Genomic DNA, 122,867 nt, shown 5'->3' with positions numbered 1-122,867 from the left:
AATGCAAATGGGCATCTATTTTTCCCCTTAGGAGAGGACAGGATGCGCTATATAATTTGCAGGCCCAGTGCAAAATGAAAACAGGAGGCCCCTTATTCAAACTTATTAAGAATTTCAAGAAGGCAAAGGCAGAACACTAAACCAAGTGTGGAGCCTCTGACTGTTCTGCCCTTTATAGATGCACACATTGCACACCCATGAGGTCCCTAGTAGGGGAATTGGAGGGAGGGAAGAGTTCTTCTATAGAAACCTTGTTACATGTTTACTTAAAACAAATGAAAACCTAGATATAATGAAGAAACGAATTATAACACCACTCCTTCCTAAAGCATTTGCAATAAAATCCAGAGCCTTCCACTCTCCCAGCAGAGCCTTACACCATCTGATCTTGTCTCCCTCTCCCTCCATGCTATTCTACACTCCCCACCCTGTGGACTCTTTCTGTTCCTCGAGTACCCCCAGCTTTTACCTGCCTGGGTTCTATGTATGTGTATGCTGTTCCTTTAGGATGCTGTGTTCCCAGCTGTGGAATGGACTTGCTTCTTCTCATTCTTTAGGTCTCAGCTCAAATGTCATCTCCTCAGAGAGACCTTCAATGACCATTTCTTCCAGTTACTCTATGTCACATTTATATTCTTCATAGCACTTACTAAATCTGTCCTTTATTATGTGCTTGTCTGTTTTCATCTCTCCTCACAACAGGAGGGACTTTGTGCTGTGTTACAGCCTGTCTCATCTCAGGTTCCATGAGAGAATTAAGCCTAATACCCGGGGCATCTGTGTATTAATTACCTTCTCTCCTGTTTATCTAGAATGGCACTATGTACCATCCTTGGGAGAACTGAGAAAATAGTCAAGTAAATCACTTTCTGTGTTTTGTGGTTCAGATAGGAAACCCCGGTTGAAAAAGGCAATGCCTGCTACATAGTCTCAAAAATATTTTTGAATGAATAACCCTGGGATAAGGAATCAGAGGTTAAATCAACCATTCAGACCTCAGCACAGGCTCTAGCCTATTGAGCTAGAATTGAGGGGGAGGAGGATTAAGAACAGGTGTATTCCAAAAAACTTCAGTGAGAGCACCATTCCTCCACACCCCTCCAACCTCTCCCCCATCTCCACGCTGTCTGGAGGGCCTCTAGGCTTCTTTCCAACTGCAGCAGCCTGTGAGACATCTCAGTGGATGCCTGTCCAGCCTTAGTAAGAGAGAGTCGTGTGGGACTTTTACCAGGGGCGGGAGTAATAAAGGCAATGAGTTTAATCACGGGGAATTAAGGGGAAATTTCAGGAACACTTGATTCATCTGTGGGTGGACAGATGCCTGGAATGCTAGGCACACATGAGATACCTAAATTAAAGGGAAGTTAAGAGTGAGCTAACGGACAGTCTAATTCCAGAGCATTTCTATAGTGTTTGGATGTCATGAGTGAGGTGAAGTAGAGGAAACGTCCTATGTTTTTTGAGCAATAGCAAGTGTGTTTTGGTTAATCAGTTTGAAGTAAAGTGTCGGGGACTGTTCCACAATTTTAGAGTTCAGAGGGTTATAAAGGGAATTCTAGCCTTGTCTTGCAGGCAGATCAAGGAGCAAAGGAAAGAAAGGAACTAACTACTGTCCTGTATGTCCTTTAGTTCAAACACTAAATCATTAACTAGTATTTATTAAGAGGCAGACTGTGCTAGATTTTAGGGATATAACTGTGAACAAGGGCTTCTTCGTCCCTGTACATATAGAGCTTGCTTAGAGTCTAATGAAGACAGATGATACGCATTTATAACCAAGGTGATAAGAATGGTGCTGGGTAATGTAGAGGATATGGAGGAGGCATGATGTGACCTGAGCCCTACACATGTGCATGTGTGTGTGTGTGTATGTGTTGGGCAGGAAGTCCTTCCAGAGCCTGAAGGATGTGTGAATGTTATTAAGGTGAGAGGGTAGGTGGGCTGGGGTTGGAAACCTGAGAGGATACAGCAGGGGGAGGCGAGAGGGAGCATGGGCCATGAAAGAAACTGAAGGTAGTTCAGTCTTGTGTATATTCTAGAGGATGAGAAGCTATTGTTGGGGAGAAGTGTTGAGAAATGAGGTGAAGACTAAGAAGAAACTAAATAATATATGACTTTGGAAAGATCTGTTGAGAATTAGAGTCTTCATCCAGAGGTGGGATTCTTAACTATTTTTTGTGCCATGGACCCCTTTGGCAGTCTGATGAACCTATGAGCTCTTTCAAAGATTAATGTTTTTTGTTGAATAAAATAAAATGCATAAGATTAAATAGGAAACCAATTACATTGAAATACAGAGATCAAAATAGTAAAACCAACGTTGTGATAGAGTAATATAAGTGCTTCTTTATTAATGGCATTAAGTAAGATCTAGCAGTGGGTCAGATGAATGCAATTTCAAAATCGTGCTTAGCATAAGCAATATTTTGAGATAAGTGTAACAACTGTAATGTGACAAAAATGTGGTGTGGTTTACGGTTTGTTACCTTTATTCCTAATTGAAGGAAACTCTAAGTTTCAGTTAGAAGTTTGTGAAAATAAAGCTTTAACTTCTGCCATTCAAACTCATGACTCTCCAGAATTCTATCCACATACCCCAGCTAAGAAGTGCCAATCCACAGCACCATGAGCCCTTTGAAGATGTTAAGCAGGGAGTAAAATGATCCGATTTATTTTAAATAGAGCCTTCTGTCTACATAAGAGGCCACATGGAATTGTTTGCTGTATTTACTCTAAGGATATTGTGGAGAATGTCCTTCATCATGTTTTCATAGTGTCCTCTTTGTGAGGACTCTGGTGGAAATGTTCTATGTCTTCCAGTGGTGGTTACACAACTGTATGGGTTTGTTGGAAAAGGATGAATTTTATTATGTGTAAATTATGCTTCAATAAGCCAGACTCTTAGAAGTGCAGTCAGCCAAATCAATCAATGTTCACGGTCAATTTGAAAAAAAGGAAAAATAGTCTGTCAGAAATTGGAGTGTGTGCACAGCGAGACCAGTTTGCCCAGTTCGGACTATAATTTCCTGCTGTTGGAACACAGCACTAGGATGCTTTGACCCCTAATTCCCTTCCTGCTACTGCAGGGAGTACACGGGCCTCCTGAACCATCTGAGGTACAGAAAATTCCCTCGGCTTTGCCAGAAGTATCCTCCCTCTTCCTGGTTCTTTGGGGAGCCTTCCTTGTTACCTTACGACTTTGAGGAAATCCACTGGCAGCTGCCTTCTTTCACCACTTATTCCAGATAAAGACATTGATATTCAGTACAATTGGTCAAAGTGAGTCTTTACATTAAAAATAATTTGAAAAGGAATTAGCAAAATGGGCATCTGTGATTGGTCTTGGATGGTTGGAGGGAGAAGTGAAAAGGTGATTAATATTTTGAAAATAAATTTACATTTTGCTTCATTAAATGCTGCTTATTTGCTATTAGTTGGCAGAAAAAAATATATTCTGGGGTACGATTTGGTGGAAATGTGGTCTAAATTCCCTTCCCATTTTACTTCCATCTCATGCAGCACACCTTATCCTGATCTAAACAGGTATCCCCAAGAATCTCCTGACAAAATCCCATTACCCCCACAAAGATGGTTTCTGGAATGCAAGACTCACACCGCTGGAAATAACTCTACGCTGGGATCAAGAACTTGATTTTGATTTTCTGAATCTAAATAAAAAATAGCCGCTTACTGAACTCTTACTCTTACTGAGGCCTTTGCCTCTATTATAGGGAGTAAACTACAAATGTCCTTGTACTGTCTACCTCCAAATAACAAAGATGGCTGTGATCACATATACGAGACCTTGACATTCTTCTGCCAGGCTCTATATTTACAAGCTTTTCAAAATTCTTGTGAAATAAGTGAGAGTCCATCATACTTTTAATATTTTCCAGGGAATAAAAAGCTTCTGCAGGATTTCCCTGGTGGCACAGTGGTTAAGAATCCGCCTGCCAATGCAGGGGACATGGGTTCGAGCCCTGGTCCGGGAAGATCCCACATGCCGTGGAGCAACTAAGCCCGTGCGCCACAACTACTGAGCCTGTGCTCTAGAGCCCGCAGGCCACAACTACTGAGCCCACGTGCCTAGAGCCCGTGCTCCGCAACAAGAGAAGCCACCGCAGTGAGAAGCCCACACACTGGGACAAAGAGCAGCCCCCACTTGATGCAACTAGGAGAAAACCCATGTGCAATGAAGACCCAACACAGCCAAAAATAAATAAAATAAATACATTAAAAAAAAAAGCTGCTGCAACATTTTTTGGTATCTAAATCCAATTGTTTATGAGTATTTCCCGGTAGGAAATTACCTCCTTAAACCAAGTTTAAAATTATTTCTTCTGCTTCTGCTGCCAATTGATATATTTGAATTTCAAGAAAATTGGGCTGGTGAAGAGAAGTGGAGACTGGGAAAATGCACCTTGAGTTAGCCTGTGGTCCTCCATTGAACAGACACTTTCACCCAAAGAATACTGTCAAGAGCTTGCAAAGGAGTAAGGGAATTGGCCTTGGGACAAGTGCAGAGTTTGTCCCATAGGAACAATCTAGGATCATGTGGGTGGGTATAAAGGATGAGATGGATAGGATGGATCTCCCTCTTCTAAGGGAGAAGGCAGGTTACATTAAAAGCTTTTTTTTTTTTCTTTGAAATCTTTTCCATCAAACATTAGCTTCTCCTTGTTTGACCTACCGGGAAGACGGGAAATGGGTTAAAGAAGTCAGTGAGGAGTACCCCACAGGGGACTGCCATCACTGACTCTGCAGTCAGGGCTTACCTTGGACACCAGCCTCAGGACATTTTGTGGCTGGTCATGGCAGATGCCTCAGCATCATGACTTCCTCACCTGGCTCAGCAGCTTCTCTAGGGCCTGGAGACATGGAGAGCTCCCCAGGGCTTGGGCACTGGGAGATCCCACACTATTACTAAGGGCAGTAGCTGTTCAATGGCACCACTAAGCATTCAGTCCAGGCAAGGGAAGGATCAAAGTAGACCTGCAGCCCGTATACATGCATTGCCATTCGGTAAACCACCTCCCCTCCTGCATCACCAGGGATGGAACTTCTCATCCTAAATTCCTTTCCCCTGGCTCAGGTTGGATTCATGGGACCAGAGACTCTTAGAGCTGGAAAGGACCATAGCCCACCTAGCCTAACCTCTTCTAGAGATGAAGAACACACAACCCAGGGATCAAATTACTCACCCAAGGCCAGTGTTGTTATCTTCCTCCCAGTCCTCATTTCAAAAATCTCCTCATGAGATTTTTACCCATGTGTCTGCTTTTAGTGCAGTTTGCCTGAGATACCACCAGGAATGACTCTGGATCTCTCTCCCTAATAGGAGAGGTGTCCCTGGCCGTGGTACCAGCAGCTGTGAATCCTGAAGTTAGGACAATGTTGACATAGCAACCAAGAGGCTTCCTAATTCACCCCTGGACACACACCGTGTGAACTGCTGCTGTTAATGCCCTGTCATTACTTCCATCTTGTATCTAGTGTGATGACTCTTACTTCCTAGAACTCAGGACATTAGCTTATTCGGCTTTTCCATCAGGCCATCCTGCTGGTTTTTGAGTAATGTACATGTGACTTTGTTATTTTTGACCTGTTGTGAAATCTTAACACTTAAACCTGCTAGAGCCAAAATCATAAGTAACACAAGAGAAACAGAATCAGAAATAAAACAAATACATACAATGAGTCTTTTGTTAATATTATATTAACATTGGTTTCTTAAAGTGTTTTATCTCACAAGTTTATCTGAAGCTTTGGTTTTTAGGATTTCAATCATGACATTCCCATTTGGGGGTGTCATACCAGTGAGAGGAAAGCTTCGAACTTAACCGTTTCCTGGAAACCGGTATATACAAAGCTGAAGAAACAAGATGTGATTGTTGGCAAAGATCAGTCTTTAATCTTCTTCATTTGCTTCCTTCTTTTGAGTGTCAAGAGCTTATCCTGTCATTCAGCAGAATAGGGAGACTTCATCTAAAATTGGAAAATGAAAATGACCTTTAGGCAAGAAATTGTTTTGCAAGTAAGTCACCATTTCTTAGGTAAACATTCTCTTGTCTACTAAATACATACTTTATAATCTTTCTACCAAGTAACTACTAAGTACAGTACTTACAAAAGTAACTAAGGTTGATCAATCTAAAGTAAAAGGCAACTTTAAAATAAATAAAAACGATTTTAAGGAGGCCTATTCATCCCACAAAAATGTAATGAAGAAATGGGTGTAAAATGTAGCAAAAGTCCTCTTACAACTAAATGATTTAAGGACAATTAACATTGGAATAAGTTTTTCTATCCCTGGAAATCTTCAAGAGAAGGACTAAAAACCACTTGATTTACAGCCAGACACTAATCTCTTGGAGCTCAGGGTCCCTCCAAGAATCTATTATTCTGATGTACATGCATCCTAATGTAATTGGGGTTTTGAACTGTTTGACAATATTTGGGGATAATACTAGATAGAATGCATCCTAAAGCACATAGTAGCTTATAAGATTATGACTCAGTTCTCAGAAGAGTATTATTATACTGCTATTGATTGTTGTTCATATACTACTTGAAGAAGCTCCCAGGACAGGACCAATAAGGCAAATAATCAAGAAAAACTGGAATTTGTGGTGCTTGAATTACTAAAATAAAATATTAAACTAGACTTGCATATAATGACTTATAAGTATTGTCTGCTACAGTGGGGAGAGTGGTGGGGATTGGTGGGGCCGATGGTGGAAGTAGGGATGAAGTGTACTTGAGTGGGGGGATACAGAGATATTTTGCCCTCGGATGGCTTTTGATGGAAAGACCTCAAAGCAGTTCAAGTCAGTGCAGGTATCTGCTTCCAATGCCCATAACATCAGCAACATGCAGGACCATACAGATGCACACCCCTTGTGTTATGCTCATGGATTTGTTCCAACAAATGTGTTTTCTCACTGCAGATCTTCACCCCCCGTTGATTCGCACACCACCTTCGCTTCCTCAGAAATGCCCTTGACAACAATGGAAAGAAAGGGGACATACTGCAGTTTCAATTGTTGTGGGACTCAGGTTTTCTCTCAGCACTGCGTACACGCTTGGTGACATGGGAAGAAGGTCTGTTGGAGAATGTGTCTCCGTTGAATCACTTCGGCTTAAAGAGATGACAGGGTAAATATGGAAAAGGATTAAAAATAATAGCTTGAAGTGACTGTGTTAGGAACTGTTAGGGCTCAGGGCAGGCCACCCCAAAATGTGCCTCAGTGGCATATCGATTATTCTGAATTAAATGCCTTAAGTTAGTTAAGAAAGAACCAACACAGGAGGGACACTCTGACCCTGCTCTTTGCCTCCCCGAAAGCAGGAAGTAAATCTCTTCCGTGAGAGGCGCCCTCCTTGCATCTGGAGGTGGAAGAACATCCTTCTTGCCAGAGATAGGGGATTCATTCAGGGCTGAGAAGCCTGTACAAATGAACCTTGTTACTTCTTTAATTTAATACCCCAGGCCCAAACTCTGTTTAGATTCTTCACGACGTAAGCACCCAAAGCCTAAGTATCTTTGTCCTGTCAACTCCTCACAAATTTATTGACTTTTTGCCCAAAAAAGAATAAAAGCTGTCTGTTTTGGCCATTTCTTCAGTCATTTCTATGAGACTTGTATGCACACGACTTAAAATTTGTTCCTTTTATCCTGTTAATCTACCTTGTGTCAATTTTATTGTTAGTCCAGCCATAAGAACTGGAAGGGGTAGGGGGGGAAATTTCCATCTCCCCAACAGAACTCATTTCTAGGGCTTCATCTATTTGTGACACTGAGATGCCTAATTCATCATTTACAATCAGACCATTCAACCTGCTATGGAATATAAGGCATATCAAAGGCAACTTTAGAATTCCTTCATGATGGGCTGTGGTGCATCCTGAAGACTAGCTTTATGTGTTAAAGGTAATGGGACATTGAGCATTAAAATGCTTTATTCTCAGTTGTATGTATGCTGCTCTACTCTTAAATTTCCAGCTTTTTTTGGATAAGTTCAATAAGAACTATTTTATATGTGACTAAGATTACTTACATTGTTGAGATGGGGATAAATACAGAAGGGACATAACCTTTGTCTCCCCTTTCGGTTGGTCTTGAAACTGGAAAAGAAAGGTATGTTGGGGAAAAATGTTATTATTATTGATAAAATTAGAAAAAAAGTCTAAAAAAGTATAAGTGATACTAAAAAGAAGAGATAATACAATTGTCTAGTGATTCACAAATTTTTTTAGTTGAATAGATGAAACAGCATTTTAGATGAGCATAAAATGTGCAAGAAGAGAGAAACAAATCTCTTGGCAGGCCTAATCTGACTTTACATATTAATGCTCTAAACTGTGTGAGAAAAATTGGGAATCAACTATATTACCTGTCTTCCATGTTACATTTAAGTTTAATTATAAGGACAGATTTATTCATGGATTGGGGATTTATAGTAACGCAATTCTTTTCATTAAAACTGACACCAATCATAATCTTATAATTACACAAAGTTTTGAGGCACAGACATCAGTGTTACTAAAAGCACTGCTGCGCTATAGTAACAGTCATGTGCAAACCTCACCTTGGAAACCCCCCCAGATTTCTCTGGTATACTACATTGAACTTGTGTGTGATCCAATCGTAAGGACCAACTGTAATTTTTCAGCTGTAATTTGTTGCATTGACATTTGTTATTTCATTCAGTCAGATGTAGAATCACTTAAAAGCCACAGTTTTTGTGGTGGTTGTTGTCTTTTGTTTGCTTCAGAGGGGGATGAAGGAGGGTGGCAGCAAGTCACCACCTGTGAGTGACAGCTGTACAATATTCCACATGACGGTGCTCATGTATTTAGTTGCTACAGATGAAATACTGTAATGGATTGTATATACTTCGATTTAAAGAAACAGAATAGTGAACTTATATTACAATTATATAGCTATTTCACGAATGTTCTTTTCATGTATTCAACAAATATTTACCAAATACCTGTTTTGGCCAGGTATCATTTTAGACCCTTAGGATACAACCAGAAAAGGCAGGTATGTCAAGACTTGTTATTGATAGGCTGCGAGGTAGGGTATGAAGCACAGACCCTCTTGTCCCCTCCCTGGCAAATGAACAATACTTTCTGAGTTGTGAGACTACAGTAAGTAAAAAATATAAAGCTTATTAACCCTGAGCTTCTTTCATAAAAAACAGCCTTGCCTAACTTTTAACAGCCTTCTAATCATGACCTCCTCTTTCTTTTCCTCTCCCCAGGCACAGAGGTGAAGTTGGTGCCACTCCTATTAGAAAGGAAAAAACCGAAACTCTACCAGTGGCTGAGAGGCTCCCGTGGCCATGGTGAATTCCGGCTACAGCTACTGATTACTAACTGCTCTGCTAGCTGGACAGCCCCAGCTGTTCCTTTTCAGGAACTGCTGACACACCACTTCATTTCTAAGGCTTTGACCTCCACATACCTCTTAGATCTTATAACAATAAAAGTAAGCATAAAGGGAAGAACTTCATATACTTTACTCCAATCTGAGATTATTTTCCAAAGTCTTAAGAAGAAAAGCAAACAGAAAGAACCTAACCTTCACATGGCTGGCAGCTGTAGTGTTTACCGAAGGCTTTGTCTTTGGGAATATCAGGATAGAGGTACTTCAGGGGGTTTTCAGGAATGTTTTCAGCCATAATAACCTTGTAGTCTCGAAGGATGTCAGCGAATGGCAAAGCAGACAACCGGCCTTTGTTGTAGGGCTCCACAGAGTGGAATCTCACTTCTCCTGGAAAAGGAGAAAACAGAGGGAATATTCAGGTTCCTGCAGGCATTCTTTGTGGCCATTCTTCCTACCCACATTATCTTCATGTCACTTGTTGTAAAACAATGCCAGCCCTTCTCTGCATGTGGACAGTACAGATTGCCACGTGATAGAGGACACCCACATAGGCTGTGAGAAATTCATGCTACCCTCCTCTGAAACAACTGTAACAACTAATATTCAAACCCACTGAACACATAAAAGACAGAAGAACAAGCCACACACTTCTGAAGATGGAAAGACCTGTAACCAAACACAATACTAATTTCACATGAATACATAATAGTGAGCACGTACCATTTTCAGAATGGTCCACCCAGGTGAAAGTTATTCCTCCAAGATGGCTTTCACTGAATCTTAACAGAAAGGTTCCAGGCATTTTATCCTTTAGCAAGAGTCGTTCCTTCTCTTTGCTAACAAAGCCCATGACATACCTAAAAATAGAACATGCATAGTTTTATCTGATCAAAGACTATAATTTATTGCATTTGCATTTATTGCTTTCACAAAGAACAGACCTGAATTTGTTGTGATATAATCAAAAGTCAATAGTGCCTGAAATACTCTTATACAGATTAAAGTAAATATTAATACTCTATAAAGTGTAAGAAACTGCAACTACTTTCCACACTATGACACTAGATATGCTTAAAAAGGAAAGAAAAGAAAAAGGGACTGCTATAAATAATGCAGTTATGAACATTGGGGTGATGTGCCTTTTCAAATTAGAGTTTTTGTTTTTTCTGTATATATGCCCAGGAGTAGGATTTCTGGATAATATGGTAACTCTATTTTTTTTTTTTTTTTAAGGAACCTCTGTACTGTTCTCCATAGTGGCTGCACCAATTTACATTCCTATCAATAGTGTACAAGGGTTCCCGTTTCTCCACACCTTCTCCAGCATTTATTATTAATGTTCATAGCAGCCCTATTTACAACAGGCAAGGTATGGAAGCAACCTAAGTGTCCATCAACTGATAATTGGCTTAAGAAGATGTAGTATATATATACAATGGAAGCTTAGCCATAAAAAAGAATGAAATATTGTCACTTGCAGCAACATAGATGGACCTAGAGGATATCATACTAAGTGAAGTCAGACAGAGAAAGACAAATATTATATGATAACACTAATATGTGGAATCTAAAAAATAATATGAATGAATTTATTTACAAAACAGAAACAGACTCTCAGACATAGAAAACAAACTAATGGTTACCAAAGGGGAATGGGGGTTGGAGGGAGGGATAAATTAGGATTTATGTTGGGATTAACATATACACACTACTGTATATAAAATAGATAACCAACAAGGACCTACTGTATAGCACAGGAAACTATACGCAATGCTTTTTAATAACCTATAAGGTAAAAGGATCTAAAAAGGAATATATATATACACATACATATGTATGTATAACTGAATCACTGTGCTGTACACCTGAAACTAACATAATATTGTAAATCAACTATACTTCAATTTTTTAAAAAAGGGAAAAAAATTGACAGCATAAAAATAAGAACCTAATGAGTTCATATAGAAAATATAGGCTGTAACTCACCCATCAATCCAAAGGGGAAGAATGTGTTTCTTAATTAGGTCTAATATTGCTTCAAGCCATGTCCAAAAGGTAAATGATTTACCAGGTAAGTGCTCCTATTGGAATAAACAAACATGTTAGGACAATGATTATTTCAATAGTAATGTTAGTATGGTAATTCAAGTTCCTTTTTTCAATGAAATATTTCCTTTAAATGAAAAAACAGTTTCGAGTTTCTTCTTAAAATAACCTTATCCAGGAAATCCTCGAAATCCCAAATTATAATATGGAGGCTTAAAAAGGAATACTAAAGAATAATCTAAATGATGCTACCCCTCCCCCTGTTTGTACCTTGCAGAACTTGGCCCATGTGAGATGACCATCACTGTAGCTAGACTGGACTAAAATGAAAGAAAAGAATGAGATTTTTATTAAACAATTAGACTCCTCAATTTGGTGCTCAATTTAGATCTCCCCCCCCGACCACTGCTAAGCATTTCTTCAGTACCTGCTATGGGTTAACAGTGTACTTAATGCTAGAAACAGTAAAAATAAAAGGTATCATGAAATTTTTTTATCTAGGAAAGAATTCTTTTCAATGGAGGAGCTAAAGATAGCCTTAGGATGTGGGTGGGTGTCTAGTAGAACAAGACCTCCATGAATGGATGGGATATAAATTGTCAGAGGAGAAGGAAGAGGCCACTCCAGTAGCAAGAATAATGTAGGATGAGGCGTAGTGGATATGAACACAGCTTACATAGGAGAAAGTAAGTGCAGCCTAATGTTGGTAAATAAACATTATAAAATAAATTTGTGAAAGCCAGAATGCCAGAAGTCTTGAATATTGTCATGAAAAGAATGAACTAGAGATCCACTTGGCAATAAGGAATGACTGACTGTTTTGATCCAGGACAATGAAAAAAGAGGTTCTATCTAAAATTTAAGGAAATTATGAGAAAAATTTGATGAAGACCCGAAAGGATATGGCTGCTATTTATACTGTATATATTTAAAAGATTTATTCACTCATTAACAAATATTTATTGAATGCCTACTATTGTGGTTTATGAATTAAATAAGGATCAAAAAGGATATTTACATTAAGTAAATTTTGTAATATTTCCAATTTATTTAAATACTAATTGATCGGATAGTGAGTACAAGGGCGACCCAGCATCACTTGTAAGTCAAATTTAACCAAATCACACACGATTCTACTACTGCTGCTCAAATTCATCTTTGGCTCTACTTTAACTAGAAATGTATACAAATTCAATTTTAACTCTTTTCTTGGTGCCAAATGTGTTCACCCTATACTTGTCAAAATATACACATCTTTTAAAATTCTTTTATAAAAAGCTTACACTGTAGTCACTACATGGAGCACCAGTGACTATTTTGCAAGCTTTAGAAATATCAGTCAAAACTGAAATTTTCTCGATATGAAGAATTAAGTATTACCTGGATAGTTTTAAATTTCTAACGAATTTCCTGATCCTGGGATGAGCTGTTTTCCAGTTGGTTAATGACCATTGCAATATTAATATGAAGATCAAGGCACCATTAAGGCTTCACAGTACATTCAGTGGATATGGCATAAGAACACCCTGGAGGCTGGAGTGTGGAGTGGAAAGGAAGGGGCTTTAGAACTGGACAGCCCTGGCCTGCATCTTGGGTCTAGTATGTACTAGCTGTGGCAAGTCACTTAACCTCTGAACTTAAGTATCCCCATGTATAAAATGGATAGAATGATGAATTATCCTCAATATTCTGCCTTAAGGAAATTTTGTAAGAAAGATAATATAGCATTTAGCCCTATGCCCAGTGATATAGTAGGCACTCAATAAATTGTGATGATCGTTATTATTATTAATAGTAATACCACCCTCATTCTTTAAAACGGTTGAGTACCAAAAACAGGGGCAAGTCCTCCACATCCACCAGCTCTTACCTGTAAGTTTTTCAGCCAGCATATTGAGTTGATCTGAGTTCAGGCCACGGCCAACATATGATGAAAACTGCCAGCTCATCACTTCCAGGAGTTGACTCAAAGTGGCAGATGGAGGATTATTAAAGAAAACCAAGTTCTGAAACAGAGTTGTAGTGATGATTATATGTATTAATCACATTGAACACACTGTAGTTCAACATATAGGATTCCTGATTTAAACTCTTTAGGCCAGCCTAAGTTAATAATACAGAACTATTGTCTCATCTCTGTTGTGCTTTTATAGTAAGACTGATTTTGCCTTTTCCTAAAGAGTCCCTTGTTCTTTGAGTCTAATATAATATATGGCTCTATCTTATCCTTGAAAGAATCACTGTGTAGCTCTTTAACTTTCCCTGGACTGTAGTCTATCAACCGACTCATACAAGTACTGAACACTGTTCAACACGTTAGACAAATACTCTCTTCTGAAATAATATTAATCGTAAACAAAACCTATATCATGTTATTTAATTGGCTTATCATGGATTGGTTCAAGTTATACCTTGACCAGACAAAGCATCCCAAAGCACAAAAACAGTTAAGTCCCAGGCTAAGGAAGGGGACCCTACCATATGAATCATAATTAACCTGGGACTCCTGTTTTATGGGTAGGATTGTAGTCTTTTCTTATTTTGCTCTAGACAAGAGGATCTTTGGTATGATCAACTGCACGTAAGATTGTTTGTACCAGAAAATGGGTCAACAATGGTGGAACAGAAGACTTCACCTCAGATTACTGGAAAGCAGAAGGTGTGAAAGCCAAGAAAGATGTTTTAAGAAAGGAAGGGTGGGAGGAGGAATTAAGAAATCCATTGCAGTATGGGGAGAAGGCCTTTGGCGAACTTGAACTAAGCTGGGCAGCAAGAAAAGGAACCAATTCAAGAGACTTCAGAAGGTGGCAATAAAAGAGGACACAGCATCCAAGAAGGAGTGAGAAATAGGTAGGAGAGGAATGGAGACAAAGAATTTCTAGAGGGGCAGTTTTCCTTGAACCTAAGGATTATGTCTGGACAAATGACCAAAAAACATAGAACATAATCAAGGTCTAGGAGCTTAGGTTTTTGTGTTTGTTTGTTTTTTGTTTTTTTGCAGTATGCGGGCCTCTCACTGCTGTGGCCTCTCCCGTTGCGGAGCACAGGCTCCGGACGCGCAGGCTCAGCGGCCATGGCTCACGGGCCCAGCCACTCCGCAGCAAGTGGGATCTTCCCGGACCGGGGCACGAACCCGCGTCCCCTGCATCGGCAGGCGGACTCTCAACCACTGCGCCACCAGGGAAGCCCACAGCTTAGGTTTTGAAGCAGAATAGAGTTAGGAAGAGAAACCAGAGTTACTTGCTCTGCTGAACTCTGTATGTAGGCTGTGCATTTATGTGTTAGGAGCTGTATATGAAATACCTCTCCAGATTCCTCATCCAAGACTAGAGCAGAATCTGAGACGCTTAGTGTGACAGCTTTGTGGCTTTCTTATAGAAGGAGGATGCTGAAGAAAGCTAAGTGTAGCAGCACTGCACCCTGAGGCTAGAGGACAGAGGAGTATTCCATCTTCCTTCCTACATCCTGGAATTGGATGAAAAGCTCCAAATGTGTAGCTCCTAATGGGGAATAACATTAAATCTCAGAAGTGTTGGCTGTTCTTGGCTTTACAGACCAGGTAACTTTTCTAGTGAGTTCTGTTCTCACTGCAGGCTGAGAGGAAGTAAGGCACAGGGCACTCCGTACAGCGTTCCTCTCTGCAGTTAATCTCCCTCAGATGCCAGGGCACCAGAGGATGAGAAGGAACAGGGCTGAGTCATTTTCCATGCTGTTTCCTTATTAGGCACATTAAAACAAAAGCCAAGGAACACTTGGAGCCGACTCATCATGACTATTCCTACTGCTAGGACCTGAGGTAAAAGAATTCTTCCCTTTGGAAGAAACATTTGCTTTGAATCAAGAAGAAATATTTAGGGCTTCCCTGGTGGCGCAGTGGTTGAGAATCCGCCTGCCGATGCAGGGGACACGGGTTCGTGCCTTGGTCCGGGAGGATCCCACATGCCGCGGAGCAGCTGGGCCCGTGAGCCATGGCCGCTGAGCCAGCGCATCCGGAGCCTGTGCTCCGTAACGGGAGAGGCCACAACAGTGAGAGGCCCGCGTACCGCAAAAAAAAAAAAAAAAAAGAAGAAGAAGAAATATTTACATCTGACCTATTTTCTCTAGACCTTCATGGTTTCCAGGACAACACACTGGGGTTTTGTAAGAGGGAACAAGGGGAAATGCTGACTCATCTTTTTTGCCACGCCCTTCCTTGGCCTTCTTTTAAGAAGAGCTTCTATTCTCTGCTTGCTTTGAAACTTGAGGCCAATTTTTCTTCCATATCTTAAATAACCACCAGATGGCATTAAAACCCAATTTGAGCCTAGAATGGATTAAATCTATAATCAGCTTGAAAATTTGTATAGTGTCGTTAGGCGAGATTGATGAATATTCTAGTCACTTATTTGAAACCAATTCTCTACCTTTGTGGAAGAGCCTGTGTGGATAAGGTGTGGCCAGAAGTAGTTGAGGAGGTAAACACAACAGTCAGACATCAAATTCTGGAGAGAGGAGTCTCCCCAGAGCCTAGTTAACAGAGCCACAGGATGGCCCTAGAACTCTCTGTGATGCACAGGGTTGGGAGCTGACCAGACCGTCAGAAATAAAGAATACCTGCCTGTCACTCCTGCTAGCCAGAGTTCTCTCAGGGTCGAAGTACATCAGAACATATTACTTTAAATATGACATGAGGGAGGAATCATACAACTGGATATACTGGAATTTTGGAATAAACAACCCACAAAGGCACGCCAAAATTTATACACACACACACACACACACGCACACACACACACACACGCACATCTTTTGGGGCAGATGGGTTTTGTTAACAATAAAACAAATCAAATAGAATTAAAGGAGGAGAAACAGGAATAGAGAGAGACTGTACCTGGGAATCGTTGGTTGACACATTGTACCAAATGATGGATGCCCAAGCATTAGGTAACTGACTGACATTGGAAATCATCACCACAGGTAATGAGCAGGTCTGGTTAAAAAAAAAATAGCACAGTTATTACAGGTAGTAGTACCTTACACTGATTTTACACTTGGCCCTCTTCCCTAAAGGGCCATCTCAAGCCAACCTCGCTCCTCCAAGGCCGTGGTGTCTATACTGCCTTGGTCACTAAAATGATTCATGAAGGCACTGGAACCTTCTGAGCATACATGAGTCAAGGTACAGGGAGGAAAGGAGCTATACAAATAGGAATCCTTTCAGAGTGCTTCGTCAGTCAGCTCCAATATCTTCCTTGACATTGTGGAGATATTTTTACTTTCTTATATCATGTACTGCCTAAAGTGTAACTAATTAGAGCTTATGTTGACTTAGCAAATTTCCTCTTAATAAATTACATTAAGAATCTAATTTAAAACTTACCTCTGGAATGGATTAATATATTCAAATTATGATCTAACATCTAATTAATGTCAGTATCAGATATGGGAGTTTTAACTGTAGAAGACGGAGAGGCAAGCGATCTTGGAATACAAAGCATTATGGGAGATAGAGCTGCCTCATCTGTTGTCATGGCACTCAACTTAGTACTATCGTGCAGAAGTTTTCAACCTTATGGAATAAACCGGCTTCACAGACTAGTCTGGGACCCTGACCAACTTACATTAGTCCCTTCCCATTAACGGAGGTTAGGTTGCTTGTTGACAGTGCAATACCCACCTGAGGAACTTAATAGCTCATGGAAACAGACATTTAAGGAAAAGAGATGAGGAAAGAATCCATGGAAAATTTTATAAACATGTTTACATTCGTTAAGATAAAAGAGCAAAGGCAGAACTCTAAAACAACATATCCTACAAATAGGACCATATTCAAGCGTGTGAAATTGTGTGTGTTCATTCATGCGCTCATTCATTTATTCAACAAATGTTGAGCATCTATTATGTGCCAGGCATTGTGCTAGGCACAGGTAATGGAGGGATAAAGGTGTAATGTCCTGCCTTCAAGAGCTCATTGTCAATCATGTTCAACTTAATCCCCAGTTTCCTTATTCCTTCTTCGAGTTCAATAGTAACTGTTATAAGAGGATCAAAACAATGGACCGTTAATGTTCCTATCATTGGTATTTGCTCATTATACTATAAAAACCTTTCTTCTGAGGGATTTTTATGTACACGTTAAAATTTTGAAAATATATCATACATGACATGGTTCAAGTATACTTATGTCTCTTTAGGCTTTCCTCTGAGTAGCCATGACTCAGGGAATCCCAGAAAACAAACAAACAAACAAACAGACAAACAAACAGTCTGGGCAACAAATTATTCAATAAGTCTTGAATCATAATGACTGTGAGATTTTATCATTTATATTTAACCAGAATAATATATGTTGACGAATCAGTGAATATTTGACATACTGATTTTCTAAATTAAAACAAAAATGATGAATAAGGAATGTACTAAAACCTAGAAAATACTGAGCTTTCATCTTCAAATGATGACCAATTCCTGAAAATGTTATTAGTAAATAGTAGATATTCCTTGAAATACCTACCTCCAAATCTATGGTCAGGCCATAGAGGCAGATCTGTGTCTCAAATGTTATGGAATGAAGCTCCTCAGTCACCATGTGACAGCCCTAAGGGGAGAAAGAAATTGCTATCTTACAAATACATAGTTGTTATCTATTATTAGGCATGCTTTTATAAACATTAGTAAATTCTTAAAGTAAATACCCTCAAACACCTCCTATTATGGAACATTCCTTCTTATTATTTAAAAGGTTATTTAAAGTATATACAGAGTTTGAGAAATCTTCCTTTCCACAAACAGAATGATTTTAAGTCTCCAAAACAATATAATTTCTAGTTTTTACAATTCCAGCATATTTTCATCAGTTGAATTCAGACAAATTGTTCCTTATTTTTAATTTTGGAAATTAGTCCTTTTGACTTACCAACCATTAGTAAAAGCAAGCCAGATGTGTGTAGCTATAAAAGAAACAAGTCAATGTCATAATGGATTTGTTTTTTTTAAAAAAGCAAGATTTCCTTCTGGTTAAACATGGTAGGTGGAAAACGTGTACTTTCCCTAGCTCCTTCAAGAAACTTCAGTAAAGTAATAGCTAGGGTTTTATTTACTTTCCAAGAAAATAAAACTGTAATCTAGGTCTCGAAATGAGAGGTAGGGGAGTGTGGAGCGAGGGTGGCAGTAAGGGTAGTGTGTCTCAGAACCAGGGGTTGGAAGCACTGGGCCCCCTGAGTCCGGAGTGAGGGCTGAACAGGAGGAGCAGTTACTAGCCCCAGCCCATGCAACGAGGTTCCCAACATTCCCCGACACTGGTGGGAGACAGGACGTTTACTCTCTGGAGCGGATGTATCAGAGGAACTAGAGAGGCTCTCTGCATTTTGGATACAAGGCCAAGATGAGGGCAGGGTGAGGTGCTGTGCGGGAAGATCCTGTCAAATCTAGGGGAAGCCCATGCCCCTGTCTCTGCTTGACACCTCCAGGAGAGATATCCGGGAGGTAACCAGGCCAAGGGAGAAACAACTTACAGACACTGCCTTTAGGGATCCCCCAGTGAGACAGCCAGGTCCTAATAATCACTCTTAAGTCTAAATCCCTACCATGCACACAGAACTTCCAGTTTTTTAGTGCTCTTAAGCAGTAAGCTAATGGTCATCCAACATTTGACAAAGCCTCTCACATGAAATGCAGATACAAAAATCAACAACCAAGAACTCAGAAAAAAAGAGAGAATGCAAAAAGAAAATGAAAAGTTTAAAAAAACTATAATAAAAAAACATATATCAGGCTCAGTTTTATACATTAGCTCAACAAATAAATGGCATAGGAAAGGGGCAAATCAACCACTGTAATGGGTGAACATTGCTTGGATACTGATTTGCACAAACCAGCTGTATGAAGATCTTTTCAAGATAGTGGAGAAATTTGAACAAATAATGGAGTTTTATTAAGGAAAGATTTTAAGTAAATGCTATTTTCTTTTTTTGTGTGTGATAAGTGTATTGTGGTTAGGTTTTTAAAAAATTTTATGTTCTAGATAAGAGATACCTACCAAAATATCAATGAGTAAGATGCTATACTATCTGGAATTTAAGTACTCCAGGAAAAATGTGTGTGTTTATGGGGAAAATAGATTAACTAAGACAGGGAAAATGTTAATTATTGTTGAAGCTGGGTGATGTAAAAATGAAGGTTCATTGTATTTCTCTATATACTTTAGTATATAGTTGTATATACATATATGTTTTGTTCATTAAAAAGTTCTTAAAGATGTTTAAAAGACTTCAGATGTTACATCCTTACAGATGTAACAATATATTACAATACATTACATCCATGAAAGAAGGATAGTATACTACCAAAAGGAGCATTCAGAAAAGAATGATGAACAATTAAAAATATAATAAGAGAAATAGACAAAACAATAGAAGAGCTGAAAGTAGGGCTGAGGAAATGTCCCAGAAAGTAAAACCAAAAAAACAAAAAACAAAAAAACTCCAAAGAAATAAAAAATAGGAGAGAAAAGATAACAAATAAAGAATCAACAAACTCAAAACAACAAACAGAAGTTCCAGAAAGAGAACAGAGGAAATGGACTAGAGGAACTATCAAAGGCATAACCCAATGGTTACTCTTATACATTCTGATGGGAGTTGGTACAATCACTGTTTGAGAATAATGTCTCAATACCTAGTAAAGTAGGAGATGCACTCCCCAGGATGATGATGAGAGTAAGTTTTAAAAAAACAGAAAACAAAAAAAACAAAACATGACTGTGCAACAGGATCAGAGGGCAATCAGCCCAGATTGGAGCAAGAGATGAAGGGTTCCCAGAGGGATGTTGCCAAAAAGAAAGAAAAAGACAGAAATTCAGATGGACCTGTATGACTATATTTTAAGGACCTTTCAAGTTCTGAAGGAAAGTTTGGGGCTACATTAGTAACAGGTACATAAAATAAATTGATTAAATAAAAAATCTGAGGCAACTAATAAATCCAGGGAAAGCTAAAATAATACAAGAATGGAAATACAATCATACTATGTTACATGGTTCAGCTGTTAATAATTTTTATATAATCATAGTAATGTAAACATTGAATATATTAACTAACCAAAACACGTTATATGATAATATTGTGAAGATGGGTGAAATTCATATGTATGAAGAGCTGGTATAAGAGAGCCATAGCTCTTATAAAATGGGTAACCATCAAGGAACTACTGTATAGCACAGGGAACTCTGCTCAATACTATGTAACAACAACCTAAATGGAAAAAGAATTTGAAAAAGAATAGATACATTTATATGTATAACTGAATCACTTTGCTGTACACCTGAAACTAACACAACATTGTTAATCAACTATTCTCCAATGTAAAATAAAAAGTCTAGAAAGAGAGAGAGAGCCACAGCTTAATCTTTTATAGAAATAATTCAGGAGTTAAGTGTATAAAATAAAAAAATCAGGAAGTATCAGTATGATATTAGCATGATATTTATAGCTCAAAAAATGGTCATCTCTGGGGAGTGGGTTTGGAGCGGGAAGGAGTGGGACAGAAATTGCTGTTTTTCCATGATGAAATCTGACAGCAACTTGCTATGTGCCCAGGACCAGCAGTACGGTCATCATCTAAAAGCTTGTTAGAAAAACAGGATTTCTGGCCTCATCCCAGGCCTACTGAACCAGATTCTGCATTTTAACAAAAACCCCGGGTGGAATTTATGAGGCAGTTATTCTCAATGCGATGTATCCACATTGTGTTTCGTCTCAAAAGGGATGTGGAAAATTTACAGATGGTACAGAAAGCCAAAACGATTTTAAAAACAAGCCCCGGGCTTCCCTGGTGGCGCAGTGGTTGAGAGTCCGCCTGCCCGATGCAGGGGACGCGGGTTCGTGCCCCGGTCCGGGAAGATCCCACATGCCGCGGAGCGGCTGGACCCGTGAGCCATGGCCGCTGAGCCTGCGCGTCCGGAGCCTGCGCTCCGCAACGGGAGGGGCCACAGCGGTCAGGGGCCGCACACCGCAAAAAAAAAAAAAAAAAAAAAAAAAAAAAACAAGCCCTGGGGGAACATATGAACAGAAGTGGAATTATCTAGGTTAGAAAAGTCAGGGTGGGGTTGGGGGGTGGCTGAGTCAGCCCTGAGGGAAAGGGACATCTACCGCTGAATATATGTTGATAGTAAGCTGGAATCCATTGGTATTAAATTTCAGAAAATAAAAATGGTTCTAATATGATGATAGGAATAACAACTACATGGGGAAGATTTTGGTGATAATGAGGCACATTAAAATAGAATTTGTTCCTGAGAAGGAAATAGAAAATTAAAAACTCCTCTCTCCCTTGGGCTAGATCATTGTGGTACCTTATACTGCCTGGAGTAACCTAGACTGACCTGGTGAGATTGCTTCTTACTGGATTAGTAGAAAGTTATGTTCCTGAAAATTCCTCTTGAAAATTCCCTTAGACCACCCCTAAAATTACTCCCAACACACCAAACAGCCAGCCCCCTCCCCTGACATCCCCTTACGTGTTGAAATAAATAAATTGCTCTTCCTTTGATTGAGCAGGACATGAAGTAGTTGGCTACGTTCAGGCACCAAGGTGAACAAAAACCACATTTTTTTAAACAACAGAAAATCTCACTGCCCTATGGGGAGGAAGTGTTTACGCTATGCAAAGCACTGAGACAAATGAAGAATCCACAAGTCCACGTTCACTAACGGCGGGGGGGAGCTCACACTCTCACTGAGTTCAGTGGCGGACAGGACACAAGCCTGGGCAGCACATTTAGAAGCCTGAGGCAAGGACACATACCACGTGTCTAACTATTTAGCTGTTACAAAGCAAGGGAACAAACTGTTAGGATGTGGTCTCGTCTCCTGCCTTGACAGCTGAGCCTTCACCTGACCTAACTGGCCAGGTTTTAACTCGTCAAAGCCCCACAGACATGCTGGCCTGGGGAGAGCGTGGCCATCCTGGACCGAGGCCCATCCCCCTCTCTTCCACCTCTGTGAGGGGCTTCCTTGGACTAGTGTGGCCCCTAGGTCTCTCCTTGTGCCTAGAAATGTTTGCATTGATGGTGTCATCTGTGCTTGAAAAGAGCATACCTGGGGAGGAGGTCTGTACATGCCCTGGAGTTGGGCTTGAGGTCTTAGGGGCTGGGAATTCTGCAGCCCTAGGCTCGGGTGAGCACATAGCCTTGACCGCTCAGACGTCTTTCTCTGTAGGGGGGGCCACAGCTGGAGCGCAGCCATAGGGAGCCTTTTGAGTGCTTATCCCTCCCCCATTCTAGCCTCTATAGTTTAATTTATATGATTAAATGTGTACATATATATATGATAAGATAATTCATTATGGATAATTCCCTCAGATCTTTGGGTTATGGCAGTTGTGTGGTCACTGTCCAAATGGCAGGACTCCACAGACAGAGCAATGACACACAGGTTGTCCATTAACTTGGGAAGGAGACTTTGTACATTAAATATTACTTTATTAAACTGCAATGTGGGTGGTGAGAGGTTTTCTCAGGGATTCAAACTAATTTCTAATGTTTACTTAAAACCCCTGATGCAACTGTGAGGCACATTTAGAATGAAATCCAACAAGGAAGCTGACGGACAATACACATGACTGGAGACAAGCAGTTCTGACAGAAGAGAGTGTCATTAATTTTCAAAGCTTGAATGGCCATCCATCACAGGCTTTATTATTTGATCAGTGCAGTCCAAGTCAGAGACACTATTCAATCTCACGTTCCCAGGGTCCATTCCTTACACACTGGCAAAATATCATAGATAAGATGTACCATTAATGTCTGTATTAAAAGCCATTTTAACCATCTGAGATGGTTAGAGATTTAAAATATCCATATTTATGATATTTATATTATATGACATGGATATTATAACTGGATTGACTGTATTGTACCCTCTGGACAATCTGCTAAGAAACTGGAAAACTGGCTGAACAACCTGACCAGGGCTCCACCTGGAAAAAAATACACAAACTGATGAAAGGTAGGTATAGATGTCACCATATTCTTTTATGTTATCTCTGCTCAGTGTCTAACAGCACACCCTGAAAACCTAGAATATGTTAACAAGCGGCTATGGCTTTTGGATTTTGACTTGAAAGACAGCCTCTGTTAAGAAAATATGACTGGGATAAGGATGATTTTCATCTAAATTTCTTGCTCGTCTTTTAAAATTTTTTGGTATTTTTTAAATTGAAGTATAGTTAATTTACAATGTTGTGTTAGTTTCTGGTGTACAGCAAAGTGATCCAGTAATACATATATATACATATTCTCTTTCATATTCTTTGCCATTATGGTTTATTACAAGATATTGAATACCGTTTCCCATGCTATACCGTAAGACCTTATTGTTTATCTTGCTCTTCTCTTAACCAGCCATACTCTATGATAATGCCGCACATGGAAAACCATGTGGAATAGAAAACAACTGCAATAATTCATTTGCTTAATGAGTATCTGTTGAGTCCCTATCATGTGGAGACCACTGGCCTAGATGCTGGGAAACAACAAGAGGGGAAATAATGGTACAGTCAGATGAGAGACAGACTTTAATCACAGAATCATAGGAAATGAATGTAAAGTGACAACAAATTCTCAGCCCATAATATAAGGGGATTGTATGAAGGGTGTTGCAGAAAAAGTCTACATTTTTAGTGTTATTCTGGTACCAACGTTTGTCTTAAGAAAGCACTGCAACTACTCAAACTAGTTCAGAAGGAAATCAACTTCCTGTGAAAATGCTCAAGCTAGTTGGAGTGTGAGTGGTGGCTCTGTGTTTGAGAACACTGAACCTTGAAAGAACATCTGTCTGGCTATTTTGTTAAACGAAACTCAAGTCACCCAGGCTTTACTAATAGCTTCTTTGTGTTTCATAACTTTCTACCACATAAGCAAAATTACTTAACACCTCAGTCTGTGACTAAAACTGTCATTTATCAGTTAAAGCCTACTGACAGAGCAAACTCGAGACACTGCAATTCCAGCCTCCCTGTTCAAACAATTTCTGCACTTCAACAATCACTCTCGAGGGAGACGCAAGAGGGAAGGGATATGGGAACAGATGTATATGTATAAATGATTCACTTTATTATAAAGCAGAAACTAATAAAAAAAAATCACTCTCTAGCTGGCTCTAAGGACCTCTGGGAAAGGTTGCTTCCTGGGAATCTGTAGATAGCCTGTCTACAGATTCCTCATTTCAAAGCAGATTCTCAAAATCAAATTCATTTTGAAAAAAATGACCCTACCCTCTGTTGTACTTCTGAGGATTACAGAATCTCAGTCAAAGGAACTTAGAGATTGACTAGTCCAACGGTTTTCAAATCTTTTTTAACCCTGAAGCATATTCTTAAAAGTAAATTTCCCACCTGGGTCCCAATCTGTAAAATATTTAAAATAGAGCTGACTGATTGAAACAGGGGTGGGGGACCCAGAGCTCCACCCTTCACCAGCCCCCAACCAAGGAGGTGGCACCATTGTTCTCCCTGGCCTTCTGGGGACAGCATGAGTCTAGGGCAACATCAACGTCCTCCCTTCACCCAATGCTACAGCCAGGTGCCCATGAACATCCTGACAGGTCACCTCTTCCTGGCTAATCTCAGAGTCAAACAGACACGGGGTGCTGCAATTCTAAGGAGGTTTGGATTGGCAATCTTGGGGAAACTGTCATGGTGTGTCCGTGATCATTTAATGCGCATTCAGTCTAAGCTCTCACAACCACAAATGTAGAACTGAGGGACCCTAAGCTGTGGGGTGTGGTGATGGGGCGGGCAGCAGGTAGACGTGCAATCCTATAAAAGGGGGCCTATATATGGGGTGGTCTGAGGTTGCATGGACCTGGAGCCAGAAAGCCATGCTCACTGGCCCTTGAAAGGGAATGTTTCCAGCAGAGCACCTGGCAGGTGGGCAGAGGAGGAAGGATAAGGATTAGTGGTTTATCCTAGGCCAGGTACCACCTTTAGAGCCATTTCCCCACCTGCCTCCAGGGGGCAGCCTGGAGGGCTGATCAGGAAGCCCACGGCAGACATCCGCACAGCACACGGCAATTGACTCACACACGCCATCTCGTGTGGTCCTCACAACAACCCTATGAAGTGCAGGTTAACATGAAACCACTTGATAGTTAAAGGAGTTAGTGAGGTGAAACAGCTAGTGCAAGGTCAGCTGCCTGTAAGAGGCAGAGCCGTGGGCAGTGCTATTTCCACCACCGCACCGATGCACGCAGGAGATAAGGGAGAAGTCAACGTTTTCTCAGGAAGCATTATTTTAAGTTCCTTCTACCCTTCGTAAGGATTCCGGTGCGAGGTAGCTATGTGATTTCTGAGCAGGTGGGTAACGTAAGGACAACGGCAGCAGCAGCTGGAACAGAGAGGAAAGGATGAGATGCTGTTCGCAAACCCGCAAAGATCTCCCTTATAGGCGCTTTGTGACCACCTAGAGGGGTGGTATAGGGAGCGTGGGAGGGAGGGAGACGCAAGAGGGAAGAGATATGGGAACAGATGTATATGTATAACTGATTCACTTTGTTATAAAACAGAAACTAACACACCATTGTAAAGCAATTACACTCGAATAAAGATGTAAAACCAAAAACCAAAAACCAAAAAACATTCAAGCAGATTGAGCTGCCAGACCATAACAAATTTCTCCCACAAGTTATTTGCCTCATGTATTTCATTTAAAGAAAAATTAGGTAATACTAGGCAACAATAAAAGTACAGACGCATAAAATTATATATCATTTAAATTTTCTTTTCAAAGAATCAGAAAAATAAATTTCATGCCATAAATCTCAAAAAAAAAAAAAAAAAAAAAAAAAAAGATCTCCCTTATAGGAATCTCAGCAAATGGTGGGCTGGGATGAGATAAAGGGGCAGCAGGGGTCAAAGAGGAGGGCCAACTGGGGCAGCCTGTCCAAGGGAAAGTTTCATGACTACAGAGGGAGCACAGCACAGCGGCCAAGAGCACGGACATGGGAGCCAGACTGCTATGGCTTGAATCATCTTAGCTCCACCACTCTGTGCCTCGGGTTCCCTAGCCAAAATAAGTATGACACTAAAGGTATCTACTTCATAGGCTTTTGCAAGAGCTACGTAAATCAGTGCCAGTGAAGCTCTTAGACAGCGCCCGATACATAGTAAATGCCGCACGAGGGTTTGTCAAATAAGTTCTTATCAGGCTGTGAACTCCTGCTTCAGGTGCTCACAGATAAGCAATAAGCGACAGCTACTGTTTGAAATTCAAAAATGAGGTTATAACATCCTAGCTTCCTGTTCTCCCTAAAGTTTGGTTACCTCAATCCCTGGCCCCATTAATTTATGAAGCCCATTTTATCATCAGATCTTCCCCCACTCTTTCCTGACTTTCCTTTCGTCACCCCTACTGCCTAGCCAAGCCCCTGAGTGCCCAGGCTCATCTTTCTGAGTCCACTTCATATATTGTGTGACTTTTCAATTGTTCCTGTAGCACGTAAAATAGCATTCAAGTCCATGGTTTGTTTTAAATGTACCTAGGAGTCATATTAAAATTCTGTCAACAGGGGGAGCTCAAAGAATAGCTTAAAATAAAATTATTCAGCTCCAGCAAACTTGGAACAAAAAGAAAAGGAAGAAATAAAATCATTCTGATATAACCATATGATTTTGTTATTAATCAGAAAATGAGAGGAAATAAATTCAAAGACAGAGAAGTAGGCAGTTGTTTTTCTCTAGTAGAAGATGATTTACTTAGATTTCTGTCTCTAGGGAAATCCAAGTAAAGATTTTGATTTTACATTCACAAAGATGACAAGGTACTAAAGAGTTCAGGGATTTAGATTTACTCCCATTTGATTTGTTTTCCTTAAGAAGAGTTTAGAAGCACTGTGCTCAGTCTATTCAGACTTAGTAAATACTATTCAGGGAGGTCACTGCACGAAATACTGTTTGCAACTCTGCCCAAAATTCCAGGGATAATCATAAAATGGGCTTTTTTTTTTTTTTTTTTTTTTTTTTTTTTTTTTTTTGCGGTACGTGGGCCTCTCACTGCTGTGGCCTCTCCCATTGCGGAGCACAGGCTCCGGACGTGCAGGCTCAGCGGCCATGGCTCACGGGCCCAGCCGCTCTGCGGCATGTGGGATCTTTCCAGACCGGGGCATGAACCCGTGTCCCCTGCATCGGCAGGCGGACTCCCAACCACTGCGCCACCAGGGAAGCCCGGGCTTTTATTTATAATGAGCTAATGTTTCAACTAGGAAGTTTGGAAAACCTTTATGGATTTCTATAAGGTGAGAAGAATAACTCCTACTTGTTTGGTTTACTAGAATATCCTTAAACTCAAAAGCTTTGCTCCTGTGATATCTGGGCTGAGAAACCTGTCTGATGCTCTGCCTTAAGCCAAGGTTCTACCCTGGGAGGAAAGCTTAGCTCATCCTCGGTGAGGCTGTGATATTTGGCAAAAGATCTTTAAGATACGATTAAGGGAATGAAGAATTCTTGGAAGGGAAAATGTAGAGCATAAAACCTGTTGTGATGGATCTTTGTGGTTTTGTGGAGTGCGCTAGATTGACTGCAGTTGAAGGCTGGATTTATAAAGTGCTTTTCTTCTTCCAAATAATTCAAAGGGATTTCTCATAGGAGCTGTGACTATAAAGCCAGGAGATTGGATCCATACCAACCATACTAGAAACAAGCCTCATTGCTTTATAACTGCATCATGTAGGTGGTCTTACATATGCAGTTTCTCTGAGCAGGGAGCACTGGGAATTACTACTCTGATCTCTTAGAGGACAAAAATGCAATATTTTTCCATCAGATCATTTGCCAAGGATCACATTTTTGGTCACTGTCAGAATGGACTCAAACCCAGGTTTTCTAATTCCAAATATGTAGGGCATAAACATATGCCCTAGTATCTAGGTCAACTAAATAGCTGATTCCCAAAGCCACTTCTGATCCAGGATTTGACCACTCTATTATTTATTCACTCAAACTCGAACACTTGGGCTGCACCAGTTTGTTCTTTTAATCAATTCATCCAGTGAAATGCCAACTTTAATATAAGAGCAAGGTAACTGATACCATAAAGTAATAGAACTTTTTCACTTGTGATTTTCACATACTGGGTCATGATGTTCAAGACTTACCTCTTATCTGTGGAAAATGAGTGATTTTAAGATATCTTATAATAATGGACTGACTAAATAAATTATAGCAATATAATGCAACCACTTTAAGTCATGTTGTCCAAAGTATTTAAGTTTATGGAAGGCTGTTCACCTCACATTTGCTATGTGATAAAAAAAGCAGGTTATGAAACAATGTGTATATATACTTTCAAAGTATAAAAGTCAAGATAAAAGTCTAGAATGATGTGAACCAAAATATTAATAGTCATTTTCTTAGGAGGGTGTTATATGCATTTTCTATTTTAATAACAAAATTTCTTATACTGTCTGCAATTTATCGAGCTTTACATGTATAACTAGAGAAACATGAATTTGACTTTATATAAAAATATAAAGGGCAGTTTAAGAGCTTTGCAAAAATAAGACATTATAGGATTATTTCCTAGAAAGATTCTTTTGGAGAAAATATTTCCTACCTCATTTCCTTTGTTTCCAGCACTAGACTTCAATTCCTTTGGTTGCTTTGTAAAAGAAAACAACAGTATTTAGATGGAGAAGCATTATCAGCTAAATATCGAGTTGGGGTTTTCTTGGCCCATAATTTTGACTTCTAGAACAGTAACTGAGATGTTTTCTAACTCACTGAAACCTGATGTGACATAGCTGCCCGGATTCAATAGAAAGGAGCTTCCTGTTTCATCTCAAGGTATGCCACTTTAGGAACTTTTGCTGAGATAAGGGAGCAAGCTGGCATAAGACTGTATTTTTCAGTCACATTTTGGAAAGAGGAAATCATGCTGGGATGTTTTAGAATAATCTATTCAGTACTCCTTTGTACCTGACAAGTATCATCTGAGCTCAGCCGTGATGATTCTCAAAGCCTACGAAATCAAGTCTAACACACAGGCCTGGGGAAATAGACAATGGGGCAGCGTGCCACATGGCGCAGTGAAGTACTAAATGCCATGAGAGCAGGAGATACAGAAATGTTCATGACATAGATTACTTAATGGGAAAAATAGGACAGAAAACAAATTAGTGTGTGCAATCTGATCCCACTTAACAAAAAGAATATATATATATATATATATGAATGAAAATGTAAAAATAAGTATGTTATGTCAAGGTGTTGGGATCATAGGTGGTTTTTAATTTTTTCTCTGATTTTCTATATTTACTTTTATATTAAAAAGTGATTAAAGTATTATGTAAATGATAATATACGTGAAAATGTTTAGCAACTAGAAAAGCACCATGAAAACTAAGGTTTTGTTATTTTATATATTATCTCTGCTGGAATAGAGACCCACCACTTTTTGGTTTGTTCTTTGTCCTTCCTTTTCCAAGTGACTCTTTTGGGAGACAGAAGGGCCTCTTACAGCTTCACTTATTAGCAAACATTGGCCATTATTGAAAGTTCCTTGAAAATAGGAATTGAACTTAAGCGAAAAGAGTTCTAGTTATAAGGATGTATATGTCATCACTCCTCATTACATTTTATTGGTTTAGCAGTGTCATATAGAGGGATTCAGTTACAAAGAAATGCACTCTTCAATACTGAAGACCAAATAAAAACAAAATGAAAACCAGCATAAATTTATGTATGCAGACATCTTTCTGTTACCATAAATTTTATCTTTAAGGAACTAGACTTTTAGAGACTGCTTCAGTGGTGCCCCAACATTCAGGTGAGGTACCTCCCAAATGCTGATAAACCAGATGAGCAACATGTTTTTGGCAAGACAAGCAGGGTCTTTGGGAATCTAAGAACTATGCAAAGAATTAGAAAGAAAGCAGGAAGAGAACTCTAGGTTAAGAGGAAGTGGTAAAAGCAAGAAGTAACAGGATGAGGCTGGGTCAGAAGCTTTCTAGAAATGCCAAGGCAAACTGTGCAACTCACACCCAGAAACATCACATTTCCCCAAGCTAATCCTCCTCAAATGAAAGAGACTTTAGCCAGACATGTCATTATTGGTATCATTTGGGAGATTTAAAAAATGAAACCAGGAATGCCTATCGACTGTAAGACAGATTATCTCTGTCATTATTACCAAAATATTTTAACTAATTAAGACATATATTTAGGCACAACATCACCATTGTTAAGAACTCACACCTTCAGAGTTAAGGTTCAGAGTTCTTTTTACCATTTAAAATTCTTCAATGATGGCATGTTTTATTTCTCAGTATGGCCCTTAGTTCGCATAAGAAACACTAAAGAACGAAACACATTAAATTATAAGGCCTATTAGCTTAAATGTGTCTAATTTGGAGGAGAAAAAAAGCTTGTGTAATTTTACTGCCAAACTCACCAAATGCCGAAATTCTACAGAGAGACTCCCACTGGAAGATTCTTCAATGGACATGGCTTTGACGTGAGTTCCACAAAGCACAAATCTTCGATTGCTAGAGAGAAAATCTTGGCTATTTACGTGGTCTCAGGTAAAATATATTTATGAGAACAGCCGAAAATTCTAAAGTAAATGTCTTACCTTAGAGTTGAAACATTCCTGTAAAACCAAGAAGATTCTTTAAAATGATTTATTTAATAGATCTAATAATATTTTTTCTATGACACTTTAGGGGATAGTATATAAAATTTCATTTCAAGTCTTTATAGTAAAAATTTTAAAGTAAGTCTTCCTTGGAGTTCTGTTAAATGTTTGAACTTCAAAGTCAAATATTTGAAGTACATTGATATGTAACGTTAGAGAAGTAAATTTAAGTTAAAAATTATTCTATAAAATAAGGACAGCTCTTTTTTAAAAAGTCTTACATTTTCATGTTTCAAAATGAAATTAGAAACTTACTTGTCAATTGATGCTTTCACCTTTACCTGATAGTTTAGTTCTGGTAATTTTATCAGTAGTCTGGAAAGACACATAAATAAAGAATTAAAAATAAAAATTTTAATGGCTAAAAGCCTTTTTATATTTAAAAATTTAAATATATTTACAGCAAACACATATAAATCAAACTCACTTTATTTCCAGTCATATGTTAGTGTGTTTTTCAAATGTCCAATTCCTCTTTACTTTGCCATGTTACTTATATTGACATCAGCCACTTAATATAACACATACTTGGAAAGTGTTTCCATGTTGCTTCAGTTGATGTGTGTTGGATAACACATTGGCTAGGTCAGAAAAATAGCTATATATTTTGGCTAAAGCCCAAATTTGGGTTAAATGTATAAATAAGAAAAATTTTTGCAAGCCTATTAATGTGGCTCCATTTTATTCTCATATTATAAAAAAATTGTAAGCTTAGTAAGACCAAATGTTTTGATAACTGTTTTATGGTAAAATACTGATAAAGACTAGGACTCTAGTAGAATAAGGAAAATTCCACTTCAAATGCATTTGCAGTCTTTAAAGACACTATATGTAAGTAACAGCAAAAACGTTCATAACTAAAAAAGACCTAACTTCAAACAAACAAATGATCAAAGGTCAGAATAACAATTCCTTTAATTCCTTCTTGTGTCAGCCCTCCTTCACTCCTTAGCTTTTCCCAACTCTTCCGAGCTGTACCCTATGACACACCCTCTCTGCAGGTTCAGTTCAGCTTCAGAGACCTTCATTCAGCCACTCACTCACTCATTCACTTATGCACTCATCCCAAACCTTGTTCATTCACTCAGCATGTACTGAACTCCTCATATAGACCCTGTACAGCCCCAGGCACTGGGAAACTGGCATAGTGAAGTCGAGGGAAGGAGCAGAGTAGACATGGCTATACATCAAAGGAAGAAGTCTAGCCAAAGAGCTGGAATATAGAGAATGGTAATAAGCAACTGAATGGCATTAGAGAAATACAATCATAGACAACAGACAGCCCAAACGAAACAAAAATAATGTAGCAGAGGTTCCTTAAAAATCCTACCAGGACTGGTTTCAGGGCTTGGGATATAATAAGTGTACAGCTGTTGGCAGTGAGGGGTGAGGAGGTCATATGAAGTAAGACAAGATGTTTTTCCCCTCTGCATTCCTCTCTATCCTATTTCAGGAAGGACCTCATTCACTGTAGGATGCTGACGACAAAAGGGAGTCCCATGTCACCCCCTTCCTTTGAAACAGGAGGATGGAATGCTATGGTAGAGAGGGGTTTTAGGCAAAATCTTGAATACTAAGTAAAGGATCATCTATCAAGACAGTGGAGGACAGCGTACAGAGAAGAAGGATGGGGACCGAACAGTTAGATGGAAGAGGAAGGCAGAACACCTAAGCCAGGGACTAATGGTCTGTGCCTCTGGCAATCAGTTCAAACACCACGCCGTTCAGGGAACTCTTCCTCTCAGAACTCTTTGCCGAGCAGTCCCTACTCATCTTCCCCTTCGTCCCACAGAGCATCTTAGACTGAACATATCATCTATGGGGGTGTCTCAAGGAAAAGTAGAAATATATACCACCACCCTTCTATCCTATTTCCTTTTAGTGTTACAATTTTCTGGGCTATATAGAGATGTGGGGATGAGGAAGGAACACCTTCTGAAAATCATAAAATTTTAAAAAGGAACCTGGTCTCTGCCTTTTTTTTTTGTTTGTTTCTTAAAGTCTTGGTGCAAATTCACACAAAGGAAATGATTAAGAATTTCAAGAAGGGTTTCTGAAATGCAAACGAAAGACAAATGCCTTCCTTTTAAAAATGAAGTTCCTAGGTGATAGATGTCAACTAAACTTATTGTAGTATTCATTTTGCAACTTATGTATGTCAAGTCATTATGCTTAAACTTATACAGTGTTGTATGTCAATTATATCTCAATAAAATGAAACTAAACTAAACTTAAAATGGAGTTCCAATAGTGATCTGTGATCAGGGATGCTATCATGGGATCCTAAATCACCATCTATCATGGCATCACCACCTCTAGTACTAGTCTGGAATTTCAGCTTTCCAGAGGTGATCTAGTGATTAGAAATGTAAAGCTTTGGGACTCAAGAGATTGAGGCATGATGAAAATCTTTGAAAGTTTGAAGTCAAACTCATTATTTTAAGAGTGTCATTAGGGAAAGCTGTATGCTTTAGTTTGCTCATGCAAATGAAAAGGATCAGATACATAGATAAAGCGGCAACAACATAATCATTTCTCTTTAAATCAGATACATAATAAGGATGTACTGAAAATCGTGGTGTTGAGATTTTTCATGGACCATCCAATAAGCTAGTTGCTGGGTGATCACAGGTGAAGAATGTTCCACTATAGTTCCTGGATAGGATATTCAAACCCTTCCATAACCTGTCTCCAACCTATCTACTCAATTCTCTCTCTCCCTGCTCCCCATGCTTACAAAACAGACCCAGGAAGTCATTATTTCTATAGTCTCACTCTCCCACGCCCCTGCTCTTCCCTCAAGGCCCTTCCTCAGTGACCACAAGGCATTCTCCAGGCTCCCCAGTTTTCTCTCAAGTCAGCCTTTTGAGCAATTAATCCCATGTTGTCCGATATTGTGATTTCATACTTTCATGCTAATAACTCTCATGTCCTCATCTTCATTGTTCTACTCTTTACAAGCAGGGCTCTCACCTTAACATTTCTGTGGGTATTTACCATAGCTGAGTGCTGGGTATGCAGGAGGTGCTCAGTAAAGAATAGTTGAATGAAAGGCACAAGGAGAGAAACTAGCCTTAATCACACAGTGGCTATGGCATCATAAATATGAAATGATAGAATACATTCTGCCTACCTTAGCTTTACAGTAAACTGAATGAGAGTTTTAAGTACCATCGGCCTCTGAGGGTGGGTTGGCATGCATGGCTGTCGTTCAACCACAAATGAGCTGGGTTCAAAGGAAATAAAGCACGTCATTTGAAAACACTGGAAACATTGACAGGCTGAAAACCACAGAGTAACAGGATGCTGTCCTCTTATAAAATCCAAATTTTCTACAATTAGAAGGCATTCAAACCCTTGTTAAGCTCAAATCTTTCCAAGACTTCTCATAAATAAATACCAGAAGATGGGAAATACCTAAAGACTGTCCCAAAGTAACAACAGTAAATAATTCTTGTTATAATTGGGTAAAGAATAAAAGCCCCAGTCTATTTTTATCATACTAAACATCAAGTAGAAAGTTAATTTCATGCCATTTTTGAGCTAGACATTAGGATTTCTGGTACATACTAGTATTTTTTTTTTCCTTTAGATGAGCTTATAAACATAAACATGTTCTCCACCCTTCATTTCTTGGATATGTACTTGAGAAGAAATCCTTGAAATCTTCTTTTCTAAAAGATGAAAAATGAACTTTGGGTGGGTGATGTGGTGGCTCATGAAAAACCGAGTTAGGTGGTGGGAGAAGTGTTGATGAATAAACAGTGAAGAGTAGAAATGTTTCTGGAACTGTCTGGAGCTTTATTCACTGCACCCTGAGGCTCACTGTTTAACACTTCCCCCCACTCCTTCACCTGAACACCAAAACCCCAGCCAGGGTGTCCTCCCAACTCCATGGGACTGAGGCTCCCAGGAGGCATTTAAATGGATAACATTTGACTTACTCCTTTTTTTTTTTTTTTAAATTGAAGTATAGTTGATGTACAATGTTGTTTTAGTCTCAGGTGTATAGCAAGGTGTTGACTTACTTCTTAAAAAGGGCGCAGATCAAGAAGGTGACTCTTTCCAGCAGATGTGCTCTTTGCAGTGGGATGGGATCCCCTTCATAGGTCATTTTGGTAGACTGCTCCTCTAATTTCTCCAACTGCCTTCTGAGTTGGAACAGACTTTCTGCCAACAGTGTAAAGCTATCGAACAGCAAACGAAAAACGCAGATAGTTTTCCACTTAACAATCCACCATTTTTTTTTTTTTTTTTTTTTTTTTTTTGCGGTACGCGGGCCTCTCACTGTTGTGGCTTCTCCCCTTGCGGAGCACAGGCTCCAGACGCGCAGGCCCAGCGGCCATGGCTCACGGGCCCAGCTGCTCTGCGGCATGTGGGATCTTTGCGGACCGGGGCACGAACCCGTGTGCCCCACATCGGCAGGCGGACTCTCAACCACTGCGCCACCAGGGAAGCCCACAATCCACCATTTTAACTATTAACCATATTTAGCAAATATTACTACATAATTATTAAATTAATTAAATTAGTCACTTAATTCCATTAAAGGTTAGTGACAGTTTTTATTTTAATGTTTATTTTCCTAACCCAGTTTTTTGCTAAAATGCATGATAGATGTTAACTGTTTTCAATGTTTTAAAATTTTTACCTTCAGTTATAGACAAGAAATCACTTAGGAAATTTTATCAACGTCTGGAACCAAATCCCTTTTAATTATCCTTTTTAAAAAGTCTGTTAAACACATATATTTTAAAAATATTGCACTCACTAAAGGGCAAAGAGAGCAAATTTAAAACTTTAAAAATACATGATATGAAGAATGTTATGTGTAAGAATACTGAAGGAAAAACCAGTATGACCCCCCATATATATTTTTTACAGGTCCTAAGTATTAGCCAAAAAATTATCAGTGGATCTTCCTGGAGAAAGGTATCTGCTTAGAGTTTTACCTTGGATCTTACCTTAGAAACAGAGGTGGCAGCTTGGGCTGGAAGTCTGGGAAAGAGGGAGATTGAAAGGCACACAGAAGGGGCCTCCAACTAAGAGGAGGCAGAAGTCTCATGAGACTTGCTAAGTCCATGTGCCCTGACAGCAGCTCTTTCTACTGAAAGTTTATTCCCCACATAACATTGTAGAAAGAACTATGAACCGCCTACTGAATTTGGTATGAGCACCATTATCTGCTATGCTCCCTTTGTTGTTTATCTTGTTTTCACAACAGAGTACAGTGAGGTTAGAGAAGCAAAGTATCTCCCCAAGGAAAATCAATAAATTTTAAAAAGAGCCCAGTTACTTTTCCTGAGAAGTAGGCCTGGCAGTGCAGACATTTTAGTGCAAGTGTGCCCAGTTACTGTGCTTTTTCATTGTATTGGATTGTACCCTTGGAAAGCAGTATTAGATTTCAACTGAAAATTTTCCTTCTTTTTCATTATATTTTCTAATTGTTCTTTCACTCATATAGTTTTCTTTTATATTGATGAAGGGGAAAACCAAAAAACATTTTTTTAATACAAAGGATAATATCTGTACATAATTGCATGTATGCATGTGTACACAGGCAGGGGATGCCATGTTGTATTAGCCATTTGAGATTTTTTCATTTAAATACAAAAATAAATCACTTTGTTGAAAACACAAAACTAATGTTTAACTCTGACACCTTAAGATACACATTTTAAAAATGAGATATAGCGTTTGAAGCCAGTGCTTCTCATGCCCTTCAAGAAAGTGTATTTATTGCTGATTTGAAAAAGTTCATTTGAGTCTTTTAAGATTGATATATTAGATAAGAAAATAAGCAATTCTTACGCATTCTATAGATTTCTATAGATGCTTTATTTTTCTCCCCAAAGGAATGGAAATTAAGAACACTCAGACAATGACATCCATTTGTTTTCAACGGTAGAGTTCCAGCTGCTAATAAGCCATCAATAAGCTGAATGAATTGACATTTGGGTCTAAGCCTGTATTCTCTGGCTAAGCGACACTGTTGTGTACTTCCTGTGGTTTTCACTAGAAACTAAATTCAGTTCATTTTACCAGTTTTGGAGCTGGTCGAGCCCATTGTGGAGTGGACCTCCGATGCAGGCGACTTGCTGCCGCCTCTTCCAGTCTTGCAGCTCCTCCACCAGGGTGCTGTTCATTAACAAGTCCGTCTCATTCACTATTTGTGTCATCTTACTGAGGGCTTCCTGAAGCAAAAGTGACTACTGAGAAGATTCTTATGACACACAACCAAAGCTACTCATAATTTAATCTATAAAATAATTTGTCTGACCTGGGAGATAAAGCCTTGGTTAAAATTTTGCCCAAATATTTTACCAAATACTACCTTCTATCTGCCATAGCACTGCCTTTTCAAATAATTAAATTATTGCAATTCAATAATGTCATGAAGAAAGAAGCATGACCACAGTTAACATTCTCATAATAGCACATAATATTCTCATAATATCATTTACTATAAGTAGGTTGAATTTGTAACTCCTATGACAATATTGAATCCCGTAGTCATAAAAGCCATATATCTGCTTCTTAAAAAGCCATTTATAAATTGAATTTATATTCTTACAAATATGCTTATGCATTTATTTTAAAATATACTGACTAGAATTTAAGCCTTTCTGTGTTAGTTTTTAGTACCACTTTATCTGGGTTTGGGGAAGCATAGCGGGAAAATATAACTTTCAAAGGCCCAGGGATTAGAAGATGCAAATTTCTACCCTGGCTTTGCCACAGCTATGTGAATTTGGACAAGCCATTTAACTTTGTTGGGACTTGATCTTCTCATCTATACAGTCAGGTGAATGGACTGAATTATTTCTAAGATTCCCCCTCTCCTTAAAATCTTATTTAAAGTAGAATAAGATGGCATGCATAAAATGTATAGCATAGATTTATTATGCATAAAAGCATTAAGTTTATCTTGGGTTAAACATTTACATGTTTAAAATCTGATATATAACTGTTTAAGTTTATAATTAATTTAGGGTGAAAATAAATTTTACATTTATTTGTGCTTACACAAATTCCTGCACAAAAAGATGAAGCCAAACTTTTAGAAATAAACTATTGAGTTCAGTGACTGGTTAAATTTCAATTGCGTCTATTTTCAAGGAGAGGTAGAATTGAGAGATATTTCTCCTCTTTTAAAATAGTTTATTGAGCCAGAAAATTTGCTTCCTCTCCTTGGGAAGAGGCTAGATTGAACATGTTCAGGTCTCAATGGACTCTCCTGAAATCTACAAAATTGTTTAGCACAATGTCATTTTTCAGAATAGAAACTGGGACACTTATTTCTGCAACAAAGTTTTAGTAGTCGTCAAGTAATATTTTAATTATACATGTGCAATAGAACCCATCCCATCATATTAAGTATAGCAACTAAAACAGTCATGTCTGAAATAGTGGCAAATAAAAACTGGGTAAAATGTTCACCTTGAAATTAATGGTAGCTACAGTACATGTACCACATAGCAGGATAAATAGATTCTAGAAGGGTTCTGCTTTGTAAACTTAGGTGAAGCAGCATGGCAGACAGGATGATACTCCTCCTAGAAACACTGCCTTTTATTCATTCAGTGTAAATGGAACTGATAAAATCAAAGAGCTTAATTTCAGAGCTTAATCCAGTAGGACTAGATGTAGAAAAAGGAGAAAAATAGGCAGAAGGCCAAATTAAAGTTCTTCACTAGCCTTTCTTTTGAAGTCCAGGCTGTTCAGCATTTCCTGCAGAGTCAAAACTTCCTGATTCATTAGGGTGCTGTTCTTGTCACCCTGATCTGTGAAGGAAAAGAGATCAGACTTAGGGTCCTCTCCAGGGCGAAGCTCTCTGTCCTGGAAGCCAAAGCCAGCTGTAACCTGCCATCCTAAGATCCCATGATGCAAGGGCCTAAATGGAGCCATTAGTGATGAGCTTAGAAGTAAATCCCTGGCTGCCAGGAAGCATGACATGCAAGCATGCCAGAGACGAGCTCTCTATCTTACAGACCTTGAGAAAACACCATTCTTCACACAATGCTCCTTTTGGGGGCAGGGAGAGAGGGGATATAAATGTTTTTATAACGGATTCTTTTTTTTTTTTTGCGGTACGCGGGCCTCTCACTGCTGTGGCCTCTCCCGTTGCGGAGCACAGGCTCCGGACGTGCAGGCTCAGCGGCCATGGCTCACGGGTCCAGCCACTCCACGGCATGTGGGATCTTCCCGGACCAGGGCACGAACCTGTGTACCCTGCATCGGCAGGTGGACTCTCAACCACTGCGCCACCAGGGAAGCCCCTATAACGGATTCTTTATTAGATCATCTCTACATTAATAACGACCTTGGTTGGTTGGGATGTGTAAGAAAGAAAAGGGGCCCTTCTTTGTGCCTATGATTAAATCGTATTTGACCTCTCCCGATGCCTTTACTCAATCTCCTGGAAGAGTTGCCGTTTTATAGTACATAGTCTCATTAACTAATAAAGACTAAATCCTTTGCTTTCTCTTTTTCTTTGCAAAACAGACTAGCCTCACAGTAAAACCAGAAGAAGTGGGAAGGAGTTGCAAATTAAGAAAAATCTCTGACTGAACAAAACCCAAAATGATTTATCCTCTTAAATGACAGATGTACAATAAACATAATTTGAACTTTAAACTTTATTGGTATATAGTAAGTGACTGCTTATATCAACTGCTCATCTCTATAATAAATGAAGTTTTGGAATGCTGATCTGAATTGTGTTAATGTGAAAAGAGGCCCCTGAACAACGCTGTGGCAAAGTCCTCGACAAAATAGCACTGATTTCCAAGAAGTCATTTCTGGTTGTATTAATTCACAAATTCATGAATTCCTAGATCCCATATGTAGCAAAATCCTGTTGATATGGCATTTTATCATTTCAAAACTTCATTAGCTAATACTTTCCAGTCTTCACCAGCAATGATATAACTTGTTTCCCATGTATCTTTCATTTCCCTTAAAACATTTCTTTTCACTTATAATCAACAAAATATTTGTTGATTAAGTAATAATCATTTTTATTCTTCATAATGCTTATGAAGCACTGTAAGATACTAAAGTAAGTCTAATTGTAATATATTAAGTTCAAAATAATTTCACTGTTTTAATGTAAAACAGTATATTTCAATGTATATTCTATTTCATAAAATTCATAGTTCACATATGAAATTTAGGCTGAGGCTGCTTTCAATGAACTGTAATGCTTGATTAAATGTGCAGTTGCTCTAAACCTTTTAAGAATCATGGACCCCTTTGATAAGCTGATGAAACGTGTGTTGTGTCATTTCTTGCAAAGGAAAAAACATGGTACATACAATTATGAACATATTTAATAACATTTCATGGGAGTCAAGACATCCTGAAGGTGCCAGAAGAACATGTCACATCTCACTTATGCCAGGAAAAACGAATATCCTCTCTTTTAAATCTTAGATGGAAAGTTAATAAAGAATTTGATCACAATCATCCATACTACTTCCTTCCAAATAAATTTTAAGCTAACATTTCAGTAGTTAAGGATGATTCTGTAAATCATCTGTACAAAGAATTTATATCTAATGTGTTTTTCAAAATTATTTTAGAATTACAAAAATGTTACGAAAATAGTACAGAGTTCCCATATATCCTTCATCCAGCTTCTTCTAGTGTCTTAGATAAGCACAGCACAATGTTCAAAGCCAGAAGATTAACACTGGTACAATCCTATTAACTAATCTAGAGCCAATGAGAATTTCTCCAATTGTCCCACTAATTGCAACACACTTTAAATGTTATTACTTGTAAATCTTAGATTTTATAAATTTTATCATTCTTTCCTTATATTTCTTAAAAAACATCTAATTGTAAACAACCTCAATATTTAACCACAATGAGATAGTCAAATAAATTTCAGTGTCCTTACATTTTGGTATTTATACAATTATTGAAATTATGTTTTGAAGATTTTTTTATATGAGGAAATACATAAAATAAAACTTTAGCTTAAAATGCTATACAAAAAACTTTGTACAAGATGATTTCAACTTTTCGTAAATAAATAGATATGTATGTATTTGAACGTGCAGGAAAAAGGCTGGAAGAAAAAATACTAACATTTTGACAGTGTTTATATCTAGATAGCAGAATTTTGTGTGGTTTTTAATTTTGTAATACTTTTTTCTACTTTCTAAATTTCCTACAGTGAGTCACATTTCTACTTTTAATTTTGAAAAATTATAATGACAGACTCACCTAGAGATAATATTAGTGATTTTCTGATCATATTAGACAATTATTATTACTTTTCTTAGTTGTGATAATGATATTTTGATTCTACAGGAGAACGTTCTTACTTTTTGGAGATGCATCCTGAAACAGGGGTGATTTCTCATGAGCTTTATAATTTACTTTGAATCATGGGTAAAAAGATATATTTATATGGAGAGAAAAGGAGGAAGCAAAATAAATTAACTTCTCCTGCACACTCTCTTCAAAAAAAGGGATCAATTTATCAATTCTGCAGCAAAGACGAAACCCTAGTCACATTGCCTTTATGTCTCTATGTGGAATTATAGACAAAACAAAAACTTACCCATTGTCTGAATTGTTTTATACCTGTAGTCAAATTCATCTTGCAGATCTTCTAAATATTTGGTGTCTTGTTCTGTCATCTTTTTACAAAGAAAACATACTCTGTTGTTACAATTAAGCATGTCAATGCAACAACATCACCCATCATCAGTATTTCAAAATACACTGTTTGGTGCTTGCAATCCCCAGTAATATCCCAGACTAACTATACAGAATCTACATTTCTAAAGAGCTAATGCCCATGAACGTTGAATAGCGCTAGAAGAACCAGACTGAAGTTGCTCTTCCATTTTCTCTTCCTGAGTGTTTGCAGATTTCAGCACCTTGCCTCTCATTTCCCAGTTAATTCCAAATGATGCAACTAATATCTTTTTTATCTGAGAGTATGGATACATTTTTCATTTTAGCTCCATACAACTCTGTATTAATGTACCAACTATCTTTTTGCTTAAAATCTCCATTCTCAAATGATATAGTTTATGACAGTTGAGTCTAAATTTTTTCCTCTCTACCTCTTAGAAAAAAAATATCTGTGGCTCCTCTGTGTCTCCTGTTCATTTCTGTCTTTGAGATTTTTACTTTTACTCTTCTCCAAACCTGGTGATGTTTTTCTGCTCAGATATAATGGTGTCAAGATCTGAGCTAAAGGCTTTTCATATAGTATTATCTCACGTAGTCCTGACAACAATCCTGTCACAGTGGTTATCCTCACTTTTACAGATGAAGAAGCAGAGGTTTAGAGGTGTGAAGCAGCTTACTCGCCTAAGGTCGCATGGCTTCTCACTGATGGAGTCTGGTGCGGAAACCCTAATCTCCAGTAAATTGAAGTTAAAAGCTTCCCACAAAGAAATTTTTTCTAATATGAACATAGTGTGTGAGAGATATTTATCTTATAACAAATTACCCTATGATTTCTGTACACACTAACTTTGGGCACGTAAGAGAAAGATGCATAGTATGGTGACAACAGCTAGACTTTCCTGGTGTCTGTAAGAGATCACTCACCTGCACACTATTTTTAATGGCAGCCACTTTGTGCTCCACATTCCTCTGTCTTTCTGAAACTGAAGAACTTTGTAAGGATTTCTCCAGAGGTCCCTGGAAAAACAATGTCTTGAAATTTCAATGATGTTGATAAAACAGGTTTATGAAGAATGTAGTATATGTAATATACTTTGAACTGAGGTATGGATGAGTATGATATGAAATACTCTACAGCCATTAAAAACCATGCTGTAGAAAAATATTTAATGACATACAAGTAGTGTTAAATCATTAAGAAATAGAGCAAATTATAAGACACCATATGTTTGTGATCTCTGTTGCTTGTATATGTATGTATATATATTTATACTTATTTATTTATTTATAAAAATCTGGATATATGTATAGACATGTAAACTCAAGTACATGTGACCTGAAGAACACACATCCCAAAATATTATCATTTGCTATCTTTGAGCAGTAAAATTACGGATGATTTTATGGTTAAATTTTTTCCCCCCTAATTTTCTATAACAGACCCATATTGCTTTTGAAATTCTATAAAATGAATACATGTAATTTAAAAATTAATATAGTGAAACTACATTAAGTTGGACTTAAATTAAGAATTAGGGATGTTGAATCTGCCAGGATGAGATTTATTTTTACATTGGAACAGAAGGAGTTTGCTAAAGAATATGTAAAAATGTTAGGCTGGCTAAATAGAAAGGCTAACCAGCTACTCCAAGCCCCATTTCTTTTTTTTTTCCATATTAAGTATGATTTTATAACTTTATTTTTCATTCTGTAACACATTGTAAACAGCTTTCTGTGTGATTAAATATATATGAAAATCATGATTTTTAACAGCTGTATTCATTATGTTTGAAGCTGTAAGGTCAGTGGAATGTTGTGAAATGTTTCTGTTGGCTGCACAGAAGGACAACATTGTTTCCTTCTTTTCAAAGAACTCTTTAACAGTCATGTGTTCATCTCAGGATCCTAAATTCCTTTTCCAAATTCTAAGAGTAGCTTTCTCTTTGATTTATTCTCATGTGTGACATTCTTTTTTTTTTTTTTCTTGTGGTACGTGGGCCTCTCACTGTTGTGGCCTCTCCCGTTGCGGAGCACAGGCTCCGGACGCGCAGGCTCAGAGGGCATGGCTCACGGGCCCAGCCGCTCCGCGGCATGTGGGATCCTCCCGGACCGGGGCACAAACCCGTGTCCCCTGCATTGGCAGGCGGACTCTCAACCACTGCGCCACCAGGGAAGCCCTCTCATGTGTGACATTCTGCACATCCCTCCCACCACCTGAGTTCAGGTTTCCTGGTCTCCAGCTTCATCCTTCTCCTTCACCCTTTACCAAAATTCAAAGGCAAGTCTGGAGATGTCAAGGCTCTCCCATTTTGCTCACCACCAACTACAGTAAAGTCCAAACTCTGGTGCTAACCACTTCGGGCTCCAAATGTGATCTAGCTTCATTTAGGCTTTACTTTCCCTAGTTGGGGAGAAGTCTCTATGTCCCAGGCAGGTAAATGAAGAAGCAACCCTTTCTCTTCCCCCTTATTCTCCCCACTTCATCCCAAAGGAGAGGATGGTTTATAGCAGGGGTCCCAAAGCCAGGGCCACGGACCACTACCAGTCTGCGCCATTAGGAACCGCAAGCCCCATTTCTTGGCCACTCTAATAATCTGGCATTGAGTACATTCCTTAGGTATAACGTTTATATAGATATCTAGAGTTGAGAGTTAGAATGTCAGTAAACCCTTCACCTTACACTTGGATGGGGACGTATGGTTAGAAAGGATGATGACTTGACTAAGATCTATATCAAATCAGTGGCAGAACCTCAAGTGGAACCCAGGTCCTTGACTGTCAATCAAGTGTTTTTTCAACTATATCACATTCTTCAGATGGGTAAAGCCTTTGTAGAATTCACTCTCATTTTGGCCCCCATTATTTGTGTGTGTGTGTGTGTGTGTATCTCCATATATTTGTCTACTGGTTCAAAATTTACAAACTAGTGTTTCTTTTGTGGTAGTATATAGCACTAGCAGATTGTTTGCGGAATGATTTTGATGAGCATCTATTCAAATAAATGTTTCTAATTTGGCTGATACCTGACATTTGAAGAGAACAACAACACACACACACACAGACAAAATGACTAGAGATAAGAGGGCTATGAAAAAGGACAGCTCAGAATATATATGCAAATATCATACATTAGTAACAGCATCTCAATGTTCACCCAAAAAGCACTGAATCAAACTATATTTACTTTAGAAACCCACTAACTTTAGATTTTAAATTAAATAAAGGTGATACCATTCTTCTTTATCATCTAAAAAATAAGAGTAAGTTGTTAAAGCTTCATACTTCTCTAAAAACAGCCATAACCTGACAGCAACTAAATCTGAGAATTTTTTTTTTTTTTTTTTTTTTTTTTGCGGTATGCGGGCCTCTCACTGTTGTGGCCTCCCCCGCTGCGGAGCACAGGCTCCGGACGCGCAGGCTCCGGACGCGCAGGCTCAGCGGCCATGGCTCACGGGCCCAGCCGCTCCGCGGCATATGGGATCCTCCCAGACCGGGGCACGAACCCGCATCCCCTGCATCGGCAGGCGGACTCTCAACCACTTGCGCCACCAGGGAGGCCCTGAGAATTTTTAATAGTTGAAAAAAGATACTTTTCTTGGATCTTCAAAAATAAATACACTAGTGTGATTTACTATCTTATGGAGTGTGACATGTGGAAAGTTGATTACTCATATGCTCTTTGCTTTTCAAAAGGATTAACTGAAAAAGTATTCCCAGGGACTTCATATTCCTCTATTTATCTTTGATGGGGGCTCTGAGTTCTTTCAGCATAGTGGGATAAAATATAATCTAAAATATTATTGGCAAGGCAAAGCACACTGAAACAATAAACAAGCAAATATTTATGGAGTTTCTGTAATACAAAATTCCTGATTGTGGAGTAGTTTGGACTTGTGGGGTAGGAAATTGGGAACTACTGAAGGGTTTGAGCAAGATCAATCCCTGAGGATAAACATGCTGAGAGAAACAGAGCCTAAATGGTAGTTAGGAATTCAGCCAGGAGGTGGTTACTCTATTCCTCAATTGATATAGTAAGACCATGGACCAGAGTGTGAGCAGTGGAAACAGAAAAGGATGTATAGATAGGATTCCAGAAACAAACTCTGGAAAGACTTGGTAGTTATCTCAGTAAGGAGGCAGAGAAAAGGAATTATTCAAAGATAATCCGAAGACCTTGATTCCAAGTGACTAGAAGGATGATGGGACCATTAACATAGGCAGAAGAAGATGGCTGGAAAGAAGACTAGAATTTCTGTTTCAGAAAAATTGAGTTCCAGGTGATGACAGATTACAATGGAAGAAAATATTACCTGAACAGGCATGTTGGCTGCAGCCAATATTCTCCTCTCTTCCCTTAAACAATTTGAAATAACCACAGACACATGCATCGGATTTCCATGAAATTTTCCCTGAAAAAAAGTGAACAAACACAACACAAAATCTTAAATATATACATCACTATTTGCAAATGAAAAATAATCTCCAAATAAATATGTGAAATTATTTGGGATTTGTTTCAAGAACCTATTCTATTATAAAGCCACAGAAACTAATATTGTGAATGTAGATGCCTACGCAGGATACTGCTCTGTCTCTAAAAGTTATTTTTAATAATTAAAAATAGTTCTTGAGCACCTCTGTAGGAAAGGCCCTGAAATCACACTCAGGAGGATCAGTTTACTTTGGGCTTAGGATAAGTTTTACAAAAGTTACTTCTTTGTAAATTATTATGAACTAGGGTGGTCCCAGCTGTTTATTTGTTAACTCTGTACTACATGGTGTGCCTAACGCATTTCTTTTGGTCCCTGTTTGGTGCTCTTCATGTCAATTAGCTCATAACTATATCGGTATGCTAGAGAGAAACTCTATCACACACATTTTAGCAACAATATTTTTATGACATCTAAGTATATACATTTTTTATTACCGATGTTAATGGTTCAGATATTGTAAACTGGCAGCCTGTGGGTCTAATTCAGCCATAAGGTATGTTGTATAAGTTGAAATATTGTAATCCCTTCAGGGGAACATGTACTACCCATAGTTTCCATAGTATCCACCACTGAGTGACCTAGGCACTCATTTACTTTACCTGCCAGGCACCTATAGGTTTTCTTGGTTTACAGGATTAATTTGAACAACACCATCATTTTAATCAGTAGTGTTAAACTTCTTTGTTACTAGACTCTTCCATGGCAGGATTAACAGGAAACACAATAAATGTAGACAAATGCCTTTATTTAGTTTCCCTCTGCCCTCCTGTCTGAAGGAGGTGTTAATTATCCATGAAATGGCCAAAAGGGCAATAGCAGAAAAGATAAAAGTGGAAAATTAATAATCAAAAGTAGATTATACAGACTAGTAAACCAAAGGGTCTTTCTTGGAAAGAAATGAGGTTATTGGTTGTAAACATTTTTAAGGCCTTGACCATTGCCACAATTTTATTAGATGATGCATTCTAATTAGCATTTCTAATTGTAAAACTAGGGTAAACACCAAGTATCTGGTTTCCTGCTTTTCCATATTCTATAGCTTTTAAAACATTTTTCCCCTTTAAATGAGAACACTCCAAAAGAAAAACACAAAAATGAATTGACAGAAACTCTTAAGGTAAAGAAATTAAAATTATCCTATTCATTAAGCAGGGATACCAAATTTCTGATTCCTGCATGCTGACAATTTCAGATTCTCCCTAGTTTGAATTTGTTCTTGTTTTTAAATTTTCCCATTGATTTGTTTTCCCATATTTCTTCCATTTAACTCACCAAGAAAAGCTACGTTTGTTCATTTTGCCTTTATTTTTAAAATATTCCACTGATGAAAATAAAGGGTTTCTCCCAGGGCTAATTTGGAGACTGCTATTTATGTAACGTTGGAAGCTTTTCCTATCCAAGATCAGGAGTTCCTCTAAGATCCCAAGAATCACCACTAATTGTTTTTGTTTTTCTCACTGTTACAGGAGTTCTTCATTGTTGATTATCCAGATACTATCTTTCAGCATTTCTCAGCTCCTTTGTCTATACTTTTTCATTTTTCTTTCCTGCTTGAACTTCTTCTACCTTCCCTTTCAGATTTGGTTCCCCCCGTGTCTTGTGAGGTTAGATTATTCATTTTTTCTCCTTTGTTAAGAGTAAAGAATCACTATTGTTTTTATCCAGGCTATTTTTTCACTTTCCTTTTGCATTTTTCCTAACTTAGCTCTCACTTAAATGTATGAGATGAAAACATCTTATGGAAAATTGACCGCTATAGATTCAAAAACCAAAGTAGCACCTTTTTTAATGATCAGGTTTTTAAAATTTATTTTTTATTGAAGTATAGTTGATTTACAATGTTGTGTTAGTTTCAGGTGTACAGCAAAGTGATTCAGCCATATACGTATAATTCTTTTCCATTATAGGTTATTACAAAATACTGAATATAGTTCCCTGTACTATACAGTAGGTCCTTGTTGTTTATCTATTTTATAGATAGTAGTGTGTGTCTGTTAATCCCAGACTTCTAGTTTATCAACCCCCCTCCACTTTCCCTTTTGGTAACCATAAGTTTGTTTTCTATGTCTGTGAGTCTCATATTAGCATTTTAAATTTTCGTATCAAAGATGTAGTTGTGTTCACCTTTCAGTAGTTACCATGTATACGGACCATGGACACCCCCCCAAAGAAAAAGCACAAACAGAAAAACAGAAACAAACAAACAAAAGAAAACCCACCCTTAAGTGTGTGTTGCTGGGAGGAAGGACGGAAGAGAAATTGCCCTTTTTCTAGCGTGTGTCTGTCTCTCTTAAGTGTAGGTACTGCAAATATCTTCTACTCTGTGGCTCTCTTTTCACTATCTCTTAGTGTCAATAAATAGAAGTTTTTAATTTTAGTGAAGTCAAATTTATTAACTCTTCTGTTTATGGTTAGTGCTTTTTATGACTTAAGGAATCTTTCCCTAATCTACAGCCATGGAGGTTTATTCAAATATATATATATATATATATATATATATATATATATATATATATATTTTAAGCCTTTACAATTTTGCCCTTAATTGCAATTCACTTGGAGCTTGTTAATAATGAGAGGTCCCTTTCACTTTTTTCTATATGAATATCAGTTCCAACAATGTTTATTGAACATTCTGTTCTTTTACCACTGCTCTGCTGGGCCAACTGTCATAAATAAAGTGCCCATATATGGAGGTTTGCTTCTGACTCCATCCCACCTTATGGTTCTATCTGCTTTATCAACAGACTGTCTTAATTACTAGAGTTGTATAATAAGTTTTTTGACATCAAGTAGAATAGCTTTTCTTTGCATTTTTCACATAAATTTTGGAATCACCTTGTCAAGCTACAAACACACATACACATACACACAAGTTGAGAATTTGAATGTCACTAAATCTTTAGATTCTTGGCATTTTTGTGTTCTAATCTATTTATTTAAGTCTTCTTTAATGTCTCTCTATTAAGCATTATAAGTTTCCACAGAGATCTTATACATTTTTTGTTAGGTTTATTTCTATGTAGCTGGTATTTTTCATAATGGATAGTATCTTTCTTTCCTAATTGTTTTCACTGGTATGTAGAAATATATTTGACTTTTATATATTGACTTTAAATCCAGCAACTTTGCTAAACTCTTAATAATTCTAATAATGTACTAGTAATATCTATTACCAAGTCTAAAAATTCATCTGTAGATTCTTTTGGATTTTCTGCAAATACAAATCATATCTTGTATGAGTATTGATAATATTTTTCCCCTTTTCATTTATCTAATATCAGTCAGAACTTCACCTTCATATTATGATTTATTTAGAAATGTATTGGTTAATTTCCAAAGATAGGGATTTTCTATTATCCTTTTTATTGATTGTTATAGATTTTAAAATTCTGATCAGAATAGATGTTCTGAATGACTTCAGTCACTTAAAATTTATTAAAACTTGCTTTGTGGCCCAACATATGGACTGTTTGTAAATATTTCATGTGAGCTTGTAAAAAATGTGAATTCTGCAGTTGTTGGGTGCAAATGTCTTATACAAGTTTGTTAACCCAACTTTGTTAATTGTTTTGTTCAAATTTCTGCATGCTTGCTGATTTTTTTGCCTCATTAATTTTATCAAATATTGAAAGAGGCATGTTAAAATCTAGTTTGTGAATTTTTCTTCTTGTGGTTCTTTCATACACATTCAGACTTGTTATGTATTAGTGAGTCAAATCTTTCATTACTATGAACCGACCTTTATTGTTAAGAATGCTTTTTGCCTTGAAACAAAAATATAAACTATGACATAATGCTTATTATCACTTAGAATTTTTATTTCATCCTATTGAAAGAATTCTTGATTTAATTAAACATATAGATATTTAATATCACATATTCACATCATACCTATATAAAAGGATAAATATACATGAAATAAATTGGTTATGTATTCATAAAACTTCTTTGCATATTTACAATTCAACTTTTCTGAATCTCTTTTCAAATTAGAGTCATTGGCATTCATGTTTTTTCCCATAAAATAATGTCCTCTGGGCCATCAAGAAAGTCAGTGATGCAGCATTTCTTTAAAATGTGCACCACTATTACCTACATTCTGTGAGTTTTGATGCTGGCACTTCCTTGATCTTACCAGAAGTTTTCAACAGAAAGTTTTCAGACAAGAACTAGGACTCACTCACATTCCTTCTGCAAATGGTCCTGAAATGATTTGATGACTGAGGCATTGAGGGGTTGTAGTGGCCTAGTCATGCCATCATGATTCACAATCATTATACTTTTACATGAAATTATTAGGCAACTGTTCAGATACATGTCCATAAAGTCACTGAGAACTAGACTATATAGCAGGCTCCTAGATGTCTGTTCCAGAAGATGTCTAACCAATCCTCTATCAGCTCAACCACCACCTGTACTCTTTTGGTTCATTCCTAATAACATCTTTGAAGAAGTTCTTATTTGTAGACATTGTTTACAGTTTAAATTAAATATGGTGGTACCTTCAGCAGTTGGCAGTTAGGCATAAGATTACAGTGATACACTGCTTTTCATAATCCAAACTCGTACTCTTGATCCTTTTAAAGATCCTTTTGGGGAACCCTCTTACACTTTTGGTGGGAACATAAATTGGTATAGCCACTATGGATAACAGTATGGAGGTTACGGCTAGGGTTAGGGTTAAAAAACCCTAAAAAACCTTAAAAAACTAAAAATAGAGCTATCATACGACCCAGCAATCTCACTCCTAGGCATATATCTCGAGAAAACCATAATTTGAAAGGGTGCATGCACCCTAATGTTCACTGCAGTGCTATTTACAATAGCCAGGACATGGAAGCAACCTTAATGTCCATCAGTACAGGAATGGATAAAGAAGATGTGGTGCATATATACAGTGGAATATTACTCAGCCATAAAAAGGAACAAAACAGTGGCACTGGCAGAGATGTGGATAGACCTAGAGACTGTCATACAGAGTGAGATAAGTCAGAAAGAGAAAAATAAGTATTGTATAATATTGCTTATATGTAGAATCTAGAAGAATGGTACAAATGACCTTATTTGCAAAGCAGAAATAGAGTCACAGATGTAGAGAACAAACTTATGATTACCAAGGGGGGAAGGGGAGGGTGGGATGAAGTAGGAGATTGGGATTGACATATATACACTACTATGTATAAAATAGATAACTAATGAGAACCTATTATAGCACCGGGAACTCTACTCAATGATCTGTGGTGACCTAAATGGGAAGGAAATCTAAAAAAGAAAGGATATATGTATACGTATAACAGATTTGCTTTGCTGTACAGCAGAAACTAACACAACATTGTAAAGCAACTATATTCCAATTTAAAAAAATAATAAAATTAAAAAAAAATCCTTTTGCATTGACAATGTAATTTTGTCTTGTCAGAGAAAACCACCCCCAATTCCTAGCATTACGTATTTGATTAAACACATATTTTAATTTTTCCTCAATGGCATCATGCTGGAAGTTAAGTGCATTCTGTTCAAAATCAGCAGGAAGTTTCTGATAAATGGATATTGTACATCTTAATGATAATCCTGTGCAATGCATGATTCATTTACTCCAGACTGCTATTGTGCTGAGATTTTATTCACCTATTGTGAGGAATTTGCCGATTTCTCTTGTCACTGTTGCTTTGTGTATGATAAGCAATCTTTTTGCATGAGTCTCAATAATAAAATATAATACAGCTTCTACTAGTGGACATCTTCCTTCCTTTGTTACATCCTGCAAAGCACTTTATTGTTGCTTTCTAAGAAAATATGGAATTTAGGACCATCCATCCAGTGACTATTAATTTGCTAAACAAATATCAAATTATGCCCTGCTGATTTGTTCCTGTCCCATTCTGCATACATGAAAACTATTTGTTTCAATCCTAAATCACAGTATTATACTGATGACACTTAAACAGCAATTAAATTCAATGTGTTGTACCAACTGTGCACATAATTCAACTGAAGTGACAACAACATGAATAGCTATGACCCAATTTTACATCACAGAAAATGGCAATGCCATTGTGATTGCTACCTGACAATAGCAATTAAGAGATGCTATTGAATATAAGATGCGTTTTGATTTCAGAGATGTTAAAATGCAGAAAAAAGGTGTCTTAGAATCAACAAATGTGCTATTTTATGATTTTTGCTGCTTTATGCTAAATTCCTTCAAGGAGTACCAGAGTCAGAGGTAAAGGAAGTGATAAGGCTGCTCAAAATAACCTCCTCCATTCAGGTGGCATGAAATTTGAGATTTCACAACTAGACTTTCACTCTTTTGAGTTTCTTCCCCCAGGATCCCCTTTAGAATGCAAAGATATGAGGGAGAGTTAACACTACCTTTAATTAATTTCCTCTGCATTGTGAAGGATTTATCAGATGTGCTCTCTGGCTGCAGTGACCTGACACCTGCAGGTTGAGAGTAATGGGCCCCAGGGCAAATAAAAGAAGTTTCAGGAGAGCCTTGAGAGAGGAAGGCAACAGTAACCAAAGGGGATGTAGGATTCTGAAGAAACATGTAACCAACAACTGTCTGAGCCTAGATTTCTCTAGAAGTTAACCCTGAGACAAAGATTCCAGCGCAAGAAATATAAATGGGAGTTCATCCCAAAAAACACAGTTATGGGAGCGGGTAAGTGAGAGGAGGAAGAGAAGGCATCCAGTAAAGGATGTGTTATCCAGCCATTGGCTAAGATTGGCTGGGAACCCTGGGAATAGGGTAGAACATGTGCCTTAGAGTTATCTACCCAAGGCCTTTGGGAACTGGAGTATTTTTACATCAGTTTTTGTCGTTATTAGCCCTAAAGCAAAAAGACACAGATGCTGGCATTTTTAAGTCCACCTGATTGAACTAAAATGATAAGGTCCAAAGGGATATGGGCAGGGCAGTCCCTACCTCTGCTATTCCAGCTCTCCTCCTAACCTCAATTTGAGAAATTTTTCTTTTTTTTGTGGTACACGGGCCTCTCACTGTTGTGGCCTCTCCCGTTGCGGAGCACAGGCTCCGGATGCGCAGGCCCAGCGGCCATGGCTCACAGGCCCAGCTGCTCCGCGGCATGTGGGATCCTCCCGGACCGGGGCACGAGCCCATGTCTCCTGCATCGGCAGGTGGACTCTCAACCACTGCGCCACCAGGGAAGCCCGAGAAGTTTTTGACTTCTCATTTTTTTTAAACTACCTGCAACCATACTACACTCAAATGTTGATATTTCTTCTTTTATGGTACCTCTGAGATATGAAGCAGTTGTCTCCAATTACAGAGTAAAATGTTTTCATTCCCGTTTTTATTGGCAATCTGCAATCTACTGTACACTTCTGGCTGCCAGCTCACTCTCTCCCCTTTTATCATCCCAAGTACTGCTGTTAAATCATGTTTATCCTTGCTCCTTACCAGTGTCAAACACACTGGCCATGACAACACGCTCTCAGCTTCAGCCTCTTATTGTTTCCTTCCCTTTGTTCTGAGCACACGATTTTTCTTAATGGCTTCTTCCTAAGACTTCCTCACTAGAATCATAAGGATATGTCTACGGTGAAAAAAAAAACTACTAAATTGAAGAAGAGCTAATCCAGTTATCTTAAGGCTGATTTAGATGTAGAATGGTCAGTCTAATAGATTTAAAAAACAATTTTCTTTCATGATAATTAAAATGACAATAAGGTACCACTCCACATCTATTAGGTTAAAATTCAAAATGCTGACCTCACCAAATGCTGGTGAGGATATGGTGCAACAGGAACTATTAAATGGTACAGCCACTTTGGAAGACAGTTTGGCAGTTTCTCACAAAGCTAAAAATACTCTTATCATACAAACCAGCAATCATGCTCCTAGGTATTTACCCAAATGAATTAAAAGCTTATGTTCACATAAAAATCAGCATACAAATATTTATAGCATCCTTATTCATAATCATCAAAACTTGGAAGCAACCAAGATGTCCTTGAATGGGTGAATGGATAAGCAAACTGTGTAGATTTCTATGACGGAGTATTATTCAGTGATAAAAAAGAAAAGAGCTGTCAAGCTACACAAAGACATGGAGGAAACTTGAAAACATATTGCTATGGGAATACTGTAAGGCAGAACTATGGAGACAGTAGAAAGATCAGTGGCTGCCAGAGGTTTGAGGGGAGGGATGGAGGGCTGAATAGGTGGAGCACAGGGGATTTTCAGGGCAGTGAAACTATTCTGTATGCTACTGTGATGGTGGATACATGACATTAGGCATTTGTTAGAACTCAAAGAACTGTGTAACACAAAGAATGAACCCTAATGCAAACTATGAACTTTAATAATAATGTATTATTGGTTCATCAATTATAACAAATGTACAACACTAATAATTCAAGATGTTAATAATAGGGGAAAGTCTCTGCCAGGGGTTGGGGGGAGGGGCTAAGGGAGTATGTGGGAACTCTCTGTACTTTCCACTCAATTATTCTGTAAACTGAGACAGCTCTAAAAAAAAAAAAAGCCTATTTTTAAAAATTGTCACTCTGAAGTCACAGTTCTCACATATCTTTGTGCTATTCCATTTGCCAGGAATGAACAAATTCAAATGACTAGAGTGGCCTGCCTCTCTTGTTCAGTTAGTTTTAAATTCTCTCATCACCACAAAGATTTTCTTGATAAAAGAGAAGTGAGGTATAGATTCTCCATGGATACAAATAATGAATGCCCTATTTCTATTTATGCTAATAATAATACATCCATCTTAAAACAAATTAACTAAAAATTAACTGCAGGTATAAATAGTTTGTCTTGGTCTATTTTTTAAATTAAAAGAAAATATTTCTTTTTTTTTTTTTTGGCGGTACGCAGCCCTCTCAATGTTGTGGCCTCTCCCGTTGCGGAGCACAGGCTCTGGACGCGCAGGCTCAGCGGCCATGGCTCACGGGCCCAGCTGCTCCGTGGCATGCGGGATCTTCCCGGACCGGGGCACGAACCCGTGTCCCCTGCATCGGCAGGCGGACTCTCAACCACTGCGCCACCAGGGGAGCCCAAAATTAAAAGAAAATACTTCTTAAAGGCATCAAGTATGTTTTTTTATAAATTTGGAGTCTATTTCCAGCAGCATGTTCTATGTCTGTGAAGGCTTAACTCATCCTAGGCAATTGCTCTGTGAAGCAGCTGGAGCATTCTCTATATAAAGTCAGGGGAACCTGCATTTGTGGCTGTTACTAGCTGTGTGACCTTAGGCAAGTCACTTCTTAACCTTCATTACTCTAATTGCCCCTTAGTCAGTTGAGATAATAACACTTATCATTTGTCATAGAGTCAATGTGGGGAGCATGCCAGACAATTGAGAAAGAGCTTTGCCACTTGTAAAGCGCTCTAAAAACAGGAGTTTTCTATGTTGCCTCATCAGTGTGTTAGGAGAGTTTGAAGCTCATAAATGGTAAATCAGTAAAAACAAGATAAAAATCTTCTTATTAGTTTCACAGAAAGGAAGAAAACTGATTAAGAAGCCAATGAACACCGGGTTGTATTCTGGGAAATATATTTACATGAATACAAAACAAACTCCAGAAAAAGGAAGACTATGTATTGGGGGTTCTCAAAACATTAAAGAGTAGGGACTTTCCCAGCATTTCTTTAGGATTAACTTGCACACGGGCACAAATGCATTAAAAGCTGCTTTGACTAAAAACTCAACTCATGCAAGCTAGCAATTAGAAATAATAATACCGTGCTCCCACCTGAGCATAATTCATAACATCTTTGGAAGAAAATGATCAATACTACATTTTCTATGCAAAGAAAAAGGCCTGGGAAGGAATGTGACAAACTCTCATTAATGATCATCCTTGGGGAAATGGGATTGGGTGGCTGGATATTTTCACTTTTACCTCAATTCTTTGGTATTGTTGGAATTTTAAAAAATAATTAAGCATGTGTTCCTTATATGATTAAAACGAAATAAGTAGTGATAAATTACACATATATACTCCATGTCAGATCCTTCTCTTTGCTTTATTTATGCAAAGGTGTTTGTAAAAGATGAATGTTGGCTTTGAAAATTTGTTATTCAGGTGAGAAGAGAGAAAGGGAGAGTCAGAACCTAGTTAGATCATGATGATGACTAAAATCCAATGCTTTGGGGGAACTCAGAGTCTTGTAATTGAGATAAATGAATTGCTTAATTCAAAATGACAGGATGAGAACAAGGTAGATGTTAACAAACTCTACTTATCATTTATATGTTTGAACATAACAATAGCAGAACCTGTCATTTACTGAATACCTATTATATGCTGGGTGCATTATAAAAGCTGACAATAGCCTGCAAGGTACATATAGGAAGCCCAAAGGTCATGTCATTTGTGAAAAGTCATAGAATTCAGAAGCTAAGGTGAAGGAGCTCTTCAGAAACCAGATTTATCTCATTCCACAAACTATGACCTTTCCAAATCTCTACTGCTTTATAAAAAATGCATTCCTTGTTTATTTAACTGGACCCCTACAGCCACAGGTGCATTTAATTTTATTTTCCCTGGAAATTATCTTTATAGTATTTCCTATGATAAATCTGTTCAAGGATTAACCTTTCTTTATGGAACCTCAAGATAGTTGCAGTGGTTAAACAAACCAACAGAAAATTACCATGTGTTTGACTGTAAAATTATTAAATCACTTTTCCTGAGATGACTTAGGTCTTAATAACCTCTGGCAGTTATACTTGCTATTTGTAGAGGCAATCTGACATGGACCCTGAGTGTCCCTGTGTGATCTTGCTGGTATGCCAAGAATACAAAGCCCTGACCACTCATCACTCGTCTCATTTTTCGGGGTTGTATTTGCAGCAAGCAACCTTAAGTGATGAGCTAACATCTCGACCCAGCTTAAGAGAAGGCTTGCTTCCCCTAGCTATAAAAGCAGTGAATTCCTCAAGCTAATTGTTCCTCTCCTGTTACACAACCCACTGAGTGTGCTGGATCTGTGTCACCCCTGTAGGACCTGGGGGACATGGGAAACCAATGCAAATGGGCATGAAGCTCTGGCTACTACTTTTGCTGTGAATAATAAAGTCTTTGCCACTGATCCGGAAGTCTCATGTTTTATCTGGCACTCATGAAACAATAACAAGCTCATTGGTTAGTTTGAGAGGAAGGTAAAATTCTAGATCTTGCACACTTCTCGATACCAATTTGTATCATAAAACTTATCACATAGCATTTCTATTATTTATTTCTATGTCTTATTCCCCATCTATACTCAGCATCTTTCAAAATCAGGAACTGGTCTTCTTCAAGATGGAACTTGAAGTAGCTGTCACCTTATAGGAACCTCATAAATGCTTGTTGAATAATCAAATGAGAAGATAAATAAATTACAGTAATTCCTTACTAACTGAGAAAGAATAGAAAAAGCATATTATTCAATTGCAGTGTTGGTAAAGATGCTGTCTTTAAGTCCTTCTGGAGTTTTTATTAGTCACCTAACCCTAGTAGCCAGGAAGATATAAAACTAGAGTCTTGAGATTAGTTGGAAGAGAACAACAAGGTATGAAATATTCCTGGAGATGGCAACTTTGCTTCTCAAAGACCTGATGGGATCCTCACCCTGGCTGACCACTGTCACTGGTAGTGAGGCTGCCTTGGGGAGATGTGAACAGTGGGGATGATGCTCTGAGTCTCTTGCTCTCTGTATGGTAAGACACATACTTTACTGATAGTAAAAGAATCGATGTCCTTTGCTTATGTCTAGTAGGATCCTTCAGTCACCCTTTCACCCTTTCTCTCATGATAACAAGGATACATCATCATTATAATCGAAGAATATTTAGACGAGGGTATAAAGACAAGAAAATGGAATCCTAAATGTAAAAATATTGATAAAGAAGGTATACACACATCTCTCTTGTTGAGGATATGTGTATATCTAGAAAAAACAAGAGACTAGTAAAAAATTCTAGAATGAATAAACAAGAGGACACTTTTTTTCTACACTGGCAATAATCATCTCAGACTGACAATGGGGATAATGTTGCATTCAAAGTAGTAAGGAAAGTATTTTTAAAACTTAGGAATAAATTGAACAAGAAAGGTACACATTTTACATCAATTAAACTAGGGTCATACTAAAGACTTTAAACAAGATCTGAGATGGCATAAATTAAAAACACAACATAGAATAAGCATAACAGAATTTTAGGATGTGAGACTTTATCCTAAAAATGTTAATTATCCCAAAATGAATACATATATTTAATGCAATTGAAGTTAGACTTCCAAGAGTTGCTTTTGGAGGACTTGGATTGAAAGAAAGAGGCAATAAAGTTCATATGAAAGAAATGTTGCACAACAGTTAAGAAAATTACAAAAGCTAATTAATTTTTCAGTGCTTAAAATACATCAGGGAATTTTCTAAGTGTTCTATGTTTTATTTCATTTAATCTTCACAGCAACTGTTTGTGATCAGTACTATCATCCTGATTTTACAGATAGGTATGCTGAGATAGAAAGATGTGAAGCAACTTGAAGCCAAGATTCAATTTGACTCCAGAGTGTGTGCTTTCAACCAACTAACCACCAGGTCATTGTCTCCAAGTTGAGGGGAGGAGGACTTGCCATACAAGATCCTGAAATATACTGCAAAGTGTAGTATATTTATTTATAAGGTATAAATATACTATATAACTTACATTATAATCAATAGCTTTGACATATAACTAGACTAGCGGAGCATAACAGAGGGTGGTGGAGAATTATTACATGAGAAAATTAACATGCAAAAAGATGGCATTTTCAGTTCAGTTGGGAAAAAATGATTATTTAAAGAATCTTGCTAGTATAATTGTCTATCAATCCAGAAGAAAAAGTTGGATCCCTATAGAAAGGATTCTATGTAGATTAAAGACAATTTTTAAAGAAAAGTTAGAATAAAATTCAGGAAAACATGTATAATTTAAGAGTTGGGAGACTTTTAACCAAGGCTAGACCCCTCGAAACTATACAAAAAGGTGGATTTTCCACCACATTTAAAGATTTTTTTGTATGGAAAAGGTGTCATAAAGCCAAAAGACTTATGATAGATTGAGGTAAATATTAGTAACTCATATGAAAGAGTTATTTACTATGAAAAATATTTCTAAAGTAACATTTTAATATATAAAGAACCCTTCGAAATTGATGAGAGAGCCCAACAGAAGAAAGTGAATGGGGAATTGACAAAGGGCACATCCAAGTAACTAATAAATGTGGAAAAGAATGCCCAGCCTCACATGTAGTCAGAGAAAAGCAAAGTAAAAAGAGATACTATTTCCTAACAATCAGGTAAGCAAAAATGAAAAGGAATGAAAGTACCTGCTATTAATGGAGTTATGGGAAAGTGGGTCTTCATACACTTTGCTGATGGAAATGTGAATTTTACAACCTATTTGGAAAGCAATCTTGACAATACCTATTAAAATTTAAAATACTATATCAATACCTTTGACTAGTAAATACATTTCTAGGAATCTATCCCATAAAAATAAGAGCACTAGCCCATATGAACACACCCACAATGTTGTTTGTTACAACACTATGGTAGAGAAAACTGGAATTAAAGTGCTTGCTCCACTAATGGGAATGGCTCAATAAATTATGGCACATCCACTCCATGGACCATTTGCTACCATTAACATCCAGAGATTTCTGTGATATAAAGTTTGGAAAGCAGAGAAATTAACAAAACTTCTCATTTACAAAATTCCATAAAAACACACACAATAGGGACTTCCTGGTGGCGCAGTGGTTAAGAATCCACCTCCGATGCAGGGGACACGGGTTCGAACCCTGGTCTGGAATATCCCACATGCCGCGGAGCAACTAAGCCCGTGAGCCACAACAAATGAACCTGTGCTCCAGAGCCTGCGAGCTACAACTACTGAGCCCGCGCACCACAACTACTGAAGCCTGCATGCCTAGAGCCTGTGCTCCGCGACAAGCCACGGCAATGAGAAGCCTGCACACCGCAACAAAGAGTAGCCCCCTCTCCCCACATCTAGAGAAAGCCTGTGCACAGCAACGAAGACTCAACGCAGCCAAAAATAAAATAAATAAAAAACAAACACACGCAATATACATGGGGATAAATTATACATGTTTCCATTTTATTTATAAATCAGATCTAGGTATGGAAGAGTGCCCATTGATTGTTAACACTGATGCCTTTGGGGGTGATGGTGTGGATGGAGGTAAGGGAAAAAGAAAGGAAAAAAAGTTTGTAATAAAAAAGCAGTATGTTTTATGTCTAATTTATGGTAAATTATATGTGAGTGTGCAGTAAAAACATGAAAAAGTAGTGACAAAAATGATAATGGTGGTTATTTTATTTTGGTGGAATTTTAGGGGATTTTCAGTTTCTTCTTAGACTTTTCACTATTGTTTGAATTTTTACAAAGATTTGTGTTATTTAAGCAATCGGGGGAAAACTAAAAAGCTATTTTCATCATATCAAAAAAGACCATAGTACCTATATTAGAACATATTAGTCTCTTCCAATTGTATCATTGACTCTCTTTGATCTTGAAATTTTAACAGTTTCTGACATTTTTTTATTATAAAATGTGTTTATTGAAATTATTTTCCTATGTATTGAATGCTTTAAGAGGTTCACATGAAAAGATTTGATAATAAAGCAGTTTCATTTTTAATTCAAAAAAAAGACCATAGTAAAAACTTCTTTATTAATTTACATATTGTGCAAAAATTAGAACTCCTAAATCTAGAAGTGGAAAAATCATTCCAACCGGAAGAAATAAAACCGTTCTCTGAAGATCATTGACATTTACAAAGCAATCCTCAAAGTGTCCCTGTACATTTTCCATTGAACAAAAATCTGAAATCTATTTGAATTGTATTGGAGGTATTAATACCATTCAGCTACTGAGAGAAATGGAAACTGAAGGGTTGCTAATAGCTCATGAAAATGGAAAGTGAGTGCCCAAATGACCTATTACTCAACTGTGACCATGGGGCTAGGTCTCAGAGCCAGTTCTAAAACTGGGAATCCGAACGTTGGTTTACAGATACCCAGAGTGACACTTCAAAGTGGTCTTTAGGCTTAAAATGCAAGTCACACTAACATGTTTACATTTAAAGGGACATTTTCCCTCAAGGCCACGCTAGAAAAGACGCTAACCATGTGAAATTCATCCCTCAGGGGCCTGAGCCTTTTAAGATGACCAGCTCTGGCTTCCAGGACTATTTGTACCGTCAGCTTCCATCAAAATGTATTTGTCTCCTCCCCACACTTCTTGCTCATATAGAGCCTATAATCAAATGTAGTTGCCTCTTTCTCCTATCAACTTGGATGAAAAATCCTATTAAGCTGTAAGGGTTTATACAATATACATGGGTTTATATATATTTTATTACCTGAGTGCCTGGACCACTTGCCATGCTGAGCCAGGCCTTTGTGGAGACATGATTTACACAGAAGGCACTGGAAAGTCCTCAGGATTTGAGGTTAGAGTCAGGGTTTTACCCCAGCCCTGCCATTAACTATGACATTAAAGAAAAAAGCCACTTTACGTCTCTGAGCTTTGATTTCTTCCCCTATAAAATCTGTACCCTGCCTTTCTCTCTTAAGTTGTGAGAATCAAGTGGGATGTTCATAAGATCAGAGTCAATCATTAAACAAAGGTCAATTATGTTTTGCTTAGATTGCAGAAGCAAAAATATCCTTTGAAGAGAAAATTTTAAATGCAAAAATCACTAATAAAAGACACCCGTAATCACAAGATCTGGAGATAACTGATGTTAACATTTAATGTGCCCATTTAGTTTATTTTCTCCATGTGCAAATGTACATATATTTACAGACATTAAAAAAATAAAATTTAGAGTACACTTTATATATTATTACATATCCACTTTTCCATTTAATTGATAATTAAATCACAATGTCATTAAAACATCTATAATATCATTTTTAATAGCTGTTGAATGGTTAATTTAGCCCTAGTCTGATTTATTGAATAACTTCTCCACTGTTGGCATTTAGATTATTTATAATTTTTCACCATTAAAATGCTGTGATATTATATATTCTTGATTAAACCAACCTCATTAAATTACAGTATTTAGATCTTGTTCATTTATGGTTTTGCCTACTTGATATGTCAGAAACTAAGAAAAGTTTATTAAAGTGTCCCACTACTACTTGCTTTCTCTCATTTCTTTTTATTTTAAAAATTTTATTTATTTATAGCTGCATTGGATCTTTGTTGCTGGGTGCTGGCTTTCTCTAGTTGTGGGGAGAGGGGGCTACTCTTTGTTGTGGTGCACGGGCTTCTCATCGCAGTGGCTTCTCTTGTTGTGGAGCATGGGCTCTAGGGCGTGCAGGCTTCAGTAGTTGTAGCACGTGGGTTCAGTAGTTGTGGTACACGGGCTTAGTTGTTCCATGGCATGTGGGATCTCCCCAGACCAGGGCTTGAACCCGTGTCCCTTGCATTGGCAGGAAGATTCTTAACCACTGCACCACCAGGGAAGCCCTCTCATTTCTTCTTGTACTTATAATTTTTACTTTATATTTTGATTCAATATATTTGGTGCATATTGATCTGTGAAAGTTATACTTTCATTTGAAATTGTCTCTGATAATAATACAATATTTGTCCTGATTATTGCTTCTGAACTGGAATCTTGAACTGGAATTTGACATTGTCAAACAACATCAGAACCACCATGAGGATTAAATGAGATGTTACCAAATAAATAGCACCAAATAAATGTCAGCTGTTATATCTCATTTCTATTTTATTATTGTTATTATAACAATATATAGCAACCATACTTTCTTTTTCTCTCCATTTGCCTGATATACCTTTGCCCAACCTTTTACTTTTAGCTTTTCTTATACCTCATTTTAGAGGTTGTTTGTAAATAGCATGTCATTGAATTTTCTGTTTTGATTCTAAGTGAGAATCTTCTTATTTTTTTTTATTTTTTTTTTCCTTGCGGTATGCGGGCCTCTCACTGTTGTGGCCTCCCCCGTTGCGGAGCACAGGCTCCGGACGCGCAGGCTCAGCGGCCATGGCTCACGGGCCCAGCCGCTCCGCGGCATATGGGATCCTCCCAGACCGGGGCACGAACCTGTATCCCCTGCATCGGCAGGTGGACTCTCAACCACTTGCGCCACCAGGGAGGCCCAGAATCTTCTTATTTTTAAGAAGAGAGCTCAATCCACTTGCATTCACTGCCATATTTAATATGTTTGGTTTTACTCTGTCACCAGTTTTCTCTTTCCTTTGCCTGTCTTTTGCTATATAGTCTACAATTCTTTTCTGTCACCCTCTCCACTATTTTGTAAGATATAAATACAGTTTTACATACTTATAGCAATTATCATTGAATTTATCAAAACCGTTTTTTGCACCCAATAGTTCACAACTTAGTTTTCACCACAACCACCTAGTGGATAATCTCACATTCACCACATACTCCTCTATGCACTGCCACATTAATAGAATGGGCTGTGGATTATGTACAATTCCCAGTTGCACCATCTCTAATTCTGCCATTTTCTCTTGCACCAGTCACAAGATGCCATGGCTGTATGACACTGTCATTGAAGCCTCATTTTAAGTATCTGGAGTAAAAGTTAAGCTTTGAAATTCCCATGTCAAAATAAGGAATTTAGCATACTTTCCATGTCTAAATCGTTTCCTTGTCATCCCAAGAAAGTATTCTTCTAGAATATATTTTCAATTGTTATTTTTGTTCCATTTGTTCTGGTCTCTTCACCAATTATATGTGTGTTGGCCCTTCTGTCTCTGATTTCCATATTCCATTTTCCTTCACTTCACTACATTGGGTGCTTCAAGCATACATCCCACATCATTTATTTATTCTCCATAGTATCAATTCTATCTTTTCCTGTGTCCAACATGGATTTAATTCTACTGTTTCTCTTTTTTCCTTTTAAAATCCCTTCCTATCTTAGTTATCATCTCCCTCTTTTCATATTATCTGTTTGAAATTTTCATTTAAACCTATTTGCCTCTTTTAGATTTCTGTTCCTATTTTATTCAGATGATTTCCTGAAAAACTCTTCATATTGTGGAGTAGATCATTTTCAGAAGTGTGCTGGTTTTTCAATACATCAATTTGAGCTTGCCAGTCTCTTGTTATGAGGATTTTTTCATAAGTCCTGGGCATGTATCTTTAGGCAATGTTTCAATGGATGAATGTGGGGTTGATTTTCCTGATTTAGTTTTATTTGTCTCATACTGGTATAGATTTCACTCATGTTCTGGTATTTAACTGTCCAGTCATTTTAGGTTTTAATGTTGTATGTATTTGTCTTTTTTTCCTCTCATGTATTTTATCTAAAAGCTTGGAGAGATTTTTATATACAATTGTAAACTTGAAGTCTTTGTTACCAAAGTCAAAGGTATGATTTCCAGGCACTATGGTAGACTGAAAAAGACATCTTTAGGGATGTGCTAAAATTTAATCTCTTGTCAGAGTTCCTAATAGCAAAAATAGAAAGCCCTATTTCTCTTGCTCATAGGGTTGGTTCTATTCAAGCTGAAACATAATTTGATTTTTAAAAAATGGCTGTCACTATTTTTACCATATTAGTCTCACTGAGATGCTAATATGTCTTTAATGTCTATTAATCTCTATTTTAACATGAAGGAAGTTTCACAGACTTTGGGGAATCTGTAGTTTTTCCCTAGTTTGCCTATGTTTTTCATCACCCCAGCCTTTCAAATATATGTAATTTCATTTGTACATTTCTGATGAGCAAACAACGTTTGAGACTATGAGTAATGGGTTGCTAAGCTTTCTAGGTATCAGAGCCTCTGTGATAGCTTTTTGATGTAACATAGTAAAGAAACAACCATATAATCTCCATTTTGTGAAAAAATGCATGCATCCATCTATAATACAGTTTAAGTGATAAGAAAAAATATATTAAAGTATCAACCATGGTAGAAATCCGGATGGTAGAATTATGGATAATTATCTTCTTTTTGCCTTTATTTTCCAAATTTCCTATAATTAATATGCATTACTTATATAATCAAAGAAAAACCCACTCTGTTCTAACTGAACAAAGCATTGAAGGAATTAAACCAATGAATTATGTTTTTCCCATGTTCAGTTCCAACTAACATTTGTTTTCTGGGAAAGGATAAAAGTAGATTGTGGATACAAGATTGTAGAATTAGTGGTCATTTCTCATTCAGTTACCAAAAACAAAAACAAAAAACAAGACATTCACAGTAGGCACATATGAAGAAGATTTTGCCATACAGTCTAATGCTGTGTTTTCCAGATGTGAGGATTTCGTGGACCAGAAAATAGTAGAAGTTTTGGTGACTGATACAAACTTGTCAGCTTTTTATTCTGCTTCAATAAGTATATAAGGAAAGCTCCACAAACATTGCCATGCATATCATCATCACTTCAAAAAACCAGAACATTCCTATCCCAAATGACTGGAAAGGATACACAATGTTATAGAATTTTAAAAAAATCCTTTAAAAGGAATAAATTTGACTTTGCAAATTTTCTTATTTTGCTGCTGACTGGTGAAAATTTTATTAAGGATGGGCTCTGGCTGGTGCTTGATGCCCCCTGGACTAAGACTTGGTTCTTCTGGTGATTGGACAGAGAAGTCCCGAAGGCCCATCTTACCTGGCTCCATAGAGACAGAGTAACTGTGGGTATAGAAGCAGGTGTTTGAGAAGGAAAGGAAAAATCAGACTTGGTGTTATTTTCATGGAGAAGACCCAATGCTTTGTCAGTTCATCAAAAGTTCTACTGATAAAATATATATAAAATACATGTTTAAATCCCCATATAGCATAGCACAGGGAGATCAGCTCAATGCTTTGTGACCACCTAGAGGGGTGGGATAGGGAGGGTGGGAGGGAGGCTCAAGAGGGAGGGGACATGGGGATATATGTATACATATAGCTGATTCACTTTGTTGTACAGCAGAAACTAACACAACATTGTAAAGCAATTATACTCCAATAAATATATAAAAAAATATAAATCCCCATATAATAAATGATAGGCTGTAGGAAAATAGGTTTCAAAACCTAACATTGTGATGGATAACTAGTTGGAATTCAAACCTTCTCACTGCCTCTACCATGACCATCCTTGTTCAACCTGGCTAAAGATGGCAGCCAGAGTGATCTTGTTAAAATCTAAGTTGGATCATGCCACTCCTCTACCAAAACCTTCCAGTGGTTCCTCATTTCAAAATAAAAGCCACAGTCTTTACACTGTCCTAGTCAAGCCAAAGTCATGAGTTCATGGCACGTACATCATGCATCATATTCATGCTGACATCTTACTTTAAAAAGGGGTTGGTCCCTACAGCTGCCGACACCTCTCTTCTAGTTGATTATGAATACATTGGATTGTTTAAAATAACCATCTTTGTCTTTCACATTATAAATATAATCCATTATTTATTATAAATAATTATAATAAAAATTATAAATATTATTATAAATATGGATTTATATTATAAATAATATAAATTATTTATATTTTAAATATAATATATATTTATTTATATTTATATAAATATATATATATTTATATATTTATTTATATAATATATAATAAATATAATATAAATTATATAAAAATAATATAATATAATATATATTATAAATATGGATTATAAATTATAATAAATATGTATTATTAATAAATATATAATAAATAAATAATAATCAATAACTATTATAATATAAATAGTATAATAAATAAATAAATAATAAATAATAAATATTTATATTTATACAGTTAGTTTCCACTGTATAAAATATATGAAACACAAGAAAATTATACATAAAAAATTAAAATCATGCCTAATTTTACTCACTAAAGATAAGCATCGGTAACACTTTTATGTAATTTACTTCCAGGTTTTTAAAATTATTTTTTCCTAATATGTATATATAGTATGATATAAACTGAGATGAAAGTTTGTATTCCATAGTTTTCACTTAGTAAATAACACATCAAGATAACTTTTCCATGGCATTAAACAGCTTTCAAAAACATGATGCTAAATAAATGTGTGTCACTGAATTATTTGGCTAGGCCACAGTTATGGAACGAGTTCCCTGTTACGAACATTCAGGTTGTTCCTGATTTTTAAATATAGTATTTGCTATCCTTGCTAACACATATGAATGGAAAATAGCTAACCCTTAACTTCTGGAGTGGGATAGTGTTGGCATCAGCCTAGAGGCTTATGATAGCCTAAGACTGTGGGTGTATCACTGGGATTTGCTGTGAGGACTGCAGGAGAATGAGCAGGAGAAAGATCCCCGGTCAGCTTTTCTGTTACTGAGGAATTCTGGTCAGGTCATTATGGCCTCAATTGAATCATCAGTAACATTAAGAGTTGGATTAAATGGTGTTAGAATTCCAGCTCCCCTAATTTTTGTTTTGTTAATTAATGGGTCTCAAGCCAAAAATAATTAGCCATCCATTAGAACACAGATATTACAAAAGAACTTGTAACCCTTGGGGTCTCATTTGTACTTTTGTGGCTTTGCTGGCAAACAGATCACTCGGTACTGGGAACTTTCCAACTTGGCAAAGCAGGAGACAAGTCAAAACACGTGCCTAATTCTGTTTAAGTTTCACGGTTTAGTGGCTGCGTAGGAAAAAAACAAAAATGTGTCCAATTTAAGGAGCTTTCTAAAAAATAAAATGTGTATGATTCATCAAATCATTTTAGTTAAAGCAAACATACATCCTTTAGGGGCAGATCAAGACTGCATCCCTGTGACAGCATATGCCTATGCCCAGCATTAGAATTAGGCCAGATCCCATTAGGAATATTACAGTATGTGGAGAAACCTCAGTTTTATGAGAGTGCATTCCTGGAATCCTCTAGGTAAAGTAAACTACACAAGGACGTTGCTATCTGAAGAGGTGACATGTTTAGTGTTTGGTGATATACCTAGTGTGTCAGTCAAGTGATACTGCATTTGATACTGATCTGCTGATCTGCATAGCTGCTGAATTCAAGTACTTCTACACACTTAACATCAGCAGAGACTTGTGATTGCACGGAATAAATATAGGTTTCTTTTTTTAATGCAGTGTCCAGGGAGGTTAGTAAGATGAAAAGTGCTTAAAAGTTTCAGAGATTAGCCTTCTTGTTCTGTGAGATCTATGGTGTGACAGTCATCCTTTTATCCCCAAGGTCAAACCTAGTGTGATGACCTCTGTATGTACTGCAAGCATGTTTATGAGCTGAAATTCCCCAAATCATCCTTATTTCTTTTTTGTAATTGTCCTGTTACCAGTCTTAAAGAAACGTGTCATTTACACTCAGTTCTAGATATGGTAATATTTATAAAATAACATGTATTGAGGGCTTTTTAAGTACCAGGCACCATGCTAAGCTCTTTACATGAATTATGTCATCTAGTCCATAACAGGCCTATGATAATGGGCATAGCACTACTATTCTCCCCATTTGATAGGTAAGATAAGGATAGTGAGGTGCAGAGGGATTGAGTAACTTGTCAAAGGTCACATAGCTAGTAAATCAGAACCAGGAGTCAACCCGGGTAGTCTGGTTCATGAATGCACGCGCACTTAAACATTATGCTATTGTTTTTAAATTGTTTACACTTTTTAGTTTTAATGTGTGTATGTGTGTGTGTGTTTTTTAACATCTTTTTTTTTTTTTTGCGGTACGCGGGCCTCTCACTGTTGTGGCCTATCCCGTTGCGGAGCACAGGCTCCGGACGCGCAGGCCCAGCGGCCATGGCTCACGGGCCCAGCTGCTCTGCGGCATGTGGGATCTTCCCGGACCGGGGCACAAACTCGTGTCCCCTGCATTGGCAGGAGGACTCTCAACCACTGCGCCACCAGGGAAGCCCCTAACATCTTTATTGGAGTATAATTGCTTTACAATGTTGTCTTAGTCTCTGCTGTATAACAAAGTGAATCAGCTATATGTATACATATATCCCCATATCTCCTCCCTCTTGCGTCTCCCTCCCACCCTCCCTATCCCACCCCTCTAGGTGGTCACAAAGCACCCAGCTGATCTCCATGTGCTATGTGGCTGCTTCCCACTAGCTATCTGTTTTACATTTGGTAGTGTATATATGTCAATGCCATTCTCTCACCTCGTCCCAGCTTTCCCTTCCACATCCCCATATCCTCAAGTCCATTCTCTACGTCTGTGTCTTTATTCCTGTCCTGCCCCTAGGTTCTTCAGAACCTTTTTTTTTTTTTTTAGATTCCATATACATGTGTTAGCAGGTCAGTGAGTATGGCTTCGGTTTACCCAGGCTAAGTGGAAATATTCAAGGTATAATTCTTTGTTTTTCATTGTTTCAATCTAGATTATTATTACCCCTTCCTGCTGTTTTAATGTCTGGTCACAGAAAGAGAATCTCAATGATAGCTCTAGTTTTTCATCAAGTATTTATTATGCGGGGAAGTCCCAAATTTTCTATAGGCTGAAGGGCCCCAATTTCTATAGAATGTTTCTTACTTGATCAGTGCCCACATTTTACAAAGAGAGGTAGTTTCTATGATCTGTGAAAACTATTATGTAATTTATGAAGCATACCAAGGATGAAATAAAGAGATTATCCATTGTTTAACTTATGGAGATGTAACAGGAAAAAAAAGGGAACGTATTTATATATAAATGTAATGATAGTTACAGTATTGTTCTAGATGAGTATTCTTTTGGAAACATACTTTTTCACTTACATGCAGTGATGCTCTGAGAAACAGATTCAGAAACTGATTTTGGCGTGTTCAGGACAAATAAGTCAAATATGAAATGAAGAGGAGGAGGCGGTGAGGGAAGAAGCAAAGGGACAGATGAACTATTGCTTATTTCACTTCTATGCAGACAAGTTATATGAAGCTAAGCAGGTGAATTTTTCTTACTTAGAAAAGGAAACCTTTTGGTCAGCATCAGCAAAACAGGGGTGGCGAATAGGTTAAAAGGAGAAAACAAGTTTGTGCCCTGGGACCATGATTCCGTGGTTGGACCTGACAGGTTTAAACCAGCCAAAAGGTCACAACCAGAACAAATGCTATTCACTAATGGAAACTCCCCCAAAACTCTAAAACTCTGGGTACATTCCCTTAAAAAATCTGATAGAGATTCACTAACAAAATAGCTTTTCTTAATTGAATTTTCCATGTCTACTCAACTACCTGAAAATTAAAACTGCATGTGTGACAAATCTTTTTCCATTTGGCGAAAACAGAAACCTCTTGGTTTCTAATGGAAAATTGCAAACTATTAGCTTTATTTACTTTCCTAGTTATCAAAGAGACTCTCCACCTATCTGAATGGTTTCAGATACTGACAAGTATTAGCAAACAGCCGTGTGTTTCTGCTCCTGAGAAAAGCAGCGTTTTTAGATGCTTGTTGAGCGGCGGTGCTCTGGGTGTGCATTAAGCACTTTCGCTGATTTCCTGTGGTTCTCACACACACCTTAGGAGGCAGATGGATTTATCTCCATTTTACAGATACCAGAACAGAGGCAGAAAGGAAACTCTATTATTTCTGATGAAAATTCAGCTTTTCAGAGAAACTTATAAAATATGATGAAATATTTTGAAAGAGAAGGAGGGAAGCCAGAAGGATGTTTTCCATTTGTATAGCTAAGAGGAGGAGGCCTCCTTCAGGCATTCATGCAACAAAGATCTGTTGAACACTATGTGCTAAGTCCTGTGTTCAGTGTGTCTGTACTCAATTTGCTCGCATTTGTCTGTCCTCTTCTAAGTAGTTCGGTAGGATAGATGCCATGAATCACTAGTTCACAAATGGGGGAAATGAGCATTCTCAAAGTGAAGTGGCTTCCTTGGAGTCATTGACCTTGTTAGAGGCCGACTTGAAATTCAGACCAAATTTTCCTGCCCCTCCAGAAGTCTTTCTATAATAGTGGAGGGAGAAAGTTACACAGGTTAGCCATTTTTCTTTAAATTTTACATTGCATTGAATTTCTCTGATTCCAGTGGTTTAAAAAATGTTTTTGAGAACATTTTATTTCTCAGTCCTGTTATTTCTCATGTCCCACTCCCTCCCTCAAAACAACCCCACTGTTGGTTTTATGTGGTCATTTAGAGTTCAACTCTGGCTTTCCTTTTTGGAGCGGGAATGAATAGAGAGTATGGAGGCTCAGAACACACAGAACAAACCACTGGTGGAAAAAGGCCTAACTGCAGACCCAGAAACACCGTCTAAGCAAACTTATTGATGTTGGCAACAATTCTGCCATTTTCTCTTTCTCACTCAACATGCTCAAGTTTCTAAGCATTTAAAGTCTCACAAGGATCTCTTGATTGACTCCCTGGAAGCTAATATTTGCACTTCGCACAATGGCAAGGTACTTGGTTTATTAATCACTGGCTTTGAGGGTGTGCCAACACTCCAGCTATGCTAAACGGCCCTTGATAAGCTGTTACATTTCCCAGGTGGCCTCATGCACAAAGAAAGACCACAATTAGCAAACCCCTGGTTTCCAATCTGAGCTGTCACCTCCCACCCAAGATCCAACAACCGACAGCACAATCTACAAGGCCCCGCAGCAAATGCCAACCACACAATGGCCTCAGTTCCCCCAGAGAGACACTGCTTCATGCCTTTCATGGGAACAGGCCGCAGAACAATCGCTCCCATTCCTCAGTCTGCACAACCATGTATTTGGTTTGATGCCCAGTGCTAGGATGAAAAGGTCCCCTTCAGGCCTTCATTCAACAAATATTCCAGTACCAGCTATGTGCCTGCCTCTGTGATACATGTTGGGAAGAAAGTATATGAAAAGTGCTAAAATAGGAATGGTAAAAGGAGTCCTTAAGTCTTAAGTTCACTGGGAGCCTAAGGAAGTCTCTAGGAAAAAGGACTCGGGAAGGGCAAGGAGAGGAAATACCATTTATAAATATCTTCCATGTGCCATAGGTTCTCAAACGCCTTCTTACTTAAAGCCCAGGGCAGCCCTTCAAGAGAGCTATTGTTCTTGTTTTACAAACAGGGAAACTGAGGAGAAGGGAAGCCAGATCCCAGCCTAAGATCCATGGGTCTTTCTACTATATCATCTGGAGCCAGGTGTCATATTGATTTCAATCTGCAACTCTGAAAAAAGAGTCATTAGTCTTTCTTTAAAGTGTTTTTTCATGGTATAAGTGTATCTAAAGTGGGAAAATTTATTGGTCACTTACAACTGTATCACCAAAGAAAAGAAGTATGAATTTCAACAGATACAACTGAAGCACTGTATCATGGAGTGAGTTTCCATAGTTTATAGCACCAAATTGGATTAATTTAATTGTAAACATAATATTTCAAATGTAGAACTTTATATATAGAATACAAAAATATAGATTTTATATGCATGCCTGTGAGGGTAAAATTTCAAAATTAACATGGTTTTGAAAGACCAGAGTGATATTACATCTGGGAGACAAATCTTATCCATCCTCTGTTCTCTCCTCTCTTCACTCCCTATCTCATTCTTTTTCAGTTTAGACTTAATGTTTCAGGGAAACATGATACTAAGTATTAAAAGAAATATAAATTAAGGGGAATGGACTATCACCACATTTAAGAATCTGATTTGCTTTTTAACTTCTTGCATATTCCAGGGTATAGGGAATTATTAAAAATGATCATAAACAAACTTGTTACAGTACATACACACAATGGAATACTACTCAGCAACAAAAAGTAATAAACTCAGAATAATTATGCTGAGTTAAAGATGCCAGTTAAAAGGACAGTACAAGGTGTGGTTCTATTTATATAAAAACTCGAGAAAATGAAAATTAATCTTTAGTAAGCAAAAGGAGATCAGTGGTTGCCTGTGGAAGGGACCCAGGGCAGGCAGGCATAGAAGGGAGGACCCAAGGAAGCTTTTAGAGGTGATGGGTATGTTCATTATCTTGATTGTGGTAATGGCTTCACGGGTGGATACTTGTGTCAGAACTCCTCAAATTGCACACTTTAAATATGTGTTTATTGTACATCATTATATCTCAATAAATTATTGAAATTATCATAAACTATATTTTTTCAGAGAAATATAAAGAAAACACTGGGGAAAGTACCTACATGTGTATAATATTTTGGGCACAGGCTCTAGATTCAGAAAAACTGAGATTGTATCTTAGTTCTCTCACCTCCTAGCTGTGTGACCTTTCTAAGCCTTAGTTCTCTCACCTGTAAAGTGGGGGAAATAATAGTAGCTACCTCACAGAGTTGTTGTAAGGATTAAATGAGTTAATGAAATTAGATATTGGAGTATACTAAGCATGCACCATTATTCTAAGATGTATTCATGCACATGTATGAATATGTATGGCTATATGTATGCATTTACATATTTCATACAAGCAGATATTGTGGCACAATCTATGTATAATATAGGATAGTGATGAACCCAAAAGCAGCAATGAATCAATCTATGAAAAATGAAACTTTTGTTATTATTATTATTACTTTCCCAAACATCATCTTAGTTTTAACAGCAATGTGAGGTAAGTCCTAATATTACCCACATTCTGCAGGTAAGAAAACTGAAGCAGAACGAGGGTAAGTCTTCCAGCTAATGAGTGGAACACAGACACTCTGACTTCAGGTCTAGGGCTCTTTGGACAAACCACAGGAAGAAAATTCAAGGTCATTTCTCAAAAGTAGTTAATAAGTATTCTGTGACTCAGATTAAACAGACAATTTGTAGTCCTATGTCTATATATATACGTATTTGGAGAGCAAATATTGGGTTGGTCAAAAAGTTCGTTTGGGTTTTTCCATAAGATGTTACAGAAAAACCCGAACGAACTTTTTTTTTTTAATTAGTTTCTTCTTTATAACAAAGTGAATCAGTCATACATATACATCTGTTCCTACATCCCTTCCCTCTTGCGTCTCCCTCCCTCCCACCCTCCCTATCCCACCCCTCCAAGTGGTCACAAAGCACCGAGCTGATCTCCCGGTGCTATGCGGCTGCTTCCCACTATCTATCTACCTTACGTTTGGTAGTGTATATATGTCCATGCCTCTCTTTTGCTTTGTCACAGCTTACCCTTCCCCCTCCCCATATCCTCAAGTCCATTCTCAGTAGGTCTGTGTCTTTATTCCTGTTTTACCCCTAGGTTCTTCATGACTTTCTTTTTCTTAAATTCCATATATATGTGTTAGCATACGGTATTTGTCTTTCTCTTTCTGACTTACTTCACTCTGTATGACAGACTCTAGGTCTATCCACCTCATTACAGATAGCTCAGTTTCGTTTCTTTTTATGGCTGAGTAATATTCCATTGTATATATGTACCACATCTTCTTTATCCATTCATCCGATGATGGACACTTAGGTTGTTTCCAGTTCTGGGCTATTGTGAATAGAGCTGCAATGAACATTTTGGTACATGTCTCTTTTTGAATTATGGTTTTCTCAGGGTATATGCCTAGTAGTGGGATTGCTGGGTCATATGGTACTTCTATTTTTAGTTTTTTAAGGAACCTCCATACTGTTCTCCATAGTGGCTGTACCAATTCACATTCCCACCAGCAGTGCAAGAGTGTTCCCTTTTCTCCACACCCTCTCCAGCATTTATTGTTTCTAGATTTCTTGATGATGGCCATTCTGACTGGTGTGAGATGATATCTCATTGTGGTTTTGATTTGCATTTCTCTAATGATTAATGATGTTGAGCATTCTTTCATGTGTTTGTTGGCAGTCTGTATATCTTCTTTGGAGAAATGCCTATTTAAGTCTTCTGCCCATTTTTGGATTGGGTTGTTTGTTTTTTTGCTATTGAGCTGAATGAGCTGCTTATAAATTTTGGAGATTAATCCTTTGTCAGTTGCTTCATTTGCAAATATTTTCTCCCATTCTGAGGGTTGTCTTTTGGTCTTGTTTATGGTTTCCTTTGCTGTGCAAAAGCTTTGAAGTTTCATTAGGTCCCATTTGTTTATCTTTGTTTTTATTTCCATTTCTCTAGGAGGTGGGTCCAAAAGGATCTTGCTGTGATTTATGTCATAGAGTGCTGAACGAACTTTTTGGCCAACCCAATATTAAGGAAAAGGATTTTCTGCCCTGTACCCCATGCCAGTTCTCTGTGCTCCATCACGTGAAGGGCATCCCCATAGTTCTCCATTGCTCTGACCCATCTTCCCATGACTCAAGTGCATGGGCCAAGGGTGCCCACAAATTGCCTGGTCCAGGGCTTCCCTGGTGGCGCAGTGGTTGAGAGTCCACCTGCCAATGCAGGGGACACGGGTTTGTGCCCCGGTCCGGGAGGATCCCGCATGCCGTGGAGCGGCTGGGCCCGTGAGCCATGGCCGCTGAGCCTGCGCGTCCGGAGCCTGTGCTCCGCAACGGGAGAGGCCACAACAGTGAGAGGCCCGCGTACCAAAAAAAAAAAAATTGCCTGGTCCAGGTTCCTATGTCTCCTCACATTGCCTTCCTACCTCTGTGCCTTTGCATACATAGTTTTGTCCACCTGTGACACCTGCTCACACCTCTGATTATAAAGATTCTGCCAGTGCTTGCAGACACTACTGATGCCACTTATTCATTCATTCATTTGTTCATTCCACAAATTTGTATTGAACAACAATTATTGCCAGGCACTGATCTGGGTGCTGAGAAAACCACACCAAAGAAGCATCACCTCCTCCATATTTCCCTTCCTTGAATCTGACCTTCAATCTTAATGCCTATATTGTAGCGGTTCCTTTAACCTTGAGAGCTATGGCAGGTGCATGGTACAGGGCTTGAGATGTGGGAGACAAACTCTTATTCAAAATTTATTAATTTAAGAGAAGGGAAAGTGTTGAAATGATATAATAAAAAAGTTTGATGTAAATAATGCTCAGAAACTCACACAAGGTAGCCAAACTTGAACAAGGCTGAAGTGGTTTAAGAAACTCTAGGAAACTTTTGGCCTCTCAGGGAGATGTAGGAAGGCAACTAGGTGCCACCAGGGCCAACTTTCACCATCTTTTGTCACTTGAAAGAGGGATTATATAGGTTAAAGGTAAAATTTAGAGAGTGCTTCAAGTGGGAGTTTCAGCAAAAGGACCAGGGAAATAGTATCAAGGAAAAATAATTACAGAAAGCACTGTAATGAAAATCTGTGGAAATTTTAAATGTTTTTAAAAGCAGCTTTTTCACAGAGGAAGTTCTCCCCAAGAGCAGCAGAGAATGTTGTATGAACGTTATAGGTTTTTAAAATAGAGAAAGTGATTTATATAGAGAAAATGTCTTCATATGTATTTTTTGCCTCTCTCTCATCTGCTGAAAACTACCACAGACAGGAGGCTCCCCTAGAGTTTATGGTTGATCAAATCTGATGTTTAAAATACACTGTTTCTTAAGAAAGCTGTGGTCTGAGCAAAGTGTGATATACAGGAAGCTGCTGTTAGAATTTAATCTGGGCCACAATTGTTTTACAATGTAGGTAGCTTTTTAGACTTAGTTTAAGCAACTGAACTGTCATAGAGACAGGGGAATAATTATCAATGAAATTAATGAAAAACCTCAAGGCTTAAGTGTTGCTGTATGCAATGCTAAGCTGCTAATAGCGTTTTTAAAGCTGAACAAGACATAAAACTTAAAAAAGATTTATAGCCTGAAGTCTTATCAAAGTCATGATAATGAGACCACATATCAAGACAATGTTCCTTTCTCTAAAAAAAAAAACCAAAACGACAACAACAACAACAACAAAAAAGCCGTTTTGCCGGTTATTTGTTGCATAGGTTTTCATTATTTCTCAGGTCCTTTCCATATCTAAAATGTTATTTTTCTAGGATGCTTATACATATAGTATAATAAACAGATAATGTAGTGTTCTCTCTGTATAGCATAGATAGTGGGAAAAGCAAAAGAAGAAACAATATGTCAAAAAAGAAGCATTTAAGAATAGTTTCTCTCTTACTGTTCTATTCTCACCTCCTCCACAAAGTGCAACAGGAAGTCACAGTTCTCAGTTACATAATTTGTGTTTTCCATCCTCTGTGTATTTTTCAGCTGAGCATTTATTAGAAATATGAAGTCACTTCTAGTGAGAACGCCATCATGACACAACTTATAACATGTGACGTCACCTTCATCGCAATCAAAGCACTGGGGCTCTCCTACCAAAATATCTCACCTGCCATAGGGTCAGTGCTGTTGATCGTGCCCCTTGAGGGGTAGAGAGATTAGAGGATTCCTTTGAGGGGGAGACAGCAAATATGAAAATGGAAGAGGACGGAAGTCTGCTTCCAGTTCAATTTAGCAGCCAACCTGTGTTTTGTTGGGTCAGGGGAAGGTATAGTCCCACTTTCAATGGCAACATTTCATATGCCTTGGTTTCTGTGTTGTCATCATTGATTGCTACTATTAGTTTTTGGTTCTCAAAAACTAGTTTGTGTGCTCAAAAGTTAAATTTGTTGATATTTCCCTCTATATTCCACAATTTTTTTTTTTTTTTTTTGTAGTACACAGGCCTCTCACTGTTATGGCCTCTCCTGTTGCGGAGCACAGGCCCCGGATGCGCAGGCTCAGCGGCCATGGCTCACGGGCCCAGCCCCTCCGCGGCATGTGGGATCCTCCCGGACCGGGGCACGAACCCGTGTCCCCTGCATAGGCAGGCGGACTCTCAACCACTGCGTCACCAGGGAAGCCCCACATTTTTTTTTTTGACAAGCATGGAAGTGCATTACTTTTATAAACAGAAAAAAAAATGTTATCTGTTTTTCAATTCCACCAACACTTATGGAACATCTGCTATGTGCCAGAGACTGTGCTAAGTAATGGGGAAAGTTGAATAAAATATAATTCTACTACCAGGTCAATTCGTGAAAAACCAGTTCACTAAAAGCCCATTTGCCAAAGTGATTCCTGGCTGTTTGCTCTCAAAAACTCACAAGCTAATAGAAAACACAGATATGTAAACAGCCATGACATGTCTGCTTTATCAATGGTGTGAACAAAGTTATCGTTCAAAGTCCAGAGAAGAAAATAATTCTTCTCTGGGGTTCGAGATCAATCCAATGAGAAAGTGTGATTTGATCTGTACTCTTAAGGAGGAGTTGGATTTAATCTGTATTGTGTCCTTTAGTTTTTCTTCATGAAGTCAAGCAGGATGATGGAAAGGGTATGTTTTTTAAAGGCTAGTTTGAACTCTAGGCTTTGGTCCAAAGTAAGCACAAGGAGGGGTCTTCCTTTTACTTATGTACTTTCACCTTGTGTTTATAAGAATTCTTTTTTTTTAATGGAAAGGCATTTTATTTTAAATATAGCAGTGTGTACATGTCAATTCCAAACTCTCAATCTATCCCTCCCCCCACCCCTCCCCCCGACCCGTAACTGTAAATTCATTCTCTAAACCTGTGAGTCTGTTTCTGTTTTGTAAATAAGTTCATTTGTATCATTTTTTAAAGAAGTTTTTTTTTTTTTTTTTTTTTTGTGGTATGTGGGCCTCTCACTGTCGTGGCCTCTCCCATTGCGGAGCACAGGCTCCGGACGCGCAGGCTCAGCGGCCATGGCTCACAGGCCCAGCCGCTCTGCGGCATGTGGGATCCTCCCGGACCGGGGCATGAACCCGTGTCCCCTGTATCGGCAGACGGACTCCCAACCACTGCACCACCAGGGAAGCCCTAAAGAAGTATTTGAACACAGTCTTCTAACTCACACAGCCTCACTGAAGCAAAAAGAGCAACTCCATTCTCCCAGCTCCATAATTTCTTAGTTAAGCATATATGGACTGAAGTTGGACGGGCTGGTAAGTCCTGACCTCAGTAATACGCCTCAACTGCTCCTGAAGTAGTTGTGCGTACACTGGGCTCTCCCTTCTAGCTGGTGGTCATGTCTTGCCTCATGCTGTCAGGTTCATAAACAATGCCAACCCAAGAGGACAAGAAACTGGATGTGTCTCAGCTGAGGAAGGGTCAGGGCTCATAGGCAGATAGGAAATTAAAGAAAAGCAAAGCATTAGGACTCGGCACTTCACTACTGTGGGCCTGGGTTGGATCCCTGGTTGGGGGACTAATATCCCACAAGCCATGTGGCAAGGCCAAAAAAAAAAAAAAAAAAAATTAAGAAAAAAACAAAGAAAACCAAAGCAGCTGTTGGGCCCTAGGACAACTTAATGTGACTTGCAATAAAACAACCTAGGCAGTCTCACACCAGGACACACAGCTTCATAACAGGGGTCCTCTCTCTTCCCCCAGCGTAGCACATCTGTGCAGGTCATAGCCTGTCAACCATACTTGAAGACCTTGAAAGCTCTACTGTTTTAAAAACATCTGCATTGGTCTTGTACTTAATGCTACTTTATCAGACTCCCCAAAAGCCTATGCAGCATTTTTATTGTGTCTCATTAGGGTCCTTATTCATCTGTGCACAGTTGGACAGAATCATGCCCCCGCTGTAGCAAAATTGCAATAGCTTACAGCTCCATGTTTCCAATGAGGATCTTGGGCTACATTTAAGTATTTGGGGGTCCAGGCTGGTCCTTGGAAATAATGACTCCCTACCAATGCACAGTGAAGAATTCCTTAATAAATTAGGTATCATCTTACGTACTTTATACCAGGACTATAGTAATCAATATATATCAATTCTTGGAGGTCCAAAAATGTACTCTGATTCTACATATTAGGTCCTTTGTTGTTTTCAAGCAGGGCTACGTGAAAAGGCCAGATAAGATTGTGTCTATTATACAGTAGTGCTTAATTCTTGCAGGAGTAAGGGATTAGTCAAATGGGATTAATGAACCTATGGTCATGGAACCTATGCTTCAAATGAACCTTATGATCATGAGAAAAACTTTGAATGATGTTGAATTGTCAGAAAAACTTCATTTAATTGGAATGTACTCTGCTTATAACATGAAATATTCTGGGTAAAGGTCATGACTGACAATGGAAATCTTGATGGTTCCTTCCATTGTTTCCAGTTCCCAACATGAGACAAACATCACATGTACCCTTTGTCCACTGATGTCGACAAGAGGGAAACAGTTTGATAATGCAATGCTTTTAGACCTACGATCTGGTAACCCCCTTCTCTACAGGATCCTACTGGCCACTACACTCCAACCTGGACTCATGCCCTGGTCAGCTGGTCTTGCTGGTATACAATTTACTTTGCAATATAAAGTTTAGATAAAGAAGAATCAGCTTAGTCATAATTTTAAAAATAGCCTAATGAAAGTTGAGAAATGTTAAAAGTTGAGAAATGTTATTTCAGGTTAGAAAGAAATACCCCTGAGTACCATAGAAAATTATCTTCTAATAAAATAACTGTAGATTTACAATAAATTAGAAGAAATAACCTAAAAGAATTAGAAAAGCTTTTTTTTTTTTTAAACACAATGCATTCAATTAAGACAAAGGTGGCATATTTTGGGAATGGTCCATAACGGTTAACTTTCTTGGCTAAAGCAGAACATCACTAAAGCCTACCCACAGATTCAGCTCCAATGCAATTACTTGCAATTACTTAAATTTCCATCTGCTCTGGTAGATTATATACACCATGAAGTCAATACCCCCAACATCAGCAATGCTCCTGACAGACAACTTCCTCAATGCATATACTTGTTGGATGAATGAATGAATGAATAAAAGTAAACTTACTCAAACTTCTCACACATGACAATGGATTTGAGGGAGATACTAAATAAATCCTTGGGAATCCAGCATTTCCACTAGAAAAGCAACTCATTTATCCCCTCCATTTAAAGTGGCAAAAAATAATAAGATATATGTGCTATCTACACATGATTTTTTTTTTTTTTGCATTGCCTTGGGCAAGGTGTCTCAATCTTGGCTCCACAATATAATCAACTGAGGAGCTTTAAAAAAAATCCCAGTTGAAACAGAATCTCTGGGATGGAGCTGAGCATGGCTAATTTTTAAATGTGTTTCTGATGATTCTAATAAGCAGGTAATGTTGAGAACACTGACTGAGGCACTCTTTCCCAAACTTGTCTGATCGTAAGAATCACCTGGGCTGCTCAGTCCACAATACCGCTCAGTCCCGAGTGGTATCAAGGGTTTTTAATCTTTGCTAGTTTGGAAGATATTGTAAAAAAGTGACCTCTATTTTGTTTTGATAGAGAAGCACTCGTTTCTAATTCTTTAAGGCTGCCTGACTTCAATTTTCATCTTCTATAGAGATGCCACTGCTTCTAATTTAGTGTCAACACAAAAGTAATTTATTGCAGGATTATTTTCCAGGCTATCCTGGGGCATTTCTTCTTGTCCTGAAGTAATACTTCTACAATTTTCATTAGACTATATCTTTATTACTGTAAGTCGATTCTCATCTATCTAAAGTAATTGCAGCATGTGATTAAGTGTCAGGATGAGTTGTTCAGACACTAAGGGCTGGGGGAATGCAGAGGAGGGAGAAATCAATGTGGATTTTAATGACATGGAGATAGGTCTTGGGCTGGTGAATGAATGCTGGGAGGAAAGGGGAGTTGGGTCCTGGGCAGAGGGCCTGGCAAATCATGAGCAAAGCATCTATTCTAGGGATATGAAATACCCATAAACTAAATCCACCACTGCTCATTTCTTCTGTTGCTTCTGCCTGGGATGCATCTCTCCTTTGTAAACTCTCTGAATCCTACCCCTCCTCCTCATAGTCCCAAACCACATCTTCAACCTGTTCGATCAGAATTGGAAGCGGGGGCTAGAAATCTACATTTTTAACAAGTTCCCCAAGTGATTTTTATAATGAAATGCTAACTTAGGGTGATGAATCTCTCTACAAAATTCACGAGGAAGACAGATGGGATGGAATGTCCCCGAAAGAAAACCAGATGCAACAAACGAGCGCTTCTGTCAAAATAAATCAGAGGTACCATTTTTCATTATTCAAACTGGCAAAGATGAAAACACTTTGCACCACTCAGTGTTGATGGTGGAATGAGCTTTTACACACTGCTGGTGGTAATGTGAATTGGTACGTTACTAAAGGCCAATTTGGCAATTCTTATCAAGAGCCTTGACATTTTTCATACCCTTTGACATAGTTATTCCACTTTTAGAAATTTATCCTAAGGCTGTGGTTTCCACCTTGGCAATTTATCAGAATCCCTTGTGAAGCTTTTATGAACTACACATTTCTGGGCCCCACTCCCTGGAGATTCTGATTCTGTAGATTTGGGGCAAGGTCTGGGAACCTGGGTTTTGAAAATACTGTTGTCATTTGGGCTTTTTTTTTTTTAATTTCAGGTAATAAAAAAGTTAAAATTGCTGAAAGTTAAAAAAGTTTTAAAAAGTTAAAAAAAGTTTAAAAAGTTAAATGTTAAAAAAGTTTAAAAAGTTAAAATCCTTCCCCATCCTCCACTTCCTCCCTTCACTCCCTGTGGGTAATCACAGAGAACATGTTGTTCTGCATTTTTTCACTCTATAACATATATTATAGTTATTATTCTATTTCAGTATATTCAGATCTAATTTTTTTTTTTTTTTTTTTTTTGCGGTATGCGGGCCTCTCACTGCTGTGGCCTCTCCCGTTGCGGAGCACGGGCTCCAGACACACAGGCTCAGCGGCCATGGCTCACAGGCCCAGCCGCTCCGCGGCATGTGGGATCCTCCAGGACAGGGGCACGAACCAGTGTCCCCCTGCATCGGCAGGCGGACTCTCAACCACTGCGCCACCAGGGAAGCCCCAGATATCTAATTTTTTTTTTTTTTTTTTTTTGGGTACGCGGGCCTCTCACTGTTGTGGTCTCTCCCGCTGCGGAGCACAGGCTCCGGACACACAGGCCCAGCGGCCATGGCTCACGGGCCCAGCTGCTCCGCGGCATGCGGGATCCTCCCGGACCGGGGCACGAATCCGTGTCCCCTGCATTGGCAGGCGGACTCTCAACCACTGCGCCACCAGGGAAGCCCCCAGATCTAATATTTTAATAGCTGTTTATGGATGTAAATAATTCAATTTATTTAACCATTGAGATCATTTAAAGATGGACATCTGAGATCATTTTCACATTTTGTTATTATAAATAACAAAACAAAAAACATCATTGTATGGATATCCTTTTTACCTGTGTGAGAATTTCTGTAGCATAAATATCCAGAAATGGAATTCATGAGTTGCACTAAACTTTGATATTGACAAACTGCTTTCCAAAATGGTTTTACTAAATGTGGCAGACATACCTACCTGTCCCCTCGAATTCCTGCTTCCTCTCTGATAGGATGCAGTAAGTCCTCTGAAGTGGAAAGTGGCAGCCCATTCAGAGATTACACTGCCTAGCATTCCTTGCATGGTGTGGAAGGTGTGTAACTAGTTCTTGCTAATGGGATGCATACATAGTGTGTCATTACTAGGCCAAGGAATCTTAGATGTGGCTGTGACTTCATGCTCTTTCTCTAGCTCCTGTCTATCTCCAAAGACATCCCTTTGCAATAGCCAAGCCACACTGTGGAAGAAACTTGGATCCCTGAATTGCAATGAAAAGGAGAGCCACCCACTTATCTACAGAGTAACCAATATTAAACTGTTATGTGCATGATAAATAAAATCCTATTGTCTGATAGTTTATTTAGTACAGTAACTAGTGTTAGTCTCATTAATATCAGTTTACACTCATGTCAATAGTGGGTATATTAAAAACAACAATATAAGGGATTTTGATGCATAGAGTTAAAGCCTACCATTCTAACAGAATAATCATAAATATGAATGAAATTTTGACAATAGGTATATGTTCTTCACTTGTTTATATTGGTAAAAAACAGGAAAAAGTAATAATGTCCAATTAATAGGTGAATACAAATGATGCTGAAAAAGAATATTTAATGGCATGGAATGCCATTCCATGGTTGGTTGGTTGATTATTTAACTGACTGTATAAAGCTTAGGAAGGATATAAAACAAAACCAATTTTTTTTTTTTTTTCGGTACGTGGGCCTCTCACTGTTGTGGCCTATCCCGTTGCGGAGCACAGGCTCCAGACACGCAGGCTCAGCGGCCATGGCTCATGGGCCTAGCCACTCCGCGGCATGTAGGATCTTCCCGGACTGGGGCACGAACCCGTGTCTTCTGCATCAGCAGGTGGACTCTCAACCACTGCACCACCAGGGAAGCCCAACAATATCAATTTTTAAAATAAGTTGAAAGATATATTTGAGTAGAAATATTGGCAGGAAATATACTATAATATACTATTTTATAATACTATAATGTTAACAGTGGTTATCAGTTAAAGATTGGATTACAGGTGATTTTCTTCATTTTTACTTATCTATGTTTTCTAAACTTTCATTATTGGATGTACATCACCTTTGTGATAAGAAATAAAGTTCTTTAAAAATCAGTAGGTATGATATAGAGCTACATTGGCAAAAAGATAGAACCTACAGGAACTTAGAGATAAACCACCTATCAGGCTCTGGATTTGTATTGTTTGAGGGTTAATAATTCATGACAATTGGCTGCCTCTGAGGAGACCTGAAACTAAAGTGTTCACATGCTTATTAAAAGGCCTCCTATAGAGCAGATTACCAACAAGTGCATGTTTATTAATTGATTAGCAAGGTTAGAGATTAAGACCGATATGTACAGATAAAAGAGTTAAAGACATGGGAAATTAATAGCCTCCAAAATACAGTTTCTGTTTTCAAATTCACGGAGAACTAGTTTTAAAAAATAAAAACCAGGACTTCCTCGGTGGCGCAGCGGTTGAGAGTCCTCCTGCCTATGCAGGGGACACGGGTTCGTGCCTCGGTCTGGGAGGATCCCACATGCTGCGGAGCGGCTGGGCCCGTGAGCCATGGCCACTGAGCCTGCGCATCTGGAGCCTGTGCTCCGCAACGGGAGAGGCCACAACAGTGAGAGGCCCGCGTACCGCAAAAAAAAACCAAACCAAAACAAACAAAAAAAACAAACAAAAAAACCCCAGATGTTCTTCCATTCACTGATAAGTTTTTTCATTCACTGACAAGTGAACAATGGGAAAATGGGTTTAATTTACAGCAGAATGATAAAAGAAGGCATTTTCTGATGACCATGTTGGTATTAGAAGGTTACAAAGTCTGTTCTTGCAATACCCTTTCCTAGAGATTTTAAATAACAGGAAAGAGATTGAAGTGGTTCAGCTGTGGTTTTAAAAACCAAAGGGTAGGACACTCTGGGTTATCCTTTGCCCTTTGACTTCTTGCTTGTAGATGAGAATATAGGAGGGGGAGAATGAGTAGCAAGTGTAAGATAAAATGCAGCACTTTAAGATGATAATTATAGCACTTAAAAATGACAAACTAAAGTGAGATGGGAGGTTTTAAATTTCACTGTGCTTGTAAAGATGTAATGGAGTGAAAACTGGAAACTAGATGCCAAGTTCTAGAAGACTGGGTAAAGTATGGTGCATTCATAAGATATGAAAGACCTGCAGAAGAACACTGTAAAACATGGCCGAGAGAGATTAAAGACCTAAACATATGGATGTTTCAGGTGATTACCAGAAGCTTGGGGGTGGGGGAAGATTGGGGAGATGTTGGTCAAAGGGCACAAAGTTGCAGTTATGTAGGATGAATAAGTCTAGAGATCTAATGTACAGCATGATGACTATAGTTCATAATGATGGAAGTACGCTAAGAGAGTAGATTTCAGGTGCTCTTATCATACACACAAGAGTGATAACTAAGTGAGATAATATTAATTAGCTTGACTGCAGTAATCCTTTCACTATGTACATGTATATCAAATCATCATATTGTACACAATTTTTAAAAAATATATAAAATATATTAAAGAAAAAAACCTTAGATTGTGGCTTTGTATCCTATCAAGTAATCTCTACTTTGGAGAATAAAAGAAGAGGTAACATTTCCAACTCATTTTATAAGGTTAATATAACACTGATATTAAAACCAGATAAGAACTATAAAAGAAAAGGATATATTTGCAATAGATGCAAAATCCTATATAAAATATTAGCAAATCATTCAGCAGTATATAAAAACGAGTTTATCTCAGGAATGTAACAATGGTTCAACATAAGAAAATCTATGTTATACACCTTAAGTATGGTTTATAGGAGATAAGTACATAATTATCTTAAGAAATGCAGAAAAATCATTTGATAAAATGTAATATTGGTGGGATTTCCCTAGCAGTCCAGTGGTTAAGACTCCATGCTTCCACCACAGGGGGCATGGGTTAGATCCCTGGTGGGGGAACTAAGATCCCACAGGCTGCATGGTGTGGCCAAAAAAATAATAACAATAATATTCATCAAGATTTCTAAAAATATCTGTAAATCAGGATTATAAGAAAGTTTCCTTAACACCATAAACCTATAGCAAGCATTATCTAAATAAAACATTTCACCTGCTATGACTACTTCACTTCAATATTGTAATGAAATTCCTAACTGATAAGAGAAAGAAATAAGCATAAATCTCAAAAAGGAACAACCAAATCTCTCCTTATTTGCAGATGATATGATTGACTAGAGAAAGTAAAAAAGAGAGTCCACACAAAGTTCGAATCAGTAAGAGGGTTCAGGAAAATTTGTATTCAAACATCAGTAGTATTTCTATGGACTAGCAATAATCATATAGAAAGCCTAACAGAGAAAAAGATACCACACACAGATGGCCAACAGGCACATGTAAAGATGCTCATCATCATTAATTATTAGAGAAATGCAAATCAAAACTACAATGAGTACCACCTCACACTGGTCAGAATGGCCATCATTAAAAAGTCTACAAATAATAAATGTTGGAGAGGGTGTGGAGGAAAGGCAACCCTTTTACACTGTTGGTGGGAATGTAAATTGATATAGCCACTATGGAGAACAGTATGGAGGTTCCTTAAAAAACTAAAAATAGAGTTACCACATGATCCAGCAATCCCACTACTGGGCATATATCCAGACAAAACTATAATTTGAAAAGATATATGCACTCCTATGTTCATAGCAGAACTATTTACAATAGCCAAGACATGGAAACAACCTAAAACTCCATTGACAGATGAATGGATAAAGAAGATGTAGTGTATATATATATATATATATATATATATATATATATATGCACACACACACACACACACACACACACACATGCAATGGAATATTACTCAGCCATAAAAAGAATGAAATAATGCCATTTGCAGCAACATGGATGGACCTAGAGATTATCATACTAAGTGAAGTAAGTCAGAAAGAGAAAGACAAATACCATATGATATTACTTATATGTGGAATCTAAAATATGACACAAATGAACATATCTACGAAACAGAAATAGACTCATAGACATAGAGAACAGACTTGTTGCCAAGTGGGAGGGAGGTGGAAGATGGAAGGATTGGGAGTTTGGGATTAGCAGATGCAAAGTAGCATATACAGTATGGATAAACAACAAGGTCCTACTACATAGAGGGAACTATATTCAATATCCTGTGATAAACCAAAATGGAAAACAATATGAATAAGAATATATATATGTCAGGCTTCCCTGGTGGCGCAGTGGTTGAGAGTCTGCCTGCCAGTGCAGGGGACATGGGTTCATGCCCCAGTCCGGGAGGATCCCACATGCTGCGGAGCGGCTAGGCCCGTGAGCCATGGCTCCTGGGCCTGCGCGTCCGGAGCCTGTGCTCCGCAACGGGAGAGGCCACAACAGTGAGAGGCCCGCGTACCGCAAAAAAAAGAGAAAATAATAAATAAATAAAAACCTTTGATGGCTCCCCATTGCCAAAGTCCAAATTGCTTAGCATGGCATTCAAGGTCCTCATACAACCTCTCTTTAATGCTTGAAGTGCGAAACTTGTTTGCACGATAAGGATTCCCCTGTCTTGCTCCTGCTTTTCCCTCTGTACATGATTCCCTTTCCTCCCTTTTTCTCTTCAGAGAATTCTGAATCATCTTACTAGAAACAGCTCAAATGTTCCCAACTTTGCCAATTATGACTGCAGGTCCCTTGACCCTGGTGCCTACCACACTGCATCATAAATATTTATCTGTACTTTGGTCTCCATTCTAGATCGCATACTCTTTGAACATCAGAGTTTTATCTATGTCCTTTTCCCCTTGAATTTTCTGCAATCAATACAAGCCTGCTGTTAAAATCCATATGATGAAACCAATATTCGATCAACAAATGTCTATGAAGTAGGTACTTGGTATACCTACTAAGCAAATTATATGAGCCCTACTTTAAGAAATCCAAACTATCATTTGGAATTTAAAAACATGTGCACTACAGACAAAGTAATTATTTCACAAAGAGGGAAAGGACAAATCGTTATAGACAAGTAATAAACTGTGAGAAAAAACTTAATAAGGAGGGAGAGCAATCTAGGTTTGGATAAGATGAAGGCTTGGGGGAATTTGCACAAAATGATCCATGAATAAAGTTTCAGGTGGGTGGGATCTTGAGTTGATCACGCTGGATTTCTAGTTTAGTGCGATGTGCACAGGACAAGGATTGTGATGCACGCCATCTACCTTCTGTTGGCTGTCCCAGATTATACAGCAAACAAAATCTTGACAGCTAACTCAGAGTTCATCTTAGATGGCACGACATGCAGGTCTCTTAGACTTTGAAATATGAGCATTGTGATATTGGCATCAGGTAATTTTCTCAGAGGAAAACAGATTTTGGGGGTGTGTGCTGAGGACTTGGGGAAATAATTGTGGCCTGAAAATGACACACTGGCTGCCGCCCATGTGTAGAAAATGACCTGAAAGATTGAACCCTCCATTCAGCTCTTTCAGAGTTAACACCGAGTGGCCACACCAGGCGCTGTGCAGGTTGGAGGTTGAGGTGGCCTCTCTTGCATGTGGTGTACAGAGAGGAAGGAAGAGGAGTGAACTGAGAAAGCAGCATGAATTAGAGGATACAATCTGGCAGATGCAGAGCTGCTCAGCAGTTAAAGCAACTTTTTTCTCCCCCATATCATAAAATAGTGTCTCCTATTCTTCACTTTGTCATGTTAAAAATCTCATATCACCTGATACTCAGAACCAACAATAGGTTTTTTACAGACAGGACAGGAAGGAACCACTGTTTGCCCAACTTCTAAGGAGCTTTCAACTCCAACATGTATTTTTGTTCAGGCAAATCCAAACACCTCTGAGAAAGAGGCCATGGGGGTACAGAGAATAGAACATGCTAGGTGTGGGTTGCCCTTGCCCACTTCCCCTCACACACAGAGTCTAAAACTCTCACTAATAGACTCATTACCCTGGTGGGTGAAAAATGCTCTGTAGGTGGTGGGATTACTAACCACAGACTTAACACCAAAACCCTGAAGTCAGCCTTCTAATAGATGGAGTTTTTTTCTACTTTCAGACAAGTTTGCTGTTGCCTGTTTCCCCTTACTTCCCTAACACTAATTTGTGAGGGACAGCCATAGAAGTTCCCATAAGTTAAAAACAAAAATGCAGGAGGTGTGGATTTTTTAGACTGTAAGCTTCATGACTTCCTCCAATTGTATTCCTAGTGCTTAAGATGTGACTGATAACATAAGAACTTATTAAATATTTGTTGACTAGATAATAAGATTGGTTACGTGATATTTATAAAAGACTCAGTATAAAGTAACAGACAGGGTATGAAAATGAAGAGATGGATTCATGTGCCTATTAGCAAATGGTAACAAGAAGAAAGCCACACAATAAAATTTCAAAATGCAAACTCAATAATTGGGTCAAAGAGGATATTTTACATTGATTTTTTAAAAGTTGCATTCACCAATATTATCTTGTACTTATACCCCTCACAACATAGTAACAAATATACAAAGCAAAAACTTCTAGAAGTTTAGGAGAGTTGATAAACCCACAGTGATAGAAAAAGATTGACTTCAGTATGTTGCTTTAAAAAAATCAATGGAATTTTCTAACAGATCTCCCTGATTGTTCCTTGACTAACTACAATTCATTTGTCAGAGTAAGCTTAAAAAACAGAAATCAGTTCATGTCACACCTCTGCTCAAACCTCTCAATGGTTTCCCATCACACTCAGTATAAGACTCAGATTCCTGACCAAGGCCCACAAGCTTCTATACAAGACAGCCCAGCTCACCTCTTTGATCTCATCACTTTGTTATTTCATGTTTTAGATACATCCTTGAAAAAACTACAGTTTGTCTTAGAATTGCTAAGTTTTGTCCACATAATGGATATTTTTTTCTGATATCTTATTGGGCACTTTCAATCTTTCATGCACTCTATTTTCACTTTTTGTAGTGGTACTTTTGAAATTTTAGCATGTGCGCTTAACATCTGTGTCTGATTCCCTTTCGTAGTTCCTTCTATGAGCGTATCTTTGTAGTGAACTTTTAATTTTGTATAATAATTGAGCTGGGTATAGAAGTCTAAGTTGATGGATATTGTACTCCAGCTCTGTGAAGAGTTTATTCCACTCATCTCTCACTTAATACTGTTTTAAATTTGGCTTTCAGCTTCTCTCTCATTTTATTATTATTATATTTTTTGCGGTACACGGGCCTCTCACTGTTGTGGCCTCTCCCGTTGCGGAGCACAGGCTCCGGACGCGCAGGCTCAGTGGCCATGGCTCACGGGCCTAGCCGCTCCGCGGCATGTGGGATCTTCCCGGATCGGGGCACGAACCCATGTCCCCTGCATCAGCAGGCGGACTCTCAACCACTGCACCACCAGGGAAGCCCCTCTCTCATTTTTACGTATGTAATAGATTTGGTCTCCCTTGCTACTTTTAGGACCTTTTCTTCCTCTCTGGTGTCCTGCAGTTTCTTTTTATTTATCATGCTTGGGGCCTGTATTTCTAGAATCTAATAATATATGACAGCCACCAGGTCAGCTCCTACTCACAGTTCTGTTTTATAGTTTAAAAATTTTTTTGGTTCTATAATTTAAAATTTAGATTGGTGGTTACTGCAGGTGGGGAGAGAGCAGAGTGAAGAGGGGGTGGGGGCACAGGACGCTACAAAGATACTGATAGCAACTGAGTATAAAATGTCAATAGCAGGGCCTCCCTGGTGGCGCAAGTGGTTGAGAGTCCGCCTGCCGATGCAGGGGATACGGGTTCGTGCCCCGGTCTGGGAGGATCCCATGTGCCGCGGAGCGGCTGGGCCCGTGAGCCATGGCCGCTGGGCCTGCGCGTCCGGAGCCTGTGCTCCGCAACGGGGGAGGCCGCGGCAGTGAGAGGCCCGCATACCGCAAAAAAAAAAAAAAAAAAAAAAAAAAAAAAAAAAAAAAAATGTCAATAGCAGCCTGCCCTACTATCTGCATATACATATGTATGTATGTATATATATACACATATATTTATATATGTATATTAGGATGATGTTCATGAAATATTAATATGGTTATATCTGGTGAGTAGATTTTGGATTATTTCATATTTTCTTTGCATATTTTTGTATTGCTTCAATTTTTAAAGTTATGAATATGCACCATTTTAATTTTTTTAGTCATTCTGAGGGAGAAAGAGAGAGAAGGGTTGTTAGAGGCTGAATATTTGTGTCTCCCCAATTCATATGTTGAAATCCTAACCCCTGATGTGATGGTATTAGGAGGTGGAGCCTCTGATAAGTGATTAGGTCATAAGGGCAGAGCCCTCTTGAATGGATTAGTGTCCTTTTAAAAGAGAACCTAGAGAGCTTCCCTATGAGGTTACAGGGAAAAGCCAGCTGTCTATGAATCAGAAAGCTGAATCAGACACTGCATGTGCCAGCACCTTGATCTTGGGCTTCCTATCCAGAACTGTGAAAAATAAATGTCTTTTATTTAAAATCCACCCAATCAATTGTACTTTTGTTATAGCATCCAGAACAGACTAAGACACAGACAGGAAGACGAATAAGGAAAAGAGATTTTCACTAGAAAGCCCAAGAACAAAGATCCAGCAATCAAGCTCCAAGGTATTTACCCAAATGTATTGAAAACTCATACGCACACAAAAACCTACACATAAATGTTAATATCAGCTTTGTTTATAAATCCCCAACATGGATAAACAAACTGTACTATTGCCATAAAAAGGAATATCATTCAGCGATAAAAAGAGCTATCATGCTACAAAAAGACACGGAGGAAACTTAAAAGCATATTACTAAGTGAGGAAAGCCAATCTGAAAAGTTTACACACTGTATGATTTCAACTATAGGATATTCTGGAAAAGGTAAAACTATAGAGTAAAAAGATTAGTGGTTGCCAGGAGTTAGGGAGTGGGGGAGGGACGGACAAATGAATTGGTGGAGCAGAGGAAATTTTTAGGGCAGTGAAACTGAAATGGTGGATACATGACATCATGCATTGTCAAAACCTGTAGACTTGTACAACACAAAGAGTAAACCCTAATGCAATCTTGGACTTTAAGTTAATAATAATGTACCACAATAGGTTCATCAGCTGAAACAAATGTACAAAACCAATGCCAGATAATAATACAGGAAACTGGGGAGAGGCAGGTGGAGAGGGAGAATATGGGAGCTTTCTGTACTTTCTGCTCAATTTTTCTGTAAACCTAAAGCTGCTCTAAAAAAATGAAGTCTATTGTTTTTTTAAAAAAAGTCCTAAGAACAGGGCGAAGCATTCTTGAAATATCTGGGACAGATATTTATTTTTAGCAAGTCCTAATACAGCCCTTACCACATGCTTTACAATTTTTTTTAATGCTCCTAACATCCCTGTGGAGTAGGTACCACTGAGATTCCAGTCACACCGCTGAGGAAACTGAGGCGAGAGAGTGTAAACATCTTGCCCTGAGCCACACAGCAAGGAAGTCACAGAGCCAGGATTCAACCCAGCGTAGTCCTTGCTCCTGGCCTTCACCTGAGGCTACCTCCCCTTAGAGGGACTAAGGCGACCTGGACATTAGTGTTCACTGCTTCCACCTCGGAGATTGCCTTGACTCTTGCTTCAATGGTTTTGTTTGTCTTTTACAACAAGCCATTCCAAATTCTTATCAGAAGTAGGTGGGATATAAATAGTAAATTAAAATATTGAAACTGGAGATCCCAGTTGCTCTGTCAAGAGCTAAAATAAATTTACCTTATACCTGCTTAGTTCCCCTGATACCATACTGTTTGCTCTTTTATGCTATATAGTTATGATGGATTGTATTTAAAATGCCAGAGGATGAAAATGTTCAAACCAGGTAAGGACAGTGTCACTATTCTGTCAGCAGGAGGTGTTTTTTTTTTTTTTCTTTTGAGGGGAAGGGGATCTTGTTTTATCAAAAAGACTTGTCTTAACATAATTGACAATGTTCTGAATTAATATAAATACCCAATAAGTATAGTTTATAAATCAAAGGAAAGAGCAAATGTTTTTGTCCATTCAAAATATACTAACCAGGGAATTCCCTGGCGGTCCAGTGGTTAGGACTGTGAGCTTCCACTGCAGGGGGCACGGGTTCAATTCCTGGTCAGGGAACTAAGATGCCACAAGCCTCACAGCAAGGCCAAAAAATAAATAAATAAAAATAAAGACAAAATATCCTAACCAATCAAACTGTTTTGGGAGTCTCTAGTTCGTAGTAGAACTATGCTGGGTATTGGCGGGAAGAGGAAGGTCACAAAAGGAACTTACACTTTTAACTTCAAAGAGCTTGTGACCTGCTTAGACACATCCAGCACAGATGAGATACTGCTTATCTTGCAGCCCATGCTCCGTGAGGAATGAGAGTAAGGGGTAAAGCACCGGTGAAGGCTTCCTTGCTGCTCTGGGACCTCCACAGCTCCTCTAGGGATGAATGGGAGCTGGACTGGAGGAAGAGAGATGGCAGAGCATTCCTGGCCATGAGACTGTCATGGACAAAGGCCCAGAGTCATTCAGGAGTGAGCTGGCTGTGCTCAGGAACAAGGAGTAGATCTATTTTTCTGGGGCAGGAATGTTGAGGAGCTTGGGGCAGTTTATTGGAAAAGGTCGACAGAGACAAGATGCTGGAAGGCCCATGACATAAGCAGAGACGTCTGTGCTTGAGCTGAAATGTGACTGGGAATTACCGCCGGTTCTTGGGCTCCCTCACAGTTTTATTCCTACTCAGAAAAATGATGGGCTGGACACTTACCCTTGATTTACACTGAGAAGATACTGCTACTTTCCCTATCAACAAAAAGGTCCGTTTTTTGAAAGCCTATATTTTTTTGCCAGAATAAAAGCTTCAGTCTTTCTTACAATCCCAAAAGGTAGATAATAATCATCCTCATTTACATGAAAAGATATAGGAATTTAGAAAAATTAAGTGACTTGCCCAAGGCCACATTTTGAGAATCAGAATTTCCAAAGACCATGCATCACCTATTTTACCCACCCATGTCCCTCTAGCAAAGACCAAGGGTCAGCAACCTTTCCTATAAATGGCCAGGTAAATATGCTTAATACAGACACACACGCGTGTGCGCACACACACACACAATACACATTTTTATTTTAGGCTTTGGAGCTATACAGTCTCTGTCACAACTACTCAATGGTGCCACTGCAGTGCAAAAGCAGCCAGAGTCGATACGTAAGTGACTAAGCAAGCTGCATTCCACTAAAATGCAGAAATTTGAATTTCCTATAATTTTCATGCCACTTATTTATTTTACTTTTATTCTTTTTCAACCACTTAATGTAAAAGCCATTCTTAATCGTGGACCATACAAGAACAGGCAGCGACCACATTTGACTTGTGGGTAGCGGTATGCCAAACCCCTGTTTTAGGTTTATTGATTAGAGCACTAACTAACGAAGCCGAGGTTAAATGTCTTACCTCCGGAATAGACAGTTTGCTTTACACTGTGAAAAATCCTGTTTTGTTGGCAACAAGTTCATCTCCTACCCCCAGCCAAGTGTCTTGCAAATTTGTAGGGGATTACAAGGGCAAAGGTAGCAGTAAAACAACAATGAAAAAAATCCAATCCAAACAACAATAAAACAATAACAACAATTAAAAACAACAATCCAAACAACAATAAAAAATTAATACCTATGTCCCTCTCACAAGTGTTAGTAATATCAAGCACATTTCTATTATAGTCTAGGAAACTTTTTGTAAAAATGCATTAATTGTAAGTTTGAGATTCTAAAGATGCCTCAATGAGAAACGACATATGTATATTTCATGTTCTCTAATACATTGTATAGGCACCCAGTAAATATTAGAGCTGTCCATGTTCAGAGTTTGTTTCATAAGCATCTCTGTGTTTAGGTCATTATTAGTCTGCCCTTAATTCTTTAGATCTCTGTTTCACTTACTTCATTCATTCATCCCATTAATCAGTGAATATTACACACCCACTATATGTCCAGCTGTGTGGTGGGCGCTGGGAATTCAAAGCTGAATATAATGTCCTTGCCTCAAGTAACCCACAATTTGAGGGAGAAGAAAAACATAGAAATAACACTAATGTAGAATATACTAAATGCTATGGTACAGATGTGTTGGAGGTGTTATGGGAACACAGAGAGATGGGCTTTGCCTGGGTGAACTTTTGGAATAGGAAGCTACAGGGCACCACAGAATGCTTTTGAAGGAGGTGAAGTTTGAGCCAAATCTGGAAGGATACATACAACCATAATGCCTCCACCTATGAATGAGAACAATACCAACTCTAAATTGTTACATAAGAGACAAAGGCAAGGGAGGAGGGAGAGATAGCCATGAACCTAGCATCTTTCAAATCCCTGTTCCACATTCTCAATTTGATCATAACTAGTAAACAGTCACATGTAAATCACGTACCCTCCCACTTGTAGTGTATTTTAGATTCAAAAGTTGGTGCAAAACAAACATTGGATAATGAAATAAAATTGAGCACAAAATTTAAAATAGTAAGAGAATTCAGCTTTTTCCCTCTTAAATCTGGTTTGGAACTAAGATAAGGCTACTTTTTTTTTTGCTAAATTTAGGACTTGTAAATCCAAATATTTAAAAAAAGTAGAATGCATTCTCACCTGAAGGACTTTCCTAATTCTTTTTAGGTTGTGTATTAAAAGCAGATTTTTCTCTTTGGAAACGCGACCTAACTGTTCATCCAGTTGTATTAACAAGTTTTGAAGAAGAATTGTTGCCATGGTTTCATTGTTAGATGCTGCCTCCCTAAAAAACAAAAGTGTTATTACACAGCAGGAAACAACTTAGTAAAATGTCTACTTTTTTTTTAAAACCATAATCATTTTAAAGTGATAAATATATCCCACAGTGATAAGCATTTACTGGTTTTTAAAAATTAAATTGTACACATGGAAGTATATTCAACATCACTAATCATTAGGGAAATGCAAATCAAACCATGAGATACCACTTCACGCCTATTAGGATAGCTATTATTGAAAACACAAAATAAGTTTTGGTGAGAATGTAAAACTGGAACCCTTATATATTGCTGGTGGCAATGGAAAATGGTACAGCCACTGTAGAAGACAGTATGGAGATTCCTCAAATTAAAAACAAAAAATTAGGGGGCCTCCCTGGTGGCGCAGTGGTTGAGAGTCCGCCTGCCGATGCAGGGGATACGGGTTCGTGCCCCGATCTGGGAGGATCCCATATGCCGCGGAGCGGCTGGGCCCGTGAGCCATGGCCGCTGGGCCTGCGCATCCGGAGCCTGTGCTCCGCAACGGGAGAGGCCACAGCAGTGAGAGGCCCGCATACAGCAAAAAGAAAAAAAAAACAAAAAAACAAAAAAACAAAAAATTATATACAATTTCACTTCTGGGTAGATACTTAAAAGAATTGAAAGCAGGGACTTGAGTAGATACTTGACATCAACATTTATATCAGCTTTATTTACAATAGCTGAAAGGTGGAAACAACTCAGATGTTCACTGAAGGATGGATGAATAAATAAAATGTAGTAGATACATACAATAGAATATTATTAGAATATAATATAGAATAGAATAGAATATTATTCTATTCTAGATAGAATAGAATATTATTCAGTCTTAAAAAGGAAGGAAATTCTGATACAAGCTACTCATATGAATGAACCTTGAAAGAATATGCTAAGTAAAATGTCAGTCACAAAGTAACAAATATTGTGTGATTACACTTATATGAAGTACCTGGACTAGTCGAATTCAGAGACAGAAAACAGAATAATGGTTGCCAGGGGCCGGGGTGGAGAGAATGAAGAGTTATTATTTAACAAGTACACAGTTTCAGTTTGGGAAGATGAAAAAGTTCTGGAGATGGATGCACAACAGTGTGAATATACTTAATGCCACTAAACTGTATACCTAACAAATGGTTAAAATGGTAATTTTTATGTTATGTATATTTTATCACAAGAAAAATTTTAAGACAACTATTTAAAGCAAAAAATGTTTTTAATTGTACAAGGTGAATAGAGCTTTAAAAAATGTTTGTAAAACATGTTAAGAAAAATATTTATATTGAGTCTGTGATAGAGAATTGATATAAACAATAGACTTACTTCTTGTCTTTTTAATACTTAGAAATCGTTGGAGTTTAGCTTATAAAAAACAAAACACTAGAACCATTAAGTTTTCATCTACAGTGGATGAAACCAGAAAGGACAATGATTCTCCTCCGTTAAGGAAGCTTTCCAAATCCTCAAGGAAAGTTCTTTACCTGATAAGAATACATCAACTGAGTTAAAAGTGGACCATAGAATAAATCCATGTGGATAGAGCATAAAGCATTTGTGCATCAACCTCTAGGGAAAATACAATAATGTTTGATCCTACCAGTCTTGATTTTCAATCCACTGGGCCAACAGATGCCGAATTTCCATAGGGAAGTTGTCATCATAGAATTGATCAACTTGCTCCAAAAATTTTATTTCTAACTGTTGGACTTGATTCCACTGAGTCATACTACAAAGAAGAGGGAAAATTAGAGTTTAAAAATGATGTTAATTAGTAACTATGGAACATGTTTTCTTTTTTTCTTGGATTTCAAACAAAGACAATGTTGTCCATCAAGTAACTGGAGAAAAAAATTTCTCTTATAGTCACCCAATTGAAGAAAACAGAAATGCTAAAACGTTTTCAATCCGAAGATAATGTAATTCTGAGCTTCTTCCTACGTCATCACTAGTGAAGGAAACAGGATTCTTTCTCGGCCCCCAAGCCACGTCCTTCTTTGTTCTAACAGAAACTCTGGTTCTGCCTTCTCTAGAAAGCTTTCACTCCTGCTCAGCACCCCTCACCCTACCCTACACCTGTGTACACAGATTTGTATCTCAACAAGCTCCTTCCCTATCCCTTGCTGCCTCTACACTATTAGGCTTTGAGCAACTTGAAGGCAAACAACATACTCAACTATACCTCCTAAGACCCTCTTAAGGCTTTACGTGTGAGGAACACCCAATAAAAGCTTCTTTTATATAAAACTGCCTAATCCTCTTTTCTTTATTTCAAATTTGTCTGGCTTCTAGAGTCAGCCTTATGTTCCAAGACTTCTAGTCTAATTCAGACAGATCTTTATGAAGAGTTTCATGTATACACTTTCGTGGGCTCTAAATTTTTCAGTTCAAAATACCTCTGGACAAATAAATATTTTTCTTTCTCTCTGTAATGATCCTCTATGGCTGGGCAAAGCTTTTAAAATCTACTTTTAATTAGTCTCTGATGTGCATCGGACAGTAGTTAAACCCTCAAGCTACTTAAGAAGAAACCACACTTGATACATAGTTAGCAGCCTGTCATAAAACAAAAGTACGTGTTTCCCCAACATAACCCTACTCTGTGCAGTTTAGAAGCTTTAGACCTATTTCTTAACTCAGGGAAATTAATATGACATCTCTCCTTGAAATTACAGTATTTTACTTTTTTCAAAGTCAAATTTTTTATTGTTTTGTCAGTAATTCTACATCAAACCGAAAAAACTTTTATGTGATCAATGACGATAGTATTTCAACCTATTTTGTAGGTAAGTTAAGATTTACTTTTGCCTACAGAACATCATGATAATAAATTTCATGTATTTCATATACATATTCCTCAGGTTTCAAATGGAACCATTTGGGGGCACCTTTTTCCTGATCTAAATGTATTAGAAAAAGATTATTGCCAATGTTTTGCTTAAAGAAAGCAACTGGAAAAAGAAATGTTTCACTTTCCTATCACTCTGTATTTACACATAAAATCCTAGGTGTGTTGTTAAGTTCTCAATAAGTGCTCATTAAGGGAAGAATGAGTGGCACTCCTGATGCTATGAATAGCACAGGTGGATAGTATTACCCCAGCTTTAAAATGTAAAAAATCTGAGGGACACATAGGCGAAACGAATCTTGCCCAAGATGCACAGCTCCTAACGATCAACCTGAGGTCTCCTGATACCAGACGTGGTTGTCTTTCTAGATGCTGGGTGTAACCATATTCCACCCAAAACTGGAACATTTGTTCCCATGTTACTATTGCCATTGCCCGGCTCTATCAATTTATTCTAGTTAATGACAAGAGAACAGGTGCTGAAAATAGCATTACAATTGTAATTGCTACTATTGTTAAACCCTTGGTATGATTTGGACGAAAATCTGTTTTCTAACTAAGAATTAACTGGACTGAACCCATCCTAAAGTTAGAGAGATCACTCCTAGGACCTGAGTCCATCCTCCAGAGAGCTGAACTCAAGGCTGAAAAGGGAAAAGACAGGTTCACAGTCTTAGGACATTCTTTTCTGTTGCAGCTTCTGGAAATGCCTTTAAAGGATTCTAAAAACGTCTTTCACTCTCTACGGGCTAATTCTCCCATCCCAAGAAAACTATGGAGCATTTCTTTTGAAAACTAAGTGCCTGCCTAGCCTCTTTGAATGCCTGGTCCTAGAAGATCCCTATAAACGGGCATTTCGTCCCACCGCCTGGCAGCTAATGGTGCCGCTTTGGTTCTGAGATGAGCCGCAGCATGCAAAAGAGGCGACCTGCTCTAAAATATCACTGCTCAAAGCCTCAAAGCCTCAATCACTAGCTACCTCAGCTGCGGGGCTGTCTGCTGAAACCGCGGCACACAATCTAACGTCAGACATTACAGTCGAGAGAAGACGGCTAAGAAAGTGAAGGGGGCGCCCACTCCGCCCTTCGCTAGGACACACCTCCGCAGCAGCCACCACGGTCCCACCCACCGTTCACGTTCTCGGGGGTAGAGCGCCCGAGTCTCGCTGAGAGACCCGCCACGGCGCACCTTTGAATCGTGGAGTCGATCGCTTCTCTTTAAAACTACCCATCCTCAGCTAGGTTAACGTGAAGTAACTGTCGAAACAGCAAGGCAACAGCTAAGGCTCCGCAGCGTCCTGCAGAAGCATTTCCTGGCCCGCGCTGCTCCGGAGAAGCAACGCCAAGGTGTGGTCTGCCTCCTTACCTGGCTCTCTCAGCCCGGGTCCCAGGCGGTGCTCAAGTCCAAAGTCAGAATCGCCCTTCAAGTTCCCCAGAACCCAGCCGCTGATACCATCGTCAGTAGGGGATTTGCATTTCTCCTCCCACTTGAGGCTTTCCTGTGCGTCAGCGTTAAGAGTCTCTGGGACTTTACTTGGGTCGTTCCCACCCACTCTCTCTTCTAGAAAAGCTAAAGACCAGAAACAGTCTGGCTGAAGCCGCTTCGCAGGGCGCCCTTTCCTCATCCCCATCAATCACTCCGGCCACTGCCTGTGGCCCGTGGGTGTCAGGAAGAGGGGCGTTGGAGGGGGTCACACACACTCATTTTCTTCCGGTTTCCCCAGACCATCTGAGACCCGCTGCAGACTTACTTGCCTGGAGCTAAATTCCTGGCTTCCCAGCAAATCGAAGACTTCACTGTGCGCGGATTCCAAAAGGGTCTGCTCGCCAGGAGGAGGACAACCTCACCCAAAGGTTTGGGCCAGCTCCTGTGCAGGTGGACTCCTGCCCTTACTAGCCCAGTATCCTCCTTCCCTCCCCACACCTGGTGCCCTTCTCCCATTGTGACATGGGCTGGTCCTAGATTCACAGAGCTGGAGGGAGCCTTGGCTTCGTCTGGTTCTGATTCCTCTTTCATATCTGAAAAGACTGAGGCCCAGAGAGGTGACCAGAGTTCCTCAATGAGTTAGCTGCAGAGGCTGGATAAGAGTCTGGGGGTTTCAACTCCCTCCTTAGTGCTCTTTTCCTTTCATCTCTTCGGAGCCAGATGTTGACATCCTGACACGCAGTAAGAGTTCTACAGAAGTTCAGGAAAATAAAGACAAAAATAAAGGAAGATAGAAAAAAGGAGGTAGGAAGAATGACTCAATCTGCTTATGCACATGCCTAGAGCCATCTGCCAAGGTCAAAGGCCTTGCGTCACCATCGTCGGGACCAGCATCGCACAGGATTCGCCTCCTCTTTCAGGAGACATTATCATGTGATTAAATTGACTACCCCTCTTCCTCACTCACAAAAAATAAGTCAATGAACCCCAAAGTTACGCATCTAAATTCAAAGTCATCCCTCTAAATTCACTGGTCAGGTGGAGATGGTCCTGGCTGCTTGCTCACTGGGTGGTTTCCAGGAGCTTCTGCTTGCTCTGTCCCCACCTGAAGAAAGTGCCTCATTTGAGCTGTTCCGTAAGCTACGGGGCAAAGCCTGGGTTTCTTCTGGGGAAGAGGTCACTGCCTATAGGAAAAAGTACAGATTCAAGGCACTCAAAGTTCTGTACAACTTGGTCCTAACCTCTCCTGGAAACTTTCCCCACCCCCCCCAACGAAAGCCTATGACCTGATGAAGACCAGTCTTCTCTGCTCTCTAGATGAACCTCTCATATTTCAGTACTGAGGCTCCCTTCAACGGCAGTTTCTTCCCCCAACTTGTCTACTTATTGAAATCCTCTCCTTCTCAGTGATTTCACTGATGACCCCAACCCATAAGCAACTTTTCCCTGCTCTGAAATCTCATCGTACTTCCCGTCCAAACTAGTGCAGTCCAAGAGAAAAAAAATGCAAGCCACATATGTTTGTTTCTAGTAGCCACATTAAAAATACAGAATATTAACATTTCAGCATATAATCAATATAAAAGCTATTAATGAGAGAGCATTCCATAGATTAACAACAAGGTCCTACTGTAGAGCACAGGGAACTATATTCAATATCCTATAATGAACCATAATAGGAAAGAATATGAAAAAGAATATGTATATATACATGTATAACTGAATCGCTTTGCTGTACACCAGAAACGAACACAACATTGTAAATAAACTATACTTCAATTTAAAAAACTTATTTCATACTAAATCTGTGAAGTCTGGTGTGTATTTGTCACTTCAAGGATATCTCAGTTAGGACTAGCCACATTTCAAGTGCTTAGTAGCCACATGTGGCTAGTGGCTACCATACTGGACAGTGGAGACCTAGCCTACTCACTTAACACTTTTCACTTCCTGCCTTATAGTATTAGTCATATTGGTTTTGCAGGTCTTTATCATCATTATATTCAACTGTTGAGTGACTGCTGTACGAAGCAGAGAGTTTGTTCCCTTCTTGCTTTTAAAGACCTCACCTTGGGACACTCCTAGCAGTTCTCAAACTGTTTGGTCTCAAGACACCTTTATACTCTTAAAAATTGTTGACAAGCCCAAAGAATTTTTGTGTATTTCTATTCTGTATTCATTTTTTAAATTTATTGTACTTAAAATTAAATCTGAGAAAAATTAAAATATCTATTCATCGAAAATTATAGTCATAAACCCATTATGTGCTAAACATTTTTAAAATGGAAATCAAGCATATTCTCCAACATAGACACCAAAAAAACAGAAGAGTAGCACTCATTTACATTTTAAAAAATCTCTTTAATGTCTGCTTTGAGAGAAGACAGCTGGATTCTTATATCTGCTTCTACATTTAATTTATGGCAAAATATTGTTTTGGTTGAAGTATTTGAAGAAAGTCTGGACTCACACAGATATGTAATCGGAAAAGGGAAGAGCATTTTAGCAGCCTGTTCAGATAATGTGGATATTCTCCTTTGATACCACACCAAAATTCAAAAAGTGGTAGTTCCTTAAGAGTTGTATTGTGGAATGTGAAACCATATCAGCGAACTTTACATATACTGTTACATTAAAATCCATTGGTGTACCTTGTATTTTGAATTGAACTCTTACCCACTAATAATTTTGTAATATCACACACTGTCCATTTGGAAAATATTGGCTCACTGAACTATGCAGCTCTTCCACATGCTGACACACTTCATCATACAATATCAGATAATCACATTAGTTAATATCACCACTGATCTCATTAGAAAAGTATTTTAAGTATTTGAAAGCTGAAACTCATGATGACAGATACAAGTTTCCCAAATTCTAGTTTTTGCTTAAAAGCTCCAATTTTGTTATTGGCAACAGATATTGCCAATTGTTTTCCTTCAAGTGACAGTCTCACTTTGTTCGTTTTCGGGAAAATGTCTTCCAAATTCCCACGTCCGTATAGCCATAGTTTGTCAGTCATTGTTTCAAGTAAAAGTGGCCGGGACAGTGGACGGGCAACTCAAACAGTCACACAAGTGCTTTTCCTTGAAATGACCATCATATATTTATATGTGTATGTGCCATTTCATCACACAGAATATTAAGAGACATGGATTCAAGGTCTGAGATCTAATACAATTAATATGTTTTCCTGCTTCACTGAAAATTCTTAACTCAAACTGGCATTTAGAAAATTTTAAGTGTGTGGTGGTGAAGAATGCAGTGAGTACTAGGATAATTTGGCACCATCGCCTTGGTTCATGCTAAAACATCAACGTTACCCATCATTGCTTTGGTGCCGTCAGTGTAAATGTCAACAGAGTGAAAAGGCAAAACAGTATTATTATAAGAATAGTTTTACCCTGGCGGACCCCCTGAAAAGACCTGGGAGACTATCCTCAGGGGTCCTTAGACAACACATTCAGAGCCCCTGCTCCGTCCACCATATCCTGTCCACGGTAGTCAGTCACCCAGAGGTATAGGTCATGAGGGAATCTCCACCCAAATGAACACTTTTTCTTGGTTAAAACATATGCTTAACCTCTGTTTCCTCTCCTATTTCATGAACCAAGCCAGGCTTCTAAGAAAGGGTATCTCTATATCCACTTTGCTTCTCTTTCTTAGAATCAAGTCTAAAAAGCTAGGTTCCCAATTTTTTGACCCTGACCTTTTTTTTTTTTTTTTTTTTTTTTTTTTTTTTCCGTGGTACGCGGGCCTCTCACTGTTGTGGCCTCTTCCCGTTGCAGAGCACAGGCTCCGGACGCGCAGGCCCGGTGGCTATGGCTCATGGGCCCAGCCGCTCCGCGGCATGTGGGATCCTCCCAGACCGGGGCACGAACCCGTGTCCCCTGCATCGGCAGGCGGACTCTCAACCACTGCGCCACCAGGGAAGCCCGACCCTGACCTTTTTTTACACTGACCTTGGCCTCATCAGTGCCTCAGAGCCAGAAGACAAAAAACAAACAAAACAAAACAAAAACCCCAAAAATGAAACCAAACAAAAACAAAAACAAAAAAACCAAACCAAAAATATCCCCCAAAAGAATCCAAAGCAAAACAAACAAAAACACTCTAAAGTGCAATCCCCATAAAGTTTCCCAAGGTCAAAGGCCTTCAGAAATTTCTCTCTCCCCTTTAAATGGTCCCCTAATTGCCCTCGTTATAAGCCCTACAGGTAATTTTTTTTTGCCTCATTTTAAGAAGGAAATACCAGATTATAGACTTTCAGAAAAATAGATTCTAGTTCTGATTTTGCCACTTTCTAGCAGTGCCAAGCTGGTTAAGCTACCTAACCTCTGAGTCCCAAACTCCCTGTAAAATGGGGATATTATAGCTCACACGAAATTGCTGGGAAGATTCAAAGATCTAATGTCAGGAATGAGATAAGGAAAAATGGTCAGTAGCTTTTGCTAATAGAGTAATAAACATAACCAGGTTGTAAGAAACTTTGGAGGTCACTAGGTTAACCCTCCAGCTTCCCTTCCCCATCTTGTCCAGACGGGGTTTCAAATGGAGGTGAGATGAAGAGAGTTAAAGTGAGATAAGCAGGTTCACACCTGTAAATTGGAGGCAGAGAGCATTCAGTCAACTCCCTGACTGCTTCTTGTGCTGTGCTAAGTAGAGCTGCTTATTTTGGAAGCAGTGAGACCGGAAGAGAAGGGGTGTCACTCTCCCTGCCGCAGGGTGTAAGCCAGCTCCACATTCTCCCAATTCTTATACAAAGAATATAAACATTTGTTTGTTTTGTTTTTATTTTTGTGGTGGCACCTTACCTCTCCTGTCCAAGCTTCCTCTCTTGTATGTCCCAAGGGACCTGGGGTGAGTTAGAGTTGGATGCTGGACTGACAGAACACATTATCAATACATACAGAAATATACACCGGATTCGGAGGGAGCTGGTAACAAATGAGTGGTACAGCAGGATTATTGGGACAAGGCAGTCTGGTGTGGGTCTTAGTAGCTCATCTGTGCATAGGTCACTCAAGCTCCACCAAAACAATGTCTTGTACAGGGGCTTACTACCTATCTTAAGTTAGAGTTCTCAAGTCCAGTTCCCAATGACGGTGCTCCCTCTACTGCCCACTCGGCAGCATTGCAACTTACAAATGGGCCTTTGTAATAGCACTATCCCGTAATAGCACTTTTTCAGCTTTAACTCCAAGGCGGGCAAGGTGCTGAGAACTTCACATGCATTGTTTTACCTAATCCTCACAATACACTCCAGGACTAAGTATCATTCTTATCTCCAAGTGACAGACAAGGAGACCTGGCTTAATGAAGCTAGAGGATTTGGTCAATGTTAATCCGATGGTAAGGGGCAGATTTAGGATTCAAACACAGGCCTATCTGACTCCAGAAACAGCACTTGAAAGCATTCAGCTTTACTAAAAATCTTATTTGCTCTGATAATAAAAGGAATAAGGGCTTCCCTGGTGGCGCAGTGGTTGAGGGTACGCCTGCCAATGCAGGGGACGTGGGTTCGTGCCCCGGGAAGATCCCACATGCCACGGTGCGGCTGGGCCCCTGAGCCATGGCCGCTGAGCCTGCGCGTCCGGAGCCTGTGCTCTGCAACGGGAGAGGCCACAGCAGTGAGAGGCCCGCGTACCGCAAAAAAAAAAAAAAAAAGATTGAAGCAACCAGATGCAGACTTAACCTGTTGGAGCAATAGTTGTGTATTTAGTTTCGCCCCCCAAATTTCAGACTAGTATCCCTCTCTGGAGATCTGGAGATTATAAGAGTTGTTATAACAAATCTTTGTAGAAAAAAACCTGTATCCCATCTTCACCAGCTTGGAATTCCTTGCTACAAGCAAAGAAAGAAAGAAAGAAAGAAATCTCTAAAGCAAATAACCACCTGTAACAATCTGATTTCTGAAAAACTGTCACGAGAAGGGAATAGCATTTTTTTTTCTTCCATATGTAGAAATTACCAACGACTGTGCCGTCCAAAACCAATCTAAACTAAAGGAAACTAAACTAAATTAGATGTCTCCACGGAAGGTGAACCTCCACCTGTAGCTACATTGGGTGTGAAAATAATGAACTAAATCTTAAAAATGAAGGATTGCTATCTTTTTTCTCTTAAGAAATGTTTGACTTTGCAAATCACCGCTTCTGAGCTGCAATACACGTATATCTTGTCTGTTTGGCTACTGCCTGCATTGATCTTGTCTGTGTCAACTACCGAGTTCCTTCCTAGTTTTATGTTATATTAGAACAATGGGAGTGGGGAGTCTGAGGCACAATTAAGAACACAGTCTTTAATGGAAAAGTGCTATTTTAAGGACAGCCAATCCTATTACCTAAATCTTTCCAGTTGGTCAGCTTGTAAAGGTTTTCTCTTCCCTAGGCAATTTGAAGGCTAGAACATTAAAGAAGCACCAGAGGGCACTATTCTCACAGGGAAACCAACTCACAGAGCGACTAAATATGGAGGCTTCTTCTGAATTTATCTATAACAGTTCCTTTCACATTTAAACGAGACAAGTATTATTCTCTAGGCTTTTGTCATCTGTGACTGAATAACGGCCTTGTTCCTGAGACATCACAGGGTTTACAGAATTGATAAACTAGACCCACCCACTTGCTCTACGGCAAGTGTGTTGGCTAGTACTTTACACCAGGATGGAAGTGTAGCGGAGCAGCGATGATGTGAACAATCATACTTAGGTCAACGAATGGTGGGGCTTTTTTCTTGTCTTGGCTTTATCTGAATACCTGAATGGTGACACTGTCAGGTTCATGCCTAGGTGAGTTCTGAGCCAGGAATTTGGTCAATTTAGATAAAAATCATTGTTTGCACTTTATTTACTTGGGTTTTTCAAATTTACCCAGAGCGGTACTGCCAAGAGATCAGGAATCTCTTGCCTTTCCATAACATTCACCAGGTCACCCACCAAAAAACACATTATCTAAGTAAATATGGTGTACTTGCTATGCAAATTCACCTTCAAGATAAATTCTTTGGCTATCCCTTCCAGAAAAGGTGCTACTTTTAAGTTCTCTCTTTATGGAAATTCTAAAGCCACTACTGCTTATTTGGTTGGTTCACTGGTTTTTCCAGAGAACTTTCCCTAATAATCCAATTCACTTGTCATATAAAGGCAAAGCCTCTGCATTCACTTCCTCATTTGCTACAAGGGGCAGAAAAATCCACAGGGAAATTTGGGTGGTAGTCATCTTTATCAAGTGTTGCTATGACATCAAAGATTAATTAATAAAAATAATGTTCGTTCTCATAAATACTAAGATCCCTGGTAATGTACCAAAGAGCTAGCTAGCTATTCAAACTCCCTTTTAGATGGCGTTCAGTCTGTAGATTCAGGGCAGAGAAGCTTGTCATGTTTGGCCGTATCGGCAGCAGCCAGTTAACCAGATGTAACATGAAACTCTGAAGTGATTGCATAGTGGTAACTTGTACTATAAGTGTATTGTCCTCTCTCTCACACTCTGTAATACTGCCCCATTGTAAACAAGATGTCTGGCTTAACTGGGATATCCTCTAAAAAATATTTAAACTAAAACAGAAGCTGACCTCATAGGGGAAGGCTGTATTCCCTGTGTTTGTATTTCTAACTTCCTATGTCATTCCCAGAGAAAGCCACTCTGTGTTGCTTAATAATGATATCAGTGGCTTACATACAGTGGTTGGCAAAAGGAGAAAAAATGATTAGATCATCCAGGCAACTCATCTTTCCAGCCAAGGGCAGAATCCCCAGATAGGGAATCTAACACTTTATTTAAGGCAAAGGGCCAAGTAGTAAGAGCTACACTGACTTCGTTGTGATGTCTTCTCTGGCAGTATTGACAAAGCACCAAATCTGTTTTAGTTGGCTGTGCTCATGCTCTACTTAATTCCTTAAATGGGAGCTTCCAACACAGTGCTGCTCTTTTCTTTGGAGGTAACCGGTGGAGTAAATGGTATCTGGTGAAAGGTAATTAACTCTTGTAAATGATGCCTGCGCAAAACTCAAGGTCAGGTTACTGCAGAGAACACCTTTACAGGACAAGGCCAACAAGGGGAAAAGTCCTCGAGGGCCCTCACGTCTGGAGAGGCTTTCACCTTTGCTGTGTACTGTATTGTGTAAACTCTGGCTCAGAAAGGGCTATTGTTTCAGGCTTATTTATTCACCTGATTGAATTTATTCAATAGCACAGCTGAAAGGCTTCATTTCTCATCCCTAGGCTTTGCTCTTTTTATGAACTGGAGAGTCTACCTTGTTCCTGAGTGTATTTTCTTCTTACAATCAAATGTTGAATACATATATGGCTAATTCAAATTCTCAGAGTGCGTTTTATAATATCTGGAGGTGGGAGGCTAGGACTATCCAGATTGGCTGTCAGATTCCTACTCCAGTTTGGTCTTTGTCGTGAAGAACGCAGTAATCTCAACCCAGCAATGCTTTATTCCTCATGTTTTCAGACTCATGGTGGGACCCAGGATGGCCAGTCAGGGCACTCAATCTCTCTGACTCCCTCTCTTCGGGATCATGAATGGTAAGGACCATGTAAGCCTGGAACTCTCAGTGGCCTCCTCCCCTGTCTATGGAAGGTGTTATTCAACAAAGCCAACGTATGTCTCTGGATCTACTTGTATCTAAAGCCCTGGACCTTTGGACTTCTTGGCTAACCTAGGAAATGAATACTCCTTTTATTCCCTTAAGCAACTTGGAGTTGAATTTCTATTAGAAGCAATGTGATTGATAGAATATCAAAATAGTACCACACTATGGACTAGACATAAGGACAGAGAGCCCCAGAAAGAGAACAAGAGACTTACAGTAGGTTGTTTATGAAGAAGCTGTCTTCAGACTTACAGGGAGAATGACTTACTTCACAGTGAACTTGCTGAATTAGTTGAAGTTTTGCCAAGTTTCATCTGTTATGCTTTAACATTTCATGGAGGACTGAGGAAGTGCCCGCACACTGGGAAAAGAGCCAACATAAAACAATTGTGTAATAAAAGGCAAAAAGGTTTAGTTCTAAAAATTAAGGACCTGTAAGCTCAACTTCTATAGCAAGGGAAAAAATTGCCACAGTGAATAATGGGACTAGAATAAGATACTGACTTTACATGAACTACATTTTCCCCAGACCAATCTAGTATTTTAATCTATTGACAAATAATAGGTAAATTATATGTGCGTGTCAGAGCTGGGACCAGTGGTGCAGAGTACACAGCCAAGCTGAGAAGCCATGACAAGGCTGGGTCTCTAGGTGGGAGTAAGGGGGGTTGGAGACCACAGCCAGGGACATACTTTGTACCAGGGTATAAAACCAAGGGGCTTGAGCTAATCTAAGATGTTGTACCTTTTTCCATTCCTTAAAAAACTGAATTTCCAACCACAGACCAACGAGGATGGTTTTGTTCCTTTGAGACACTTTGCCCATCATTCAAAGAGCTGTCATTGGATGACTGCTTTGTGCAGTACTATTTATTTATTCATTCTTCATTCATTTATTCATTCATTCATTCACCCATTCACCAAACACTTATTAAATGCCTTGTTTTTGCAAGGCACCTTATGAGGTGTAAAGAAAATAAAAATTATGAACAGCTCGTTAAGTTTTTCCCCAGTGGGAACAGCTGCATTGGGGAGCATTTTGATTATGATCTAATCAGTACTGACTTTTCTATTTAAAAAATTATCAAAGTAATTGTAAAGTGGCCAAGAATAACAATTAAGATGTAACTAAGTCCTTAAGTACTTTTAAGATTTGGTGTAAACTAGGACAAGAATTCAAAAAAACAGTTCTTAAAACAGCTTTTTAAATTATGACTTTGCTTCATTTTGACTTTTTAAACTTACAGTGTAGAGTATCATTCCAGCCTTGTCTATAGATCCTAGATTTCTGACTTTTTTTCTTACTGTTTTATAGTTTCTATGTGTTGCAAACCAGTGCCCTGCTCTTACCAGCTAAAAGTGCTGTTTTATCTGCAACTTTGTTTTTCTCATGGTCAGAAGTAAAAGAAACATAAAACAAAACATATGGAAAAAAGATTATTTCAGTCTTTTCACTGTTTGCTTCTATTTTTACTTTCCTTGTAAATTAGTAAAATGTTTTTCTTTTTTTTTTTTTTTTTTTTTTGCGGTACGCGGGCCTCTCACTGTTGTGGCTTCTCCCATTGCGGAACACAGGCTCTGGACGCGCAGGCTCAGTGGCCATGGCTCATGGGCCTAGCCACTCCGTGGCATATGGGATCTTTCTGGACCGGGGCACGAACCCGTGTCCCCTGCACCGGCAGGCAGACTCTCAACCACTGTGCCACCAGGGAAGCCCAGTAAAATGTTTTTCTTGAAAGCATGTTTCTACATCACTCCCACTTTCTGTGGCTTTCCATTATTGTACATGTTCTTTTGTAAAATAGCTCATTAAATAAACTTCATTTAAAAATCTCTGACAAACTTTTATGTCTTAAATGAACTCTCACTTTTCACTTATGAACTTAATGTAAAACATCCAATTTGAATAGATTTTAGGCATTTACTAAATAATTTCCTTATACCTGTATACAGATGTCTCTACAAGATGAGTCAGTGGGTGGTTTATTTATTCATTATTAATTCAGTAAGTTACTGAGAACCAACACTGAACAATGACCTGTAGTAGGTTAAAGCCAGGTGAGACACCAACCTGTAAAAGACTTGTCCCTGCCATCAAATTTGATCCCAATTGCTGAAAGAGACAAATCATAGTATTGAACATAAATACCTCAATACAAGGTGATCTGTGATTCATATTAGGTCATTTGAACAAACTAAGGAAGACTGAGTGGAGAAGATGGACCCTAGTTGGGGTTAGGATCATTGATAAGGACTGGGAGAAGATATTGTAAGTGATGAGAAAGGTGTCAGTAAAGGCCAAGTAGACAGGAAAACACAGTGAGTTTTGGGAAGGAGCAGACGCTTCATACTGGCAAATAGAAGTGGGCAAAGCTAGCGAGCAGTGAAAGAGCCGTGGTGTTTTGAATGTCAGGCTTATGAGTTTGGAGTATTTCTAGGGCCCAATTGGCCTCTCCTGACTTCTCAGCCACTCCAAGACGTCCTCAAAATTGTTGCCAAAGTGATCTTTTTATAAGATGCAGTTAACATATAACTCCTCTGTTGAAGATTTCTCAGTGGATTTTAGAGGGGTGTGGTTCCATAAGCCCACTCAAGTATGGGCATCTATGACACTATTCACAACTCAGCACCAAGACTTAAGTAACCTTATGATAAAAATAATTTCGTAAATACTGAATTTCACACAATTTTTTACTTAAAAGGAGTTGTGTGCATTACCCAAGTAGGGGAAATAGTATTATCTCATTTAGTCTTAAAAATCATCCCTGCAAGATAGTTATTATTATTATAGATGAGAAGAACCAATAGTGAATAATGAACTGTAATAGGTTAAAACCAGGTGAGATATCAACTTGTATTAGACTCATCAGGAGAGTCACAGTGGTCAAGTTATTTATGCAAAGTCAAAGAGCAGTACAGTGGCCAAGCTGAGATTTTAACCCAGCTCCGTTTGATGCCAATTCCACTGCACATGCAGATTCAAAAGTCATCTTCAGAAACGGCAGAGTAGAATTTGTGAATGACAGTTCCAAGACATAGAAGCAGAGAAGTACAAGGACCTAGGCTCATCTGCAATACCTATTTCCAGGCTGCATCCCTTCAAAAGAAAATTACAGATTATGGTCTTATTAAAGCAAGGAATTGTATTCGATGACTTTTCATATCTTCTCTCACCCCCTTAAGTTCATCATCATCTATTACCAGATATCCACTTCTCCCTAAACATTTCAATTTCAAGAGCTAAGCTGAAACAGTGAGGAGTTCTTTCACATTTTGAAGAAAATGTCTTTTACAGTGACAGGTGCCTATTTCCCCAAACACTGAAAGCAAACTTCAAATGCCATTCCCACTGCTGCCTCTTTCAAAAACGAATAACAGCAACAAAACTCAATAAAATTTGCCTCTAGCGCACTTGAAGTTTAAGCCAGATCTGCGTTTGGTTTCCCAGGCCAAAGTGGGAGACGCAGTTAGCTAAGTTACAAGCCCTTCACAGCTCTGAAGGACAATGGAACAGAGAGCTTCAAGATCAAAACCATTCATTTGGTAGAAAACAGCTCCAGCTGGTGCTTGGTTACTAAGTAGGCATTCTGCTTCTAACATGCTTCAGACAAACACAGGAAACCCCACCAAGTGTGAATGGAAAGATGTTTTCCCTTGCAGGACCAGAAAGAGTGGCATCTGGGGTCTCCCTGGTGGCGCAGTGGTTGAGAGTCCGCCTGCCGACGCAGGGGACACAGGTTTGTGCCCCGGTCCGGGAAGATCCCACATGCCGCGGAGCGGCTGGGCCCGTGAGCCATGGCCACTGAGCCTGCGCGTCCGGAGCCTGTGCTCCACAACGGGAGGGGCCACAACAGTGAGAGGCCCACATACCGCAAAAAAAATAAATAAATAAAATGAGTGGCATCTGATGGTATTAGGGTCACTGTGATTCTGGACACCATCAAAAGCCAGGGTTTTTAGGGGTTCTCTTTTTTATAGCTTCACAGGGAGCCCTTCTCTTTCCCAGCAATCCTCTCCAGAGGGAGAGGCTGTGGAGAATGTTCCTGAATGTAATGAATGTCAGCACATTCCCAGCTAGACCACGCGTTCCATTCTTATCAAATGAAACTGACCTCTCTGCCCCAGCTTGTTCTCCTTGTTCATCACTATGATTAATTTCAAGTTCTCAGTGATGCAGGTTTCTAGATGAATTGCACAGGCCACTTCAGATGGCAAATATGTACCTCTAGAATCCCCTCGCCCTTACGGAGGTCACGCACTAGCTTACAAGAATGAGGATTTTAAAAATAGTTGGCTTACGCTCAAATCTGCACCCTACGAAATGCTCTGCCCAGACTAGCCTCTATCCTTCCAGTTGGCAGAGATCTGTCGCTTCCTACTCATTTTCCATCTAATACCAAGTGACTCAAGTGGGAGTCATGACCAAAATGAAAATATTTAGCACATAATTCAAGATTTTAAAGTATTTTTTCAGCCAGTGGAAGCAAACAGGATTCATGAGAGGCCTTGAATTGACATTCAGTAGGCCCCTGAACCATACTTAGCCACTAGAGACTTTCAAGTTAATTGCCCTGATACATGTTGCTGAGCTTCCTCTAGTGAACACAAGTCTTGTTCCATTTGCCATCACTGTCAAAGGGAAAAAAGTATACAAAATAAAAACTGGTCAGAAATAGCTCTTTGAGGGACTTCCCTGGTGGTCCAATGGGTAAGATGCTGTGCTCCTAATGCAGGAGCCAGGGTTTGATCCCTGGATGGGGAACTAGATCCCGCACGCATGCCACAACTAAGAGGTCTGCATGCTGCAGTGAAGATCCCACGTGCTGCAACTAAGACCTGGCGCAGCCAAAATAAATGAATAAATAAATATAAAAAAAAAGCAAAGCAATTGCTCTTTGCATGTACATTTCCACATCAGAATGATTGTTTCAACATTCATTGAACTCATATTTCTGCCCCCCAAGCTTAGTTAGAGGTTTTAAGTGGTTCAGGTCATGGAGAATGAGTTCATTCACATTTCCATCTTCTCCCTTTTCAAAATTAAGTCTTCCTGTTGGGACACTTTCTTAGGATTCAAAATAAAAAGGAAAGAAATTGTTCTTTTGTATATCTAGGTAGTCCAAATACCCACATGGAAAAATGGCTGCTTCTCCCCACCTGCTTTTCTTTGCTTCCCAGAACTGTCATCTCCAGAAACTTTGGGGAAAGTCTCTTTGGAGCATCCAGAGGATCTGTGTATGTAAATGCAGATGAATACAAGACATTGCAATGCAGGAGCAGAGTCTGGGGGTATAGAATCATACACACAGCTGCCTCTGCACACAGCAATGCCCTGGCTCTCAAATTACTGCTCGTTGATTACTACAATCCCCCAGAGTCAGTGATAACACCTCACAAGTGCCTTCTGGGAAATTGGAGACAAACAAAAGAGCCCTTTTCTTTGAGGAGCTCATGGGCTAATGGGGAAGGGAGGAGATTTCGAATAAGCTAACACTGCCTGGAGAAGGTGAAAGGCACCACTGAGGCAAATTTTGAGCTAGGTTTTGAAGGCTGAGTAGAAGCTTGCCAGAAACAAAAGAGAGAGCCAAGGGAACTGCGTTGACAAAGGCGAGGGCCCAGGCAGCTGTGAGATCTGGAGGGAGTAGACGTTGCAGATGAGGCAAAGCAGGTTGGACCGGATCAGGAAGGCCTGTCGTCTCATAAACCAGGGGATGAGGTGGTGTGATTAGCAACAGAGTTGGGGATAGACTGGGGTAGGAGGATTCCAGAGGGAGAGACGAGATGTCAGGTTTTTGCCCTTAGTCTTAGCAAGTGCTGATGGAGGCTGGGACTAAGGCAGTGAAAGCAGGATAAGAGAAAACAAAAAGCCACATCTCAAACACGTTTTTCGAGATGGAAATGACAAGATTGGATGTGGATGAGGAGCGAGAAGTTCATAAGGGTTTCTAGTTTGGGGAACTACGTTCATGGTGGCAGTTCTAAAAGAGGTTTCTCTTTGTCCCTCTCTCTCTCTGCCTGCTTCTCTCTCTTACTCTCTTTCTCTGCCTCTGTCCTTTCTGTTTTTCTCTGTGACGCTCCATCTCTGTGTCTCTTGCTCTCTCGCTTGGTTAGCTTCTGCCTACACATCAGCTCCATTGTCCTCTCTCAGGACCAACGTCACCATCCACACACGCTCTGCTCCCTGGTCACCTCCTATGACGAGTGCCTTCGACTTTCCATAACCCTGTTCAATCCCATGAAATTCTGTCCCTTTCCATTCCAAGCTCAGTATAAAATTCCTTCCATGTTTTTTTATTCAAATTTCCAGTAAGATCGAATTAGGCAAGGTCTTCTTTCTGTGCTAGTTGAGAGAGTCATTTATCCTGGATGCCTCTCAGAATCAGCTGAGGGCCTTTAAAAAATATCCATGCATGGGCCCCTCCTGGACCTACTGACTCAGGAAGCCACCACTGGCCTGGCTCATCTTTGGGGATGGAAAGCACAGCATGTGTATTTGTTTTAAAATTCCAGTGGTGATGGGGCTTCCCTGGTGGCGCAGTGGTTGAGAGTCCACCTGCCGATGCAGGGGACATGGGTTCATGCCCCGGTCTGGGAGGATTCCACATGCCACGGAGCGGCTGGGCCCGTGAGCCATGGCTGCTGAGCCTGTGCGTCCGGAGCCTGTGCTCCGCAACGGAAGAGGCCACAATGGTGAGAGGCCCGCATACTGCAAAAAAAAAAAAAAAAAAAAATTCCAGTGGTGATACTGATGCACAAATAGGACTGAAACTACTGCCATAGGTGACAAATCATACGTTGCAGTTCATGGCAAAGACCTTGGGTCGGGTGCTCCTAATTACTGAGGGGAAAGATAGGGTGGAGAGGACCAGGGTGTACAAAGCATGACCACCCCAGGGATCTGAGTAGCGAGATCCTCTTACAACAGGCTATGGTCATACAGGCACCATGAGATGTGTTTGCTACAATAGTCTTGTGAGGGTTAAAAATGTTAAAGCATACAATTACAGGGCCTTCTCATGGGTTCCATGGTAGATTGCAGAGGAAGCTGCCTCTAATCTAAATGGGAGGATTAAGGGGAAAGCTTCCTGGCGAGGTGACACCTGAGCTGAACCTCGGGGGAGCATTAATGATTAGTCTGGTGAAGAAGATGAGAAACAGGACCACAGGCAGATGAGAAGAGCATATTCAAAGCACAGAAGGAGATTTGGGGGCAGGATGGCATGATGAGTTCACACTTTAGGCATCTTCTGCCACCCTTTCCCAAACCATATAAGAAAACTCTTTAATTTCTTTATTCTGAAAGTGATTTAAGTGTCTGCCAGAACTTGAAAGGATGTTCAAGCCAGAATAGGGTGAACTGTAAGGGGATGGTGAGAGGTGAGACTGGAGAGGTATGCAGAGGCTTGGTCATGAAGTTTCGTGGTCAGTTTATTAGAATAGTGGTTACCATTTATTAGGCAACTACATGCCAGGCACTTTATGTGCATTATTTCATTTAACCCTTACAGAACCCAGAAAGTCAGCATTATTATACTCATGTTATACACAGGGAAACAGAGGCTCACATAGCTTAAGTTTACTTGTCACAGTAAGAAAGCTAGAAAATGGCAGTGCTAGATTTTGAACCTAATCATTCAAGTTCTCAGCCTTAACATCTTTTAAAAAAAGGCAGGAGGGTGGGGGAATGCTATATTTGGAAGTGAAAAAAAAAGAAAAAAATTTATGTGGCTTAAGATATTGCATATTTGGGTCATTTTGGCACTCAAGTGCTTTAAAGTATTCATAATCATATCTGTAGAGGTAAATGTTAAATATTTTGTATCCTATATTTTTGTTTTCAAACATTTTAGCAATAAAAAGAATATTTTAATTAAACAGAACCTGGTGTGGATGCCCAGAATGTAAAGTAAATGAAAGGGGAGTATCTCAGGGTATGTCTTGGAGGTGGGAGGTTGACCAGGTGTCAGCATCCTCCGGTCTCTCCTCTCAACCATTTTCCCAATACTCAGGAACTCTATGGTTCTAGTCTACGGCCCCAAATACTTTTTAGAATCCTAAACATTTGTCTACATACCGCTCAAGCAAATGAATCCAGGAAATAGACAAACGCCATGTGTAGGTGACAGAGGTGTATCTTTGCCAAGGTGGAATGCTGTGGCTATGAGGAGGGCCCTGGCCGCCGGTGGACCTACTCCTGTGTTGTCACGGGTGCTCCTATGTCCTAGAGGAGGGCAGAACCAATCACAGAACTGGTTTAATGCCCACCACCAGGGCAGCTGCCTCCTGACTTTGGTCCTGACTTTGGTCCTCAGGGCCACAGAAGCAAACAGTGAGGTTATACCTTATTTTGGATGCGAGATTGCCAAAACTGTTCTTGGTAAAATTCCCAGTTAGTCTTATCAAATGATAAAGTCACCCAGGGATAATGTCCCATCTCGGGTTCTCTTTGCTTGTTTTAGGATTCTTTCCAAGGCAGAGGCAGAAAGCATCATGAAGTAATTCACACCTGTCCAAACATAAATTATTTTACTGTCAGCACAAACCACCCTTAAATCCCTGCTCCTCTTGGGAAGCAAGGAAGGTTTTAGCACAGCACACTATGGTGACCAGTGGCCTGGTTTGCTGGGATGGAAGAGTCTCTGAGGAAGTGGGATTCTTAGTACTAAAGCCGAGGGAGTCCTAGGAAAACCAAAATGAATTGATCACCTTACCACAACCCAACACATCACAAAAGTTTAGGGTGTTAACTGGCCACACTTAGGACCCGATGTCTTGGAGTTCACAGAGCACGAATCACTTTCATGTATTTTTTTTTTTTTTTTTTTTTTTTGTGGTACACGGGCCTCTCACTGTTGTGGTCTCTCCCGTTGCGGAGCACAGGCTCCGGACGCGTAAGCTCAGCAGCCATGGCTCACGGGCCCAGCCACTCCGCGGCATGTGGGATCTTCCCGGACCGGGGCACGAACCCGTGTCCCCTGCATCGGCAGGCGGACTCCCAACCACTGCGCCACCAGGGAAGCCCTACTTTCATGTATTTTAAATGTACTACTTAACAACTAAGTCAAAGCATTGATGTTGCAAACTCAACAAATACACTCATTGTCTCAGTGCAAAGAAACAACTTTATAATCCAATTAAATATGCTTGAATATTCACTTACTGCTTGTAATGGTTAATTTTATATGTCCACTTGGTTAGGTCATGGTACCCAGATATTTGGTCAAACATTATTTCGTGAAGGTATTTTTTAGATAAGATTAACATTTAAATCAGTAGACTTTGAGTGATGCAGACTACCCTCCAGACAGTGGGTGGGTCTCATCCAATCAGTTGAAGGATTTAATAAAAAAAAGACAGATGTCCTCTGATGAAGATTGAATTCTGCCAGCAGACTGCATTTGGACTCAGTTGCTACTCTTCCCTGAGTCTCCAGCCTGCCAGCCTATCCTGAAGATCTTGGACTTGTATCTCCACAGCTGTGTTGTGTGAGCCAGTTCCTTAAAATGAATGTCTCTCTCTCTCTCTCTCTGTGTGTGTCTCTCTCTGTCTCTCTCTGTCTCTCTGTGTGTGTCTCTCTCTCTGTCTCTCTGTGTGTCTCTGTCTCTGTGTGTGTCTCTCACTCTCTGTGTCTCTGTCTCTGTGTCTCTGTCTCTCTCTCTCTCTCTCTCTCACACACACACACACGTGCACACACATCCTATTGGTCTGTTTCTCGAAGAACCCTATTATACTGCTAATACACAAGTTAAGTCCTTCCTTCCAAATAACCAGTTTTACAATGATCAGGAATAATAAAAAAAAGTCTTTATTAGAGACTAATATCCTGTTAAAGTTGTTTGTTTAGACTTTAAAAATTTAGAGGGATTTTCTAGCATTGCCTTAGAGTTCTGCAGTAACTATTTTTCATTCCATAAATATTTATTGAGTCTTCCTATAGTTCATCACATTAGTAAATACAAAACTAATTTACTACGTGAGCAGAAACTCTGGGGGCAGTGGGTAGGGAGATCCTTTATAGATGCCCAATTTAGTTCATTGAGTATTGACTTGTCACATAGACTGGATTTTTTTGATTCTTTAGGTTCATTGTCTTTACTTTCTGAGTCTCAAGTACAGCCCATTTCATGGTCACCTGAACCTCAGTCCAGTGATTATCAGTGTAGAGAGTTCAATGACAAAGTCCTAGTCTTCTTTTCTCTTCCTCTTCAATTCAGATTTAAACAAACTGATATGTATCTATGCTCCTCTCGGAATCTCCCCAGATTGCTTTTGTGGGTTTTTCTGAGAAGTTTAAGTTTTCTTCCTTTTACCCTCTACTGCTGTTGTTTGTGTGTTGTGTACATACACACACACACACACTATTTGAGGTTTTATTTAACACAAACAAAACGTGCAAAAGTCTTCTCATTTTCTTCATTCCACACCTTGGTTCTGAGGTGGCTGATCTAGTTGACAGGAGGTCTGTTCTTTCCTTTTTTTTTTTCTTTTTTTTTACATCTTTATTGGAGTATAATTGCTTTACAATGGTGTGTTAGTTTCTGCTGTATAACAAAGTGAATCAGTTATACACATACTTATGTTCCCATATCTCTTCCCTCTTGCGTCTCCCTCCCTCCCACCCTCCCTATCCCACCTGTTCTTTCCTTGATGACTCTGCATTTCTTTGTGGCAAATTCCTGGGCAAGCCTCAGCCTTGCTGAACATCAAGCACACTTTAGATTTTTAGCCAATTCGTACCCTTGGGGCAGCATGTGCCGGCTCTTCTTGCTGTTCCAAGAACCAGTGTTGGAATCAAGAACTGGCTCTTGGGCTTCCCTGGTGGCGCAGTGGTTGAGAGTCCACCTGCCGATGCAGGGGACACGGGTTCGTGCCCCGGTCCGGGAAGATCGCACATGCCGCGGAGCGGCTGGGCCTGTGAGCCATGGCCGCTGAGCCTGTGTGTCTGGAGCCTGTGCCCCACAACGGCAGAGGCCATAACAGTGAGAGGCCCGCGTACCACAAAAAAAAAAAAAAAAAAGAACTGGCTCTTGAATCACTCCTCCCCTGACCTTATCCCCTCCCCTATCCCAGTGCTTCCCTTTATATCAAGACTTACTGTTTGGACTGGGTTCATAGAAACACCTTGATTCTTCCCTTGATGATGAGAAGCATCATGACAGAGTCTGAGAGTGAGTATGATGCTGGCAACGTGGTAGTTGTCCCTTCACAGACATGACCCCTCCCTCGGGCTACTCAGACCTGATATCCTGACTTTATTATCCTTATGATAATAAGAAGTTCTTTCCTTTCCTGGGGGCATGCAATCCAGTCCTTTGGTCAGTTGTAAGCTCTTAAAAGGCTTAAAGAAGGTTAACAAACCAAGCCACAGCCCTTGCTGCTGCAGCCAATCCCTGGGCATTCATCCCCTGACCACCCGTTCTAGATTTTCCTTACCCTTGACCAACAGTTTGGTCTGGTTTGGTTGCTTGCCTGGTATGGTGACACAGACCTTCCTTTCTGAAGTGTTTCAGCCCTTAGTTGCCTTCTACTTATCAAATCATGTTTGATGCATATCTATTAAAATAATATCTTTAATAGATATTATTGGACACAGATGAGCCAAGAGAAGTCCCAGTGAATCCCCTGGGTTCTAGACATATTCCTCTCCGTACCAGCAACCCTTTCTCTTCAAGGGAATCATCATCAATCATGCCTGCCAGTATCGTAACTCTTTTTTTGCCCACTGGTTCACTGGCATGTGGAGCCCAAAGAGGTCAGGTGGTAGTTTTAGCCCTCAGTTTAGTGGAATCCCTGGCCAAAGAGTTCCCACCTGGGGAGGCAGAACACCTTAATTTAGCAGAGACTGAGTCTGTGGGCATGAGAAGCTCAAATTCTGCAGGTGGGTCACTTGGAGTTATGGTGGAACAGGTCCAACGCTATATCATATAGGACATCTACCTATCTAATCAATCACACCATGAGGGACAGCACCCCAAACCTACAAGGTGTTGTCCCTTTTCTGGTACCTTAGCTGAGATTTCCAAAGCCGTTCCACTCTTCTATCAAGCTAGCTGCTTCTGAGTGATAGAATGCATTTTAAGACTAGTGAACTATACAGTCATGAGCCTGTTGTTGCACTCCCTTTGTTATAAAATAAGTCCTTTACTCTGAGGAAAGGTCACATGTATAAAGTTAGTAGATTCGGCGCTATGTGGGTTCTTAGATGGTGGTGTCGGCACAGGTACTGTGGGCGGGGAGGGCAAATCCATCTCCAAAGTATCAACTTAGGCAAGTATGGATCACTGCTCTCTTTAAGGTAGAAGGGGTCTGATGTAATTGACCTGCCACCAGCTGGCTGGCAGGTCTTTCCAAGACCGAGGCCATATCAAAGGCTCAGTGTCAGTCTCTGATCCTGGCAAGTAGGGAATTCAGGAGCGGCAGGAGCTAGCCTCAGCCTTCTTGAGAGCGAGTCCATGTCTTTTTGATCCATGCTTAGTTTCCATTCTTGCCACATTGGTTTCATGGCCCCATTGCATAAGCACCGGATGACTCAGTAAGGAGCTGACTAACATTGGTTGTTGAGAGCTTGGTATGAGATTGCTGTTCTCTGGTACGTATTAGTACGTGATAACAGATCTGCGTGCATTTTGTTCGCTCCCATTTGTCTGTGTACGTGCATTTTTGGTAGACATCCTTGTCTCGTGTCTTGTCCCGTCTAAGTACTGGCCTTTCAATCAAATCACTTCCTGCTGCTCAGGAGTCGGTATACATCCTTTCCTCAGGCCACTTCTCCTTCAATATGAAATGGATAACGAATGTATTGCCCTTAACTCTGCCCAGTGGAAGGATTTCTCTTAACCACTTTCCTTCAGGGTCAATTTTGAGCAGCAGCTCACCCCTGGCTGGAACCAACATATTGCCCGATCCCTTTTGTGAACCAGGCCCAAGTCCTTTCTCCCTCTGACAGTTGCCATAGGGAACCCCTGATGATGCTATAGATGTAGGTTGAAGGACAGGTACTAGTACAACAGAGTTAGGGAAAACGAGCTCAGGCCACCTGCCTCTGTAATCTACTCAGGTGTCCTGGACTGACTTCCGTCTAATCGTGAATGCGCCTCTTCTACTGTGTCATGCATTGCTGTCGTCTCCGCCCGGCCCTGTGATTTGGTGGGTCTGACAGCGCTGAGCTCATGATGAGCAGCTGTGCTTCACAGTCACTTGGTGTTCCATGATGAGGACTACCTTTTTATTTGGGACGAGCATCATGTTATTTTTCCAAATAGGGAGTTGGTCTCTGCCACAAAAGATGAAACTGTGCTCCAGAATCATGAGGGTCTGTGCTGTGATTCTTCTAATGAGACTTTTCAGAGATTCTACGCAGTATTCTCACCCACAGATACACTTAGAACCTTCCAGCCAGGTGAGTCACATGGCTCAAGTGGCAGAGTAGCCCCCCCTGCAGCCTGGACTGGTTGCACATCCCTTTTGCCTCTGGGCCGCTTTTGAAACTGGGCCTTCTTTTTTTTTTTTTTTTTTTTTTTTGCGGTACGCGGGCCTCTCACTGCTGTGGCCTCTTCCATTGTGGAGCACAGGCTCCGGATGTGCAGGCTCAGTGGCCATGGCTCACGGGCCCAGCCGCTCCGCGGCATGTGGGATCTTCCCAGACCGGGGCATGAACCCGTGTCCCCTGCATCGGCAGGCAGACT

At 39.1% G+C, this 122,867-nt stretch overlaps 1 protein-coding gene across 1 annotated transcript; it reads right to left on the bottom strand.

Moving 5' to 3' along the window:
• Positions 1 to 5,813: 5,813 nt before the first annotated feature.
• On the bottom strand, positions 5,814 to 98,029 carry STAT4 (signal transducer and activator of transcription 4). The gene is made up of 23 exons (XM_060106656.1): positions 97,902 to 98,029; positions 96,147 to 96,291; positions 46,064 to 46,162; positions 42,678 to 42,770; positions 41,674 to 41,752; positions 38,799 to 38,884; positions 37,143 to 37,294; positions 35,129 to 35,287; positions 34,234 to 34,326; positions 31,356 to 31,415; positions 31,038 to 31,055; positions 30,858 to 30,951; positions 29,022 to 29,066; positions 17,931 to 18,014; positions 16,308 to 16,406; positions 13,308 to 13,443; positions 11,708 to 11,757; positions 11,378 to 11,472; positions 10,112 to 10,248; positions 9,587 to 9,778; positions 8,058 to 8,124; positions 7,030 to 7,138; positions 5,814 to 5,985 (listed from the first exon to the last, which is right to left on the bottom strand). Exons 1-23 carry the CDS (start codon positions 98,027 to 98,029, stop codon positions 5,959 to 5,961), a joined length of 2,247 nt encoding a protein of 748 aa, XP_059962639.1. The 3' UTR covers positions 5,814 to 5,958.
• Positions 98,030 to 122,867: the final 24,838 nt, after the last annotated feature.

The sequence above is a fragment of the Mesoplodon densirostris genome, chromosome 8, assembly GCF_025265405.1.
Source record: "Mesoplodon densirostris isolate mMesDen1 chromosome 8, mMesDen1 primary haplotype, whole genome shotgun sequence".
Taxonomy (NCBI): Eukaryota; Metazoa; Chordata; class Mammalia; order Artiodactyla; family Ziphiidae; genus Mesoplodon; species Mesoplodon densirostris.
The sequence above is the reverse complement of the archived record's forward strand: the minus strand, read 5'-3'. Positions and strand labels throughout refer to the sequence as shown.

Excerpts from the sequence above, each read along its gene's own strand:
- STAT4 (XM_060106656.1), bottom strand. The coding sequence starts at position 98,029 with ATGACTCAGTGGAATCAAGTCCAACAGTTAGAAATAAAATTTTTGGAG. Across the intron at positions 96,292-97,901 it reads TGGATTGAAAATCAAGACTG|GGAGGCAGCATCTAACAATG; the intron begins GTAGGATCAAAC and ends TTTGTTTTTTAG. Across the intron at positions 11,758-13,307 it reads GCTGGCTGAAAAACTTACAG|TCCAGTCTAGCTACAGTGAT; the intron begins GTAAGAGCTGGT and ends CTTTCATTTTAG.